General features: G+C 44.7%; 1 protein-coding gene across 1 annotated transcript; it reads right to left on the bottom strand.

The window, feature by feature from the left end:
- Window positions 1-12,469: 12,469 nt before the first annotated feature.
- MARCHF10 (membrane associated ring-CH-type finger 10) lies at window positions 12,470-85,270 on the bottom strand. The gene is made up of 11 exons (XM_088470750.1): window positions 85,166-85,270; window positions 81,524-81,629; window positions 73,017-73,172; window positions 45,625-45,784; window positions 38,504-38,656; window positions 34,980-35,890; window positions 31,239-31,407; window positions 28,617-28,726; window positions 27,802-27,906; window positions 15,327-15,369; window positions 12,470-12,731 (listed from the first exon to the last, which is right to left on the bottom strand). Exons 2-11 carry the CDS (start codon window positions 81,608-81,610, stop codon window positions 12,703-12,705), a joined length of 1,923 nt encoding a protein of 640 aa, XP_088326876.1. The 5' UTR covers window positions 81,611-81,629; window positions 85,166-85,270; the 3' UTR covers window positions 12,470-12,702.
- Between the last annotated feature and the right edge of the window lie 42,042 nt (window positions 85,271-127,312).

Here is a 127,312-nt window from a genome sequence, read left to right as displayed (position 1 = left end):
CAGTCAAGGCCTCAGTTATACGTTTTGCTTCAGGATGACTGCTGTCGTACTTCATCCTCCTCGCTAAGGACTGTTGGAGGGTCAATTGTTTAGTAAAAGTAGTGGTGTTCCTACTTCCTCTCTGGGATGATGAACGACTCCCAGCAGCAGCAACAGCAGCAGCGGCAGCAGTAGGCGTAGCAATGCAGGATCCTCCAGAGGAATCCCGGATAGGAGAGTCAGTCATGCCAGTGACATGGTCTGCAGGACTACTTCCGATCCTGACTAAGGAGGAAATTGACGAGGAGGGAGTTGACGGTGTGGTTTGCAGGCGCTTGGATACAACAGGACAACGGGATTTAGGTGTCCCTGGACTGCTTACGGTCTTAGCCAAAGTTTCTGAACTTGACAGTAACTTTTTATGAACGCGCTGCAGGTGCCGTATAAGGGAGGATGTTCCTAGGTGGTTGACGTCCCTACCCCTACTTATTTCACCTTTACATATGGTACATATGGCAAGACAGTTGTTGTCCGGATTTGGATAGAAATATTGCCAGACCAAAGAGGTGGAATGTTTGGTCTTCTGCCCAGGCATGACCGTGATGGGCTTTTTCATCCCACGGACAACAACTGTCTCCCCCGGAGCCTGATTTAAACAAACCACATCACCATCAGAATCCTCCTCGCCAACTTCCTCCTCAGCGCCAGCTACACCAGTATCCTCATCCTGTTGTACTTCAACAGTGACATCTTCAATTTGCATATCAGCAAGTGGACTGTGGGTGCTCCTTTCAGCACTTGCAGGGGGCGTGCAAATGGTGGAAAGAGCCACCTCTTCCCGTCCAGTGCTGGGAAGGTCAGGCATCGCAACCACCACCACACTTGGACTCTCCTTGGGGATTTGTGATATCTTCTTAGAAAGCACAGTTCTTCGCTGTGCTTTTGCCAGCTTAACTCTTTTGATTTTTTTAGTGGGAGGAGGGCTTCCATCGTCATGTGAAGCTGAACCACTAGTCATGAACATACTAGGGATCGACCTTAGCCGTTCCTTGCCACTCCGTGTCGTAAATGGCATATTGGCAAGTTTACGTTTCTCTTCAGCTGATTTAAATGTCTTTTTCAAGGTCATTTTCCTGAACTTTGCCATTTGGGATTGTATGTGCCCTCTACTATGACATTGGGCATCGGCCTTGGCAGACGACGTTGATGGCATGTTATCGTCTATGTCATGACTAGTGGCAGCAGCTTCAGCACTAGGAGGAAGTGGTTCTTGATCTTTCTCTATTTTATTTTTATCGGAGAAAGTTTGGTCCTCCATTTATGTTATATCGATTTGATATATACATGCGGCTAAACACAGAAAATAATTTTTTTTTTGGTTTGGACTGGAGTGTACTTTGTGGGTTACAGCACCCTTTAACGGTCAAGCCAGCCGGCCCTTTACTTATGACACAGGCGCACGCTTGGCACTACTTTGTTGATGCACGTGCGGCTACTGCGCACACAATTCACAAACACAGAAAATAATTTTTTTTTGGTTTGGACTGGAGTGTACTTTGGGGGTTACAGCACCCTTTAACGGTCAAGCCAGCCGGCCCTTTACTTATGACACAGGCGCACGCTTGGCACTACTTTGTTGATGCACGTGCGGCTACTGCGCACACAATTCACAAACACAGAAAATAATTTTTTTTTGGTTTGGACTGGAGTGTACTTTCGGGGGTTACAGCACCCTTTAACGGTCAAGCCAGCCGGCCCTTTACTTATGACACAGGCGCACGCTTGGCACTACTTTGTTGATGCACGTGCGGCTACTGCGCACACAATTCACAAACACAGAAAATAATTTTTTTTTGGTTTGGACTGGAGTGTACTTTCGGGGGTTACAGCACCCTTTAACGGTCAAGCCAGCCGGCCCTTTACTTATGACACAGGCGCACGCTTGGCACTACTTTGTTGATGCACGTGCGGCTACTGCGCACACAATTCACAAACACAGAAAATAATTTTTTTTTTGGTTTGGACTGGAGTGTACTTTGGGGGTTACAGCACCCTTTAACGGTCAAGCCAGCCGGCCCTTTACTTATGACACAGGCGCACGCTTGGCACTACTTTGTTGATGCACGTGCGGCTACTGCGCACACAATTCACAAACACAGAAAATAATTTTTTTTTGGTTTGGACTGGAGTGTACTTTCGGGGGTTACAGCACCCTTTAACGGTCAAGCCAGCCGGCCCTTTACTTATGACACAGGCGCACGCTTGGCACTACTTTGTTGATGCACGTGCGGCTACTGCGCACACAATTCACAAACACAGAAAATAATTTTTTTTTTGGTTTGGACTGGAGTGTACTTTGGGGGTTACAGCACCCTTTAACGGTCAAGCCAGCCGGCCCTTTACTTATGACACAGGCGCACGCTTGGCACTACTTTGTTGATGCACGTGCGGCTACTGCGCACACAATTCACAAACACAGAAAATCATTTTTTTTTTGGTTTGGACTGGAGTGTACTTTCGGGGGTTACAGCACCCTTAACGGTCAAGCCAGCCGGCCCTTTACTTATGACACAGGCGCACGCTTGGCACTACTTTGTTGATGCACGTGCGGCTACTGCGCACACAATTCACAAACACAGAAAATAATTTTTTTTTGGTTTGGACTGGAGTGTACTTTCGGGGGTTACAGCACCCTTTAACGGTCAAGCCAGCCGGCCCTTTACTTATGACACAGGCGCACGCTTGGCACTACTTTGTTGATGCACGTGCGGCTACTGCGCACACAATTCACAAACACAGAAAATAATTTTTATTTTGGTTTGGACTGGAGTGTACTTTCAGGGGTTACAGCACCCTTAACGGTCAAGCCAGCCGGCCCTTTACTTATGACACAGGCGCACGCTTGGCACTACTTTGTTGATGCACGTGCGGCTACTGCGCACACAATTCACAAACACAGAAAATTATTTTTTTTTTGGTTTGGACTGGAGTGTACTTTCGGGGGTTACAGCACCCTTAACGGTCAAGCCAGCCGGCCCTTTACTTATGACACAGGCGCACGCTTGGCACTACTTTGTTGATGCACGTGCGGCTACTGCGCACACAATTCACAAACACAGAAAATAATTTTTTTTTGGTTTGGACTGGAGTGTACTTTCGGGGGTTACAGCACCCTTTAACGGTCAAGCCAGCCGGCCCTTTACTTATGACACAGGCGCACGCTTGGCACTACTTTGTTGATGCACGTGCGGCTACTGCGCACACAATTCACAAACACAGAAAATAATTTTTATTTTGGTTTGGACTGGAGTGTACTTTCAGGGGTTACAGCACCCTTAACGGTCAAGCCAGCCGGCCCTTTACTTATGACACAGGCGCACGCTTGGCACTACTTTGTTGATGCACGTGCGGCTACTGCGCACACAATTCACAAACACAGAAAATTATTTTTTTTTTGGTTTGGACTGGAGTGTACTTTCGGGGGTTACAGCACCCTTAACGGTCAAGCCAGCCGGCCCTTTACTTATGACACAGGCGCACGCTTGGCACTACTTTGTTGATGCACGTGCGGCTACTGCGCACACAATTCACAAACACAGAAAATAATTTTTTTTTTGGTTTGGACTGGAGTGTACTTTCGGGGGTTACAGCACCCTTAACGGTCAAGCCAGCCGGCCCTTTACTTATGACACAGGCGCACGCTTGGCACTACTTTGTTGATGCACGTGCGGCTACTGCGCACACAATTCACAAACACAGAAAATATATTATTTTTTTAGCACTTGGTGGGAGCACCCCTGATGGACAGAGCACCCCCTGGACAACACTACAGCACCCCTTTAGGACTGGGACACTGCACAGGACTTTGGAGTGGACACAGCCCCTATGGAGAACTGACTGCACAACACAGTCCAGCCAGCCCCTATGGACTTTGAAGTAGTGGACACAGCCCCTATTAACAACAGCAGCACAGCACAACACAGCCAGCCCCTATGGACTTTGAAGTAGTGGACAACAGCAGCACTACACTACACTACACTACACAGCCCTAACTCCCACCCTCCCTCTTCACTGTCCACAGCCGAGTGAGAAAATGGCGCCGACGCGGGTACCTTATATAGGATCCAAAACCCGCGAGACTCGGAAGGCGGGATGATGACGTTTTGCCTCGATTTCAGATCCGAGTCAGGCGGGAAAAGTCGAGCCTGACTCGGATCGGACTCGGATCGGGGGGGCTCGGGGGGGTTCGGATTTCAGAAATCCGAACCCGCTCACCCCTAGTTTGAACGTCAGCAATTGCAACGTACAACTGCCCATCCCTAGCATTGCCAATGCGTTACTCCGAATTGAATTGACCTGTCACCTCATTGTGTGAATTCAGTTATGTCATTGTCTGCAGGAATAACCAAGAACGACATAACATTGTGAGCTGACATTGTTTTATTTGAGAGATAATTCATATTGTAGCCACATGATGGCGATAGATATTTAGACCTGTAATTTTGTTATTCTTGCTTAAGTAATACAAATCACACATATGCCATCTACTTATTAGTAAGGTTACTTTATTTCAGACAGGGGGAGATGTACTAAGCCTTGGTGAGAGATAACATAGAAAGAAATAAAGTACCAACCAATCAGCTTCTGTCACGTTACAGGTTGTGTTTAAAAAATGGCAGTTAGGAGCTGATTGGTACTTTATCTCCCTCCGCTTTATCTCTCTTCAAGGCTTAGTACATCTACCCCAAATTTTTTTATACAACGATCGGTAAGTGGCCATTTTACACCTCAAAAGCAATGGTAAGTTTCCAGTGCTTGTTACCACACTGGCCGACATATCGTCCGTTCAAATGAACGGCCGAAATATCATTTGTGCATCAGCCAGTGTGTACAGACTTTATGTCTCTAAATGACGTTCACATACATATCACGTCGGCTGTGCAGCACAGCCAATGGCAGATATATCTACACATCGTGCTGTTTTTACAGGCGGTCAGACGACCGCCCGTACACTTGCTGCACAGGCTGCCAGGGAGGGTTGTTCACAGAGTGACATATCGCATTGGCTGTGCAGCACAGCTGATGGCAGATATATCTGCATATTGTGCTGTGTGTAGGGAAGCAGGATTGGACTGGCCCACAGGGGTACAGGGGAAATATCTTGAGGGTCCCACCCTCTCCTCTAGGGGTGGAGCAGGGTCATGGATGAACTTTGGGGCTTTATTTCTTTCTATGGAACTATACTAAGATTAGCCCTCCTGCAAATCAAAATGGGTGGTGGGGACACACCACTATCCACTCTTTTATTAAGGGGCCCTGTTCTTTGCATGTCCTTTCTAATGGTTAGCCAAGTACACCTGTTTTGGCTGGCCTCACCCCCACTGGTGGCTGACCACACCCCTTAAGCTTGGACCCCTACCATTGCATTCCCTGGTGGGCCCTTCATGCCCTAGTCCGCCACTGTACGAGCGGGCAGACGACCGCCAGTACACTTGCTGCACAGGCTGCCAGGGAGGGTTGTTCACAGACATATCGCTTCGGCTGTGCAGCACAGCTGATAGCAGATATATCTGCATATTGTGCTGTGTGTAGGGAAGCAGGATTGGACTGGCCCACAGGGGTACAGGGGAAATATCTTGAGGGCCCCACCCCCTCCTCTAGGGGTGGAGCAGGGTAATGGATGAACTTTGGTGCTTTATTTCTTTCTATGGAACTATACTAAGATTAGCCCTCTTGCAAATCAAAGTGGGTGGTGGGGGCACTCTTTTATTAAGGGGCCCTGTTCTTTGCATGTCCTTTCTAATGGTTAGCCAAGTACATCTGTTTTGGCTGGCCTCACCCCCTCTGGTGGCTGACCACACCCCTTAAGCTTGGGCCCCTACCATTGCATTCCCTGGTGGGCCCTTCATGCCCTAGTCCAACACTGTACGGGCGGGCAGACGACCTTGCTGCACAGGATGCCAGGGAGGGGGTGCAACGTGACCCCCAGACAGATGGCAGTGATGGTATTTCAGTGTGTAACCCTCCACTTAGTGCCTAATCCCTAAACCTAACCCTCCCCCTAACCCTAATACTTACCATCAGGATGTCAGTTGTCGGGATGCCAGTGGATTCTGACCCCTGTCAGGATTCTGGCGCCAGTATTCTGAGCGCTGGCACCCTGACCGTCTGGTTGCTAACTAAATCCCATTTATACACATTACTGAATTAGCAATTGTAACACTCAAAATAAGCAGCAGGACATAAGCAGCCAAATGTTAGGTGCCCTTGTAGGGAGTAAGGACTACATGATGAAAGTATAAGCAAGGAGAAGGGGGAAGAGAGCCCTGCTCGTGAGAGCTTGCATTCTAAAGAGGAGGGACAGACAAACAGTAGTGACACAGATGGGAGCAGTCCGGGATGAAGGAGCATGTACTAGCGGGTTAGGATGAGAGCTGGGTCTTGAGAGCCTATACATCAAAGAACAGCAAATAAAGTTGCAGAGCATGATGGGATGTGTAGTTCCACAGCAAATGGAGTGCCTAATCCTGTTGCCTACACTAGGTATAGTGTGACCCATACGTGCCTACCCTCCCGGAATGGCCAGGAGGCTCCCAAAATACAGGTGGCACTCCCAGCCACCCGGAAAAGGTAGATGATGCTCCAGAGGGCTGGCGCATCCCGACTGCGGCCGCCCACGCCCCAAGTGAAGTGGATGGCACAAGCGGCCGAAGATGCAATTCGCACTGAATCGCGTCATCATGGCTCCGCCCCCCACTCCACGTAATCTCGGCATTGCATAGTGGGGGGCAGGGCTACTGTGATGCGATTGGAGGAGGCAGACAAAAGGTCGGCAACTATGGTGTAACCCACGATTGTATAGGTTTGAGCCTTGCTTGCCGACTTATAAATGCTCCTTCACGGGAGAAGCCTGGGGAGAAGAAGCAGGTGGGTGGAGTTGGGGGTGTGGCCATCTGGGTTTTGTCATGAAGCCACGCCCCCTCTTGGGAATTCACCACAAACGCCAGATAGTTAAAATATGGGGAGGGGCTAAATGATGATTCTCATAGAATCGCGTTATTAGGCCCCGCCCCCAATGCACAGATTCGCCGATCTCCGGTAATATTCTCCCCATTCTGCCCTCTTTACTAGGAAGTGGGCAAAATGCGGGAGCAGTGCCTACCTTTCCGGGGGTGCGCGGGGGTTACCCAAAAAATCAGGAGCCTCCCATGACTTCCGGGGGGGTACGCAAGTATGGTTTGAACATAAAAAAAACAACAACATAAAACATGGTATAGGTAGAGTATAGGCTTCAACAGAAACCATGATATTCAGTAAATGTAGTATAGAGTTTTACGAAAAACATTGTGTAGAACAGGAAGTACTTCCTGAAGAAAATCGTGTGATTGAAACGTTGAAGTAAATTTGAGGTTTTCATACCCAACTTGTAACGCATCTGATTACTTTGGAGTGTCGCTGCCATCCTGCATCGCTATCTCTATTACCACAGAGGGCACCCACATCTCTGTATTCCTGAAGGAAGAGTGCCGAGCCCATGCTGTGTGTATGTGTATATATATATGGAAATAGGGTATGGAAAGAACATGCGCCTGATAGTGTAGTATTTCAAAATATTTTTAGCACGTGCTCGAATATAAATGTGCGTACCAGAAAATAAATCTTTAAAGCTTATCTGTAGGTCTTTTACTGGGACCTCATATGGTGGGATGTTTTCACAGCTTCGGGGTGACCAGGAACCTTAAATAAGATTGGCTCGCATCGAGCCAAAACAAGCACATATAGTGTAGTAATTTTATGTCCAAAAAGAATGGTGTGGTAAAACAGTTAAGAATGCGTACCAGAACGTTACTTGAATCTCTGCATAAAGTACTAAGTCGCCTCTTCAAACTCACATGGTGGCCCCAGCATTAGCATGTGCAGGTGGAGTAGGTCAGCAGAACGTTACTTGAATCTCTGCATAAAGTACTAAGTCGCCTCTTCAAACTCACATGGTGGCCCCAGCATTAGCATGTGCAGGTGGAGTAGGTCAGCAGAACGTTTCTTGAATCTCTGCATAAAGTACTAAGTCGCCTCTTCAAACTCACATGGTGGCCCCAGCATTAGCATGTGCAGGTGGAGTAGGTCAGCTTAAAACAAGCAGAAAATGACCCTTACTCAAAGGAGCTTCATCAACAAGTGTTTTTTTTAATAATACTTAGTACATGGGGAATACAAGGTACACAAAGGGTTAAAAAACATAGAAATAAGATAAAGGGATGCTTATCTGAACAATCAGTAGTGTGGAGAGGAGCTGGAACAGGGGTGCCGAGCCCATGCTGTGTGTATGTATATATATATATATATATATATATACATACACACACACGGTAAAATCCAACAGATTTTTATTTTCTCACCACGGGCAGGAATACAGGACAGTGCAGTTTTCACAGGCAAGATGTTACAGGCTGGTACATAGAATCTTCCAAACAGTAATACAGTTCTTTTAGTGAACTCACAGGTCCAGGATCACTAACTAACTAACATTAGTCACCCCCGTGCCTATAACCTGGGCGACTACTTCACCGTCAGGATCAGTATCCCAGTGTCTCTGCAGCTCTTTAACCAGCCTACTACAGGTGTCTGTAATCAGCTGCCTTTCCAGGCTCTGCTCGAGGCAACACCTGAACTGGACCCTTCAGTCCTATTGCCTTTACTCTGCCAAACTGAGACATCTGGACATTCCACAATTCACTTCATGTGGAATTATACTGACCCTGTCATATATATATAACAAGACCTCTCTCGTAATATTCTCTCTTTCATTCTAATTACCCGCCAGGCCGCAGCAGGTAGGCCACTACTTCCCTTCATGGCCATTAGACTGCACCTCATATCAATCATACTGTCCCAACATCAGTTATAAGATGGCGGGGCTTACGGAAACATGGTAAAACATTAAGGTACGTATTGTGATCAGATTTCTGTTTCTAAAGGGCACATCAGCAGCTGAAATTCATCGTCAACTTGTTGAGGTGTACGGTTATAACGTCATGGGACTGAAACAGGTTTGGTTTGATAACGGCAGGACAAACATGCAAGATAAGCAGCGATCTGGCCGGCCAAGCACATCCACCGCAGATGACAATTTGTGTCACATTGAAGGTCTGATTCTGAGGTCAGATGCATTTGAGTTAGTGATATTGCTGATGAACTGAACATCTCAGTGGATACTGTGCACAACATCGTTCATGAACAACTGGGAGACAGGAAAAGTGTTCATGCTGGGTACCGAAGCAACTCACAGAAGTTCACAAAACTAATAGGATGGGATTGTCTCTCATGCACGTGACGTGGTACGATGAGGGAGTGCAGTTCTTGTAGTGTATTGTTACAGGCGTTGAAATGTGGGTGCATCATGTGACATCGGCGATGAAGCAAGCATCCATGATGTGGAAACACGTATAGTACCCACCTTCCAAGAAATTCTAAATAATTCCATCAGCAAAAAAGGTCATGTCGATTGTGTTTTGAGACCGTGCTTCTTGTTGATTTCCTCACCAAGGGAGATACTGTGAATTCTGGGCCTGATTCAGAGTTGGGAACAGAGAGAAAGATAGCACTTAACTGTGTACCTTGTTGCAATGCAAGTGGTGTAAATACATAATTTCTTTTTGGCATGTAGGGTAAATACTGGCTGCTTTTACATGTAGCCCACAAATACTGCACATCTTTATTATTACTCTACAATTTAGATGTCAGTTTGGACACCTCCCTCCCAAATCTAAATCTCTCTGCACATTTTAAATCTGCCCCACCTGCAGTGCAGCATGGTTTCACCAAGATGATCATTTGAGAGAGATATCTCACTATTCCCAATTGTGACACATTGAGCCAGTTGTGGAGGGCAATTTGTCGAAAATGACCTGGGTTTCTGCGAACAGGCATCGTATTGCTGCATGATAACGCCATGCCACACTGAACGACCACACATGTGAGTTGTTGCGGCGCTACAATTGGGCGGTACTGGACCATACTCCCTACAGCCCTGACCTGGCACCGAGTGATTTCCATCTCTTTGGACTATTGAAGAAGCACCTGTGTGATAGACGAGTCGCAACTGGTGGTGAAGTTCAGCAAGCTGTCATGCCCTGGCTTCAGGTACTTGACACTGCTTTCTCCTATGCCTGGATAAATGCCTTGGTGTATCAGTGGACCAAATGCTTAGACAAGTGTGGGGAAAAGTAATCTGTACTAAGGGGGTCATTCAGACCCGCTCGTGAGCAAAGGACGCTCGCAAGCGGGTCGATGTTGCCCCACTGCGCATGCGCACGACGGAGGGAGCTACGTCGTGCACATGCGTGAGACCCGGATAGCAACGGGCTCTCCGTCGCTCCGGGTCTCGCACCAAAGGGAGCGTGCTGTCGATGTTGATTGACAGCACGCCCCCTTTGGTGGGCGTGCCGGGGGCGTGGCTGCCAGACGGAGGCGTTCCCATGGGAACGCCTACCGTCTGAAGCCGGCCCCACTGACATCAATAGTGATGTCAGTGGGAGTGATTTTGGCTCTGATAGAGCCAAAATCACTCCTGGGCTTGCGGCAGCGAGACCCTACCGCAGGGTCTCGTCGCAAGCCTGATGGTCGCGATGGTCAAAGATCATCGCGACCATCTTTTTGGCCGCTCGCATATGCTGTGGGTGATGACCCACAGCTATGCGAGCGGCCAGGAGGCCGCTCCATTTTCAGGTAGTAGGGCACTGATTCAGAGCGAGCGCTCTGGTCAGAGCGTTCAGCTCTGAATCAGGCCCTAAGGCCATACAATTGATTATACATACAGTATATGTACAAGTTGAATGCATTTATGCAATGAGAGATCTTGATACTTTATATATTGAACCACCCTTGTACATATGTCTATCACTTTTTTCATTTCTGTAGCATTTCCTTCCCCTATTCATGTAAATAATATAAACTATACACACATCTTTCCTATGTTTACCACTATTTTCTATGCACAAAAGTATGTTAAATGTACCAATTCCATCATATATTAGTCTCTTTATAATGCCACCCTTGCTATGGTATCAGTCTTGACCTATGTTTTTAGTTTGCATTGTAAAGGGAAGAGGAAGCACTGTAATTACATGCAATTTGCTTTTTGTAAACTTAAGTTTAATTTAAAGCTGCATACACACACAAAATGATTTTTGAAAATGAACGATTTTAGTAAACTATTTTCGTTAATTTTTTCAAGGGAAAAACATACTTGCCTACCCTCCCGATTTGGTCGGGAGCCTCCTGAAAATCAGGTGCCGCTCCCGACCACCCGTAAGGCAATCGATGTTGATTAACAGCACGCCCCCTTTGGTGGGCGTGACTGCCAGACGGAGGCGTTCCCATGGTAACGCCTACCGTCTGAAGCCGGCCCCACTGACCTCACTAGTGATGTCAGTGGGAGTGATTTTGGCTCTGATAGAGCCAAAATCACTCCAGGGCTTGCGGCAGCGAGACCCTACCGCAGGGTCTCCGTCGCAAGCCCGATGGTCACGATGGTCTTGACCATCGCGACCATCATCATGGACGCTCGCTATAGCTGTGGGTGGTAACCCACAGCTATACGAGCGTCCAGGAGGCCGCTCCATTTTCATGGAGGAGGGCCCTGATTCAGAGCGTTGGGCTCTGAATCAGGCCCAGAGTTCACTCTGCTTTGAATTTCAGTGTAGACTAGAGACTGAGAAGCAGGGCCGTAACTAGGGTAGTGCGCCCTGTGCCATGGCACAGGGTACCGCAGGGCAGGGGGTGCAGTTTGGGCTTTTCAATTTTCCTGATTATCATCATTCTCACTTGTAGCTTCCTCTTCTTTTATCCCCAGCATCTCCTGTCCTCCCCTATCTCTTTCCTGGCCCTTCCCCATGAGGCCATGGCCCTTTTTCAGGTGCACTATCTTATGCCCCCTATATAAAAATGGGGGGCACCAATGCTCTCTCTGGCACAGGGCACCAAAAAGTCTAGTTACGGCTCTGCTGTGAGGCCCACATCATTATTCTGCATATTGGCCATTGTGAAGTTATTGTACGATAAGGCAGCAATTGTGATAATGCTGTGATGTTGTCTTACCTAGATATTCCAACAGAGGCATTCACTGCAGTTTTGAGGCTAATGACACATCACAGGAAAGAGAAAATGTGCTCTGTTGTTAACTATGCATTGCGTTATTTCTAGCATATGAGCTTGTACATCAGCAGTAATGCAGTTTAATTACATTGTGTATTTCCCAACATGAGTGTGAACACTGGTTTAGAAGTGGGCTTTTATCTGTAATTTATAAGTTTAATAGTTGAGGTTGATGTACTTGCAGGCTACCAATGCTCTACAAGCATGCTGGATCATGTGGTTCAACGAAAGCTAGTTGCCTGCATCAGTTCTACACCTCTATTTTACCCATTTGTCTCATCAGATACTGGATACTTTTGGCAATTTTACATTCATGTGAATCCTCAGTTTTGCTTTGCATAAATTTTATTAATCACAACTGGAATCAGGACAAGAGATGATTCATGTTTTGTTTAAGAAAAGAGAAATAATTAATCTTTCATCTTTAATTGGAATGTTAGAGACAGCATCCAGCATATAAGACCGGGTAAATGTCTGAAGACGGAACTAGCTGAGGCTCCTGGGTAACAAATATATGCAGGGGTCGGATCAGCCTCAGATTGCAGACCCTTTGATAATTTAAACAGGTATTTAGAAATCCTGGTCATTATCTATTGAATCTGGAGAGAGAGAGAGAAATTTAATTCATCACATTTCTCAGGGCGCAATTCAATTCCAGGTGTTGTTACATCACTCAACATAATTTCATATGCGGTGCACACACCTTTGTACAGTACATACGGGAGCCCAACATTATGTATTTTCCTGCTTACCCAGATGGGGGTACGAGGCAAAATGCAAGATGTTGAGGTGATTTACCTAGGGAATTCATATGATTTTCATGTTTCTCTGTATATGTGTGTAAAAATCATTGTTTATTAGACTTATCATTACTTGCTATGTTTTAGGAGATCATTAAAATATTCATACAACGTATTACTAGAACTGTTTGTACTAAAGGATAATAAATCCAATGATAAATCAGATAAGCAAACTCGCACACTTTTTTCTGTGACCTCACAGAGTAAAGGGAGATGAGCATGGAAAGCTGTAAAAATAATTAAATTATTCTATAGATTGTCAGTTCTTTGGGCTCCGTTTCTGATTCTATTCCTATTTTATTTTAAGAAAGCTTTTGCATTTATATTTTCTATGTCAGTTTTTTAGCACCATTTGTATTCAATACTAGCTGTTGCCCGCGGCTTTGCCCACAATGAAACCATAGTCTGCGCCACATGTATCATAACAGGGCACCAGAGTCTGCTCCACATGTATCAAAACAGGACAAAGGAGTCTGCTCCACCTGTATCATAAGAGGACATCAAAGTCTGCTTTGCCTGTGCTATAATAATAGTACCCTGGAGTTGTCTGCACATGCATTACAGTACCCCCACACCACACTCTCTGCTCCATCTGTATAGTAAATACCATCATTACCTACCTGCTGCCAGACATATCACTGCACTCACTACTTCTCACTACAACTACACAACAAATAACACCTGTTATCAGGGACTTCCGGTCTGTGCGTTCCAAAGCAGAAATGCTACTACAACATGGCCGCCACTGTGTGTGCAGTCGATGTATGCAGAAACACAGCATTGTCCCCTGGGGAGTTACCAGATAAACTGCTTATAATGCTACTGCAACAACTGGGATCGGGTGGTCGAATCTCATGTGATGTTTAATATTTATCGGGCTGACCACCTGGTCCCGTATAGGTCCATACACACTGTGCTATGTCTGCACAGTGTGTACACTGCTCACAGGCAGCTGACTGGGGGTCACACTGGGGAAACATTGCATGGCTGATTGGAAGAGTTTTACCCAATCAGCCGCTGATTGTTAGGGTGCCCATACACGGTGCGATATAGTAGCCGATCCGACGGATTGGTACGATTTTAGTGCTATATCGTACAGTGTATGGGCATGATATCGGAGCGTGTACCTGTGGGGTCATAAATTGCACCTCCAGATCTTACTGCAGGTTCAGTTGATCTGGGGTTGTGATGTACGATCCGATGCAGCTAGCACATCGGGCAGTCGGCCACCCGATCGCACCGTGTGTGGGGACCGCCCGATATGTCAGCCGTCACAAGGTGCATATCGCTACGTGTATAGGCGGCTTAAAAGGTGTGTACCCAACTCTTCTCAGAGGGTCTCAAATAACATTTCAGTGAAAATCCGATCAATATCTGTTCAGTAGATATATATACACAAACATAAAGCAAAAGTCCTGCACACAACTCCACTCGGGGGGGGTCTGTGATCATGGAAGTCATGGATAGCAAGATGATTCATAGCCTATGTCACTCGGAGGATCTCAAGGAGCATTTAAGTGAAAATCTGATCAAAATCGGTTCAGTAGTTCTCGAGTTTATAGGGAACATACATACAAAGAAACTATTTTATACACAGATTTGTCCACATACATCTATCCTCCGTGCTGTACAAGTCGCGTTACACCTAACGAGTGAGCGCTGTAGCGCCTAGCATCTCTGATCATTTTTCCCTTTAAAATGTGCCACTGCGGCTGTAACTGAATGTGAAAAGCTATGTTACAGTGTCAGCGGCTGTGACACTGTAAGGTAGTATTTCATATGCAGATACACAGCAGTCGCACATAGAATATTGGCATGCTGCATATCATTTTAATCAGCATAAGCTGCTTGTGCGCCCTATTTGTGGGTTAATGCCACAAGGTGATTTATTGCCACTGAGAGAGTGAAGGGATACTATTAATACAGGGGCGTATTAAGAGTAGGGGGCCTGTGTGCATTCCCCGTTCTGGGCTCCCTCCTCTCTCCCCAGCGGCCGTCAGCAGACTGACGCATCTGACCGCTTCATCAGTAGACTCTGGGCACTAGTCTGTGCCCAAAATGTACTGCACATGCGCAGGTTGCCAGGGAAATCGCGAGGCCGCTATTTTTCTGGCGATTAGCTTACTGGGAATGCCTAAAACACCGGAAAAATTGCCATTTTCCAGCATTTTGTGCAGGGCTGAGACACCCGACGTGGGACCTCGGAGAGGTAATAGATAATATGGGTGCAGGGTATGCGATGCGGGCCCCCCCTGGACCCACTATAGATAAGCTCCTGTATTAATACGTGAACTTTTGACATTAGAGTAGCTTTGATTGGGACATAAAGTCACTAAGGTGGTGGGGGCAAAACCACTGGGGGATCTATTAAATTTAGTAAAATAATCAACTTACCTTCATTACTTCCTGAGCTCATATGTGAAAACCGTCTTGAGATCTACAAAAGCAATTAATTACTTCAGAGAGTTAATGAGAGAGATATCTAAAACAAAAGTGATACTCTTTGTGGTGTCCGCCCAGACCCACAATTGAGGTCATCCCTCCACTCACTGATTTATAACCAGTGATAAATAACAACTCCATAAAGTACACCATATAGTTCATTCTAGCACCCTGCACCTGTCACAACCCGTGCAGTTCCTCTTCCCGCCTGGGATGTCACACTCTGCTCTGGTGCTTCTAGCACACTCTGCTGGTGCAACAAACTGCTGAGATACAGACCAGTGTGTGCTAGAAGCACCAGAGCAGAGAGCGACACCCCAGGGCAGGAAAGAGGAACTACATGGGTTGTGACAAGGGCAGGGTGCTAGAATGAACACTATACACCATCTAACACTACTTATAGCATATCTTCCCCACAGCTGTTCTGACTGCAGTAATTAATGTTTATTAATTGTACTTAGTATTAGTTATGTTTGTTCAGGAACCCTGTAGTTTCCTCAACACTCTCTACACTCAGAAAGTATATACTAAAGCCGCGTATCCACTACACGATATAACGAACGATAACAACATTCTTATCATTCATTATATTGTGCAGTGGATATTGAGCCCCACTGAACGATATATTGTTCAGTGCCGGCACCTCCCTCATCCCCAGTGGCAAACGCAGGATTTTTAAAGGGGGGTTTCCATAATATATATATATATATATATATATATATATACATACAAACAGCATTCATACACACAACCTCTAAGCATACTCACGCACAGCGTACACACAGACACACGCACACATAAGCATACTTACACACAGCATACATGCATACATACACACAAGATACCTACATATATACATAGTTACACACCGCATACATACATACACACACACACACGCATACATGTGCACAACATACATACACAAATATCAGTATACTTACCGAGGGCTGAGGAGAGAGGAGGAGGAGGAGGAGGGTCACCGCTGGAGCCCATGTGAGCGTAGTTGCTGCTGCTCGCCATGCGTAGCAGCTCCTTCCCGGCGATCTCCTCCTGAAGACTTGGAGCTGAGCCAGACCCAGAGCAGCTGCACCAGGATGACGACGACCACAGCGATAAGGGCTGCGGCCTTCAGGGCCCCTTGACCACCCACACAGAATGATGGGAAACACCGGGGGACAAGCAACTGCTCCATCCCCTACTGCTGCCGCACCAACACGCCCCCTCAGAGCACAGCAGGGACAGTGTCTCACACAACAGCGCTTCCTGCCTGGCGCCGGCCGCTGTACCTATATTTTCTTTGCAGAGAGCTCTGCCAACCAGAGCTCTCTGTCTGTGGATCCGCGGCAGCTCCGTCGAGCCCGCAGTCAGTGCAGAGACGGAGACAGTGCTGTCTCCGTCTCTAAACAAAAATTATTTGGTCAGTCAGGGGGGGGGTTTCTGGGTACTCAGAAACCCCCCCTGCGTGCGCTACTGATCCCCGAACATGCACAACTTGACTCTATCGTCAGGTTGGACAGCAGGTTCGGGTGTTGAGCGGACGGCGTCAACAACCAGCGGGAGCGCGCATCGCTGGTTGTTGACAGCATATCCACTGGATGATACTGCAGACGATTGAACAATAACAATGTCGTTATCATTCAATATATTGTGTAGTGGATACGCGGCTTTACTGTATGTATTTCAAAACACAATGACATGTAATTTCTATCTTCAGAATGTTATTGGTGCTCTTATAGGGAATCTCATGCTATTCAGCTAACATTAGTAGTCTGATTAATCATATTGGTTTGCTTGCTATATTTAGAAATGACAACAAAAACATAGCAAGCTCTGAGTTTATATCTACAATAAATAACTGAAATTGGATCTTATGGTGAAGGCATTGGATATTAAAATGGATTTGTATTGAAGCTATTAAAGAAATATATAAATGTGCCCTGCAGGGTTCATAAATCTGCCAAACACAACATTGCACTGAAAAGTCTGCAGGAGAACAATTTTGATAACAATTATCTTGTACTATTAGTGTTAATGATTTAGGTGCTAGTGACTGTCATAATTCTGTTCTACCAACAATGTGTTACAGTTATATGATTTATATATAAAACCCTTTGTATTACCTATTTTGTAATAAATATTGATGTTACAATAATGCTTTCATTATAAACACATAACATAAAGCAGAATTCTAAAGAAGTCCACACACTAGGACAATATCGTTCCAAGCAGCCAACTTAGTGGGCAGTTGGAAGGCACAGGGTCCATGTGTAATGATTTCACTGTGCCCCAAATCATAGTGATTTTTTGGCCTTTGCTCCGCAAAGTGCCTCATACCTCAGTGATGTCTATAGGTCCTAAAAAATTTATAGACAGCATTCCAGGGTTGGCTGGTTTAAACCACATTTTTTGTAAAACACTCCGGATTTTTTTAATATGCTGTGACTACAGGCATGGCGCTGTGACTTAATAAAAAAAGCCTATTATAAGGGAATCCCCGTGGTGGTATTCCACGTTCTGGTTGTTTGTGGTCTTCATTTGATTGAGCTGAACCAATACAGTAAATTCACACACACAACAGAGACATAGGGAGGGTGAACCAGATTAGAGAGGTACTAAATCTGCCTATCATCAGCTAATACGCCACAAAATCCTCACCTAACAATCCTATAGGACAGGAGAAAACCACAACAAACATTCTCAATCTTAAAGGGTAAACAACCCCAACACATTAAAAAGGCAATACACAGAGAAACACCTTATGGTTTAATCTTCTTCATGATGAGTGGAAGGAAGAAAGACTTAGAGCCGTATTCAATTAGCGTCGAAAACTGCAGTTGTTTTCGCCATTGCCTTTTTTTTTTTTTTTTTTAAAGTTAATTTTTTGCAAAAAAGAAAAACGTTAAAAACGTCAAACAGGTGAAAATGGGGAAGAAAAACTGGAGAAAAGTTTTCTCCATCCCAGACCAGGAGAAAAAAAAAGCAAAATCCCTATTTTTGCCTAAAAATTTGGGGATTTCTTTCAGAATCCTTTGGACACCCCCCCCTACTGATAAGTTACCCAGGGGGGGTGCCTTACCTTAACCTCCCCCCCGTTGAAACACAGGAATAAAATACACTACATTGGCCTCTGTAGGAATAAAGCAGACATACATTGGCCCCAAAGAAAATACACACACATACATTGGCCCCCACAGGAATAAAACACACTATATTTGCCCCAGAGAATTAAAACATACCTAGGTTTAGGGAGCGTAGCGGGGTTAGCTTTAGTTTTTTGGGGGGGAAGGTTAGGTTTAGGCACCACTAGGGAGGAGGGTTAAGGTTAGGCACCACTGGGGTGGAAGGGGGCTTAGGCACCAAGGGGGGAGGGTTAAGCTACAAAAAGGGAGGGTTAGGGGTAGAGGGGATGAGGGTAAGTATACTTACCAACCATCGGGATGCCGCTATCTGTATTTTGACAGGAAACATCCCAACAGCCGGCATTACATACCGATTTGCTTTGTATACCTTGTTAGGGTGAGGAAGTACTGTCCTCCATGCTCGTCTGCAGGTAGTATTGCCAACCTCCGGACTAATTAATAGTCAAATACAGAGGTTCCCAAACGCGATTCTCAAGGCTCCCCAAGAGTTCAGGTTTTAGAAATATCGATGGTTGAACACAGGTGACTTAATTAGTATTTAACTATCTATGCTCAACCATGGATATCTACAAAACCTGAACTGTTGGAGTGCCTTGAGGACCGCGTTTGGGAACCTCTGGTCAAATCCATTGCAGAGTTTCCTAGTGATGTAAATCACTGCAGGGTTTCAAGCAAGTAGAAGAGCCGCTTTAGGCCAAGAATTTGGCTAAAACTTACTTAGCAAAAATGTAATCTTCTTACACCAGACAGAGGTCCAGGCAAGAGAGGAATCTGATTCTGACCTCTCCTCTAAGGAGAATAGTGAGGCAGCGGAGGACTCGTTTGTTTGTTTATTTTATTGAGTTTATTTATAGAAAGTTTTTTTCCAAGTTTACAACATCATACACATACAGAAGAAAAAAGAAAAAAAAAAGGGAAGCACAGCACATATATCAATATGGAATCACATCATATAAAGAAACAGTAGAATAACATTAAACAGTGATATTGTCAAAATACATTGTTAGGAAATGAGACCCGATGTTGCACAATCCCTTAGCTAGTACTGGAACCAGCAGGCATCTGAACACAAATAATAATAGCCTATAAAAATAGAATACAACCATATGAAATACACGCAAGTAAAGGAAGGATGTATCTGGTAAAATGTGCAAACAGCTTATGGCCCCCCATCGTGAAAATCAGAGAATTACAAGCTATAAAGCGAGGGCCCAAAGGCGCCATTCCAACCCACGCCACTCAAACTGGATCTAAAACAGGCTTGCCTACCCTCCCGATTTGGTCGGGAGCCTCCCGAATATCGGGTGCCGCTCCCGACCCCTCGGAAAGGCAGGCAAGCCTCCCGGCTGCCGCCTACCCCCCCAGACTACTAGTAAAAACCCCCGCTGCCGGGGGGCCCGATGACGCGATTCGCGCTGAATCGTGTCATCGAGGCTCCGCCCCCTGCTTTACAATGCCTTTTTTCCGCCATTCTGAAAACGGCATCACAGTCCGGCCACGCCCCCCACAGAATGCAGGCATTCAGCTCCCTCCCGGAAGGAGGGAGCTGAATGTCGGCAAGTATGATCTAAAATAAATACAAATAAACTAAAAGTACAAAAGAGGATCGCACCAAAATAACACCAGAAACAATGAAAAACCTAGAGAAAGGACTAACCATCCCACCCCTAGCGGAAAATCAATATTGAAGCACACATCCAACGGTAGGGTACACTGCAAAGAGAAACCTAAATCATAATCTAAAACAGTGCAATTGCTGTGTAAAAAACGGAAAAATAAACCAAAAATACAAGAATAGACTCAACAAACCCCAACTAAAGAAAGCCCCACCCCCCACCTTGTATATCTATACCCAACTGCGGCATACCTTAGAAATCCCAAACTGCCAACCACACTCTGCTACCTAGGCAAACCCTCTCCCCCACCCCCCTTCCTTTCAAACACACAAAACAAAAACAAACACCAAGACAAAAAAATAAAACAGAAGACAAAAACACATACACACAAGAGCAAACGACCCGCACAACTACAGGTCTAGTAGTAAGGAGAATAGTGCAGACAGGAGCGTACACCTGAAGTGCAATAAGATAAGGAACCCTACTACCAAAACAGTAGCCCGATTTAAAAAAAATATACCGTATTATAACAAAAAACAGCAGGATGGAGCACCGAATCGCAAAACACAGATGATGTGATTTGTCATAAGAACACAAACACAAAGGGTACAAACTACCTGTAGAACTACACGTCAAATATTAGTGAAGATAGTGTATACTGGAGTAACATACTGTAGTGTTCACTCTAGCTCCGGCGGCAGGCAGAGCAGGCAGTGCGCTGGAGCTAGAGAGGGCAACCTTGTGCGCGCGCCGGAAAAGGAGGCGTAGTCATGAAAAGGGGGCGTGTCTATAAGACGCATCCCCTTTTCGTCATACTTGGGGGTGTGCCCGGCACTTACGGACGCGCCGGGCAGCCCCCAAGCGCTGCAGACAAGGAGAATAGATGCCGGGCGCATGCGCCCAGCGTCTATTCTCCGGCGGTGACCGGGTCACCGCACATTTCTCCACACGCGGGACACTGCGTCCCGCGGGTGAAGACGGCACCCACAGGCTGTAAGGGTAGGGCGCTCTTTGCCCTCCTTCTGGAGGGCAAGGTGCTTTTTGCCCTCCAGAAGGAGGGCAGGGCGCCGCGCCCCGCTAAAACAGCCTAGCGGGAACACTACACTGTAGGATAATGGACCCTTCAGCCAAACAGTATTCCAATAAAAAACATACTTAATAAAGTGGAGCCCACTACCTTGGAAAACAATGAGAAGCTGGTGGGAACAGTCAAACATATGGCACAAAGGCAAGGAGATCTGCAGGAGCCTAACCCCTCTACATAAAGGCAATTACAATAACATTAATTGCATCGGCCTGTCCAGAAATATAAAGAGCTGTGCAGAGCTTTTCTGTGCAGAAATTTTCTGTGCAGAAATCAGGAGATTTCGTTTAAACAAACTAAAATGCACATTCCATAAACATACTGTATAATGTAGAAAAAGCAATATATAACAGTAGCAGGAGAACAGCAAACAAGACCAGATTCAGTCAGGAGGGCGAGTCCACCTAAAAGCCAAATATTCCAGCCAGATCTCACGGTCGGCTGCAACTCTTCGTTAGGATGCGGGCAAAGGGTGAATTGAGGTCCTGAAGGAATCGTTGAACAAGGAGGAATTGAGCACTAGTTGTCTGGACCTTCATAATGAAATCTGAAAACACGTAAACATGAAGAGGACGGTCCTGAAAGCCCATAATGCGAACAACATCACAGTCTTAACAGTGGAGCAGTCCGGCAAGGAGCGTGCAGGGGAGGATACCAGGAAATAGGATCCTAGTGGGCCCCCAGTAACCACGTGCAATTGCAAAGTGGGATAACCAATGTATAAGAGACTCCACAGGGTGGAAACTGTCACCCTTGTCAGACAATTGCACAATTTACATTATTACTGCATATCATGTTCCCCTCCACATCCAATAAGTTTTGCTTCATGTTGAAGACCTGGGACTCCAAAGTCTCAATTTGCGGAATAAGTGGAGAGAGACCCCTTGGTCTTACCCCTTGGGTGGTAAGGTGAGCCATAGCTCCATAGCTCCATCAGAACGTTCACAGACTACTTGCAAATCTTGACACAGAAGGGGCAAATCCGACTGCAGCTCTTATTTTCACCATAACCCTTCTCTCACTGCCATAAACTGCATCAAGTACCTATTGCAGAGTGACTGCAGGTGAAGGCAGTGGACTCCCATCATGTAGTGTTTGTGAAGGAGACTGAAGAGGACCCAGGGAGGCGGCAGAGGAGCAAAAATAGAGGCACAATACTCTAGCGGCTGCAGCGTGGGATGTTGTACCCATAATGCATGATATGAACATCAGAAAGCACGGGTACACAGCCTCTTGCAGATTCCAAATACAAATGAGGAAGGCAGGAGAGAAATAGAACTCAGCAGTGTAGAGGTTAATATAATCAGAAGCTGTGGCTGCGGCTGCCAGAGAACCTTATGTCAGTAGGATGCTGATGAGCTTAGTAACAAATCATTCCAGCAGTCCCGGAGAAAGAGAGATCCCCGGAGAGATCAGAGGTCTGGAAGGAGGCAAGTGTAGTGCTGCAGGTGAATCCCCCACCACTGATGGCCACGGCATTGCAGATTGCCAGCACTGGGACTGCTTGGTGTCACATGTGGTATGTAGAATGTACAGGCCGCTCAGAGATTTTGGCTGCACAAGAGACTCCCTGACGTCTAAAACCGGACACCTCCGCAGTCCCCGCACAGGTGTCTAAGGACACCTCCGCAGTCCCCGCACCTTCCCACAATGGCTCACAGCAGTGATCACTGTGGGGCAGCACTCGGGATGAGGAGACAGGATAGATTTGACGGCGAGCATGCCACCATGCGTGTTACTCCATGTCCGCCTTAGGCACGCCCAAGAGGACTCTAGTTTAGAAGAATCTTTATATGGTGAGGAATCCCCTAATAAACATGACACAGATTAGTAAGAGCTGGGTGTCACACCCATAATCTTTAGTATACAGAGGAGTGTCTCTCCTTAAATTCCTTCATTTCTAAAGAAAAAAAGAATGGAATATGTTGTTTTTTTTCCCCACCATATCCTCAACTTTGAGTTTCTTTACAAAGAATGGCCCAAACCAGATAAAAGATTTAATGTTGTACAGATTATTATTTTATCCCATTCCAGGAAAGCATAATAAAAAAGTGAATCTCTGTCTAACAAAAAGTGGATGTCCCTATAGCATGGTTGTGTAAGACCACAACCATTCCAATCTTAAGGCTGGCAAGCTAAAGGATAGCTTGGATAGAAAATGCTAAGTTATTTTAAAGTTCCAACTTTGTGACTCTTGGAACCTCCCTTGACCCATTCTGTTTTCCATCTGGGTTAACAATGTGATTGCTAGGTGGTCAAAACAACTTTCTGGAGACCTACACTCCAAAAACAAAACCTGAATGTATGCCCTTGGTTGACTATTTCTAGAAAGCATCAGCATTTCTCAGTGATGTACCATTGGATGCTAGCCTTTTTCCATCCATACCTTCATTGTAGGAGCAGGACAGACCCAGAATCCAAAATAACTCTGAAGTCCCTTCCATTTCAGGTAATGTTCTCTTTGGTCCTGAGCTTCATAAAATAATCAGACAGGTCACAGGTTCCTAGGTTTTATTCCTTTTGACCTTTGGAAACACTAGGAGGGCCTTAATCATGGGGGCAATATTCTGTTCCCCATGAAAGTCTGTAAAAAAGGAAGAAATGCTTGGCCAGTAAAAGACCAGCCACAATTGTTTTCCTGTTATCAGAGCTCACATGGGAACTCATTTGGTGTGATGAGTGGTTCTCTTCCATTTTGAATACTTGGGTGAAGAGAATCATGGCTACATTTTTGTCCTATGAAGCCCCCTCTCAGAAGACAATGTGCAAACACTGGAACTGTTAGAAGCCATTCACTCTTTAATCTCTACTGGTGTGGTTATTCCAATCCTAAAAAGGCAAAAAAAAAGCTGAAACTCTATTCAAACCAATTGGAACTTCCATCTGAATTTTAATCTGAAATACTAGAATTGTTATTCTTTGATAGAATCTTTGGTTCTACAGGTTCAAAATGGATTTCCTGAAATCAGATATATATATTGCAGGGAGAAAAATTAGTTCCAAGTGTCAGTGGACATCATGATGACATATCTACAGGATTAAATCTGGTAGGATCTCCAGTGCCTTCTGATATGCAGTCCAGCCTCAACATTTTCCGTTTCAGGCACTTCTTTTCAACCTAGTAATAGAACTTCTTATTGTGTTTAAAATTAGGGTGTTGCAGTCCACCCCCAACCCAACCTAGTGACAGAACCTACTGTAGGTTTTTTTTTTTTAACGAAACTCATGGCAGCAATGGTGGCTCTCTTGAAAGACAGAGGTGTGATAGCCATCATTACATGGATAACTCCTTAATAAAGGCATGCTCTTTCTCCCTACTCCATATGCAGATATCAGCCCAGACATTAGACTCTCAAGGGTGGCCCATTAAGTACCAAAATCCCACCTAGTTTGTGCTCAATGGTTGATCTTTCTAGGTCTTCCATTCAATACTATACAGCAGAAATTATTTTTGGTAAAACACGAGATTAACTCCCTATAGATTGTAAGCTTGCGAGCAGGGCCTTCCTACCTATATATCTGTCTGTTATTACCCAGTTTTGTTCTATTAATGTTTACAATTGTAAAGCGCAACGGAATATGCTGCGCTATATAAGAAACTGTTAATAAATAAATTGTATATGGTGACAAAAGAAATCAAAGGGATTATGTGCTAGATGGAACTAATCATTCACGCAGTCTTGGCAGTATTCATTCCAGTGGTAGAATATTGGAAAGTAGACTACCACATTAAAAAGGCTGCAGATAGTTGAGAAGTGGGTTGAGTTCAACCAGATATTGACAGGATCAGGAATGCATTTTAGTTGAACTACAATGCAACCTGCTATTATTCAAAGAGAACAAAGAACAAAGGACCCAAGGGTATTCCGAATAGAAACCATTTCAGTAACGTGACATTATTAACTTGCCTATTCCTCTACTTTGCTACCAAGGACTCAATTTTGTAAAAAAAAAAAAAAAAAAAAGTAGTAGTACAGTATTTCTGGTGGTTCTTCTTACAGTATTGCATAGCCAAGAATATCATGGTACAAGGAAGTACTGAAAATGGTAAGTGGTCCATCGTGGCATAATTCACTAGATGGCATCTGTTATGCCAAAGATCATTACTTCATTAGTTCTCCTCAATTGGCATTAGTGGCCTAGCTGTTAAGGCCATATTTCATAAAGATAAAAGTGCACATTAATTGTGCTAAAAGTATCCCCTGTGTAACTTTAGCTTGGAACTCGATGTGATAAACAGTGAGTGTCCTTTAAATACCGAGGCCATTCATCACCCATCTGTTAAATTCACATCACTTCCGGAAAGCTGCTGTTTTTACGGTGACATCAGTAATTAAATGAATTAATTTCAAATAAAAGTTACACAGTAATCTTATTCTAGTCTTCTTGTGGCTGTTATATTGAAGCTCCTTGGGCTTCAGCTGGGTGCTGTGGAGAGGATGAGGGATGGGGGAGCAACAGAGAAGGAGCCATTGAATCAGCAGGGAGGGATCTGAAAAGTTGCCATGAATCTCTTCACAAGCTTGTGAAGAGATTCAAGGGCCTGTATGCCATCTCAGGATGGCGTACAGTTACACAGGCAAGTTCCAAAAGAAAATACTTTTTCTGAGCTTGTTGAATAAGATGGGGATGATGGCCACTATATTGGGTGAAATGTAACCAGGAGAGATTAGTGATATCTCCTGCATTACAAGAATAATGATTGTGTCACAGCGCGCCGGGTTCACGATCCCTCAAACCGGGTCCGGCAGCGCTGGCTTTTTCCTGGGTTTGTGTTTCCGTGATGGGTGAGGGGCAGTCAGTGCCTGCCGCAGTGATCTTTTTGTGCCCGGTGGTAGGGCAACAGACAGGGAGTCCCTGCGGCTACTACCTTTGGTCCCCCTTGCCGGCTTCTGTGATCGGGCAGCCTTAGGTCTTATAGGGGAGCGTGTGTCACTTTGAATGTAATTTCAAGGGCCAGGTGCACCAAGTGTGATGTCACACTGGCACCTAAATGGAAGTCTCTCCCTATTAAAGGATAGTTTTGAGTACTATTCAGTGCCAGAGTATAGGCTCCCAAACCTTACTCCAGCGTTATCACCAGTGATTGTTACTGCTCGTTACTGACCTTCGGCTTACTTGTGACCCGATTCTGGGCCTGATTCAGACCCGCTCGCGAGCGCTCGCAAGTGGGTCGATGTTGGGCCAGTGCACATGCGCACAACGGACCGGGATCCGTTGTGCGCATGCACGAGACCCGGATAGCGACGGGCAAGCCGACGCTATGGGTTTCGCTACAAAGGGGACGTGCTGTCATGGAGGAGGGCCCTGATTCAGAGCGAGCGCTCTGGTCAGAGCGTTCGGCTCTGAATCAGGCCTTAAGTTTCCCTTCTCATGCTGATTTTCCTGAGTTAGATGTTCACCTCTCACATAGTTACAATTACAAAGCAAGCCTGCGATTGGATCTCTATCAATTCACAGTGCATCCCTGTGTCTGCATTCCCTATGTTCCTTACAGCAAGTCAGTCTCAGGATCTTCCGTGTCTTCCAGAGCAAGCTTGCATCTGGTTTATTTCCAGCATTTCCAGTACCACAACCATTTTTGGAGTTTCCCAGTGCCATCCCATTTCTACTAAGTCCCCAGTTTGTCCCATTGCTAGTAAACTCCAGTGTTACCACAGCTTTCAGTAAATTTCTGTGGGTAAATTTACTACAGTGAGAGTTTTTAGAAGTGAGTTTTAAAGGAAATGTTCCCATAGCAACCAATCAGATTCTACTTAACATTTAACTAGCACCTTCTAGAAGATAATAGCTTGGTTTCTATGGGCAACATCTCTTCTAAAACTCACTTCTAAAAACTCATTTTAATAAATTTACCCCCTAGTGTTATTATATTTCTCTCTTCTTCCACTCCCAAGCACCTTTCCAAAGGGCCGCGACCTGCTCACTTGGTGTGGCAAAACCCAAATCCCAATAGGAGGGGTCACTGGTGAAGACCACCAAGTGGGTTAGATTCCGCACCTCTGGGCAGGTCTAGCCAAACCTGGGTTTGGTCACAATAGGAAGACATATCCACTGTCACCCCCGTCAGTTACTACTCTACCACCCTAAGCCCCCGGTTCTTGGCCTCAACAGAGGTGTCTCTAGTACCTGGTCGTGACAGCCTGGTTAGAACCCATTTACACTACTGTACTTCACCCACAAATGGAAATGTCACAATTTTATTTAAGACTCGGAATCTCCTGTACCTGTGTAGGCTCAGCATGCGGTGTGCAAAACATACAAAGAACATTCACAAAAATGAAGCGTTCTACTCTGTCATTGTCCCTGGTGTTAAAGTGGCGCTCATTGTTCTGGTAATAGTTTTCCAGAAGAAGCACGTGTAACAGAGACTCGCAATGCAGTTGAGCACCTGACACTCCTCCGAACTAATGCTGTACTGCCATAGTGGGACAACAACAACATTCATAACTTCAGGTAGTGACGTACTGTGACGTGTCAGACATATTCTCTCTATCAGTAGATTTATACATTCTACTATTCTAGGATGCGTAGTGCTTTCAAGTTATTAAGTCTGTTTTTGCATACAACCACATATTTTCACCTACCTCAGATACCCGGTCTCGAGTGTTTGACAATCGCAACAGTTCCTCGTACCTCTGCTGATATAAATGAAGCAGTAACACCAGGTAGAGACTGGGATTTAGTGTGGCCTGGATACACGGAGAAACAGTTTGTTATAAGCCCATTGATTCATGTATAAACTTTATAACATTGGTGTTAATAACATTAATAGTTGTAACCTACAGCAACCAATCAGATGTTTAGTTTTCTTTGTCCAATAAAGTGCAATATAGACTAATGAAACCTAATACTTGATTAGTAAATTCATGTTTCATTATTTGAGATATTTTCACCATGTTCATAAAAAAACAAAAAAACAATGATTTTTCTACCATTTATATTTGTCTTCACTGAGTAAAATACTTACACTATCTCCTCAGAACAAGCTATATAGCAACTCCCAATACTACTAATGATAATATGAAGCAATATGTAGTATTTAAATTAGTATTTAAATTAAAATTATTGTATTTTATATGATTTTATACATTACTATTTGGTGCAAACTTGTCATTTAGTTATATAAAAATAACTTTGTTCTAGTCCAAAGACAGGCACGTGAAGTTGTTTAGACTAATCACATAATAGCCTGATCTGTGGCAAATTTAGCAACATAGTGTATGATGGGTTATAAACACAGTAGTTCTCCCACCTTTCTTGGGGGGTTGGATTTATTACCTGGTCCAGTTTTCCACTATTATTAAGAGGCTGATTTCCACTAGCTCGTTAATATACTAATATTTCCTATGGGCCTGAAAACCTCCCGATAGCTACAGTGGTCCCAGCTGGCCAGTATCACCTTAGTCTCCTGATGTTTTCTATATTGCTCGTCCAGATTGAATCCTTCAATATCACACTCCACCTTCTGTTTACACATCTCACATGTTCTCAATACGCTCAGCTCTGCTCCTGGAATGTAAATGGATTATGGATTGAGACATTTCCTATTGTTGACTGATCATTCAACTGAAACTGGAGCGACATCCATAATTTCACGGCAGCTTGAACTCAAACCAACGGTATGCTGTGCTAGGCAGCAATAGGGGTTCAATGACCCTAATACAGATAGGAAATATAGATATGAGTATTACTAGTGAAAAGTAATAGAAACTGAGAAAGTCATTCTAGAAGTGCCCATCACAGGAATGTCTGGGCATAGCAGGACTCCTGATAATGTGCCCTCTCCAGCCGTTACCTCACTACTATAATGCCTCCCTGTATTTCTAGTGCATTAAGGGCCTGATTCAGAGATGGGTGGTATTGCACAGCCACAAGGAAACAGCTGTGCAATACCGTCCAGCAAATTGTAAATGCAGCCGGCCAGGCTGCGTGAGCGGAGACCCACTCAGGCTGGCCAACGGACATGGACAGCCAGGTCCAGGAAGTTTGCATCCACCGACGCAGACCCTGGGCTCGGCACTCCTCCAAAATGGGGGCAACACGGTCCCATTTTGGAGAACGGTTCTGATCGCCGCCCCTGCTCTGCCCCCCAAACACCGCAGCATGTCAATCATGCTGCAGCTAAGGGGTCTGCGAACGAGCTTGCAGGACCACAGAATAGGGCCTGCGCAGACCCACAAATATCGGAGATGTACAGTACGCTAACCATTGGGTTAGCTTATACCTCTGAATCAGGCCCTAAGTTCCAATGTTGTCTTTGCACTGCAAAGCGGCTGTTATGCATGGTAAATGAATCTGTGTTTAGGAGACTGGTGCCATGAAGGGGGCAAAATCAATTAGCCGAGAGGTCCTTGTATTAGTATTATGCATTACATGATATTTCCAGGATGATTATTAAGTGATGATCTTCGTAAAATAAGCAAGTTTTTCATTATAGTAATTGCTGGTAATGTGCGCAGAAACACAACTATGGAGGCTCTCAGGTAACTGAATCAGACCCTAAGGGGGGAATTGAATTGTTTTTGCACGTGACTGTTAGTAATGGGCGCCCGATGCAGCAATTCAATTACTCCTCTGATCAAACGTGAATGTCATGGGCACCCAGATTCCTTACTCGCACCCACCTGAGGTGGATAGCTGAAATCCACAAAAAGTCAGGTTTCAGTTGGCAGCGCAGAGCATCCTAAAGGACGCTCAGCGCTGCCGCTCACCAGCCCCCGCGCCGGTGGCTGTGTCACTGTAGATCGCGACACAGAGGACCCCAGCCAGACACCGGGGACACCCGCCAGCACTGGAGACCGCCGACAGGTCTGCCACAGCGAGGCACCCGCATTCCCGCTGGACCACCAGGGCAGTACATTAACGGAAGGGGTTCTATCTCTTCCCCATTGGGGAGGGGGGGGAGACAGCAAATAGGGGTTAAAACAAATAATTTATTAATAAAATAAAAAATAATAGCTGGATTGGGATTGGCCGGCTGCCTGTTGCAGCCGGCCAGTAGTAATCCCCCCTTGTAGTGCCCCCAGTAGTAGAGACGTAATAAAAAGAAAAAAAAACACTTACTTGAAAACCCGCTCCTGGTCCCGCTGCCGCTATCAGCTCCGCCGTCCGTCCTCCCGGGCAGGGCCGCTTTGCATTATGGGAGAGACGTCATGACATCTCTCCCATTACACACTGCGGGAGCCGGAAGATGTCCGGCTCTGGCAGTGGGAGCAGCAGCCAATGAGAGTCTGTCTGGCTCTCATCAGCTGCTAAAGCAAACACACAGCTGCCGGCGCCGGCGGCTGTGTGTTTGTGCTGTGTAGTGCTGACCGAACTCTGTCCGGTCAGCGCTACACATGCGACGCGGTGCAGCTGTGTCAGAGACACAGTCTGCCCGCGGCCCGCAAGGTATGCAGCTGAGGCGCCATCCACTATGTGGCGCCCTATGCAGCTGCGTACCATCCGTAATGGGAGAACCGGCCCTGCAGGGCAGGTAAGTACCCTATCCCTACACCTCTCCCGCCCCTAACCCTCCTTTAGTGGTGCCTAACCCTAAACTCCCCCTTAGTGCCTAACCCTAAACCCCCCTTACCACACCCTAAACCTAACCCTCCCGGGGGGGTGCCTAACCCTAACCTTCCCCCCCCCAGGGGTGCCTAACCCTAATATCCCCCCCCACAAAACCTAACCCCACTACACTCCCTAAACATAACCATCCCCCGCTAAGGGCACCCCGGACTTGCCTCATTCAGGATGGCGTCCTTCGGTGTTCTGGCGTCGGGATTAAGATAGGCGTCGGTATTTCAACGCCTATCTTAAATCCCTTGTCGTGATTCCGATGTCTGTATTGAGACCAGCGGCCGCAATAACTACATCCCGTTTTTGATGAGTCCGGTTTTACTGCACAACAGTAAACAGAAAAAGAGTTTTTGAGAGTATTTTTTGGATAAAGCTAATTAGAAAGCTCACTTACATTTATTATTATAATATATTGTAGATGTTTGATGCCCTTTAAATATAATTGTTGTGGACCTCTCACCTGAATTAATTTTAGCAATTAGCCATTTCTTCATACACTCTGCGTGAACATATTCCAAGCTCCCTGCGCACTGACAAGGTGCTATTAGATGGTTTTCTGTGGTTTCCCCTCCCATGAGACAGATCCTGCACAGATCTCCTTCCTCTTCTGAATCTTCCTTTAATAAACTGGAAGTGTGAAAAAAAAAACAAGTTATTTGTCGTAAACAGTTCTGAAGTGCTGGCTGGTATAAGAATGCAGACTCTAAGTACCCTGCAATGAAAAAAATGACAACTTCAATAATTTGTTTTTGCATATACCTAAGATGCAGCAATGCATGCTGGGGTTCTTTTAAAATGCTTACCACAGATCTGATCCACCCGCAATAGTTCTTGTTTTTTGGATATTACCCATAGTAGTTTTTAACCTTGTTAGTTTGAGGTTAGTTTTTGTTACAGTAGTTGAGGTTTCTGGCAAGACATTTATTTGGTGATGATTATACATAAATACCTGTCCTGAAACAGAACTGTATTGGAGCTTGATCTTGGAAAGCTACCACGTACTGGAGCTGTCCCTAATTGAGTATACCTAATTGAGTAAGAGCTGCCTGTGAGTATTTAAGAGAAGTAATTGAAGGTGTACAGAATCATTAAAAATGGAGATATTCTGTTCGGATTTGGTTCTTTTTACCAACTTATCGCAAGTTCAGATCTATCCTATTGACTATCCAAAACAAATGTGAGCTGTATAGCCAATAAGATGACGTTTTCAGATCCAAATTTACAGAATCTGAACCTAACCACTCATCTCTAATTAAATATGGTGACCTACCCTATCCAACAATTAAGGTGGCCATACATCTGCGACGGATCATCGCAATGCAGGGATGCGATCGGAAATTTCCGATCACCCATCGGAAACTTCCAATCGCCCACCATCGATGTTCTGCGATCCGTCGCCGGATCGCAGACATTTGCCATGTTAAATGTCGGCAATTTGACGATCACTTTTTGAACGCGATTGTCAAAACGGCAAAATCCAACATGTTGGATTTCTGCGATCCCGCAATGCCGGGTTGCAACATCGCGGGATCGCGGCAATCCATTGCAGATTGATGGGGCCCATTGCTGTGGCTTGTATTAAATGCACACCTGTGCACTACAGTCAGAATTTGGGGAGGCTTGGAATGGGTGAAAACCCAGCATTTGACAATCACAATGCGATAACAACCATATTTTTTAACAATAAAAAATTATCACTCCATATCACTGTTAAAAAGGTGCTAAATTCTCTAAATATAGTGTGTACCTCAGAAGATGGTGAAAAGTTTTATACATTATCTGTTTTTATCGGGAAAGGTTCGGAGTATGTATTACATATCATCAATTAAGCACATAAAAATTTTAAATTAAACAATGTGTTTGAGACAAAATAAAGCACATAATGATAATGGTTTGACCCATCTCAATTCTACTTAGTATGTAACAATGATACACAAGGGGAGATATATTAAACCTTGGAGAGGGAGAAAGTACCAACCAATCAGCTCCTGTCAATTTAAAGACTGTGTTGTGACTCTCCAAGGCTTAGTACATCTACCCCAGAGTGAGATGTGTATATGTGGCATAGGCTGGCAGAGTGAGCTGTATATATGGCACAGACGGGTGCAGTTTGGTGAATTTATAATTATTAAATATATAATACTAGCTGAAGTACTCGGCATTGCCCAGGTTTAAGTCTTCAAGTTATTAAGTTATCAATGAGTTGGATGTAACTGTCAACATTTACAAAAATAATTAGCAGCTTCCAACACCCATGAGGAAAGTTCTGCCCGGCGCACTCCACCATGAGGTCTGACTGGGACCCCAAACACTTGATTAGTCATCCCAGACTAAATCCATCCAGTGGAAGGTCCAGAACAGGCTCCCCGGGTCAAAGTTCTGCCCAGTGTGCACCAACTGGAGGTCCAACCAGGACCATAACCCCCCTAAAACCTGGCCAGGTTCCAACTGGACCACCTTGCATGGTCAATCCTCAAGTGGCAGGTGGACAAGCAAAAACCCACAAATTCTGACAAACTCCAAGCATTGATTAGGCAAGAATGGGCGGCCATCAGTCAGTATGTGGCCCAGAATTTGATTGACAGCATACCAGGGCGAATTGCAGAGGTCTTGAAAAAGAAGGGTCAATATTGCAAATATTGACTCTTTGCATAAACTTAATGTAATTGTCAATAAAAGCCTTTGACACTTATGAAATGCTTGTAATTTTACTTCAGTATACCATAGTAACATCTGACAAAAAGGTCTAAAAACACTGCAGCGGCACACTTTGTGAAAACCAATACTCGTATCATTCTCAAAACTTTTGGCCATGGCTGTACATTGGCTGCTGACACTTTAAGTTAAATTACAGACCATTACAACAGTACTTGGATAGTAGGCCATCCAGTACTTGGATAGTAGATACTTCCATTACACACAGGACGTGAATAAAAGGAACAGAACACTTATCTCTTGAAGGCCAGAATAAGATAATTGTTGATTGGTTTGGTGCTAGAGTTAATATTTGATATGATCAGATATAATAAGAGTTAATATGTCATGATGGCAAGCGTGCTTTCCAGATATGGAGAAACCCAGTACCAATCGAGGAAAGAAAATTACGCCATACACAGAAATGTGAGAACGTGATGTCTACATTCCAGGAGCGTCGTACGGATGAAAATGGGACACTCCTGAGTTGGAGAGAGCTTTGATAGATACAAAAGGTCATATGTATAAATGCGCAGAGCAGAGGATTGAAGTAGTTGTTTTAGAATTGCAATATTTTTAATATATAATATATTAATACTCGAAATTATGTCACTGGAAGTGACGCCATTAAGAACCTCACGTGAATGCCTTCATGTTTGTTAGTAGGTTATAAATATAGTTACCCGATTAATATGGCTATCCCCTTGATGAAGTCTAAAACATAGACGAAATGCGTCAGTGCTTTGCTAATGGGCCTGGACCCCTCTATTGACAAATAAGAGCTAATTATTATTTATCATGTTCGTATGCTGCCTACTAGTCATTATTGTTTGAATGTTAAAATAAAAATAATTTTAACTCTATTATCTAGAGTACTGTTTGATTGGACTAAAATATTCCTAAGAAAATGTAAAAGTTGATAATACATTGCAGTATAACCGGATGTATGGTAAAACTGCTCACTATGTTGTGTATATATATATATATATATATATATATATATATCTTTCTTTTTTTATATATAATTTCTGAAATATCTTTTGAGCCAAGATGGTCTTATGACTGGAGAAATAAGAGTAAGATAAACATACACTTTTTACTTCATTCCTTCCACTGATTATTTAGTGGATTATATGATTTTATTTAACTTCGAAGGTGCTTTCTCCTAATAATACAAATTATTACCCATAATACTATAATAAAAAAAATCTAAAAAGACTACTTGACATGCTATATTATGGGAACTTGTTATAGATGGGTGCGCTATTCTTGTGCGTTATTTTCTCTGATCCTAAATTGCGTATCACCAAACACAGGACATGTAATTAGTGCAGAGTGATTCAAACAACTAAATTCACATGGTTACGGCAAAACGTTCACGTAATGTTGGGGAAATATTACCACAAAAGTGATTTTACTGTAGTTCGCGCCTAACAGAATATCCCTTTGGGGTAAAGTGGGTTATCCATAGCTTCATATGGTGATACAACACAGTTAATACTTCCCTTTCCCGCAGCTTCTTTAGCTTTTCTGGATCTGTTTGTTTTGCAACTTCTTTGTTCTGTGCTGTTGATACAACATTTTCCATATTTCTTCTGGCAGACTGCCTTTGCATGGAGAGGGTGTGGAAGATTAGATCTAAGTTATCACGCAAAATTGTAATATTGGGTGCTGTGGAAGACAGGCTGAGCTGCAGAGGAGCGAAGTATGGCAGAGAGGGCTCAATACTAGGTATGTCCGTCTCTCTGCCAACTGAAGCTATAGAATTTGTTTGGGGAACTGTATGATATTCTTGGCTCTGCACATTAGTGTTATCTTCATTGATGCCATGGATTTGGGGTAGTGTAGAAGATGCTAGGTTTGGTGCTGGATTAGATCTTCCAATAGAAAAGTTGTTTCTTGTAGTAGTGTCCAGCCCATTTAATGTAGAACCCAAAGTTTCTGTGTTGACTTCGTGGTCCTGCCTGTGAATGCTTGGATGTTCCTCATTCTCTTCAAATGAATCTGTATAGTTGGTTTCCCTAGTGTGAGGTTGATTATCTGGTATATTGTAAGATGGGGTTCTCATAATCAGTGGCAACTGTCCTGCATTATCAGAAACAGACACTTCATAAATGGCATTCAAAGTATTCACTCCTTCATCACTTTCTGTAGCATCTATGATGTTTCTCACTGGTTGTCCATTGAACACATCTTCACCTATTTGTAAAGGAGATATTCTAGAACTTGCTGGTCTTGAGATGCACTGAGTTTGTTTTCTTAACTCATGTGTTGTAGCTGATACTGCGTTCAGAATTCGACCATGGAGGGTGTTGAATCTGGTGTACTTTTCTGAACAAATGTGTTTGGTTGAACTCATGCCATTGTGATATTTATGTGTTGTCTCATTTTCCTGTAATATTTGTCTCTGTTGTTCAACTGGAGAGAAAATGTAGAAAATATACATATAAGAAATCATTTCATGGAATGAGAATGTAATTTAACTATATTATTCCAGTTTTTATGAATTAGAAATCTTAGAACAGTGGTGGCTGAGCCACATGGCAGCTCTTTGAAATTATAAATGTGGCTTTCAGCTCTAGGTGCTGGCAGGGACCACTTTACTCCCCAACCGGCTGCTGCTAATCTGATTTACCAAAGCAGAGAAGACTGATCAGAAGCAGCTTTCTTCGCTTTGCAAAATGCAAGGAGGCCATGCAGCACAAACCGAGCAGGCTCCAGCTGTAACAGAATGTGTGGGAAGTGTGAGACGGCATATGGAGGAGCTGTGAGGCATGTGCGTGGTGTTTGATACGCATTTGAAGGAGGCTTGACGGGTATGTTTGGAGGTCTAATACGTATGTGGGTAGGTCTGATGACATGTTAGGTGGTCTGATGGTCATGTGGGTGGTTTGGGGGCCATTTGGAGAAATCTGGGGGCATTACAGTTTGCTGTATCTATAGATATCTTTTGACTACTAGTGTCTGACAGTTTGGCCATCCATGTCCTAGAATAATAGCTACTGTAGCAAGTGGTTGTTTGGCATTTTAATAAATTGAGGATTAGCAAAAGTAGAGTGCCTCACCAAAATAACAATAAATGTAAAGGTAATAAATATATTTATGGGAGGTATAAATCTGCCTAATGTGGAATGCAGGGAGTTTGCTCCGTGCACATGTGGAAGTGGCACATCTTATGATCCTTGCAAAGTATATGGTGAGGAAGCCCATTTACAAAAAAGTTATTCTTGACTTAATAATTACTAATTCTGACAAGAACCAGAGGTAAGCGAGGCTTTACCTGTCCAGGATGAGGGCTGACTGTAGAGACAGGAAAATAGAAATTCTTTACATGGAGATAAATGAATAGAGTGCAGGAGAAGTGAGCCTAAAAACTTACAAGTGTATCTCCCTTCTGGCACACCCTATGATTGGTATAGGTAGCAGCGGTGTGATGGAGGTAGATTAATTAAACAGGTCCTAGATTTATTAACCAGGCAGAACAGGTTTACAGGATGACACATGGTCAATGCAGCAGGTACTGTATGTATAACATTTACGCTGTATATAATGCATACACCAGATCAAGCTTGGAACATGTATGGGAGCACAGGTGATGTTCCTACAGGTTGTATATAAAGTGGTGGCATTGGAGTAAGCATGCTGGCTCTGTACATATATAGCGGAGTTGGTGCAGTAGAACTATTTGGGGTCACTGCAATTCAGTCTCTACTGATGTACAACTGGAGACTCTCAGGGGCACATCCTTCTAGCATTGAGGTCAGAGCTGAATCGTGCAGACACGCCGCTCTCTCTCCTAACACACTCTGATATTAAAAAAAAGCATGGAACAAATCACTTACTACCTCCATAACTAGCTGGACCTCTTTTCCATAGTATGGCCCTCTGGCTCATTCAGGAGGGGGTCAAGTGTATGTCCTCTGTGTAATTATAATCCCCTGTAACACTTAACCAATCCCTCCTTCTTTTTCATATTTGCTATGAAAATTGTGTTCTGTCCCTGTTCTCCTTTCCCCTTTTTCTTGTTCCCACCAATTTCCTTTACTGTTCTTTTGTTTATTCCCAAAGTTGCCTAAGTTATCAAAAACTAAAAAAAAAACAGGCCTTGTGTAGAAACACGGTAAAATATAAAAAATATTGTTTTAGAACCCATATACTGACTCGGAAGAATGAATATTAAGAAGCATAGTTAAGCAGAAGGAGGCTAAGAAACAAATAAGAAAGAAAATCGTACACTTCGTGAGTAGAGAGGACAAAACCTTTTTTGGGATAACACTGCAGTATCAAAAGATGATGTACTAAGCTTTGAAAAGTGATAAAGTGGTGAATTATAAAGTACCAACCAATCAGCTCTTAACTCATGTTATAGGCTGTGTGTGAAAAATGACAGGAGCTGATTGGTTGGTACTTTATCACTCTCCACTTTTTAAGGCTTAGTACATCTGCCCCAAAGTGAGATGAGAGGAGAAAAACAGAAGGAAGATGTGAATATATACATAGCTTGGAGCAAAGAAAAAACGGGTAAAAAATACTTTTAAAAATATCAGAAGTTGTAAGAAGGAACAAGAGGAAAACATACTACGTAGCAAGAGAAGGACTAGAACAAGAGGACATTGAAAGATGATGGATATTTACTGTAATTTTTTTAAACTTACCATGAATTGTTATTGCGTGCTAGTGAAAGGGTGACTTTTCATTGTTGATTAATTATTATGGCTGGTTAAATGACCAGTCTTTATTGAAGAGGGGATATTTGGTACAGTACACTCATAATCCGTATAGGTGTGTTGGGCATTTTAGACGGCTAACAGTATAGAAAACATATGTTCATAATTAATAGTGCTGGTTCTTCATAATGTTTGCTCTGTGCCCTTGAGAAGTAGCACATAATGTATACCTACCAGAGGAGATGTCAATCTTTGCTATTTCAGACCATTTATCTTTTCTATCTAAGTCATACAGTAATAAGACAGTGGTTGAACATGGATTATTGACATGGAGACTAGACAAGTAAAGTAGAGTGAGTCTCACATAGTCCCTTTGGTTTCTTAGCCTTTGATTGCCGCTGTAACACATTTCGTCGTCCTGTGGTTTCTACTCCATATGTAACAGTAACACCCAGCTTGGCAGAAAGCTGGCGCACATGAACTCTTTTCTTTTCCACCGCGATGCATGGCTGAAAAACTAGTAATGTTAAAAACAGACAGAAAATAATAATGATTTTATTATGCCACTATATTGATAGATCCATGAAGCAGTAAGTCCCATTACATCTCAGACAATGTCAGAATTCTAATGTATGCTACTGCACTGTAACAATAATGTGTAATTTATATGCTATACAGGTATTTGGAAAGCAGAACTGCTGTAACCCAGGCCTGCTGGGACTGTAACAGGCTAGATTTCAGAGAGGTCCCTGATTTCAACATTTTGTATTAATAGTTTTATTCAATTCCATTTTTATGTTTTGTTTGTCTTTTAATTATTTTGTTTTGTTGTTTTACAAAAGCTCATGATATTACTATATAGCATTTTCTAATTTACTTTTCACATTGACAGAGAAAGGAGAGGAGGGACACACAGAATCTGAAGTGGTCAGGTGTTGTTCCAGGTACAAATAAGTGAGCCTTAATATCAGGGCCGGCTCTAGGGGTGTTCGACCAGTGCGGTTGCACAGGGGCGCCACCCATAGAGGGCGCACCCCACCCCAACATCCCGTATTTCAGTACTGTCCCGCTGTTCCACCCGTGGGCCAAAGGTCAAATCGGGAGGTTGGGGACTCCCACCACCGCAGCTGTGCGGCAGTGCCGGACCCCGGAGTCTGAATAAATGCTGCGCGCATGGCATCCATTCAGGGATGGGAGAGGGCTGGGGGAAGCCAAGCTAGTGAGGCTTCCCCCCAGCCTGATGTTATTTGGGAGTGTGCCATGCGGGCACGCCTCCCAATAATGTCACGTTGGGGTCATGTCCTATGGTAATAAGCCACGCCCCCATTGTCAGTCGCATGTAAGGGGGCCCTATTAAAAGCCGGCACAGGGTGCTCCGACCCCTGGAGCCAGCCCTGCTTAATATAGAATCTAGCACTCAGATATATTGTAGTGGCGTCCCCACTATGTTATATTATGTATTATGTTTATATTATATAAATAATACATTATTTTTAATGCAAGCAACAAACCCATTTATGATCTGGAAAGAAGATCAGGTTGCTTACATGCTTTAGTCAAAATACGAGGGTGGTTCAATAAGTAAGGTAACAAGACCTCTCATGTCTGTAATGTTCTCTATTTCATTCTAATTTACCCCCATGTGATCAGATGTGTCTAAAGGGCACATCAGCAGCTGAAATACATCACCAACTTGTCAAGGCGTACGGTGATAACATCATGTCACCGAATCAGGTTTGGGTTTGGTGCACTGCCTTTTTGTCATCTGTGGTGGACGTGCTTGGCCGGACGGATCGCTGCTCATTTGAACATCTGCCCTGCCATTATGAAAGGCAGTGCACCAAACATAAACCTGTTTCCATGACATGACAATATTACCACACACCTCGACAAGTTGGCGATGAATTTCAGAGGCTTATGTGCCCTTTAGATGCAGAAATCTTTCACACTACACACCTCAATGTTTGGCCATGTCTCCGCCAGCCCTGCCATCTTACAACTAATGTCAGGACAGTATGATTGATATGAGAAGTCTAATTGCTGTGATGGAAAGCAGTGGTCTACCTGCTCTGGCCTGGTGGGAAATTAGATTGAAATAGAGAACATTACTTACGTGAGAGGTCTTGTTACCTTACTTATTGAAGCAGCCTCATATATGTGGAAAGACAGCTTATAAATACATCTATTCACACCTGGTCTGGGGTGACAACACATGACCACCTATGGATCTTTGACAATATTGGTTGCCAGGAGTCCAGGACCCTATCCATCAGATATTTCACCTTGTCCAAAAAATATTACTTTTTGGACATAACTTCCATTTATGAATGAGTCTTGCTGACTCCATTGTCTCCAACGTAAGTATTAGTAATTTTATAAATTTGATGGAGCTTGACTGGGACATAGTACACCTTATATGCACTTCGGACAGGAAGGAGATCAGTGGCAAAATAGCTAGATCATCACGGAAGTGAGTGGAATACAATCCTGAGAAACCCTCTAATGAACATAATTGTCCTTACATTAGCAAAAAGCGTCATTTCCACTGGTGAGGAATTAACACCCAAGGCCCCTGGCCTGCTCTCTGGGGCTTCATAAGGCATGAACTGTCCTCCCAGAAGAGCAGAGCGGGGACCTCATGAGGGCTGACCAGCATCAATCGTCCCACCTCCAAGCACTAAGGGCCTCATTCAGAGGCGGTCGGAGGATGCAAGCGGTCACTCAGAAACTGGGCGGCCGCTTGCATCCTGACCGCCCGCCTCTGTTTCGGTCGTTAGGCTGTGGGTTTACACTCACAGCTCTAACGACCGCTCGGGTGATGGTGACCATCGCGACCATCGGGGCTTACGACGAGACCCTAGGGTAGGGTCTCACTTGTCGTAAGCCCCGGAGAGCTTCTAGTGATGTCAGTGGGGCCTCCCCCAAATGGTAGGCGTTCCCATGGGAACGCCTCCGTTTGGGCTGCCACCCCCCCGGCCCGCCTTCCAAACCGGGCGAGCTGTCAATCAACATCAACAGCTCGCCCCCTTTGGAAAGAGACCCGATCCGACCGGCGCTGTCGGTCGTAGCGGGTCTCACGCATGCGCACGAGGGAGCCTGCTCCCTCGTGCGCATGCGCACTGGGCAAACATCGAGGCGGCCGTGCGGTCGTAGACCGTACGGCCGCCTCTGAATTAAGCCCTAAGTTTTATCCCGGTCAGTCTGACCCTCATGTTCATAATGATGCAGCTCTTTAAAGGGTTCATATCAAATTATATAAATAGGAAAAGGAGATGCAAATATGTGTGTAGTCAACAAAAGTTATTAATTTAATACACCAAGCCTTTCTCTCATCTACCCAGACTATTATTTTATCAACTGACGCAGAGAAGCCTTTCGACAGGGTCGACTGGGAGTTTATGTCAGGTCTTTTACGTTATTTGGGATTAGGGCCTACATGTCTGCAGAGAATTTTGGAATTATATGATGTTCCCACAGCAAGAATTAGGATAAATGGATCCCTCTCTGACTCATTTTCTATTTCAAATGGTACGAGGCAGGGGTGCCCTCTCTCTCCTCTTTTATTCGTTGAATGTATGGAGGCTAGGGCGATACGTAGTAATGTGAACATTTCTGGTATCCATATAGGCAGTAAGGAATATAAGCTAGCACTCTTTGCAGATGACCTTCTTGCAGTGCTCTCTAACCCAGCTACCTCTCTTCCGAACCTTGGCCCTCATTCAGAGCCGTTCGCTACTTGCGTTCGTTCGTTCAAAAACAAGGGGTGGCTATTCAAATGATCCGTTCGCACATTGCAGTCTGTTCACAACTCTAAGTCTGAATGAGCGAGCAAAACATACGCTCTTTTATTTCTTAAAAACGCCCCCTGGCCGCTTGCACCATACGTCATGTCCGCTATTTATTAGATTAATCGAGTACATCGAACAGGATATGAACTGCTCGCTATTCTTGTGGTTGGTTTTTTCAACCGCTATTTTGCGAGCAGTTCTGAGTTAAAAAAAAACAAATGACGTGGTCATTGACGCTGCTATATTAATTATGCACACCCATAAAACGCCCGTTTTGACCTTTAAGCACGCCTGTGTTCGGATCTCCACTCCCCGTTTTCAAGCACCTTCCCCTGTTACCACCCACATACGCCTCATTCTGTCACTCAAAATAGCAGGCACTCGCTATATTGCGTACAAACGATTTTCGGCCGCACTGACTGGTTCGCGCATGCGTACTAAATACCGTACGCATGCGCAGATGTGCGAACATCGCTCGGAACGAGCGTACTGCCGCTAGTGAGTGGCTCTGAATGAGGGCCCTTGTTTCAGAATTCCAAAAATTTGGCATGTTTTCAAATTTTAAAATTAATTATTCTAAATCTGTGGCTATGAGTCTGACTGCCTCTCCTTCCTTGGTAAATTCTTTGAAACAATACTTCTCCTTTGTTTGGCATCCCACTAGACTTAAATATCTCGGAGTCTTCCTGACTAAAGACCTATCCCAACTGTTCTCGAATAATTTTTTACCATTATTACAAACTATCCGCACTGATTTGGCCAAATGGCATACCACTCGCTTATCCTGGATCGGCTGGATTAACGTGATCAAAATGAATTCCTTGACCAAAATGTTATATTTAATGCAAACCCTTCCAATCCATACACCTCCAGCATGGTTTGCGGAGATGGAACGCCTTATTCGTAGATTTGTCTGGAACATCTCTACACCACGCTTTAAACATGCTATCCTTTACCGCCGTAAACAGACGGAGGTCTGCAGCTTCCCCACATCACTAGCTATTATCATGCCATAATGCTTAATCGTGTTCTTGAATGGACTCGAGCGAAGGGTTTCAAACAGTGGATCATGTTGGAGGAAAGCAGTCTTTTTTTTTTAAAAAAAATTTGCGTAAACACCATTCGGCCCCTTGTGGGCTCGCTTCGCTCGCCACGCTGCGGGCACGGTCGCTCGCTTCGCTCGCCACATGGATTTATTCTCCCTCCATGCCCACTTGGATGGCAGGGAATGACATTGGAAACTGGCTCATCTTAAGTGCCTAACCCTAAACAAAATATAAACAAATGTGTCGATCATTTTTGTGGCGACCATTTTCATGTCGACCTTTTGACCATGTCGACCATTTGTACCTGTCGACTTTCTTACCTGTCGACATTTAGTGCGTCGACCTTTTGTACCTGTCGACCTTTTGTACCTGTCGATCTATTGACTGTCTAACAACTGGGGTCGATCTAGACATTGTCTAACTAATTACTGTCTATCTACGGTCCGGCACCCGGACTTTCTTCCTGGGCTCTCCACACTGTCCTTTAAAAACTGGATGAGCGATGGTCACTTTCGACTAGGTCAGATGGTTTGTTCGTCGGGGGTGCGTCCGTTTACAGAACTCCAGGAATCATGGCATCTTCCCCAATCCGAATTCTGGAAATACCTCCAAATACGGCATTTTATCACCACTTCTTGCAAGCTTCCTGATCTCACCAGGACACTTACCTTATTTGAATCCTTATGTTCTTCCTCTCAAACTCCATCCCATACTATATCCAAATTGTACTCACTAATTATTGGAAATTTGTATAAACTACCTCCTCAATTTACTGTAGTGTGGGAAAAAGAACTCCAAGATACAGTTCAGGATATTGATTGGGACATTGGGCCTGATTCAGACCCACTCGCGAGCGGCTGTCCGCTCGCAAGTGGGTCGATGTTATGGACTGAGCATGCGCACGACGGAGGGAGCTCCGTCGTGCGCATGCGCCAGACGCGACGAGCGAAGGAAAGTCCTTCGCTCGTTGTGTCCGATCAAAGGGGGCATGCTGTCAATGTTGATTGACAGCACGCCCCCTTTGGTGGGCGTGCCGGGGGCGTGCCTCCCTGACGGGGGCGTTCCCACGGGAACGCCTCCCGTCAGAAGCCGGCCCACTGACATCACTAGTGATGTCAGTGGGAGTGATTTTGGCTCTGATAGAGCCAAAATCACTCTGGAGCTTGCGGTTGAAAACCTCAACCGCAGGCTCCGGCTCGCAATTTCGATGGTCGCGATGGTCTCGACCGTCGCGGCCATCACAAAGCACGCTCGTATAGCCTGTGGGTGGTGACCCACAGCTATACGAGCGTCCAGGAGGATGCTCCATGAAAATGGAGCCCGGCCCCCATTCAGAACGTGCGCTCTGCTCAGAGCGTACGGCTCTGAATGAGGGCCATTGTTTTTAATAACACCTTTGCCAGTTCTTCTTGTATAGCTACTCTTGAAACCCTCTACAAAGTCTTAACACGTTGGTATAGATATCCAGTACTTTTAAATAAAATGTATCCACAGGTCCCAAAAGTCTGCTGGAGATGTAACTCTGCACCAGGTAGCCTTCTCCACATATGGTGGGACTGCCCCTCCCTGGCTACTTTTTGGTTAAACGTATTTGAATGTTCCAAGATAATTCTTGGGGGAGAGGTCCCTACAGATCCTGGCTTTTGGCTTTTAAACATGACCTCTTCTCATACGGCTTCATACAAGAATTCCTTACTGAGGCACTTAAACAATGCAGCTAAAGCGGTAATCCCTGTTTTATGGAAGTCCACCTCCCCTCCCTCCATTAAAGATTGGTTCAAGAGGATCGATTATTACATGGATATGGAGGACATCATATCCTTTTCTAAAGGTAGTCCCACCGACTTTACTGTTTTATGGTCCCCTTGGCTGCTGTTCAAGGGCTCTACACAATATTCCATGTTTAATGGCTCCAACTCTGTACCCGTATCTGTCTCTTCTTGATTCTGATATAATCTATTTGAGATTATGAAATTTGCCCCCATAGATCACCCCCTCATCCCCTCTTAGTTTCCTCCTTCCCCTCTGACCTCCCTTCCCCTGAACTTTCCCCTATATTGTTTATTTATTGTCTATTTTTTTATTTACTGTTTATTTTATTTTATTGCATAATTTATTATGTGATTTATTTACATTATATTAGAATTTTGATTGTATTATTCGAAATGGAATCACCAATTGTCAACTGTTTGAATCTATATGCTTTTTCCATTTTGCTCTATCTAAAATGTCTGATTTTCTTTTCAATAAAAACAGTTTGTGTAAAAAAAAATATGTGTGTAGTACCGTAAGCTTACATTATGTTTTTGGCTGTCAGCGCTAAACACATGATTGTAACCCCTTATGCAGATTAATCAGAAGTAGCTCAATGTCCCACATGGCACATATTGTCTTTGTCAAAATACATCTTGAAGGGGAAATCTAATTTCTAAGAAAAAAATACCTAAATTGAATGTTTGCCTTCAAAATGAATTATAATATATGATTATTTTCTGCAAAATCAATAAAGACGCCTGAGCCCGCATACACAAGGAAAATTAGGTATGCTCACTAATGACGACCTTAACATTATGATAAGGTATACACCTGCAAGCCATTTTCTGACCCCAGATACCGCAATGTAGTTTTCATTACACCAGAGCTCATTTTACCTGTTATTGATGTCTGTGGTTGGTGCATTATACGGGTGTTGGATGCAGTCTTCTTCCTCATAGGCGTTTTATCCTTCGTTATAGCAGGTAGCTTGGACACAGTACTGTTGTACTGCCATTCCCTGTTTTGTCCACTCTCATGTCGTGTTTCCCCTGGAATCTGTAACAGGTTACGAATAATCTGAGACAAGAATGCAAGTTTATGGAATTTATAATGAGTTAAATCATATGGCGAATTAGCCTGTTATGTGGTTTTTTTCTGTATTTTATTCAACGTTATATTTAGTTACGTTTGTCTTAATTATGAGGCACTTTTACTGTATTGATATTAGGGGTGAGTGGGTTTGGATTTCTGAAATCCGAACCCCCCCGAGCCCCCCCCCGATCCGAGGCCGATCCGAGTCAGGCTCGACTTTTCCCGCCTGACTCGGATCTGAAATCGAGGCAAAACGCCATCATCCCGCCTTCCGGGTCTTGCGGGTTTTGGATCCTATATAAGGTACCCGCGTCGGCGCCATTTTCTCACTCGACTGTGGACAGTGAAGAGGGAGGGTGGGAGTTAGGGCTGGCTGGGCTGTGTAGTGTACTCTAGTGTAGTGTAGTGTAGTGCAGTGTAGTGCTGTGCTGTGCTGCTGTTGTCCATAGGGGCTGTGTCCACTCCTTCAAAGTCCATAGGGGCTGGCTGGACTGTGTTGTGCAGTCAGTTGTCCATAGGGGCTGTGTCCACTCCAAACTCCTGTGCAGTGTCCCAGTCCTAAAGGGGTGCTGTAGTGTTGTCCAGGGGGTGCTCTGTCCATCAGGGGTGCTCCCTCCCCCCAAGTGCAAAAAAAATATATATTTTTTCTGTGTTTGTGAATTGTGTGCACTGTGGCTGCACGTGCATCAACAAAGGAGCAGCGCCAAGCGTGCGCCTGTGTCCCATAAGTAAAAGGCCGGCTGGCTTATCCGTTAAAGGGTGCTGTAACCCCCAAAGGGCACTCCAAACAAAATAAAAAAATATATTTTTTTGTGTTTGTGAATTGTGTGCGCAGTAGCCGCACATGCATCAACAAAGTAGTGCCAAGCGTGCGCCTATGTCCCATAAATAAAGGGCCGGCTGGATTAACCGCTAAAGGGTGCTGTAACCCCCAAAGGGCACTCCAAACAAAATAAAAAATTTTTTTCTCTGTTTGTGAATTGTGTGCACTGTGGCTGCACGTGCATCAACAAAGGAGCAGCGCCAAGCGTGCACCTGTGTCCCATAAGTAAAAGGCCGGCTGGCTTGTCCGTTAAAGGGTGCTGTAACCCCCAAAGGGCACTCCAAACAAAATAAAAATATATTTTCTGTGTTTGTGAATTGTGTGGGCTGTAGCTGCACGTGCATCAACAAAGGAGCAGCGCCAAGCGTGCGCCTGTGTCCCATAAGTAAAGGGCCGGCTGGCTCATTTCTTAAAGGGTGGTGTAACCCACAAAGTGCACTAGTCTCCAACAAAAATAAAAATATATTTTCTGTGTTTGTGTGCGCCTAAGCCGCACGTAAATATCAATATAACATAAATGGAGGACCAAACTTTCTCCGATAAAAATAAAATAGGGAAAGATCAAGAACCACTTCCTCCTAGTGCTGAAGCTGCTGCCACTAGTCATGACATAGACGATAACATGCCATCAACGTCGTCTGCCAAGGCCGATGCCCAATGTCACAGTAGAGGGCACATACAATCCCAAATGACAAAGTTCAGGAAAATGACCTTGAAAAAAACATTTAAATCATCTGAAGAGAAACGTAAACTTGCCAATATGCCATTTACGACACGGAGTGGCAAGGAATGGCTAAGGTCTTTCCCTATGTTCATGACTAGTGGTTCAGCTTCACATGACGATGGAAGCCCTCCTCCCACTAAAAAAATCAAACAAGTTAAGCTGGCAAAAGCACAGCGAAGAACTGTGCGTTCTAAGAAGATATCACAAATCCCCAAGGAGAGTCCAAGTGTGGTGGTGGTTGCGATGCCTGACCTTCCCAGCACTGGACGGGAAGAGGTGGCTCTTTCCACCATTTGCACGCCCCCTGCAAGTGCTGAAAGGAGCACCCACAGTCCACTTGCTGATATGCAAATTGAAGATGTCACTGTTGAAGTACAACAGGATGAGGATACTGGTGTAGCTGGCGCTGAGGAGGAAGTTGGCGAGGAGGATTCTGATGGTGATGTGGTTTGTTTAAATCAGGCTCCGGGGGAGACAGTTGTTGTCCGTGGGATGAAAAAGCCCATCACGGTCATGCCTGGGCAGAAGACCAAACATTCCACCTCTTTGGTCTGGCAATATTTCTATCCAAATCCGGACAACAACTGTCTTGCCATATGTACCATATGTAAAGGTGAAATAAGTAGGGGTAGGGACGTCAACCACCTAGGAACATCCTCCCTTATACGGCACCTGCAGCGCGTTCATAAAAAGTTACTGTCAAGTTCAGAAACTTTGGCTAAGACTGTAAGCAGTCCAGGGACACCTAAATCCCGTTGTCCTGTTGTATCCAAGCGCCTGCAAACCACACCGTCAACTCCCTCCTCGTCAATTTCCTCCTTAGTCAGGATCGGAAGTAGTCCTGCAGGCCATGTCACTGGCATGACTGACTCTCCTATCCGGGATTCCTCTGGAGGATCCTGCATTGCTACGCCTACTGCTGCCGCTGCTGCTGTTGCTGCTGCTGGGAGTCGTTCATCATCCCAGAGAGGAAGTAGGAACACCACTACTTTTACTAAACAATTGACCCTCCAACAGTCCTTAGCGAGGAGGATGAAGTACGACAGCAGTCATCCTGAAGCAAAACGTATAACTGAGGCCTTGACTGCTATGTTGGTGTTAGACGTGCGTCCGGTATCCGCCATTAGTGCAGTGGGATTTAGACAATTGATGGAGGTAGTGTGTCCCCGGTTCCAAATCCCGTCTAGATTCCACTTCACTAGGCAGGCGATACCGAGACTGTACAGAAACGTCAGAAAAAGTGTCCTCAGTGTCCTGAAAAATGCCGTTGTACACAATGTCCACTTAACCACGGACATGTGGACAAGTGGAACAGGGCAGACTAAGGACTATATGACTGTGACAGCCCACTGGGTAGATGTATCACCTTACGCAGCAACAGCAGCAGCGTCACCAGTAGCAGCATCTCAGAAACGCCAGCTCGTTACAAGGCAGGCTACGCTGTGTATCACCGGTTTCAGTAAGAGGCACACCGCCGACAACCTCTTAGAGAAACTGAGGGAAATCATCGCCCAGTGGCTTACCCCACTTAGACTCTCCTGGGGATTTGTGATATCTGACAACACCACCAATATTGTGCGGGCATTACATCTGGGCACATTCCAGCACGTCCCATGTTTTGCTCACACAATAAACTTGGTGGTGCAGAATTTTCTGAAAAGCGACAGGGGCATGCAGGAGACGCTTTGGGTGGCCCGAAAAATTTCTGGCCACTTTCGCCATTCAGCGACTGTGTGCCGAAGACTGGAGCGCCAGCAAACACTCTTGAACCTGCCCCGCCATCACCTGAAGCAAGAGGTTGTGACGCGGTGGAACTCAACCCTCTATATGCTTCAGAGGATGGAGGAGCAGCAAAAGGCCATACAAGCCTATACATCCACCTATGACATAGGCAAAGGAGGGGGTATGCACCTGACTCAAGCGCAGTGGAGAATGATTTCCGTGTTGTGCAAGGTTCTCCAGCCCTTCGAACTTGCCACACGTGAAGTCAGTTCAGACACAGCCAGCTTGAGTCAGGTCATTCCCCTCATCAGGCTTTTGCAGAAGCAGCTGGAGAAAGTGAAGGAGGAGCTAAGACGGAGCGATTCCGCTCGGCATGTGGGACTTGTGGATGAAGCCCTTCATTCGCTTTGCCAGGATTCCAGGGTGGTCAATCTGTTGAAATCAGACCACTACATTTTGGCCACCGTGCTTGATCCTAGGTTTAAAGCCTATGTGGTGTCTCTCTTTCCGGCCGACACAAGCCTGCAGAGGTGCAAAGACCTGCTGGTGAACACACTGTCAGCTGAAGCGGAACGTGACACGTCAACGGCTCCTTCTTCATTTTCTCCCGCAACTGGGGCAGCCAGGAAAAAACTTAGGTATCCTAAGCAACCCGCTGGCGGTGATGCAGGGCAGGCAGGACCAAGTTTGGACATCTGGTCCGGACTGAAGGACCTGGCAACAATTTCTGACATGTCTACTGTCACTGCATATGATACTGTCACCATTGACAGAATGGTGGAGGATTACATCGGTGACAGCATCCAAGTAGGCATGTCAGACAGTCCATACCTGTACTGGCAGGAAAAAGAGGCAATTTGGAGGCCCCTGTACAAGCTGGCTCTATTTTACCTGAGTTGCCCCCCCTCCAGTGTGTACTCCGAAAGAGTGTTTAGTGCAGCCGGGAACCTTGTCAGCGAAAGGTGTAGGAGGTTGCTTCCACAGAATGTGGAGAAGATGATGTTCATCAAAATGAATTATCAGCTCTTCCAGGGAGACCAGCCTCCAGAAGGTACAGAGGGACCTGTGGTGGTGGATTCAAGTGGGGACGAGTTAATACTTTGTGAGGATGAGGATGTACACACTGAAGAGGGTGAGGAATCGGTGGATGAGGAGGATGAGGATGACATCTTGCCTCCGTAGAGCCAGTTTGTGCAGGGACACATTAATTGCCAGCTTGTTTTGTGGGGGCCCAAACGAACCAATCATTTCAGCCACAGTTGTGTGGCAGACCCTGGCGCTGAAATGATTGATTTGTTAAAGTGTGCATGTCCTGTTTATACAACATAAGGGTGGGTGGGAGGGCCCAAGGACAATTCCATCTTGCACTTCTTTTTTTTCTTTGCATTATGTACAGTTTGGGGCCTAGTTTTTCTAACTGCCATCCTGTCTGCCACTGCAGTGTCACTCCTAGATGGGTCACGTGTTTGTGCCGCCCACTCGTGTCGCTTAGCATAGTCATCCAGCTACCTCGGTGCAACCTTTTGGACATAAAAACACTATTGTGAGGTGTGAGGTGTTCAGAATAGACTGGAAATGAGTGGAAATTAAGGTTATTGAGGTTAATAATAGCATAGGAGCAGAGAAACCAACAAATTCTGTGATTTTAGCTGTTTTTATGCTTTTTTAAAAAAAAATACAGATCCAAAACACAAAACCCAGAACCCAAAACACGGAAGGGTGGTTTTGGCAAAACCAATCCAGATCCAAAACACGAAGAAAGATCCAGATCCAAAGCCAAAACACAAAACACGAAAAGTGGCCGGTGCACACCCCTAATACATACATACATATATAATCTACCATGCAGGCTGCACTCCTCATAATATACTTCTATGCAGAAATGCAGGTAACCTCCATGTGAAACACCCAGCGGGATTCACCAGTATAACCACTACCAGCTAGCGGTAGTGCAGACTTAAGAACTATATATTGACGTTTTAGAGGGGTATTCAATATGAAATGTTAACCTCGCCGTCGAAAATTTTGCCGCATATCAGAGCTTTTGCCGGCGAAAAAGTATCACGCGCGCCCACGCTTATCCCCGTATTCAATATGAAATTGACGAAAACGGGACCCGGCGATACTTGGATTGGCGAAAACAAATGGGAATTTTTTGGAAATAATTGCAGGACCCCCCTAAAGATGTCCAGACCTCGGGGTTCACTATGGGTACCCCCATTTTTGCCTGCATAAGAAAGTCGGGGTTTTTAAATAAATAGCCGTGGCAGGTGTTTTTTTCCTGACTTTGAAGAAGTGATGCAGAAGAGCATTTAGCTTTTTTTTTCGTTTTTAAAAGTGGTCCCATCAAATTTGGGGTACATGAAAATGGGTACTAGCATATTTTGAAGTCCCTAAAGTTATTTTTTTAAAATTCTGCAAAAATGCACCAGTTTGCTCAATGAAAAAAACACCTGCCACATACTTGGGGACCCCACCAGAATTAATTTTGTTAGTTTGGCAGTTTTTTTTCCTTTTTTTATATTTTCACAACAATTTTTTTTATTTTATTTTTTAGGGTGTCCCAATTTTTTTTTTTTTTCAAACAATTTTTTTTGAACATTTCCTTTTAAGGGGACATTCCCAAAAGTACAGGCTATTTTTTATAAGCCTGCACCCCTAAACCCCAATTCTGCACTTTTTTTCGCCACCTATTCAGTGTTGAAAAGTTATCCCCGTTTTTTTTCAAAGACTTTTCGAACCTGCGAAAAGTCTTTGAAATTGAATACGGTGTAAAACCAAAACCTCCGAAAATGACGTCACTGGTGCGAAAACATCGCAAAAACTGAGTTTTCGCTCCATATTGAATACCCCTATTAATGTTTTAACAACGTTTTCTTCAGGGTGCACCCTCAGCAAAATGCTTTTAAAACAATTAAACATTTAATTTTAACTATAAAACCACTTAGAGCCAGCAGCACTTGATATTGTCTATATATAGTCGTGCCCTTATATTAAGGCTGAATCGAAAATAATTCTCCCGTAGAAAATTCCTGAGGGGAGGGGGCAAGGTGTTTAAGGGGCTACACTTCAAAAGCTATTGGAGGAAATTTGGCATGGACAAGTAGAACTGTCGCTGGGTGCTGCATGCCAAATTTCAGTGCTGCATGCCAAACAAATTTTAAATGAGAATTTGGGAGTAATCTCAAATTCCAACTGTCAGTTTTTTCGGCCACTTTCATTTAGGACCACTTTTCTGCTGTAGTCTATGGGGAATTTTTGGGAAAGCATAAGTCAGGGTAGGGGGCGAATTTAGACTTGGGGTTTGTTTTATTATTAGGTAGCTATTGTTCCAGGGTAGGGCCTTTTGGGGTTCAGGTAATTGAGAAAGTTACAGGTTTTAAACTATTAGCCCCCAAATGCCCCATTATAGAGATAGGGAATGTCAACTTGCTGAGCAAATGTCAGTTGGTGGCCTCCTGCAGGGGGTGTACAGTGGCTTCACTTGGGTGCACAAACATGGCTGCCTTTAAGCCCGCATCCCGTTTTCATTAGGTGAACTGGAGGGGAATTACATACATTTTTGTGATACAGTGAGGTGTTTTGGGGTTGATGTGGGCCCTGGTACCCAGGGCCGGATTAACAATGGGGCAGGTGGAGCTACAGCTCCAGGCCACCCCATGAAAATAGGCCCAGAGGACCTACTGCAGTACAGGCTGCGGCTGACAGGAAAAAAAAATTTTTTTCCTGTCACCACCACAGCGTTCCAACTCCCCGTCCATTCTGCTGTCAGAATCATCATCTCCCATTCCACCCCTGAAGTCCCGCATACCATCGGGCCTGCTCGTAGCTCCGCCCCCGGATAGTCTGTAACTCCGCCCCCAGGCTGGCTGGCAGTCTATTCTGAGGTGCACTAAGCTCCGCCCATGAATTGCATTAAGCCCCGCCTCCTTATGCTGCATACTTCGGGATGCCCAAGTTGTGCCTGCTCCTGTGTCTTATAAAGCTCTGCCCATTGACCCCTTACCCCTCCTTGGCAAATGAGCTGGGACACTGCAGCCAGACACTAGTAGTCAGAAAGCTCATGAAAGTATACATAACCAGAGGTGGGTGTAATGTCTGTGTGTGTCTATCTATCTATCTATCTATCTCATATCTATCTATCCATCCATCCATCCATCCATCTATATATTATGTGTTTATAACATATATGTATGTAAATATGTATGTGTGGATATAATATATACGTGTATGTATGTAAATATGTGTGTGTATGTGTGTATATATATTTAATGCACTAGGAGGCGCTCTTTTCTCCACCCTTTTTTGTTTTATATATATATATATATATATATATATATATATACACACACATACACACACACACATAGACAGGAATCCTTATGATATACCACCGGACGGGATGCCGCCGGTCAGAAGACCGACATCGGCATCCCGATCTTCAAAATCCCGACTGGTACCAGTAAGTACCCTAACCTTCCCCCTCTCCCCCGCTAACTCTTCCCCCGGTGGTGCATAACCCTAACCTATCCCCAGTGGTGTCAAACCGTAACCCTCCCTGTGACGCTTAAACCTAACTTTTCCCCTCCCCCCCCCACAGCTAAGTGCTAACCAGCCCCGCTATACTCACATTCAGCATCCTGGCTGATGGGATTCCGGCGTCGGGATGTCACCTCCTGTCGGTATTCCGGCACCCATCTTGTAGCCAGGTAGTGGCATTCCGGTGTCCCAGGACATCTTCAGCTGGGATGCTGCATGTCAGGATTATAACTACATCCCACCGGATTAAGGTGTATAGGGGCCCCATAAAGTTGGTTTATGAAGGACCCCTAAGATTACCCCCCTCCATTGTGCTCACCATCCCATCCCTTCTGCTGTCTGTCCAGTTTGCACTGTGCTGTGCAGTTCTCCGTCACATGCTGCTCCTCCGAGTCCCAGCTGCATGGTCGTGCTGTATGTGTGTGCATCCGACTGGATCCTTCCCAAGGGTGAGTGTACCGATATGAAGCCCATAGGCTGCTATTGGGTAATGCTACCTAAAGATGGCATTACCCATCGAGCTTTGTACATATAGGGAATGCGGTAAAACCCCAAAAAACTGAATTTTCAGGGTTTTACCGCATTTTCCCCATTAGTACATCCCGCCCTACCTGTTCTATTAGCACTATCTCAGGATGGCAATAACAGATTACATTTAAATAAAAAATATATTTTTTTTATGTGTTTTTTTTTTTTTTACATTTTAAATATTTTTTTATTTTAAACTTTATTTTTTTTTAATTAACAAAATGCAAAGCCCAACCCAACTCATGCCTGCACAGCTGCAGAGCAGTAAGGTAGCCCTTACTGCCATAGTCAATTATTATTATTCATTGCAGATGTTTATTTTTTTTTTAAAAGGAACAGCTAAAGAAGGCATTTCATGTATTAATTTACGGTAGTGACTAAGGATGTGGGATGAATACTTCTAGAAATATGACAATTGTCAGTGAACAATTTGTTTTTTTGTTTTTTTTCAATTGCAAAAATTCTAAAGGTGCGTACACACGGGACGATTTTCACCCCGAACGAAATCATCCTGTGTGTCCCTAGCAGAGGTGTGCTCAGTGTCGTTATCGACACTGAGCACAAACACTGAACGAAATCAAGAACGATTTTGTTCAGTGCCGGACTCCCTTCCTCATCCCTGTATATGTTCAACCTGACAATATCGTCAGCTTGGACAGAAGGTTCGGGCGATGAACGGCAACTACCAACTACAAACGGGAGCACGCATTGGTAGTTGCCGTTCATCGTTTTGGGGCTGAAACTGGTAAATTTTTTTGGACGACTGAACGATAACGAAATCGTTTTAGTTCAGTCATCCAAAAAATCGACCTGTGTTTACGCACCTTAACACTTAATGAAAGACAGAGAATAGAGGCCCTGATTCAGAGCCGGACGCTATTTGTGGACGGTCGTTCCAAAAAAGGGGCCGGCTATTTAAATTGAGCGCTCGCTCTTTGCTGTTTGTTGACGCCTCTATGTCTGAGCGAGCGAACGGAAAATGCACTCGCTATTTTGTAAAGCCGCCCCTTTGCCGTTCGCATCACACATCATCTCCGGTATTTATTAGATTAATCGGGTACATCGAAAGGCATCTGAGCTGCTCGCAATGCTTGTGGTAAGTTTTTCTTACCGCTATCACTGCGAGCAGTTCAGGCTAAAAGACAACCAAGTGACGTGGTCGATGACGCTCCTTTACTAATTATGCACTCCCATTAAACGCCCTTTTGACCGTTAGGCATGCCTGCGTTCGGATCTCCACTCCCCCGTTTTCAAGCACCTTCCCATGTTACCACCCACAAATGGTACATTCTGTCAATCAAATTAGCAGCCCCTCGCTGTTTTGCGAGTGCACGATTTCCGACCACAATGACTGGTTTGCGCATGCGTATTAAGACCCATACGCATGCGCAGTTGTGCTAACATCGCTCATAGCGAACGAGCGGCTCTGAATCAGGCCCAGAGTTCATACAATTTCACACAGAAAGCAACTTTTTCTTGTACTTGCGCCACTATAGCCACACCCATGACACAGGCAACACCCCCTGTGCAGACCACACCCACACCACACAGGTCATTCCTCCACATCACTAGTTACACCACTGCAGCGACTGTCACACCCCCTGCAGCGACACGCATTAGGCCCTTCATAAATTTCAGCTTCAGGCCCATGTGGACATTAATCTGGCACTGCACCGCTCACATTAATGAGTTTAATCCTCTGGTTCAAGCGGTGCCTGACGAGTCTGATACAGGGCATGATCATGACATCACTACTTTATTCAGAGGAGGAAAGTCAGCAGAAAATTCAAAAGTGCTTCATTATAAGGGCATGGTCGTGCCCTTATATTAAGGCTGAATCAAATAAACTGAATTCTCCCATGGGGAATTCCTGAGAGGGGGGAATGGTGTTTGAGTGGCTACATCTCAAAAGCTATTGGACGTACTGATTTGAAATATGGCATGGACGGGTAGAACTGAGGTTTGTTTTGTTAGGTTGCTCTTGTTCTTGTGTAGGGCCATTTGTGGTTCAGGTAATTGAGAAAGTTAGTTTTTTAACAAATGGCCAAAATATGCCCCTTTTTAAAGATAGGGAATTTCAACTTGCTGCGCATGCTCAGTAGGTGGCCTCCTGTAGGGGGCTTCACTTGGGTGAACAAACACGGCTGCCTTTTAGCCCACATACTGGTTTTATTAGGTGTACAGTGTATACATTAGATGTATATAGTGTATTTATTGGTGTAGGCTACAAGATATATATACATACATATATATAACAGTACAAGGCCCAGCAGCAGAGTGGCCGCACCCCCCGGTGCTGTCCCACTGACTCACCCCTGCACAGGATGACACACCGGGTCAGTAAGAGGAGACGGTCCGGATCATGCCTCCGGGTAGAGGGCAGGGGGAATTGACCGAAACTACACCTCCAGGGTTTCAGGAGCAGTGGGCTGCACTGATGACACACAGCAGCAGGGGATAGTTGATGACACACAGCAGCAGGGGATAGTAGAAGCGGGCAATAAGGTGCCAACAAGAAGAGGCGGCTGCACAACTTCTATCCTTCACACCGAAACTCCTGCTGACTCTGTGTATGATGCCGATCTCCCGGAGTGATGCCACTGTGCTGAGCCGCCTGTGTCTGTCCACGGGGAGCATGTTACCGTCCTGCTGAGAGTGGCAGCGAGTACTCCCTCCCTGGTGCACATTTCTGTTGCCATCTAACAGATATTTCACACAGCTGGACCCCCTTGTGTACCGTACAGTACACCAGCCAGGGGACTCTCCTGCACTTCCTGGAGACCATGCAGCCCAGTACAGAGCAGCCTGCAAGACCGGGAGGGGAAACATGGTGTTCTATGTAGATAATAGTTTCAGACAGGCTGTGAGATGAAGCCCCCTGCTGATTGAGCTCTCAGGTATTAAACACAGGGTGGCTGTGTTCCAGCTGTGACTGACAGCTCTCTATGGGAAGTAAATGTGAACTACGGTCAGGGCGGGCACGGGAAGATGGCAGCGTCTGAGGACACACCGGGTCAGAAAGATGAGGAAACTGGTCCGGATCATGTCTCCGGGCGGATGGCAGGGGGAAATGCCTGGATATCCCAGCAGCAGCGGCGCCGCCCAAGCTCCGGCAGAGACTGATCGCCAGGTGTTAGATAAACCGAAACTACGGACAGGTCGGGTCCGGGAAGATGGCGGCGTCCTCATGTGTCCCCCTCACCTACCTCTATGTCATATATGTATAATATACCATGTACATGTCCTAACACTTCACACGTCATATATACACCTACTAATATACATGTCCTGTCATCCACACCTCCAAATATATCCTATACATGTCCTGTTTCCTCATATGGTACACATGGCACTGCCATGTGTGCCCCCCTGCTCCGTGCCAGCACTGCCCCCTCTGCTATGTGTAATGTAACTACACAGCAACGCCATCCTCCTTATTTTACACACGGCACTGCATATAGAAGCAGCAGCAGGTCACCTGCGCTACTGGCGGTGGTGGCTCAGTCACTGGTACACACCTGTGGTGTCTAGGGATTTTCTCCTCCAGCAGCACGGCAACAGAGGATGGGACGGGGCGCTGAGCTCGTTGTCAGTGTCTGAGGTGCGATGAGTACTCTAGTTCCACAAAGGACGTGTTACTCAGTTGAAGCCATTACTAAGCAGCATGCAAGGAACTACAACTCCCAAAGGACATAGCATGCAGCACACTCAACTGTCCTGAATTTGTGCAGCTTTATTTAATTATGTCAGTGTCGTGCTCGGGCACTTGGTGACAGGAGGAGGATGGAGAAACTAATGTATATATTTTATTATATTCTCTGTGTGTATTGTGCGGTTGTACATTGCTGGTGTGTGCTGGGTGTGTAGACGCTGCTGCTGATATATGGCACGCACGGCCTCTTTGTGAGATATTAATGTGCATGCCTAGCAATCCCAGCCTACCCACATTCACTGTCAGGCATAGTGTGTGCAGTGTGCACGTACTGTATCAAATATACATCATGACTGCTCATACAGGAATTATACTGGGGGTAAATGAGTGAGCTGGGGGGGGTCAATACTGGGGTAAATTATCTATTATAACTGAGGCACATATGATTGATATGACATGAGATTATACTGGGGTACATGAGTAAACTAGGTGGTTTATACTAGAGTAAATTAGGATTATAATAGAGGCACACATGATTGATATGGTTAATAAATTAAAAAACAGCAATGAAATTCCATAGACAAAAAAACCTTTTGGTTTCATTAGGTATGATCTGAAATTTCACAAACTCTCACAAAATGGTAGAGCTGCTAATTCACAGAATTCTATGCTCATTGGAATACACACATGCAGTCTATGCAACTGAGGTCTGAGCAGAAGATAGAGCTACGCAGATGGGATAAGAGTGGTGTGGATGGGGGGAGGAGACAGAGCGGTGTGGATGGGTGAGACAGACAGGCATGGAGAGGGGGGGAGATTAAGTAGTACAGAGGGGCGGGAGCCAAAGTGATGCAGATGGGTGTAAAACAGTGGTGCAGATGGGGAGAAACAGCAGCGTGGATGAGGGGGACAGATTGCCACGGTTTGGGGGTACAGCGTGACATGGAATGGGTATGAAATCAGCAGAGTTCCGAGCAGCGAAAGCCCGACAGCGCTGGAAATCCCGATCGTGGATAGGTGAGTATCTACTAACCTAACCTAACCCCCCTAACCCTAACTCTCCTTAGGGGTGCCTAACCCTAACTTCCCCCCCAAGTGCCTAACCCTAATCCCCCCTCTAAGTGCCTAACCCTAACCACCCCCTTCCCCGCTGCCTAAACCTAAGTCCCCCGGGGGGGTGCCTAACCCTAAGTCCCTAAGGACGTGGGAAGACAGAGCAGTGCAGACGGGTAAAGACAGATTGGTGCGGATGAGGGAATACAGACTAGCACAAATGGGAGAACACAAAACAGTATGGATTGAGGTAAACAAATTAGGGCAGATGGGGAGGAAGACTGAGTTGAACGGTTGGGAGGGACAGAGTGGTGCAGATGGAGGAAGAAAGAGTGCCACAGATGAGAGGAAGACAGAGTGGCATGGCTGTGGGGAAGGCAGTGCAGATGGAAGGAAACAGAGTGGCATGGATGCAGGAAGACAGGATGGCGCGAATGGAGAAAGATTGGTGTAGATGAGGGAACACAGACTAGCACAGTTGGGAGACCACACAGCAGTAGGGTTTGGGGAAGATATAGCAGCATGGAGGCATATAGGGTAAGAAAGTATACATGCATAGACAGAGTATGTTAGTTTTAGCTATCGAGAAGCTGAATGTGTATTCTGAATAAGATGGAAGTATGGAGTGAGAAGGATATTGGAACCTAGTTAGATTATTGTGGTGATCCAATGGGAAGATTGTGGGCACTGTGGGATGTGGGTGCCACAGAACTGCTCAGACCTCAGTTGCATAGACTGCATCTGTGTATTCCAATGAGCACACAATTCTGTGAATTAACAGCTCCACTATTTTGTGAGTGACAGCAATCTCACTCTGTGAGAGTGCTGAATCTGCTGTTAACCACAGGGTGCGATGGCATACCATATCTGTATTGTGCAAGGAACACGTTCATTAAGGCATCATCCTTAATGATTGGAATTTCATTGCAATTTTGAGTTTGTGTCAGAAATTCAGTAGGTTTTGTGTGTGTGACAAAGTTCCCCCAGGTGAAACGTGATTCATCCCACGATCCGGGTTCTGGCGTTGCTGACGATACATGGTGAATGGCACTGCAGCTCCTACAGACTCTCTCCACCTTACCAGGTAACACTTTTCAGAGACTTTTTCATCTGTAGCCGTACTTGCAATGACAACCAATATCAGGACAGAGGAGCTACGTGTATACTGACAGCAGAAGTGTCCACCTACACCAGTGTTGGCTAACCTTGACACTCCAGCTGTTATGGAACTACATAACCCAGCATGCACTGCTACAGTTTTGCTATTAGGGCATGCTAAAACTGTGGCAGGGCATGCTGGTATATATAGTTCCACAACAGTTGGAGTGTCAAGGTTAGCCAACACTGACCTACACTATCATTTCCAAACCAGCAGACTCCTTTGTTTACCTTAAGAAGGTGAGAAAGTGTCAGGTTTGACGTACTGGAAACCCCTAGTGAGGGGTAGTGATGGTGGTGTTGGAAGAATTCGGGGAACTGGTCTGGATATCAGGACTCCTCATCCACAGGTCTTGGATGTTGACGAGACTTGGTCAAAGGTGCGGAGTGTAACCTGCAGGGAGGTGTTCGCCAGTGACCCCTCCAAGCGGGATATGAGCTTAGCTACACCCTGCAGGCAGGTTGCGGTCCTTTGACGAGGTATCCAAGCACTGTGGGAATAGAGACTCGAATATCAGTGGCCCAAGGGAAGTGCCTAACAATGGCACTATTACACCGGGAGATCCACCAAGAGATGATACTAGTGGAGTACTTGTAATTAGCACTTGAGGTACACTGGAGTTGACACTCGAGGGAAACACAGGTAATGACGTGAAGACGCCCTTTTGCACAACGAGGTAGCACTCGTGGGAGACACAGGTAATGGCGTGTGGACGCACTTTTGCACAATGAGATGGCACAGATAAACTCACAGGGGATACACAGGAAGATGGCGTGCTGACGCACTCTAGCGCCGCATGGTAACACATGAGAGATACTGGTATTTGATGTGCTGACGCACTTTTGCACCACTGGGTGCGACTCGAAAGAGACTGGTATTTAATGTGCTGACGCACTTTGGCACCATGGGGTGCACTGGAACAAATACACTGGCAGAGATGTAAGTTGCACTGTAGCTCACAGGAGACACTGGTAACTAGGCACACAGGCAGGGATGTAATCAGCACTGCTGCTCACAGGGAACACCTTGTAGTTAGTAAACGATGGGAACTCCAATCCCAGCATACACAGCAGACCATGGAAATCTGCAGAAAGCACCTAAGGCAGAATACTCAGCATCTCGCCCATCACTGCACCAGACATCTGACCACAAGGAAGTCGGTGGAAGCCGGCACGGAGGTAAGAGATAGCCGATCCTAGGTTGAACCCTGACAGAAAGTATAAGCATAAGGAATTGAGAAAACTGGACTTCCATTTACATTACCCTATTTGATCACTATGGGACACTACAATACTTACCATTGAGAGCATATTCTGCTGAAACTGATGGTGTTATATACATCAAAATATTGTCAAGCCAGTTGATGATTTATATTGCTTGAAAGTAGAGAAGAGCGGTTCAGTTTTGCTGAAAACCCGAACACAATGGAATTTGGTGGTTCTAAGGCATACCTCAGTTCACCCAGCCAGGGGCGTAGTAACCAAAATTGTCATGAGGGCACAAGGCCAAGGACTACTATAGGGCCTAAAGCCCCTTTTTCTCACGTTTGGGATCTTCTTTTGCAACAGTTGTAACAGTGAGAGTAGATATACAAAGACTCCCAATCCTATGTTAATTTTCGTCAGTGTTTTTGGGGTTGCCCAACTTCAGTTTCATTGTGTATTTTACTCATACTTGCCTACTTTCCCGATTTGGGCGGGAGCCTCCCAAAAATCGGGAGACGCTCCAGCCCCCCGGGAAAGCAGTCAAGACTCTCGGCCAGCCGCCGACCCCTCCAGACCCCCCCCCCCGCAAAAAACACAAACCGCTGCAGCAGGGAGGGGGAGAGATGACGCGATTCGTGCTGATTCTCATTGTCATGACCCCGTCCCTGCTTCACAATGCCAAAAATATCAATATTGTGTAGCGGGGCCAAAATGACGCAGTTCAGTGGCCATGCCCCCCTCTGTCGCATCACACACACCCCCTGCTTGTCTGACCTGGCTGCCCCCTTCCGTAGGGGGCTGACAGAATGTCGGCACGCATGATTTTACTATGTTTAAAATGTATTTATACATTAAATATTATTAATATTCACTACCAAATAGTACAATAGCTGCTAGAAAGATATATTAATTAAATTGTTCATCTTAGAAATTTACATATTTCATAGTCATTAACCTAGTTTGTATTCAGATTTCGTTGACAGCCTAATCTCATTTGATTGGAAGTATTTTTAAATCTATAGTCATTGCCTCACTGGTTATGGACGGTATGTGCTATAATATCTGGCAACAATGAGGCTGCTGCTAAAGTTTTGATCTGTCACCCTTACCCCTTAAGACACCTCCCTCCATTTTATCTGCAGTTTTTAATTTAGAAATAATAGAGAAAGCAAATGATTCATTTGATATAAAACTGCATGACTTAAGACACTTGGGGGTCTATTTACTAAGCAGTGTTAGGAGACAAAGTGAAAGATGATAAGAAAGTGATAAGGTGCCAGCCAATCAGCTCCCAACTGTCATTTTTCAAACACAGCCTGTGAGATGACAGTTGGGAGCTGATTGGCTGGCACCTTATCACTTTCTTTTTTCACTCTGTCTCCTAACACTGCTTAGTAAATAGACCCCTTGGACACGCTTGTCCAATCCTCCGGGGATTCTCCTCCAGACCAGACTGTTGACACAATGCTACTGAAGACCTGCACACAGATTTAACACCCATTAAATCATACTTACGACATTCTTGGGCACCTTTCCGGGAGCAGCCAGAGGGGACCTGCTGCTCTCCTCTTCGAAGGGGGCGGGGCAGGACTATAGACGTCATTAGGCCCCGCCGGGTCCGTGATTAAGGGGCGGGGCTAAATAACACGATTTGCTGCATTTAGCCCCACCTCTTCCCTACGGACTCGAAAATTCCACCTAAAATCTCCCCAACCTGCCCACTTCACTAGGAAGTGGGCGTGATGCGGAGATAGGCCTACTCTTCCGGGGGTATGGGGGGTTACCCGAAAAATAGGGAGACTCGTGGGAGAGTAGGCATGTATGCATTGAATGCCTCCACACTCCACGCAATGCAGGTAACAGCCCTATATAATGGATGCCCAGCTACTGCCATCTCCTGAGCCCCGGTTTTTCTATCATCACCATAGTGCTGCTGCAGGGTATCTGGGCCTAGAGCTGATCTAAGCTACAGCCCTTTCTAGCTGCTGCCTGCATGCATTGTGATGTCACAATGCAGGTCAAAGCTCTCTGTAAAGGATGCCCAGTTACTGGCAGCCATTTTTTGGTGACATTGTGTCCTATATTGATACTCTGAGTAGCTCCTGCTTTATTTAAGCGACTTTGGATTACACCTTCCAATAAGATCCTGAACAGCAACATCTTCAGAAGAAGAATCTGAATAACATCTTCAGGTAAGGACTAGAAGAGATTTTGACCGGTCACCCTCACTATATAGTAAATTTTGGCATGTTACTCTCTTACCCCTTCAGAGATCTCCCTCCATTTTATCTGCAGTTTTTAATTTAGAAGCTTTAAATAAATCAAATTATTAATTTGATATAATGCTGCATGACTTAAGATGGGTACAGCTTCTCTAATCCTTCAGGGATGCAACTCCAGATCGCACTGTTGACACAATCCTACTAGAGACCTGCACACATATTTAACACCCATTATATGCGCCACATCTATTCAATATCGAAGCAGATCTCAGATCTGCATCTGCTAAAACAATCTACTTGTCACGGACTGAGTATTCTGTATATACGGTTCGGGAACCTTGGACTGAACGGAGGTACAGATGAAACGACGAGGCTTTATGTAACTCTTGCTTATGAGTATAACCAGGAATACAGGTACACCAGTGCCAGTGTATGAACCACAGACTTATGATATGCAGAGATACTAGACTGGAACTGAGATGAAAAGCCCAGGCCAGTGGGCAACCCCTCGCCTGGTGACCTGAGAAGGGCCAGCAAGACCAGGAATATACTCCAGTGACTCAGAATAGCATAGTACTGGTAGATAGGAACTCAGAACTTAAGCCAGGAATCAGAGTCTTATGTATTCAGAAAACAACTTGAGGAAGTTGCAACCCTGGTACAGCTCTGATGCAAGTCCTGGAAATGTAACCAGTGAGGAACTCAGAACTGAGAGTCAGAATAGGTAATACAGCTACTGAACACCTCAGTGTACAGACTGTATACTGCACACTGAACCCTAGCCCTGGAACCAGCACCCTTCTCTGAACCAGCCCAAGACAATAGCACAAAGTGCAGCGAAGCCAATACAGATCAGCACAATAGTATAACCTAATGACCAGGACAACCACTGAGCACACCAGCTCAGTACTGATAGATGATGATACACAGGCAAATGGAAGTGATATACTTGCAAGCTGAGATGAGATGGTAGTGCAGACTTGTATGCAGTATAGGCACTATGGCGCTGACAGGTAACAAAACACAGCGGTAGATGGAACTCAGGTCTGTATGCAGCGTGGACGCTGCGATCCAGACAGATACCGGAACCCAGCGACAGATGAAACTCAGGTTGGTATACAGCGTGGACACTGCGGTGCAGACTGATACTGGAACACAGTGGCAGATGGAACTCAGGTCGGTATGCAGCATGGACGCTGCGATGCAGACAGATACCGGAACACAGCAGCAGATGGAACTCTGGTCGGTATGCAGCATGGACGCTGCGATGCAGACAGATACCAGAATACAGTGGGAGATGGAACTCCAGTTGGTATACAGCGTGGACACTGTGATGCACATAGATACCAGAACACAGCGGCAGATGGAACTCGGGGCCTGATTTAGACCCGGTCACAAGGCTGCGTTCGCACGCAGCTGTCCGCATCCAACGTATGCAAATCTCGTCATCGCTAGAAAGACATTAGCACGCTCAATATGTTTTGCCGTGCGATCACGGTATGAAATTAGAAGCCCACCAGCCAGACACAAGACGCCCACTTTCCCTTAGTAACATATGTCATCTCCAGGAAGTGTATTAAACAATTGGTAACTTCAGCTGACATCGGACCCATATGCACCACTTGTGGTTGACCATACCCTACCGCAAGCACTGCGAGTGCTGCTGTTTTAATTCAGCCATGACGTGTATGCTGACGATGCATCTTAATTATGCACGCCCTTGAAATGGCGTTTAGATGCATACACGCCTGCGTTCGCACCACCACACCCCCGTTATCATCAACCCACCCTCTGTCACCACCCACAAACGGCACATCCTGTCACTCATGCTTGCGGAGCATCTGTGTACAGGATACGAATGCTTCCCGATTGCATGGACTGTTTCGTGCACGCGCACTGCGTCTTGTACACATGCGCAGATTGCAAACATCGGCAGGCTGCGTGTGAACAGGTATCACAGTGGCAGATAAATAGCAGTATGCAGTGGAAATGTTGCGTAGCCGACAGGTGAGTGATACTCACCGTAGATGGTGAATAGCCAGAACCCACGAAGTTGCAACAAAGTCAGAGAGGACATGAACACAGGATACAAAGTAAGCCTGGAGCCTTGAATTATCAAGGGTAGGAACACATTGTTCAAGCAATGGGTTGCACACAGGAACTGGTTTAAATAGGGTGTGGAGAATAGCCATTGGTCTGGCTGACCAGTTAAGCACACAGGTGCATCAGGTAATTGCCAAGGAATGTTTCTGCACAGATCTGGATACAGCAAGGTAGAAGTGTCTGAGCTTGTCAGACATGCTAAGAACTAAATTCGGACACTACTAAAAGGAATGTGCCACAGTACACACAATTAAAATCTATGGCTGACTATTATTATTTATTACCAGTTATATATATAGCACACACATATTCCGCAGCGCTGTACAGAGAACTTCTTACCATTCATATCTGACCCTGCCCCAATGGAGCTTACAATCTATATTCTCTACCACACACTCACAAACATACACACTATGGTCAATTTTGTGGGGAGCCAATTAACCTACCAGTATATTTTTGGAGTGTGGGAGGAAACCGGAGTACACAGAGGAAACCCACGCAAGCACAGGGAGAATATACAAACTCCACACAGTTAAGGCCATAGTGGGAACCGAACCCATGACCTCAGTGCTTTGAGGCAGTAACGCTAACCATTACACTGTCTGTCACTCACAGGCAAGGGCATAGCTACAGTAGGTGCAGAGAGTGGGGCTGCTAAGGGGCCCAGGCTGCCCGGCCCTCTCGCTCCACCGAGTTTCACTGCCATCTCCTGAACCCCAACTTTTCTCTAGGTCCAGAGTGCTGCTGCAGGACATCTGGACCTAGAGCTGATCTAAGCTACAGCCATTTCTAGCTGCTGCCTGCATGCATTGTGATATCACAATACAGGTCAAAGGCGTCTATAAAGGATGCCCAGCTACTGGCAGCCATTTTGTGTTAACATTTTGTCCCTGAGTAGTTCCTGCTTAATTTAAGCAACTTTAGATAATGTCTACTCATGGACATCTACTAATAAGGTCATGAACAGCAATATCTTCAGAAAAAGAATCTGAAATAACATCTTCAAGTGAGGACTCTAACAAATTTTGACCTGTCACCCTTATCCCTTCAGACACCACCAGGGGTGTAGTAATTAAATTTTTCATGGGGGGGGGGGGGCAATATATAGGTAATATAGGATCTAACACTCCTGGATATCGCTACTTGACTCGCAGATGGTACGCGGACACTAGGCACTACCTGCACTAGTCGATTGCAAGTGGACACACTTCCGGTTACCACTAATATATTACACATATTGATGCCATTTTATATTGGTAGATCTTTTTCTTTCTTATACACTTTGGAACAGTGGGCCTGATACAGAGCCGGACGGTCTGACAAGAGCACTCGCTCTGAATCAGGGCCCTCCAACCTAAAATTGGAGCGGCCTCCTGGCCGCTCACATAGCTGTGGGTTACCACCCACAGCTTATGCGAGCGGCCAAAAAGATGGTCGCGATGGTCAAGACCATCGCGACCATCAGGCTTGCGACGAGACCCTGCGGTAAGGTCTTGCTGCCGCAAGCCCAGGTGTGCTTTTGGCTCTATCAGAGCCAAAAGCACTCCCACTGACATCACTAGTGATGTCAGTGGGGCCGGACCCAGACGGTAGGCGTTCCCATGGGAACGCCTCCGTCTGGGCAGCAACGCCCCCGGCACGCCCACCAAAGGGGGCGTGCTGTCACTCACCATCGACAGCACGCCCCCTTTGGTGCGAGACCCATAGCGACGGCATGCGCACTAGAGCACCATCGACCCGCTTGCGAGCGTTCAGCGCTCGCGAGCGGGTCTGAATCAGGCCCTGTGTTTGAATGTGACATGTAGATATCTATGCACTATTATTATGAGTTCACATTCACTGATTTATACTACCTATAGGGATTTATATGCATTGCCCTTATATGACATTTCCTTCCTGTCTATTGTTCAATTGTTTATTATTCAATTAGCTGCTACTTATAAGAGAGTCAGTGTACCTATTGACTGCATGCTATGCTGATACCTTTTTGGACTTTCTTGACAATGACCCACAGGGGTCGAAACATTGTCTTGTGATGCTCACCCTGTTGAATTAATAAAGCCTCCATTTTTACTTATACTGGTGAGTGCCCTCTTTTGGCCCAAGTGACCATAATTTTTGCTATTATTGGTACAGGGACTGCCTGTTACCTCAGTGGAGCACCCCTTTGATGAATTGTGTTGGTATGTGAGTGTGGATTATTGGGACTGCTATATATATATATATATATATATATATTTAGCGACGGGTGGGGTAGCAGCGGCAGCCGGTCGGCGCATGTGCGGGGCACTAGTGACGGTATTTTTTAGTGAAAATACCGTGACTAGTGTGCGGATGGGATTCGCAGGGACAGAGTTTTCTTGCAAGCTCTGTCCCTGCAAGGGATTTGTAGTAAATCCCTGTGATATTGCCTGAATTCGCAATGTGAATTCAGTCGGTAATATCACACTATAACCTGCATTACAAGTGCGGATTGTAGTAAATTGAGCCCATTGTCTTGGCAGGCTAGATTATAGGAGATCTTGGCAGAATCCACCCCTCCCTTTGTCCACACTTTCACAGACCAGGAGACCAGGGAGCACAACATCACCAATGAAGTTTTTGCTCTTTGTACAGGAAGCATACTATGGGCTCTATTTATTAACATTCTTTTTACTAAAATAAAGTGAAAAAGGGTGTTTTCACACCCTTTTCACATTATTTTAGTTTCACCTGTAGTTATTACAGGGCAATTGGAGTAGAATTAGTAAAATTCTACTCCAACCCCTAGTATCACTTAATTTTAGTAAAGCAGATCACATTTCCCATAATTGTAATGGGAAATGTGATCCGACCAGAGTTACTAAAAATAAATTGTAAAAAAATACCGGGGGAAGCCCTGTGATAATAACGCCACCTGGAGGTGGCGTTATCCAGGGTCTCCCCCGGTTACCGGGCTCCCACTCTGCTCTAACAGGGAGAGCAGAGGCGGGAGCTGGTACCAGTAATCAGATATGTGGTCTAAACAGACCGCAAGCTGATTGCTGAAAAAAAAGAAAACATTTTTTTTATAATTTTTTCTTTTACTTACCTGAATCCAGGGACCGGTGATCGGGCCTCCGGTGATGGCTCCTCTCCGTTCAGCTGGTCTCCCATAGTGCACTGTGGCCCGGTCATCAGGTGATCGGGTCCCAGTGCAGTATGGGAGATCACTTGATCGGGAAGCCCGGAAAAGATCACCGGAGGCCAGGAGGATGCAGGTAAGTGTAATGAAGGGAGGGGGGGTCGCGGGGGTCCGCGATCACGGGGGGCGGGGCTTAGCGTCGGTGGGGGGTAGCAGCAATGGTGGGTCGGCGCATGCGCGGGCTCTTAGTCGTGGTATTTTTTCCGAAAATACCGCGACTAGAGTGCGGATGGGATCCGCAGGGACAGAGCTTTATCACAAGCTCTGTCCCTGCAAGGGATTTATAGTAAATCCCTGTGATATTGCCTGAATTCACAATGCGAATTCACTCGGAAATATCACACTACAATCCGCATTCAATATGCGGATTGTAGTAAATAGAGCCCTATGTGTGCAGGCAGAGTTTATAAAATCACACCATCTATTTTAGTCTATTGCAATAATTATCACAATTTGTTTAGAATGTGTTATTTTCACAATGTTTTTTTTTCTTGAAGTGTGTCTGTGCTAGATTTGCTTTTCTTTTTGGCATTACTAGAAGAAAACAATTTTCCATTATTGGAAAAAGATGAGGAAAGCTGCGAGGAGAACTATTGTGGGGAGCTCACTGCTGCGCGATGGGCACAAAGGGCCTCATTCAGAGGCGGACGGAGGATGCAAGCGGTCGCTCAGAAACTGGACGGCCGCTTGCATCCTGACCGGACGCCTCTGTTTCGGTCGTTAGGCTGTGGGTTAACACATTGACCATCGCGACCATCGGGGCTTACGACGAGACCCTAGGGTAGGGTCTCACTTGTCGTAAGCCCCGGAGAGCTTCTGGCTCTGTCAGAGCCGGAAGCTCTCCTCTGACATCACTAGTGATGTCAGTGGGGCCTCCCCCAAACAGCAGGCGTTCCCATGGGAACGCCTCCGTTTGGGCTGCCACCCCCTCGGCCCGCCTTCCAAACGGGGCGAGCTGTCAATCAACATCGACAGCTCGCCCCCTTTGGAAAGAGACCCGCTACGACCAGCGCTGTCGGTCGTAGCGGGTCTCACGCATGCGCACGAAGGAGCCGGCTTCCTCGTGCACATTCACACTAGACAAACATCAAGGCGGCCGTGCGGTCGTAGACCGTACGGCCGCCTCTGAATACAGCCCAAAGTGCTTTCAGAACAGACTGGTGAAGACACTTCCTGACCAGTATCTATGCTAAATTTTCCTCACAACCCATGGAGGGGTACAGGACAAATTGAGAAGATTGCCTACCAAAATAGATGGTAATAAGCCTGAGACGGGTGCAGCCGCGTCTGTGTGTGCGACTTTTGCTGATGTAGCAAGTGCGACTTTATGCTAATACCGGTACAAGCCCTTCCCTGGTGTACAGCTGTGTGCTAGGACTGAGATGCCCAATTTCACTGTCTTTAGACACAATCATCGGTCGCACCATGGAAACTTGCACTAATCCCATGCTAGGTCCAGATTCTCCATCAGAGTATGGCCTCCAATGTGAGCAAATGGAGCATCTGAGTTTGTAACCACTAACACACCCACAACACTACAATAACATGCACATAGTACTGTATATCTCCATGCATCTAATAGCCACCTCCCAGGCACCGTCCAGAAACACCTGATATATTTCCAATACATTTCTGGGTACCTGCGTCTCTGTACGCACACACTGCAGGACACATGCATGGTGCAACTCTGTAGCAGGACACATGCACATTTGAAAAGCATTAACCATTTACATGGATATTGGCATAGCCTCCAACTCAGAATCAGGCCCAATGTGCGCAGCCAGACATTGCAGTGATGTCTGGTGCCAAATAGCTAGAAACTTAATTTTGACCATTGTCTGACATCACTGATATCACAGAGTATTAACACTTTACCCAAATTAAGCCAAAACATACAATAATTGCAGGGGCGGCTTAAGGCACGGGTTGACAGGGTCATTGCCCAGAGGGCTGTAGCCCAAAATGGCGTAACCCTGCACTCCACCTCAGCTGCCGGCTGAACATCTAGCCAGGGGCGCACTGAGCTCATTTTCCTGCTCAACTTCTAGCTTAGACGTGGCCCGGGACCACCGCCTTTGCCACTCCCAGCCAGCCCCTCGGCCTGGGGCCACTCTCTCTTCCACTCCCAGCCCACCCCCGTGGCCCACAGTGTGGAGGATAGATTTGTTGAGGATGCCCGAGATGTCCCCGTGCCTGAAGAAGGGCGTCTGGCACTCACCTGTCGGGATTCCTACACCGCCACACCACCCCTGGCAGCCCCTGCTCCTGAACCCAGCGGCCTGACTTTCCCGCAGAAGGGATGGCTCTGGGAGGAGAAAGCCGATGGCCCCTCTTCCAACACACGGCAGAAAGAGGCTCAGGGGTGAGGACTTCATTATACTAAAACACCACAGTGCATCTGTACTGTACACCAGTCACATCCGTAATACTAGCTATAACTCCTGTTATACTAATATACGTACCTTACTGCACCTGTTCTGTGTAATCCACCGTTATATTGTATCATGTATGTACTGTACTAATAACTCATAACTATGAGTGTGTGGGGCTATGGGGGCAGTGTGTGTGCGTGGGGGGGCTATAGGGGCAGTGTGGGGGGGGCTATGGGGGTAGTGTGTGTGTGTGTGTGTGTGGCTACAGGGTGTGTGTGTGTATGGGGCTATGGGGGCAGTGTGTGTGTTTGAGGCAATAGGGTCAGTGTGTGCGAAGCTATGGGGGTAGCGTGTGTGTGGCTATGGGGGCAGCGTGTGAGGCTATGGGGCAGAATGTATGTAAGGTTACAAAATTCTATGCAGATTATTATCAGACATGACAATTATTTGGAGCCCACATAGGTGGTATTATGAAGCCAATAAATCTATATGGGTACCAATATTAGTTAGGCACAAATTTTACAATATGTTATCCAAATGTATAAACTTTCAATCGTCAGAGGGGTGCCCTGTGTAACACGATGCGATAAAACACCTCCTTAATAAATTATATAAAATAAAGACTCAGAGACATGAGATTTGGCAGAATAATTAGTTATCAATTTATTAAAATGATCTAATTCGGATTAAATTAATCTAAACTGATTGAAGATATGGTGGCAAAGAAAGGACGGCAACATTCAGCTTACTCCACACATTCAGCACACAGACATGCATACCAAGCGGACACCGCCTAAGGTGCAGAGCAACCGGTAACTAAACAACGTTAACAAAAAGGTATCCACTCAACCCTCTAACATGGCTACCCACCCGGAAGGGTGATGACGCAATCCCCGGCAGGGTGATCCAGTGAACTTAACAAGTCAAAGAGGGTGATCGCACCAAAAGACTATAATACCACAAACTGAAAGACTTGCACCCTATGGGGCGACGTGCCGTTCTTTCCCGCCACAGAAAACACCTAACCACAGACAATCCCACTGAATCCACTTAGGGAAGAAGGGTGGGAAGCCAGGAACAAAAGAGGCTTTGTCTCAGCCCTCACAACCTCACATTCCCAGTTAAGACACACACACCTATCCTAATAGGGCAAACTAAGTCACATGGTGTTACCTAAGCCAGCCCCCCCACGCCGTTCTCATTCAGTCACTCTGTTTGTCTACTGTCGTCTTACAATGTCACAGAAAGAGCTTGTTTCATTCAGAAAAATAGCGCAATCGAGCATTTGGCATACAATGTAATTATTTTGCTAATCATATAACTGCGTCACACTGGCATTTCATTACAGTATAGTGGGAGGTGTCAGTGTGGAACGTTTTGTTATCATCACTTTGGTGGCTGCCGGACTAAAGGAAATGGATAACTGTTCCATATGTATAGTACAGACCTTCCCAGGGGGAGGTGCAAGGTTCTCTTTAAGCAGATAACAGACATCTCCGTATTTTTTGAAAATGGTCTGTGGTGAAACATTACATTCAGGAAATGGTACAATAGATTAATGAAAACAGTTAATGTGTTTTTTTGTTTGTTTTTCCACTTTTTGGTTTCTCCCTTCATTTTGTCACACTGGACAGAATAGTGGTCTGTCCTAGATAGAACTGTTTGACACAGTTAGCATGCTTTTGCTGTGCTAATCGCTGTATGCAAAATGCAAAGATGTATTCTACTAGTAGAGCATAAAAATCATGGATATACTGTATATATTTTTTTAATGTATAAGATATTATTCAATGTTCTTAAACTTTTGGTTAACTATTTTTAAGGGCATAATAGCATTAACAATTTTACTGTTCTTTGTATTCTGGTTAATTTGTGTTGTTTTTGCTATTGACGTGTTATTTACAGTACATTATCCTGCTGTGTACCATTACCTGTGTCTTTCTGGTCATCCCGATCTGCCATGGCTTGCTGTAACTACGGCCGGAGTAAAACATGGTTAGAGGATGTGCGATGCTTTGGTTTTCAGCTTGTCTCTCTCTTACACGCTCAGCTTGCTCTCTTACACACTGTTGCTGGTGTAAATGAGCCTGCAAAAAAGTGTGATTCCTTGATTTCTTTGGTAAACGAGTGTTGCATTAGCACCAGTATCTGGTATAAACGAGAATATACAGGGCAAACCCGCCTACCTCCTCCTAGTGAGCCATTTCCTTCTGAGCCATTTGTTTATCCCTTAAATCCATACTCCTGCCCAGATATCGTTTGTAGCATCTACATTGCTTAGTAACCAGACTTTTATTTCATATTCTGTATATATTCTTTCCACTAACATTTTAAAAGTGAACCTCATAAAACCTATCTGAAACAATAATATAATCCATTCTATACACTACAGACTTGCACAAGCATGTGACTGAAGTAGTCTCAGAGGTTTCAGCCCCAGATGATTTGTCGGAAGGGCGTGGGGGCGAATTATCCCCTATTTTGCAATCCGCTTTAGATTTTACCAGTGTAGGAGGCATCATAAATGTATCCATTACATAAAATAATGGAGCCAGGAAAGCAGATGAGAGATCTCAGAGACATGCTGCTGTGTGTGCCCACAAGTTGAAGCAATGGAGTCTCCCATTACTGCTGGAAGGGTAAGTTGTATATATGATAGGTGCTTCTTAAAAAGGCAAGATCTTAATGTGGAGAAGCAGGTATGCAGCAAAAACAATGTGGTTTTTTAAAACTCTGGCTCTTTTTCAGGGCCAGATCATTTCTGAGCCTGTCCGTGGTACAGCTGCCTGTCTTCTGATTAGGTTTTGATCTTATGTCTGACTATTCCTGGTCCTGCCATCCTGAGCTCCTGTTTCTGCTATCCTGAGTTCCTGGCATACTGTTACCAGTATGCAAATATCAGTTCCTTTACAATCTGCTACTTGTGTGCTGCGCAGAGTGCCTGACACCTGTGCATAATCATGACACTACTGACTTTCTTCTACCCATGTGCAATTGTGAGTTCACGGCACTATGTTACAGTGCTACCTGAATGCAATCCTGACTTTCTAACTTTCTGCTACCGGTGTACTATCCTGACTTCCTTTCATTTTACAACCTTGTGCTATCCTGAGTTTCTAGAACTCTGCAATCTGTGTGCAGTAGTGATTTCCTGACACGTGCAACCTGTGTGCAGTCAGGGCCTCCTAACTATCTGTACCCATGTGCAATTATGAAGCACTGACACTCTGCTACCCATATGCAAACCTGAGCTTTTGGAAGTCCGACATTTCTGCTTTTTTTCAAACCACCCCCCAAATGTCAACTGCGTGTCACTCACTTTGCGAGTGAATCCTCTGTACGTGTGTGATGGCAAGAAAAAAAACAATCACTGGGCATGTGCAGTATGGCTTTCACGCATGCTCAATGGCTAACAGTCACTCAAACTGCATAAATATTGGCATTGCGTGCGGATCTGACTCAGGTCCTCATAAACCTAGCATCTATACGCCATATGGCGTGAGACACCTGACGTGACTGAGACACTTCAAGAAGTGTAGCGTACCTTATTTATCTTTCAATTTTGTGTCTTTTATATGCATCACAGAATCAGTGAAAAGCTGTTCACAGTGTACTAGAGACACTAGGCTGCAACTTTAACCACATTGGAATTGGTTGCACACAAGTACAAAATCGCAAGCTAGGCACAATAAAACTTGTTGTGAGGAAAGCTGTGGCAATTTGCGACTGTGCCCTTTTTGTGCCAATTTAGACTTGGTCACATACAGATGTACAAATGTGGTCTGTCTACACTAGCAATACAACTTTGTCGCTTCAAGTAGTTGTATTTGTGCAAATAAGATGCACATTTTGTATGAAGAGCCGATTGGACCAGCCGAGTCATATGGGACCTGGTTCGCCGAGAGGGGCTACTTGATGCAACTGAAGCCACAGTGTAAAAGGACACATATGTGACTATCTGTTACTTGCATGCTATCCTGAGTTCCTGGCAATCTGCTATTTATGTGCAGGATTTGTGTTCCTGACATTTTGCTACCAATGTGCAGTCTGGAGCTTCTGTTCCTCTGCTACCAGTGTGCAATTGTGAGTCCCTGACACTCTGTTATCCATGTACAAACCTGAGTTTCTGGCACTCTATCTATGTGCTCCTTACTTTCTGCTACCTCACTCTGCAAACTTGACTACCTGACGTTCTGCTACCCAAGCGCAAACCTGACTTCCTAACTCTCTGCTACCCGAGTGCAATTTTTAATTCCTGATTCTCTGCAACCCTTGTGCTATCTTGAGTTCCTCTGCAATCTGTGTGCTTCTTGACACTCTACTATCAAAGTGCAATACTGAGTTCCTGACTCTACTACCTAAGTGCAATTTTTAATTTTTGACTCTCTGCTAACAGAGTTCAATCCAGAGTTCCTAACTCTGTGCTACTTGTGTGCTATACTGAGTTCCTAACACACTACTACCCATTTGTTCTTGACACTGCACCTGAGTGCAGTCCTGAGATCTTTCTTCTCTGCTATCCATGTGCTATTATGATTTCCTGACACTCTGCTACCCGAATGCAAGCATGAGTTTCTGATACTTTACTACCTATGTGCAATCCTTACATACCTCTCTGGCCAAAAGAACTACCAACCAATATACGTTCTTGTATATTGCCATTGTAATAAAGAACTGCACACTTTCACAGACTCTCTTTTGTCTTTTATATGGTACCAAACTGAGCAAGATTTACATATACTGAGAAGAGTATCTTTCTCTCAAAGATTTTTAATCTCCGCTATGTTGAGTTTGAATTTGAAATAATATTTCAACTTTACAGTACACATATATATTTTTTTTCTTATCATTGGGTTCCACCTGTGCAGGGGAATAAAGTTACATAATATAAAAAAAAGGCATAATGAACCATAATATTGTTAATTGGGTACACTGATGTGATTTATTATCTGAAATGCTTTAGAGTAAGGGATTTCCTTATAGAGGATATTTTTTTAATAATCCTCAACAATTTACTAAGACAATTAGCCTTTTTTATTTTTATCGTATCCTGTCTCTGACGTTCTTCTCCACCTGACTGTATAATAGGGTTTCTCATAGTGCCAAAATGCTCATGTTCATGTAACATTATAAATTAATTGCAGCAGTTGTTTTTCTTTTATATTTGTTTTTCTCAACTTTCTGGATAACAGATTTTTTAAATAAGACCAGTAACCAAATAATTAGTTATCGAGTCCAAATAAACACCATGAGGTAAATTTATGAATTATCAACACGATAATTAGAGTTTGTTAACGCCGTTATTCGCTGTAATAAAGAATTCTGTACCTCAAGGATATATTATGAAACACATCCAGGGACAGGGGCGTCATTTAGGCCCTGCCCCCACTACACGATGCAGAGATTACTGGCATTGTGAAGCAGGGGGCGGGACATGATATCACGATTCAGTGCAAATCGCGTCATTGGCCCCCTCGCTGCGGGGGTTTGTGTTGTAATTGCGGGGGGACTGGAGGGGCAGGCGGGAGGCTCCCAGCTGGATTGGGAGAGTAGGCAAGAATGGTCAAAGTGAAAGAATGCAAAGTAAATTTCACAATATAGCAGCCCCCATAGAAGCCAATTGGGGCTATTATTGTGATCAGAAACAAGGGAACCACTGCAGGCATATCCTACATCTGCACTCTGCACACTCTGTCTATGAAAAGACTTCAATGATAGCTGGTAAAGATGGACAAACTCTTTTGGGTGTGCTGGTGTTGTTTGTCCCACAATGTCACTGACAGCCCTAGGTACAGAGACTGTAATTGATTGAATATACAGATAGATGTATCAAACCTTCAAGAGAGATAAAATGAAAAAGTTGCCCATAGTAAATAATCAGCTTCTAGCTGTCATTTTATAGACTGTGCTAAATTAATGTAAACCAGAAGCTGATTGGTTGCTATGGGCTCAAAATGAAAACCAGACGCTGATTCGTTGCTATGGGCTCCTTCTCCATTTTATCTCTTTCTATGTACACGCAGACACATAGTTACCAAATTGGTTGGTCGATTTGTCTGCCAAGCGTATACCCCACATTACAATTTCAATTGACTATGGGTCATTTATCTATTGTCCATGTGGACTTAGCTTCAATAAATAACAGACACTATGATGATGATTTTGCTCAGTGGAGTAAAATTGCATAAAAATGTCTGATTTTAATCAGTTCAGTCAGTTAATCAATATTTAATAGATTGGAGACTTTGATGTGGGGGGAAAGAGAATAGTACACAGGTGCTTTTTATTTCGCTGTGAAATCGCAACACTTACATACTCAGTTTGCCTGCAAATGGTGGAATCCAGCTTTCCATGTGGTCTACAAATGCTGTGTCACAATGAGACCCTTTGGTAGTGGGAGTAGGGTGAGGTTAGTAGACACAGGAGAGAATATGAGTTGACAGTTATCATGTGGTGTAATCAGGGACAGTTTAACAGAGGAGAGGGCCTGCGTACAGTCTCTGTGTGTGCCCCCTCCCTCTCACCAGTGCATTCCTAAGTATACTCTGGCACCAGGGCCTGATTAAGGCTTGTGTGGGCCCTGGGGCAACTAAATTGTGGGGGCCCCCACCAAGCCACATGGAGCCTACCCCCCCTTGCCACCACATGGAGCCTACCCCCCTGATTACTTACTTTCTGGCTCTGTGTTGTGAATGAAGCAGCACAGTCATCACTGCTGCATAGAGCACAGAACGGCTCCTGAGGCCTGACATCAGTGATCAGCGTCACAGACATGATGTGTCACGTGATGCTGATGAGGGGACTCGGGAGCCGCTCTGCGCTCTATGCAGCAGTGATGACTGTGCTGTTGCATTCAGAACACAGAACCATGGCAGCTCAGCCCCCATGCCGTATATAATATATATATAACATACACACTAACACACATATATACAGTATACACACATAAACACATATATACACACTAACACATGCTATATATATATACATATATATATATATATATATATATATATATATATATAGTAACAACACATACACATAAATACACACTAATGGTGCATACACACAGTCAGATTTGTCAGATGAACGATTTGCAAACGATTGAACGATTTTTGACTGTATTAAAATGAATGGAAATCGTCCAAAACTGACTGCAAACACTTCAGATGTCAGATATCGTTATCTGACAAATGGGAACGCGCATCGTTCATCGTTTAGACATGTCAGATTGTCCTTCAGATATGAACAATTTTTTAAATCGTTATCGTTCAGATCTGAAGAAAAATCTGACTGTGTGTATGTACCAGAACACATACATACAAAATAAATTAGTACACATATATATATATATATATATATATATATATAATATGTGTGTGTGTATACATTTTTAATGCAGCAACACCAGGATGATAATCGCGAGCACCTCACCTCATAAGGCTGTTGATATAATGCCGTGATTCGTGGGTGATATGGGGGTGGGACTTGCCCTATTTGCTCCGCCCCGACTTCGGCCGGCGTAGGGCTGTGTGTGCTAGTGGTGGGGGCCCCTATGTGTGCAGGGGCCCCCAGCGGTGCCGAGAGTGGGGAAGCGGGTACTAATTACCCAGGCTTGCTGAAGGGGCCCGAGTCCTACGCTGCCCCCCTCCTCCCTGTCAGCTGAGTAGCTCAGCACACGCTGCTGTGTGCTGGGCTGCAAAGGGAGACTGTTTGCTGCTGCAGCACCAGTCTCCTCTGCCTGTGTAAGGGAGTGATCATCCTGATTGTACCCCTCCTGGATATGCGCTGGGCTGAGGGGCTCACAGCGCCCCCCTTCCCAGTGTGCAGCGCCGCTTCACAGCGCTGCAACAGTGTTTTTTTTATTATTATTTTTTCTTAAGGGGGCATGGCTACACCTCGCACGATTAAGCCACGCCCCTTCACCCGGGCCCGGCTCTTGGCAGCCCTGGTCAACCCCCCTTAATCCAGTTCTTTCTGGGACAGCGCAAGAATCTACAGCGCATGTGCGGATCTTCAGGAACATGGCACCTCAGCCATTTTCCCTGTGATTTCTGTACTGCACATGCGCATATCCTCTGGAAGATGGCTCCATTCTTTTGTTTTGAGCCCCTAGTTTTGTTTTACAAAAGTGAAATGTTATTGATGTATAAAAACATATTCTACATATACAAAGACCCATGAAGTCTGTTGCTCTGCTGGTTATTATGACATGATGATGGATTATACTTTGTGTAAGTGTATTTTTTTCCATTGTATATATCTGGCAGAAGAAAGGTTCCGAATACAAACACTCCTTTGCCAGATACGTATTCAATTTCTCATTATTCAAGTGTTTACTCATTATTGTAATACAAATGAAAACAGAGGCCTGCAATTATGTGTGGGGGTTATTAACTGCACATTAATTCCTGGTAATTAGGTATAATTTAAGTTGTTTTGTGCATCATTGTACAATCAGTGAATCATTTATTGACCTAGATTACTAGATGTGGAAAAGAACTATCTCTAGTGTAGGTTTTAACAACATATTGATATAATTCATATATATTGAACACAATAATTTCAGCATTATAGGGTTTACCTCCTTGAGACAACCCCTGCCATCATGTTAGCTAATTACTTCACCGTTGTAGCAGGTTAATGGATCCACCAGGACCGACAACATTACAGTAGCTCATTGTGCATAGATAACAGAATGACCAGTAGAGACCAGTACTAGTAGACTGCAGCCTGCCCTAGGCAATAAAGCTACTAGGATAACATATGTGTATTGAAGGCGGTGCCTACAGGGATGGCTACAGCTCCATCCCCAATGTGTCCAACACTGAAAAGTATGATCCCTTTGGTAGGTTTGAGTTGCAGCTATAATAAAGCAAATGTACAGGAGCTGGGGCAGTATGGTGGTGGGGATGGAGGCAGTGCTGTATCTATAATGGGTGCAGGGTGTGCGGGGCACATGGGCCCCCGGGTCCAGAGGGGCCTTGCACTGCACACCCTGCACCCATATTATTTTAAACTTACCTGTCCGTGGTCTTGTGGCGGGTGTCAGCGCTGCTCAGAACACCGGAAAATGGCCATGCAACATTTCTTTATGTATACATTAATGGTTTATGTCTCACTGATTGAAGCAATCATCATTAAGGTGACACTAGGTATATTAATACAAGAGCTTATATTTTTATAAAGGACTAGCTGGAGTACCCGGCGTTGCCCGGGATTTTAAGAATGTTTGTTTACACATCCTCCAAGAAACCTGTCCTTAGGCAGGCCTCACGAAAAGTGTGACAAATTTCCCCATCAACAGTCCTAAATTTTTCGAAGGAAATAGGACCTGTAACGGTGTAAAGCAAACTTCGAAGATAGAAGCATTCAAAATGTATCAGATGTACAGTGTAAACACGGCCAAGAGCTTCTGTTGCTCTGATACCAGGATGACCATCTACAGCGACTCCCTGTTTTCTGCTCATAAAAACTTTTCGAGAAGCATTCCATGTGTAATATTTTGGCAGCTCACAGTACAGCAGGGTCCTTGCAAAGTCATCATTTTGACAGAGTTTGAAGAATTGAAGTAAATGTTGTTGCGTAATTTTTTATAGTCAGACAGCTGAGAACGCTAGGAAAGCCTGCTAAAACTCTCTTCGATAATAAACATTAAGATCATGACAACCCAAAACGCTCGCTCCGAGGCCCTACCCATATGCCGTGAGGACCCACAATGAGCATACAGCAAAACTTGTGGTTTTTAATTAACTAAAAATTAACAGTAATTCATTTCAATTTCAGATTTTTCCGTTGCCTCCGGTGTGTTTTTAATACGCTCGTATGTAAAATTTCACGATCTTGGCTTGTAAACTGTGGATTTGTATAGAAAGACAGAAGTACAGAAGGGCAGAAATAGTATAGATAAGAAAGTTCTTAAATATCACCACTGGAGGCAGCAGACAGCAGTACTGAGTGCAAGGCCCCACAATGAGCGTCCAGCAAAAATTGTGTTTTTTAATTATTTAAAAATTAACAGTAATTCATTTCGATTTCAAATTTTTTCAGTTGCCTCGGCCGTGTTTTAATATAAAATTTCACGATCTTGGCCTGTAAACTGTGGATTTCTATAGAAAGACAGACAAATTTTTGCTTTTATATAGTAGATTAGGAGGATGCTGTTCAGGAGCTCCTCCCCTCTGCAGTGCAGTACACTCTGGCATTGTGTCAGAGCCTACTGCGCATGAGCAGGTCTCCGGTAACATGGCATCCTGGTGATTTGTATTGCTGCAGTGCTGACGTGAGACTCCAGAGTGGTAGGTATTCAACATAGGTACAGGGTGTGTGGTGTGGCCCCCTCTGGACCGAGGGGCCTCTGTGCACCGCGCACCCTGCACGGATTATAGATATGCCAATGACAGTGTTTCAGTTACACAATTATGTCCATGACTGTTACCTGATATTCTGAAGCCATTTTGTGCTGCATATCCCTCATGTGATGCCCATTGACAATGGACTTATATCTGTCCCAGTCTTTCTCCATCAGTGGCCCTGTCTCCAACCTGCAATGATAACAATTGCTATTATTATTCGTAATAATAATAATAATAATAATAATAATCTTTATATAGCACCAACATAATATACATAACACAAGTTTGTTTAATAATTGTTATCAGTCCCTGCCCCTTTGGAGCTCTAAATTATCTTCCACAATAACAACCTAACAACTAGTTTTTGGATTGTAGGAGAAAACTGTAAACCCACGGAATCACGGGGAGAAAATACACACTGCACACAGATATGGTCAGGGCAGAACCCATAACTTTATACATACCATATTTTTACCATTACGTGTATTATATTAGAAAAAGAAAAGCACAGTTTGTTAAAAAATAATATACCTGGTGGTAAGCAAAGTTTATGGTATAAAGAGGGACCACTCTTTAAAGTATCATTATTGTTGATAATAGCAGTTATAGGATGCTGCTATCAGGTAGAGATGTTACGCGCCAAAACTGAGACAAGTAAGCAAAAGAACATTGTGTTTGTGGTTGCACATGCTCAGTTGAGACTGGAGTGAGCTGCCACAGATCTGCTGTATGGGACAAGAGACTGGGCAAAGCGTTATCACAAAATTGGAGAGGTGACAGAAGCCACTAAATACCCGCTGATGGTGTGCTGAGTGACCAATGCAGAAGTGTCAGCTGACTTTGCGACTCAAACCCGGAGATAGTGTGTTAGCACAGGGAGCAGCAACTGAGATTCGTGGAGGCTGTAAGTGAGTAAAAGAGCTGCAGAAAGGGAAACGTCCATACTGTTTGAGAGCTACTGAGGGGATGTAGTTAAGAAACCTACAATCAGGATGCCGGCTACCAAAAATACCGGCGCCAGAATCCCAAACCGCGGCCAGTAGACCAGCGCCAGAATCCCGACATGAGTGGAGATGCCGACGATGGAATCCCGACAGCCGGCATCCTGATCATAAGTATAGTGGGGTGGGTTACCTGATAGCCACGGGGGGGAGGGTTAGGTTTAGGCACCACAGGAGGACTTTGGGTTAGGATCCAGAAGGGGGGAGGTTAGGGTTAGGATGCAGACAGGGGGGGTTAGGGACCACCGGGGGTAGGTTAGTGTTAGGCACTAGGGGAGGAGGGTTAGGCACTATGGGGGGGGGTTAAGTTTAGACAATAACCGGAAGGGATAGGGGGCAGGGTAAGAAGGGTTAGTGTTAAGATACAGGAAAAGAGGGTTAGGAGGTGAACAGGGCAGGGTTACAGTACTTACTGTTCTAGTCGGGATTATCAGCATCGGGATGAAACTGTCAGTCGATTGACAGGCGGCATCCCAAATGCTGGGATTTCATACTCAACCCCTACTGAGAACTGTTACAGAGCTATTGCAAGAGTGTATGAGAGATACTGAGAATTATCAACAGATACTGAGAATTGCTAAGAGATTCTGAGATCTGCTATATTTCAAGTACTGTGTAATCTTGATTTGTGCAAGAGACTGAGTTTGAGTAAACAGTGTGATATTTATCTTATTTGAGTTTGTCAGTGTAAAGAGTGGAAGCCATTTTGTGTGAATACTGACCTGAGTTAAAGAGCACTTTAGAACTGAGTTATTGCTACTGTGCAAAGCTGAAGATAATTGGGATATATTGCAATTGGAACTGTGTTTATTGTAACTTATCACTGGAAAGCTAACGCTATTGCTCCCTGGAATCGGGAAAGAACAGCATTAGATGCTTATTGCTATTACAAATTGTGGATTACTAATACATGCATGTTATAGGTCAGTGATCATCCACCAACAGAGTACTCAACAGAATGTTTTGTGCACTTTAGAGTAAAATACTGAACGGTTTTGCAGTTTTTGCTTAATTTGTTGAGTAATAATCTGTGTAGCTCTTACTGTGTATCCATGTTTTGCAAAGGTTAATATGTGGTTAAAGCATACTTACCAACTCTCTGACAGTCAGGTCGGCTTTCTCCTCACAGCAAGTAGGCAATACATGGCAATAGGTGAGCAATTCAGCCGCCATGCCTTCCTCACCGCACACCTATTGCCATGCCATGCCCACTTGCTGTGAGGAGAAAGCCAACTTGGCTCCCTGGACTGCCCAGTTTTGCTCAGTAAATGGGCAGCCATGGAGGGTTGCTGGCAGCAATGGGGGGCGCGGGGCGGTGGCTTACCTAGTCTTTCGGGTGGCCAGGAGTGACACCTAATTTTTTGAAAGGCTCCCACAAATTTCAGGAGAGTAGGCAAGTGTGGTTTAAAGTAGAGATGAGTGCTTACCCCCGTGTTTTGGTTTGGGTTTGTTGTGCAAAACCGCCCTCAAGTGCTTTGTTTTTGGATCTGGGTTTTGTTTTTAAAAAATGTTTTTAAAAACATTTTATACAGCTAAAATAATGTAATTTGTTCAATCCAAAATTCACAGACTCACTGTACCTGATCCACCACTACACATACATATCTCTCGTCCCTCCGTCCCTGCGCAGGCACACTTTACCCCCTCCACCACTACACAGATACATCTTTCCACCCCTGCCCCTACACAGGCACACTGTACCCCCCTCCACAACTAAATGTACACATCTCTTTGCTGCCTAACTAATGGTCACGAAACAAAGTTCCATACTTCCAATAGCATTCCTGGTAGCATTCCTGTTTTAGTGGGGCGCCTCGCCCTGCTCGATTTCTAAAGGGCAGAATGCACTCTGCCCTTCTTAACGGTGCCCCACTAAAACAGCCAGTGTTCTGCATTGTCCCGCGGGTGGGGAAAATAGCCGTGCAGCGGTCAGTGTATGCATGCCGGACGCACAGCTGTGCTTGGGGGCTGCCCAGCAGGTCCATTAGTGCCAGGCATGCCTCCAAGAGCGATGAAAATGGGATGTATCTTAAAGACACCCCCCCTGTTCCTGTGGCCACGCCACCTGTTCAGCAACGCGCACCTTCAGCGCGCACAAGGGTCCTTCTTTCTAGGTCCGGTTCCCAGCACTGGTACTACAATGAACACTACTTCCAAAGTAACACAAGTTCTGGTGAGGGGTTGGAACTGGGACCACCCACTACCAAATGTCTAGTTTCGCCTATGGTTAGGGTTAGGCACTAGGGGGAGGGTTAGGCACTTGGGGGGGAGGGTTAGGTTTAGGCACTAGGAGGTTAGGTTTAGGATGCTGGGAGGATGGGTTAGGTTTAGGGTTAATAAACTTACTGACAGCTGTCGGTTCTTAACTCTGTCAGGATCCTGGCGTTGGGATTCTGACCACCGGGATCCCGAGCGCCAGCATCCCGTACCCAACTCTTACAGACACGAAACAGACACACTGCTTATAATAACAACCTGAGTTTTTTACTCCTCATCTTTGAGTGAGAAATGTACTCTGCAGGAGAATAGCATATTTTGTACACAGACTATTTTATTCTTTTATATTTTTCTTTTTTTTTTTTTTCTGGTCTGAACACCGTTGATTTAATTGATGCTACAGCTATTTATATGGCATGCTAATCTAATTTAGAAACACATTATAAATAAACAATAAAAAAAAAATATATATATATATAGCTGGATTAGCACATAGACTATACCTACCCCAGGCTGATGAGTATACTAACAGCTGTGAGTACACCTCACCACTCAACTCCAGCATGGGAAACTGTTCTTGTGTATTGGAAGTTGTGCTTCAGGAATCCTGGAGATGTGTTGATGAGCTGACTGAGCCTGCTGCAGAGAAAAGCGTTCCTGTGTGTCCATGGTAATTGTAGGAGGAGAATGACAGGAACTATGGTGTCCATAGCTACGGGGCCTGGCCAGAAACATTCACACAGACAGCCTGCTGCACAGTGCATTGTTAGGGCCACGCTCAGTTCAGTCAGTGCATTATGGTTAAGTTTTTTCTAATTATAGACTCACTGCCAGTAAGTCAAGGTTGCATGTAGACAAATGATAGACTGTATGTATATATCAGACTGTATGTTAGCCTTTGTTTACTTTACACTAAGTCTATTTGTTCCCAGTTTCTGCTGCAATCTGAACTTTAAACTGGTTATAACAAATGAACGAGAATATAATTGAGAGTAAGGGGCATATTTATTATTTCTTGTGGTCTGTCCCATATAATAAGGTTTCCTTATTGTGGAAATTCGCTTCATGTGATGCTTCCGCAATCACTTTGCTCTCTACTTCATGCAGCTGCTGCACTATTGCACATGCGCCAATGTCCAGCAGCGCATGTACATACCTCCCAACATGACCCTCTCCAGGAGGGACATAATGCTCTGGTCCGGGACTTCCCTGGTAAGAGATGGGGCTGCAGCGCAGTTCAAAATTCAAATAGGGGAGCCACACCAACTGTCATTTCACACGCTGCCAAACATCACTGGCTGGGATGCACTGGCAGTTGGTGTGACTCCCCTATTTGAATTTTGGACGGCGCTGCATCCCCACCTCTGGAGCTGCCACCAATCATAAATTGCCAGGGAAGTCCAGGACCAGAGCATTGTGTCCCTCCTGGAGAGGGTCATGTTGGGAGGTATGCATGTATGAGTGGGCAGCAGCTGGGGGAGGGGTCCATAGGCTACAACGGGCTAATGCCATCTAAAGAGCTTGGTCAATCCGACAGCTTAACAGTCCCCATAGAAACTTCTGCTGTCGGAAATGGAGAGACCGCAACATATATTGCAGATATCTGCTGTGGTCCCTCCATGGTAAATCCAGGGGATCCATAATATTAGTGGGTACACCTGAAAACAGGTCTTTTCAAGGGTGATATCCCACAAATATTATTTGATAAATAGGCCCCTTAAGCTGGGTACTGTTCTCAGGGAAGATTCACAGTTGAACCATTACCAGGAAAATTAAGCTCATAATATTACAGTGAATCGATTGATTATGGAGTTTTAAGAAAGCCAATTGATTAAAAGTCGATTGATAAAGAATCTCTGAGGAGTTAATTGATAAGGAGTCAATTAATAAAAAGATTCTTTTAGTCGTCAATTGATAGGGAGTTATGAAGATTGGGTGGTTCTTGACTGGACTGTTGCCTTGAGGACTGGTATGCACTTGGCAAGATGCAGCCTTGAGGACTGGTATGCACTTGGCTGGTTGCAGCCTTTAGGACTGGTATGTACTTGACAAGTTGCAGCCTTGAGAGCTGGTATGCACTTGGCTGGTTGCAGGCTTGAGGGCTGGTATGCACTTGGCTGATTGCAGCCTTGAGGGCTGGTATGCCCTTGGCTGGTAGCAGCCTTGAGGGCTGGTATGCACTTGGCTGGTTGCAGCCTTGAGGGCTGATATGCACTGAGGTATAACAAATACTGCTATGAATGTCAATTGTAGCTTGTATACACAGATGTAGAATTGCTACTGAGAGTGATGAGTTGTAAATAGCAGATGGTGTACCCAAACATTGAATGGCAGTGAAGGCAGCTGAGTGTTAATTAGCTGAGTAGCCACACAGGCACAGAGGAGCATCTGAGGCTGCTGAAATGAACAAACAAAAGTGTCAAGGTTCTGCCTGGGATCAGCTGTTCCTTACCACAGCACCTGCTTCCCCTCACTAGCGAGAGCAGTGAGACGTCAAGTGCGGTGGTAGGTGACTTGCTGAGTATTCTTCCCTTGGTCCAGGTGACTTCCACTCAATTCTCCATATTGGAGTTCCTGCGGCAGTGTTCATGGGCGCAGCCATCTTGGCTGAATCACCTGATAGATCCTTATCCAGAGGTAGCTGTGTCAGTTCTCAGCTGACATGCTCATCCAATGGACACCTACCTGGGGGTATATAACATTTCTCTAGGTAACAGGAAGTTGCCTGATCAACTTCGCTGTTTCCTAGATGGTTGCTGTTCTGCTTAATTCCAGGCTTCACACGCAATCTTCCAGAGACTCTTCCCAGCGTTATTACCAGAGTATACTCAATACATCACCTATGTACTGAGCCTTAGATATTTTTACAGTGTTCACCCTGCACTGGGATTCCAGTCTGTTCTCTGAACATCTCCCAGTACAGATTCCCAAAGCACCACTCTGGTGCTTGCGCTGCGACAAGAACCACAGAGTGTACTCAGTACATAACCTGTACTGAGCCCTAGTGGCTAGTTACATTGTTACCCTGCATTTAGATCTTCAGTCTGTTCTTGGAACGTCGTCTCTACTGGTGCATACATACTGTGTATTCAGCGCTCGCAAGTGGGTCGATGGTCCCCCACTGCACCTGCCCGAGCCGGCTTCGGAGTGCGCATGCGCGAGACCCAGCCAGAGACGGGCGCTCCATCGCTACAGGTCTCGCACCAAAAAGGGGTGGCTGTCGATTGTGATTGACAGCTCGCCCCGTTTTGGAGGCGGGCAGGGGGGTGGCTAACCAAACGTAGGCATACCACAAGGGTCTCATCGCAAGCCCGATGGTCGTGACCATCGCGACCATCACCTGGCCGCTCGCAAAAGCTGTGGGTGGTCACCCACAGCTTAGCGAGCGGCCAGGAGGCCGACTCTGAAAAAATAAAATGCTGCCCTGATTCAGCGCAAGTGCTCTGAAAGAGGGTCCGGTTCTGAGTCAGGCCCTCTGTATGCACGATTGTGTATAAACACTGAACCACTCTCCAGTGTGTCTGTCTGTATTCGCACGCTGTCTATTCTGTATGCATGATTGTGTACAAACACTGAACCACATTCCAGTTTGTCTGAATTTGCACGCTGTATACTCGGTACGCTCAGTATTGTCTAAGTACGGATCCTCGGTCTCAGCAGCATATCCTCATTCTCACTTCCCTCCAGTGTTAACTGCACAACCTACTCCTCTAGTGATGTCAGTGGAGAGCTTCCGGCTCAGACAGAGCCGAAAGCTCTCCGGGGCTTACGACAAGGGAGACCCTACCCTAGGGTCTCGTCGTAAGCCCCGATGGTCACGATGGTCTTGACCATCGCGACCATTACCTTAGGCGGTGGTAAGGTGTTAACCCACAGCCTTACCACCGCAAAGGAGGATGTCTTGAAAATTCAAGAGGTCCTCCCCTCATTCAGACCGACCGCACGCTCTGTGCGACCGACTCTGAATGAGGTCCTAAATCCTGTAGACGCTTGGGGCACTTCTCTTATTGCATACATTAAGTATGGGAGCAATAGATCCCAGTCCCGTTTATCCTGAGCCACAGCCCGTTGCATCATTTGTTTTAAGGTGAAGTTAAATCTCTCCACTAGCCCATCTGTTTGTGGATGATAGACTGAAGTTGTTAACTTCCTTACACCTAACAGTTTACACATATCTTTCAATTGCTTGTATACAAAGGAAGTACCTTGATCCATAAGCATTTCTTTTGGTATACCCAGTCGGGAATAGACCATCAACAACTCTCGGGATATGGTACTAGACTTGATATTCCTTAACGGAATAGCCTATATATATTGGTGTCCCCGAGCTGATTTGTCAATGGGACCTACTACAATAGTGGAATTCATTCTGGGCACTTTCAATAAAAAAGTTTTATTTTATATGTATGCAGAAAATTCATATTCTGCTATACCAAATCAATACTTTAATGTTTTTATTTTGATCTATGATGTTTCTACTTATTATTTTAATATGATTTGTCAGAGAGAGAAGAAACAGAGAGAAGGAGATGGGGAGATAGAGTGGGAGAAAGAAAAGAGAGAGAGAGGTTTTGAAATACACTTACCAGCCACTGTCAGTGGTAAAGATGCAGGCTGTCACCTGTCACAGCAGGCAGCAAGCTGACAGGATCCAGGAGCAGGTCCTACACAGCATCCATGCAGGCTCATGTGCTTTGTTCAGCACTCAATTCATCCAGACTGTGGCAGTCTTTTTAATCAATCTACTGTAAAATCCTCACAGCTAGTTGCAGCTCTGGTCAAAGTGTGAATAACGACTAAAATTGCTCCGAATACCTTGAAAAGAGTTGACTGGTTGCCTGGGAAGAGAGGCAAAGCCATGATGCTTCGTGAGGAAGGGTATACCTATGAAGAATTTGCAAAGAGGTTGGGCGGTGGTGTAAGGAAACTGCATAAGGGTTGCGAGCAGTGGATTGACGAAATCGGCCGCAAGAACTGGGAGAAAGCCCATACTTACAAAACAAGATGAGTGCAGAATCTGTTGCCTGGCCCTGCAGGATCGTCGAAGGTGTGCAAAAGCCATCTACAACCTAATGAAAACATCTGGTGTCCAAGTTTGTGACCGTACCATCCGAAAAAACTTTGTGACAATGGTTTGCAAGCTAGGACCCCGAAAAAGAAGCGGTATCTAAACCAGAAATAGAGGGAGAAACGTATAGATTGGGCTCTGGCACAAAAGGAGTGGACAGAAGAAGACTTGGACAAGATTAATTGGAGTGACGAGACCAAAATCAGCTTCTTCACGAGTGCTGGATTGAAATTTGTTCAGCGTCAGCCGGGGGTTATCTTTTGCTCGAGTGCACCACGGCAACTATGAAGCACCCACTGAGTGCAATGGTGTGGGGCAGCATGGCCAGCCATGGTGTGGGATGTTTGGCTGCTCTTGATGGCAATATCAATGCCAAAAAGTATCAAGAAGCAGTGCTGGAGGTGAAACTGTTGCCCACAATCGAGGATTTGTTCGAAGGTGACCCACGGAAGTGTATCTTTCAGCAGGATGGAGCACCATACCACACTGCCAACAGTTCCATGAAGTGGTTTCGTGATCACCAAATCACTGTCCTGTCATGACCAGGAAATAGTCCGGATTTAAATCCAATAGAAAATCTTTGGTCAAGGCTTAAAGTGATGGTATCACGAAAAAATCCAAGTAACAAGAGAGAGCTGATCAAAGCCATAATCCAGGCCTGGTACCACGTGATTTCACCTGAAGATCTGGGACATCTGGTTCACTCGATTCCTCGATGAATCAAAGCTGTTCTTAAAAACAGAGGATATCCAACGAAATATTAATTTTGTGTATTGGTGAAATTGCATATTTTTTTCCATAATAAAAGCATACCTGTAAAACTGTTGCTTTACTGAATTTTTTACTGGAAATTTGACAAATGACAACTTAAAAATAAATAGTAATGATTATACTCACATATACTTCGATTGGAATATAAATTATAAGTTTTTATAATGTAAAAATAATGACTAAACGCAAAATTTTCCAAATTTCCTAAACGTGTCCAGAAATAATTCAACTAGTGTATGTCCATTCCAACCCTTTCAAAGGGCACAGAAATGACAGGTAGGTAAAACAACGGTGCACAGAAATGTGGGCGACGGCTGGTTCATTGGCAGATAGGGCACTCTCGGCAGTACTTTTGAACTGCTGCCATGATCCCTGGCCAAAAGAACCGCTGTTGTACTCTTTGCAAGGTTTTCTCTTCTCCCAGATGACCCCCCCATAACTGTGTATGAGCAACTTGGAGAACTAGCCCTACATGTGTCCGGGGTACCAACAATTGATAGACTTTATTACCCTGCATGTAGGGTACCCGATATAACAAATTTCCTTTCAAAGTAAAGTAAGGGGTACCCTCGGGGGATAAAGAAAACTTTGTTTGCCCATTTATCTCCACTACATTCTTAAAGCCATTTGACAAATTAGGGTCATTTATTTGATCACATCCAAAGTCTGACAACGACACTCCCACACAGTCCTGCTTCCAGCTCCCCTCGTCTCCTTCTTCCCCCATGATTTCAGAAGTGGGGGCCTGTTGCCCAAGGGGTAACTCCACATGTCCAGGTAAGGCATGTAGTGGAAGGGGGTTTGCTTCTTCGGCTGTCCCAGCGACTGTAGACTTGGGGCCTGATTCAGAGCTGGTCGCTATTAGCGCTCGCTAATAGCGTTCAGAAAATGGGGGTGGCTATTCAAATGAACCGTTCACTCTTTGCTGTCTGTTGCCGCCTCTATGTCTGAACGAGCGAACAAAACATGCGGTCGTTTTTTTGATAAAAACGCCCCCTGGCCGCTCGCATCATACGTCATGTCCGCTATTTATTAGATTAATCGAGTACATCGACCAGCGTATGAACTGCTCGCTATTCTTGTGGTTGGTTTTTCCTACCACAAATTTGCGAGCAGTTCTGACTATAAAATAACCCAGTGACGTGGTCAGTGACGCTGCTGTATTAATTATGCACACCCATAAAACGCCCATTTTGACCTTTAAGCACGCCTGCGTTCTGATCTCCACTCCCCGTTTTCAAGCACCTTCCCCTGTTACCACCCACATACGCCTCCTCCTGTCACTCATATTAGCAGGCATTCGCTATTTAGCGAACAAACGATTTTCGGCCGCACTGACTGGTTCGCGCATGCGTATTATGATCCGTACGCATGCGCAGTTGGGCAAACATCGCTCAGAACGAACAAGCGGCCGCTTACGAGCGGCTCTGAATCAGGCCCTTGGTCTCCACCTGGAAGGTAATAATCTCCTGTAGCAACGGGAAGTCTTGACCAAAGATTAAGGGGTACGGTGACCGGGATGCCACTGCCGCTACCAGTGGTATCTCCTTTCCCTACCAAATCAGTGGGAACTTTACACATGGGTACTCCTCCACAGCTCCATGCACGCACACGACCTATACATGTGTTAGGTCTTGGTTGGCCTCTGTGGGTACCAAGGCAGCTGAAATCAGGGATAGCTCACTCCCGCTATCCACCAGTCCCCATACTTCCCGGCCTCCAATTTTAACTGCTACCCGAAATATTGTAGCCTCTCCTGGTGAATTTAAGGCCACATACAGGCTGTGGGTGGGTCGACTCACTTTTCCGATCCATCATACCACAGGCTTGGCCAGGTTAGGACAGTCCCGCCAGATATGTCCCAACTCCCTGCACTCATAACAGAGAATGGCCCCATCCTGGCAGAGACCTTTGCAGGGGTCCTCGTGCATGGGCAGGGCACAGGTTTAGACCCTCTGTCTGAATGTTTCCCCATTTTCCCCAAAGCCAAATATCTTTCAATGGCCTGAGCTGTCCTTATAGTTCCCAGGATCTGCTTGCAGGGTCCACCTTTGTAGGCCTCGTTCTAGACTCCTTACATAGTGAACCACAGATAGAATGACCTCATCTCCCTCCACTCTCCTGGCCGCCCCCTTCGCTCAACTAATGCACGCCGCCTCTCATGCCGACTGATTACTTCCTCCCACTTCGCCTCCAAGATTTTGCCCGTGCTGCTCCCGACCTTTGGAACTCTCTCCCTATCCCTATCAGACTCTCCTCCTCTTTACAATGCTTCGAACGGGCTCTCAAGACCCATTACTTCATCAAAGCCTTCCAGCTCCCATCCTAACTTGCTGCAACATGCTCCTTCCTCCGTTTACCCCATCTGTGTCACACCTGTTTGTCTGCCCCTCCCCTTTCGAATGTAAGCTCTTACGAGCAGGGCCTCTACCCTCTTGTACTTCTCCTTACTTTACTTTCACCTACTTCTAACCCCCCACCAGGGCACCTAACACTTGGTTGCTTATGCTCTGTTGTATATCTTGGTGTTATGGTCACTTATGTATCAATGTATATTATCCATGTCCTTGTCCTATTTTGTACTGTAAGTCAGTTGTCAAATTATTTGTTTGTGTACTTTGTAAGGCGCTGCGGAGCACTTGTGGTGCCATATATGAAGGATAATAATAATAATCTCTGTGATCTGTAAGCCTGTATTCATTTCCGGCTGTAACCAGGTCCGCACTAGGTGAGCCAACTCTGCTTACTGAGCACATAGAGTCATCAGGGTTAAAGAGCCCTTCATGGAACCCCTGGGCTTTTGCTGACCCCGTCAACCTGATTATGGCTAATATGGTAGCTTTCAAATGGGGGTATGATTTTGATTGTTTTTCGGGCAGGTCAATATAAGCTTTTTGGGGTTCTCCTGTTAAATATGGAGCAAGCCTCTCAGCCCATTCCTCCGCCGGCCATTTCGGGCGGGTGGCCGTTCTCTCAAAAGTAAGCAAATTAGACTCCACATCATCTGCTGGTGTCATCTTTTGGCACGGTGGCATCTTTGACCCGCTTCGTTTCAACTCTGTTAACTCTGCCTTGATTAGCTGGTTGCATTCCAGCTGAGCTTGGGCCAGAGCAGACAAATTGCTTATATGCGACTACATCTGTGCTTGCTGCATCTGCTGACCCACATCTAAATTAGTAAGAGTTTGCAGAATTTCCTCCATGTTTGTGTGAGAACTGCTTGTAAATTTAAACTTAGCGTCTTTAATCATGTAGCAGTGATACTTTAAGTATTCCCAAAATATTATTTTTTTCATTATCACATGATGTAAATAACTATTTAAACTTTATTTAGCATTTTTGTACAAAAATATGTTGATTTAGGTTTAAAGCAAAAACAAAACAATCTGCGCTGGAGTACTTACTGTAGATCAATTAGCAAAATGTATTAATCATACCAAAAAATAAAATAAACAAAGGGTAAAAATTAATAAATACACTATAAATAACGATAAATGTACAAAACACCAAGTTCATATGGATACATACATAAATCTCTCAATCAAGAGCAACAATGTATAAATGTAAAAAGCTACATAGCAGCATAAATAATATCATCTTGTACAATACACTCCCGTATATTCTAACACTAAAGAATATTCAAGTTATTTTAAGTGCTGAAGAAGGTACAATGCACTATTAGTAATATTAATAGAAGTGCTTCAGTTTAGGCTATTTTGCCATTTTGTTACCTCCGGTGTGGGCTGAGTGTCCAGAGTGAGAGAGCCGACAGACCCTAGGTAGTCTGTCACAGGTCTCTATCGGCAGATGGGAGCATCCTCCCCACAGGTCCCATTACCTGCCTCTATGCTCACTGATGTATAAGTGGTTTTGGACATCTTGGTAGGTGGGTAATATGTCAATACACCACCGCTGCCAAATCCCGACAATTCACAGAAGGCGCTGAATCGCTGTAGGCGCCTGTTACTCTGGGTCCGGGTAAGCCATAGTTGTATATACAGTAGGCAGGGAAGTATGCTGTGTGCTACCACGGCCGGGTCCCAACTTAACACAGCAGGTGATGTCTGCCTTAGATGCCGGGTCCGAATCATCTACACCACATCAGTTGGAGGGGAATAAGCAGGAGTGCTTGTAGCCGGGAGCAACAGCGCGTTTCGGTCACTCCTGTGACCTTTTTAAAGAGCTATTGTTTACATAAATTGATTAGAAAAAAAAATGAAAATTTCTGAGCGTTTTTTGGAGAAAAAAAATTCAGTTAAGTAGTTAAATGTATGGTTTATGACTATTATTGCTAATTTGTACCCACCACACTGCATAATAAATCGTTTACCATATCAACACCTCCTGCACATTTTTGGCTTTACTCCACACCCACATACACACAATAGGTGTAGTGCTGAGATTTTCTTTTATTGTCTGAATCCAATATTGAAGGTACAGTAGGGTACCTTCACATCTTAGTCACAATTACAGGTCTGCCCCACATACAGGTCCTAACTGTGTACAGAGTGTACACACAAAGGTGCTGTTATGATCGAGACACGTGGTATCAGAAATGTCTTGGAAAGTTGATGAGCACTCCGGGGCAGTTACTGGCAGGTGGCTTAGTGCGCACAAAGAGATGGTCAATAGTATGGGAGTGTCTGAACCCGAGTTTTAAACTCTCTTTCAGACCGTCCACAAGTACCGTAACTATCATCCCCTGTGGTGAGTGCTATCTTTAATATCCTCTATCCCAGTGTACTGGGTGATAGCCTGCAGAGCCCGATCGCAATAATCTTCTGCAGTCTCACTCTCTTTCTGCTTAATGGTGAAAATTTTGTTCCAGTTAACTACTACTGGAAAATATATACCCAATTGAGTTACAATGCGGGAAATGTTACCTTGGTTTACTTGGTCTGTTAAGGGAACGTCACCATCCAATACACAATCTGTGATAAATTTTGTCACATCGGTATTGCGTGGCAGACAGGCCCTTAACACCACACGCCAATCTTTATTAGTGGGTTCATGTGAACTACCCAAATTTCTCAAAAATCTTTGACATTGGCTAATTCCTTTTTGGGATCGGGGAAATCATTTATGATGGAATTTAGTTCTGCTCTTGTCCAAGGACAATGCATTACTACTTCCCTCGTGGGCACTATACCGTTTGCGTCTGCATTTCCATTTGGAACAGTTATTGTCCGAATGGGATGCAGACCGGTAGCACTGCTACCTTTGACCTGGTTACCTGGCTGGGGGTTCAGTCTGCTGCTGCTGCGTATGGTATGAACAACTTCCTCTACGGGTGTAGAGGACACTAACACTTCCCTTGCTGTTACTGATGGAGATGGTGGCACCACTCGTGATTGTGGTGATGCAGCATCTATCATCTGCACAGCATGGGAAATGGCAGACATTACAATAGGCTCATCATCCACATCATGAACATTTTCTTTATAGTTGCTTAAGAGAGGGTACAAGTTGCTTGTTACATTTTTATGGGTATTTTTGGTAACTGTACTTGCACCTCCATCCACATAAGGTGGGGGAGGTGAGCGTGAACTGCTGACAATACTCTCCACAACGCTACCTTGTCGCACGTGCGAGCCAATTTGCGGCTCACCCGTATTGCAATTCAGCACAGCATTGCGGATGCATTTTCTGGAAATGCGCTCGCGACGCTAGTTTGCGTCGCTTGCACATTTTTAAGCCACGCATCCCCTTCATGCTGCCACAGTTTTAAACATTCAAAATATTTAACCTTTTTCTCTCGGGAGCGCATCAAACTGATGTGATCCCGGACATTGTCTAACAGATTTTTATCGAAACTACCAATTCTGGGAAACGGTCTAACACTCTTCCTCATCATATTAAACCATAAATCACAATACCTTATTGCATAAGTACCGTACTTGGTATGCATGATACAACGGGCCGATCCGATCGGCGCCTCCATTAGCAGCACATCATTGCCTAACATCTCTACTGTTTGCGTGGCTCCCATTCTGAGACAACTCCTACGCTTTTCAATAAAGATTTAAACTGGTGAAAGACAATCAAGACACTTTCACTTACCTGTGGATGATTTAAGTCGGCGGCGCCCACACACCTGGATAAGATTTAGTAAGGCAACTTCCACACCTGGATAAGATTTGAAAAAGGCAACTTCCACACCCGGATAAGATTTAGTAAGGCGACTTCCACACCTATGAGAGTTTATATGTCGGCTACTCTCACGCACCTCTCTACAACAAAGACAACATGTACACCTGCTACTGTGTATAGAACGGTAAAGCTGCTTACCGAGCGGCTAGACTAACCCTTGCACCTAGCCTTTAAGGATCATATGATACCCTTAACTTTGTTCAACAAATATTCACTGTTACACACTTTTTTCCTGCGCAGAAAAATACACGTTAACCCAGATATTGGTAACAGAAAAAAATGAAAACCTCAATGGCTTTGTTCAAACACGTGGCAGCACAACCGGAAGTGCGTATACGCTATTGTGCGACCAGTCGCATACACAATAATGCGACTACCCCACAACCGTATAATAAGGCCTTTTTTTCTGCATACGCAAAAGTGCATCTTTGCTATGTGCAAATCTGCGACTTAGCCGCGTACTCAGTACTGCGACACCCCTTTAAATGTAAGGTTCTATCAACAGAGGAAAACAAACTTTTTCCTCTCTTGTCCCTGGATTCTAGTCAGCTTCCTTGATTCACACGGAGATGGATAGCGATCTTTCAGCACAAAGCGGTTGCAGGCAAACCCTGCATGTGGCCACTCCACCCTTTGCTGAAATATCGATAGACGTATGTACCGTGTGAGCAGGTAAGTGACTTCACTACGAGCCCCTAACTAACGATGCTGGATCAGAACCTCTATACACACCTTCCTATACCTTCTAATGTCCTGCCTATACCTTCTAAGGATGCGGCTAATTTGCGTACGCAGTCATACCATAAATAAAGACTTAGACGTGGAATCTGTGGTTCCAAAGCACAAGTGATATTCATATAAAAGTTCAGACAGTTACACGCAATTGATCAAGACACAATTTAGGCGCAAAAGGAAATTATACAGACCCCAAGTACAGTATACATATGCAGGCGCTTCCGGACCCAGAGATAGGCATCAGCAAGAGACCCCTCCTCATTCAGCATTCAGCACGAAGACTCAGAACCAGCATTCGTGCACTCATATTTATACCCCCCCAGAATAAACAGGATAATAGGGAAGTCTGTTGCTGATATCATTGGTTCCCAGGGGTGAAGCATCTGTTACAGCACATTTAACAGGCTGGTTCAAACAGACTCTCCCTGCCTCTAACAGCTGGGAGTTTTCCTCTTCACGCCTCCTGCAGCATCCTAACAGTTGTTTCTAAAATATACATTTTGTTGCTTGTAGGCTCTGCGATCCATAACTCGGGAATTCATGATGCAATCTCCCCACCGATAACACCGGAATACTGTAAAAAGGATACGCATCAGTACAACTCCAAACATGACTTGTTTAGCATGTATAATACCTTAGTTATCAAATATCTTTATTTCTCAGCATTTAAACTAACTGAACCAACTTAAGTCATACACTTTAAAGCTTATTAAACCTTATGTGTGGAAATGTAATGTGTGGGTATTGAGGGTTTGATATAAGGACGCTAGTTAACTCGGGGCAGATGCGTGTGCATAAAGCTAATAAAACAGTGGTTTTATACAAAGTCCTATGCATTCGCTAATATGCGACTAGTTAACAGCGTTATTGTATGTATTAATGGGCGTATGGGAAATTATGAAAAATGCAATCGCATGGTGCTATTAGTATTATCGCCACATGTACTAAGATGTGAGTTTATCTAAAATGGTGCTAAGGCGGCCATTCGCAAAATGGCGTCTTGCGATCTCATTTTCAAGAAGGAGTCTTGTGGCCATTCACAAGATGGCGTCACTGCGATTAAATTTTAAACTGAACTTGTCCTAGCCAATTATTCAGCTTCGACAAGTGACAGGATGAGGCGTTTGTGGGTGGTAACAGGGGAAGGTGCTTGAAAACGGGGAGTGGAGATCCGAACGCAGGCGTGCCAAACGGTCAAAACGGCATTTTAAGGGTGTGCATAATTAACAAAGCAGCGTCATCGACCACGTCACTTGGTTGTCTGATAAACCTACCACAAGCACTGCGAGCAGTTCAGATGCCTTTCGATGTACTCAATTAATCAAATAAATAGCGGAGATGACGTATGATGCGAGCGGCCAGGGGGCGTCTTTACAAAATAGCGAGCGCATGTTTCGTTTGCTCGCTCAGACATAGAGGCGTCAACAGACCGCAAAGAGCGAGCGCTCAATTTAAATAGCCGGCCCCTTTTTCTGACCGAGCGAGCGCAAATAGCGTCCGGCTCTGAATCAGGCCCACTGTTTCTTCTGGCTATAGAATCTGCCCATAGGATATCTGATTTAGGGGCACTTTCATGTCGCTCCCCTTGTTCAATATTTCATCACAACAGGGCTGTTCTTCGAACACGCCCAGGCTTTTTTTCCTAGGGTGGTTACTTGCTTCCACCTTAATGAGGAAATTGTGGTTCTGGCCTTTAATTCACCAGACCTCTCGGCAGGTAAAGCCTCTTTGGATGTGGTCCGTGCTCAGGATGAGGTAATCAAACTCCCTCTTTGTCCTATATGGATTCCATAAGCAGGGATGGCCAGCTAACACACAGACTCTGGCTAGATGGATTCGCTTAATTAGCTCACAAACTTACACGCAGACTGGCCTTCCTGTACTGACTACAGTCTCTGCTCATACTACTCGCTCCGTGGGTTCCTCGCGGACAGTCCGGCGTGGCGCCTCAGCTGAACAGCTATGCAAGATGGCCACCTGGTCCTCTGCCCACACTTTTTTGTACCAGTCTTCCTTCTCTCTTGTCCTGCTCCTGCCTTGTTAACAAAACTGAAGTGCCCTCAGGCTGTGGGCGGCGGCGTATAGGCGGAAGGACCGGAGCATCCTGGGATTGAAAATCTTTGCTGTTGGTGTTCTGTACTCCAGGTCCCACCTACATCCCAATGTTGCCCTGTGGACCCTATGGACTTCGAAGAAAGAGAGTTAACGAAGGTAAGTTTTACCATAACTCTCCTTTTTTATGCTGTTTTATTTAATTTGGTGCCATTTATATTTTTACTTATTGATTCTCTGATCTAATTTCCATTTTATTGTTTCTTTTTAAACTGTTTAAATGCAATATATTGTCTGAAATAATGAGAAGAGTGTATAACGTGGTATTTGAACACTTGCCTCCATGACAATTTGCTAATTATTATTTTTTTTTTAAAAGTCAGATACATTCCTTTGACTCTAATCATATATAAACTAGAGATGAGCGGGTTCGGATTTACTCGGTTTTACTCGGATCTCAAAATGGCATTTTATTGGCTATCAGCTATCACGTGTTTTGGATAGCCAATAAAATAAATACGAACTTGCGGTAAAATGGCGATAAGAACCGAGTAAATCCGAACCCGCATATTTCTAATATAAACTGCTGTTTCAACTTGGTTTGGGCATTGCTGTTTTATATAGCTCACTTTACGTGAGTAAAGTATTGGTCCTATTGGGTATCACTGGGGGAGATGTATTATAGCGGCACTTAACGTGCCACTATAACGCTTCCTCTTTCGTCTCTTTACCGAGGCGAAGCAGGAAGCAATAACGATGAGATGTGTTAACATCTCATCGGCTGGAGCATGGGAGTAATAACTCCCCCCTCTGGCGATCCCTGCTAGAGAGCACAGCGCATCAGCCTGGTGCCGATGCGCTGTGTCTCAGTCCCGGCTGGCTCCACTGAGCATGCGTATCGCAAGATCCCGCGTGCAGCCCTGGAGCCAGCATCCCCCGCAGCAGAGACAGCGCTGTTCCTGCTGTGGGGATAGCGCATTGCCAGGCTGTAGCTGTCGATAGCGACAGCTACAGTGGGCGGAACAGTCATACATAGCCCAGGCTATCGGTGCAGCTATCTTGTAGGGGTGAGAAGCTGTATCAGCGCACATAACGTGCGCTGATGTTGCTTCAGCGGTTAATACATCTCCCCCAAAGTCACCACTTTAATGACTCACATTAATGTGAATCAGGGGTAATACCCCAAACATATTTCCAGTGTCATTGGGAGTGATTTAATTCCGCAGGATTTGAATAGCGGCAGTAGGGAGCTCCCTGAGCTATTCAATTCAGCGAGCTGTTTAGTCCAACTAATGATTTCTTCTCACACCCTCCTGAGGGTGCGAGGAGAAATTCGACTAAACTGCCAGCCACAAGGCATTTTTCTGGCTTAGCGTCCAGGTTAAGTCACAAGAACCAGCATTCTCCAACTAAACTTCTAACTGTCAGACTAAACAGCGCGCTGAATTGAATAGGCCCAAGAGCTCTCTCCCGGCGCTATCAAAGGTGCACTGAATTGAAATCCTCCCATAGACACTATCCCTAAATAATTGTTATGTGTTCCTATCAGTGCTGGAAAGTACTTTTCCTTTTACAGACTACCCCCAGAGTCTTGTTGGGAGACCCTTTCTCCTTAGACCTGATTTGAATAAACCTTTGAGGCACTAGTCCTATTTCAATTTTGCTAAACATGTGGAGCGGGTCTGATGGCATGTGTAGAGGGATCTCATGGCATTTGGAAGATAGTTTTTAGCATATAAGGGCATGTGAGAATGTCTGCTGGACATGTAAGGGGCATCCTGTTTCCACTGATCATCCTTGAGATGTTCCTACAGCTTAATTGGAATCCACCTGTGGTAAATTCAGTTGATTGGACATGATTTTGAAAGGCATACACCTGTCTATATAAGGTCCCACACTTGACAGTGCATGTCAGAGCACAAACCAAGCATGAAGTCCAAGGAATTGTCTGTAAACCTTTCGAGACAAGTTTGTCTCGAGGCACAAATCTGGGGAAGGGTACAGAAAAATATCTGCTGCTTTAAAGGTCCCAATGAGCACAGTGGCCTCCATCATCCGTAAATGAAAGAAGTTCAGAACCACCAGGACTCTTCCTAGAGTTGGCCGGCCGTCTAAACTGAGTGATCAGGGGAGAAGGGCCCTAGTCAGGGAAGTGACCAAGAACCCAATAGTCACTCTGTCAGAGCTACAGCATTCCTCTGTGGAGAATGGAGAACCTTTCAGAAGGACAACCATCACTGCAGCAATCCACCAATCAGGCCTGTATGGTAGAGTGGCCAGACGGAAGCCACTCCTTAGTAAAAATCACATGGCAGCCCGCCCGGAGTTTGCCAAAATGCACCTGAAGGACTCTCAGACCATGATGAGACAAAGATTGAACTCTTTGGTGTGAATGCCAGGCATTATGTTTGGGGGAAACCAGGCACCGCTCATCACCAGGCCAATACCATTCCTACAGTGAAGCATGGTGGTGGCAGCATCATGCTGTGGGGATGTTTTTAAGCGGCAGGAGCTGGGAAACTAGTCAGGATAGAGGGAAAGATTAATGCAGCAATGTCCAGAGACATCCTGGATGAAAACCTGCTCCAGAGCGCTCTTGACCTCAAACTGGGGCAACGGTTCATCTTTCATCAGGACAACAACCCTTAGCACACAGCCAAGATATCAAAGGAGTGGCTTCAGGACAACTCTGTGAATGTCCTTGAGTGACCCAGCAAGAGCCCAGACTTGTATACAATTGAAAATCTCTGCAGAGATCTAAAAATGGCTGTGCACTGACGCTTCCCATCCAACCTGATGGAGCTTGAGAGTTGCTGCAAAGAGGAATGGGCGAAACTGCCCAAAGATAGGTGTGCCAAGCTCATGGTATCATATTCAACTTGAAGCTGTAATTGCTGCCAAAGGTGCATCAACAAAGTATTGAGCAAAGGTTGTGAATACCTATGTACATGTGATTTCTTAGTTTTTTTTTTTTTTTTAGTTAAATTTGCAAAAATCTCAAAAAAACTTTTTACACCTTGTCATTATGGGGTATTTTGTGTAGAATTTTGAGGACAAAAATTAATTTATTCCATTTTGGAATAAGACTGTAACATAACAAAATGTGGAAAAAGTTCTGCGTTGTGGATACTTTCCGGATGCACTGTAGGTAGATATGATGCCATGTGATGGGGTGTCACATCCCGAGAGCAGTCTGTCACTCCCCAGTGGCATGTCGGGTCCCAGCAGCTGCCTCTCGCTCCCCAGCAGCATGTCAGGTCCCGGCAGCTGCACACACACAGCTTACCCCTCAGGAGTCTCTTCTGGCCACAGCTTCTGTCTGGACCCCTGCTGGAGCAAGGACTCTGCTGGCGGATGACAGAAACTTCCTGGCAGCTCCACTCCACGGACGTCGCCATCTGCTTTTGTTCACCTTACTGCATCTGAACCAATGGCTCAGTTACCATGAATCACCTGATACTACCATCCTATCACAGATCGCTAGGGGGTATTTAATGGATCCCTGATCAGCTGGAAGGTGCCTATGTAACATCGCTTTTTTGCCACGTTATTTGGCTCCAGCATTGCAGTCTGCGAATCTTCATTCAGAGTGCCTGCTGTTATTCCTTGTTCTGGTCTCGTCGTCATAGAGTCCCCTTTTGCAAATATTCCGGTAACAGACGGTCCAGTCGTCACTGAGTCCACCTCGGCAATTACTACCATAACCAGCCAGTCAGTTACCGAGTCCATCTCAGCAATCATCATCAGTACTAGCCGATCCAGGTTCACCAAGCCTCGCTCGGCACTTGTAAGCAGCATCAGTTCACTTTCCCGTGTCTCAAGCTGCTACCTACTCACGAGTTTAGTTCTGAAGCCAGCATTCCTGGATTATTCCGCTCACTCCTACTCACTAACTTCAGCAAATTCATGTACCCTGTGCCTATTGAGAACTACCTATGAGAAGGTCCTATATCTGGCCTCCTCAATTCCAACATACCACAAGCCATTGTCAGTCACAGTGTAGCCAGTGCAGTCACAGACTGCACTGACTACACTGAGGTGGCTGATTTTACTGGGGGGGCTGCAGCCTCGTAGCCCCTAGGCAAAATCCGCCACTGCATACTACTGACACCTCCTATAGTATTAGGACTAAAAAAATAACTTTATTGCTGGAATAGAGGGATTGGGAGTCCCTAGTATTTGGTTGGTGTGAAGTAGTCACCATCCAGCTCTCATCCTAACCCACATAATACTCTCTCCTCCCTATCTTCCCCTTATGTGTCACGCCTGTCTGTCTGCCCCTCCCCTTTAGAATGTAAGCTCTCACGAGCAGGGACCTCTTCCCTCATGTGCTTCTCCTTACACTTTCTTCTACTCCTTACTCCCAATAAGGGCACCTAACACGTCTCTGCCAACTCCCTGCTGCTTATGGTGAGTGCTTTAATCACTATTGCAGCAGTGTATATAATGTCCTTCACTGTACTGTAAGTTACTTGTTTTTTTTTTTTTGTTTTTTTGTGCACTTATTAATTTTATGTACTATGTAAGGCGCTGCGGAACACTTGTGGCGCCATATAAATAAAGGATAATGATAATAATAATAATATATGTGCATGTTGATTTCAGGCTTGCCTACCCTCCCGATTTGGCTGGGAGCCTCCCAAATATGGGGTGCGCTCCCAGCCCCCCGTCCGACCACCTCCGCAGTAGTGATAAAAAACCCCGCAACGCGGGGGAGGGTGGTGATACGATTCGCGCTGAATCGCGTTATCGTGTTCCCGCCCCATGCTTAACAATGCATTCATTTCCCAATCGCGCAGTCATGCCTCCGCCTCCAATACTTTATCATCACCTGACCACAGAGCCGTAACTAGACTTTTTGGTGCCCTGTGCCAGAAAGAGCATTGGCGCCCCCCTCATTTTTCAAAGGGACATGATGCACACAAAAAAGGGCCATGGCTTAATGGGAAAGGGCCAGGGAAGAGATAGGGGCAGCCAGGAGATGCTGGGGATGAAATAAGAGGCAGCTGCAAGCAAGAATGATAATAAACAGAAATTTGACAGGCCCAAACAGCGCCCCCTGACCTGTGATGCCCTGTGCGATGGCACCGGCCGCACTACCCTAGCTACGGCCTTGCCTGACTACGCCCCCACTGTATGCAGAATGTCGGCAAGTATGGTTCATGTCTGTACATAGCGTGGCTAGATGGAGCAAAGTTTGCAGCGTTTGATAAATTGTATTTCATCCTTGATTTTTTATTTTATTTGATACATACAGAAATGTTGCAGTGGTTTCTGTGTGCATAGTACATGGGATAACAGGATGCATACACTGGGCTCCTGTTAGGTGCAAGTAGGTTCTCATGGCGAACTTGCATTGCATGATGGTCTCTGTAGTCCTAGAGCGAGGTTCAGTGCACTAGCAGCAATAAACTCCTACGCCAAACTACATCTCCTGGCAGCATGCGTGTAACTGTACTCTTTGCCCGGCTCTGTTTGGATAAATTGTCTGTAAAGGGGCGCACTTTTGGCTGCATGTGTTGCTGAAGCTGCTCGATAGCGCTGTGTTAGTGTTGTGTCTGTGAGTGAGGAGACTGGGAGAGAGTTGTGATGTCTGCATACAGAGGCCAAATCAGTAAAAGCAAAGACTGCTCAGGTTTACTAATATCTGTCATCAGGAAGGTCCTGTGGCGGGTTGCTCCAGCTGCCCCTTTGGAGGCAACATTCAGTGATTTAGGGGCGCCAAAATGAAATTATGTGAATCATCAACCTATAAACATTGTGGCACCCCTGCTTTTGAGTAAAAAGACAGAGGGCCTCATTCAGCAAGGATCGCAACTGCGATTACACACGCAGTCAGCCGATTGTAGTGTTCTGCACAAGCGTATGCTTCACACTACACGTGCGCGAACCAGCCATTGTGATCGGGACTGATTGACAGGAAGTGCCATTTGTGGGAGGTGACGGGGGTTGGCGAAACGCAGGCGTGCCAGTGCATTTGAACGCTGTTGCATGGGTGTGCATAAATTATCCACTGCGATGTCATATGCAGCCTGACTACTCACAGCGTGCGATGAGGTTAGCAATTCCTGAGTAAGGTCAGAGTTTGTGCAAGTGTGCATGAGGCTACGATTGTACTCTATGTTGCCGATGGTTTTGCAGTCTTGCTAAACATTATGGATGTGTGTAAGGTAAGGTGGACGTCCTTATGTAGTCCTGCGACGGCTTAGCGATCGCAATGGATTAGCATATAATCGCAGTTAGACTGTGTGCGTAATCGCTATTGCAATCGCAGTTGTGATCCTTGCTGAATCAGGCCCAGAGTTCATAGAGCTGTCAAGCTCCCAACCTCATTTATTCTGACACAGGCAGAAGAGAAGCATGAAATCAGTATGAAATCATTGGTTGTCACACTCTGCACACTCAAAAATGCTTCCATTCAAGATTTCAGGCTTCACTCCACTTCTTGTTTATCTCTTTTCACCTTTGAGATTTATATTTGCAACTAAGCAGTTTTGATATTTTAAATAAATACATGTTCTTAATGTGTGTGTGTATATATTATAATGTCTTACTCTCTCGCGCTCTCTCTCTCTATCTATCTATCTATCTATCTATATATATATATATATATATATATAATATATATCTCCTGCTTACATTTCAGCCCCAATCTGAGCTGCAGTCCCCATACAGTAGTATGTGGATCTAAATCCATCAAGTTCCAAAAATATATTGTTTTCGAAGCTTGACTGCGGGAGTATTCGTACCCCTCCCTCCCAAACATGCCTAAATAGAATATCAGAAGAGATTAGGCCAATAACTTTATGTGAAAACCATTTATAGTGAGGTCACACACTTTTCTCTGCCACATCCCTCCCTTTTGACATCTAAACGAAAAAAACAACAGAATTTATCATCATCCCATGTGACGAAGATCGATCCTTTCATATACCTCCACCCCGTCCGGCTCCTTTCGCCGGATGCCAGAGCTTTGTGTGCCTGCGTGAAGTCCAGTTCACGCGGGTGCTCTAGCACTACCGACTCAAGGCCCCCATACATCAGCAATCTGAAAACCACAATTGAACAATTTGAAGATTAAGAGTCATACGTCCTGATTTAAGTCAAATGGATCTCTGTGCATGGGCACAAATGTATGCTATTCTGAGTTGGCTGGGACTTGGTCGAATCTGACTTTCCTTGCAAACTGCCCTGTCCTGTGGGAGTGTCGTGCATATGTATGTATTGCATACTGGGAAGGGAAACCTGATCTCTTGCACACACCATAGGATTGGTGCTAGTGCTGATACTAATGATTGTTGTTGATGTGGCTGGTGTAAAATCAATGTGCAGCTCGGCTTTCTGCATGCAGACACACTAACCCCCACATTAGCCCACAAGTACTGTAGAGCCACTTTGCATGCAACTCAGAATCAGCTCCATAATGTCTGTAAGAGATACATCATTCATATCTGTAGATGATGCTAGACACACAATACTATGATTGTGACTCCAGCATTAAAAAGATTTGGGACCAGTCTTAGATCTGTGGGCCAGATTCAGACCCGGACGCTATTTGCGGACGGTCGTTCCAAAAAAGGTGCCGGCAATTTAAATTGAGCGCTCGCTCTTTGCGGTTTGTTGAACGAAAAATGCGCTCGCTATTTTGTAAAGACGCACCTTTGCTGTTCGCAACACACGTCATCTCTGGTATTTATTAGATTAATCGGGAAGATCGAAAGGCATCAGAACTGCTCGCAGTACTTGTGTCAGGATTTTCTTACCGCAATCATTGCGAGCAGTTCAGGCTAAAAAACAACCAAGTGACGTGGTCGATGACGCTCCATTACTAATTATGCACTCCCATTAAACGCCCTTTTTACCGTTAGGCACGCCTGCGTTCGGATCTCCACTCCCCCGTTTTCAAGCACCTTCCCCTGTTACCACCCACAAACAGTACATTCTGTCAATCAAATTAGCAGCCCCTCGCTGTTTTGCGAGCGCACGATTCCCGACCGCAATGACTGGTTTGTGCATGCGCATTACGACCCATACGCATGCGCAGTTGTGCGAACATCGCTCAGAGCGAACGAGCGGCTCTGAATTAGGCCCTTAATTCAAAGAATCTGACATTCTGGAGATGAACTTCCCTCATAGACCAATGTAATTTCCTTCTATTTCATCTTTGTGTTATTATTTTTGTCTAACCACTAAAAATATAACTTCCTATGGTAAAGAGTCAAATTGTCTCCAATATGCATACACCCAAACATGCCTAAATAGAATATCAGAAGAGATTAGACCAATACCCTGATCTGTCAAAACCACAAACAATTATACTTTAGCCACACACTTTTCTCTGTACCACACCCCTTCCTTTTGACTTCTGAACAAAAGAACCAGATTTTATCATCATCTCAAGGCCCCCATACATCAGCAATCTGAAAACCACAATTGAACAATTTGAAAATGTATTGCCCGATTTTAGGATTTCCCAATCGAGCAATTTGCGCCCATACACTACAGATCTTTTTTCAGTGATTTACAGATCTTTTTTCAGTGATTTGCAGATCAATTGCAGCAAACACAGATCTGGCAATCTTGAAAGGCCCATCATTTTGCTAGAAACGGTCTGCAAATCTGCTGATCATGTCCATACACTAGCAATCTACATCCCCAATCGATCTGTGAAATCCAACATGTTGGACAATCTGATTAAACAATTCCAATCACTTTTTGGTTGCAATCTGCGATCTGTGAAGCCCATACATTGCAGATTTTTATACTCAATCGATTGCAAATTGCACGATTGCTGCAATCCATCTCTGATGTATGGGGGCCTTTAGGCAGGGCCGGCAGGATACGGTCAGTCGACTCGGCGCAGCAGAGAGGCAACAAGCTGGAGAGACGTCGACGCCGCCTTCTCCATTGCCAGGTGCCCTCTTGGCAGAACTTTGACCCGGGGAGCCTTTTATGGGCCTTCCACTGGATAGATTTGGATGAAAACTTCAGAGGGGTGGCAACTGGTCTGGGATGCCTAACTTAATAACTTGAAGATTTAAACCGGGGCAATGCTAGGTACTTGAGCTAGTATTCTATATATGTGGTGTTTTTCACTGGGTGTGGCATGCTAGGTCGACAGTTCTCATGTCGACATGCATCAGGTCAGCATGATAGTATTTGACCCCTAACCTTAACACCATGCATCCCCCTAGTGCTTATCCATAACTTCCTTCCTTCCACAGCCTAACCTTAATCCCCCTCCGCAGCCTAATGCCGGGTTCACACTTATCGATGCAGTATATCATTAGTTCGATTGACAAACGATATATTGCGAGTGCATCGGCGGGTGGTGACACTCGGTGTGCACTTAAACCCCCCTCCCGATAAGGGGCGTGATATCATTGGAAATCCAGATCTCTGCACTAATGACGCGACTGCTCGTACACTTGCTACAGAGCCCGCCAACACTGACATCTCAACTGGGCGGGCAAATTTACATGATGGCACAGTTGTGAGGTCAGCTCGGACACCTAGAACGACACATTGTGAGTTTGTATAGCTTACCAATTGGCCACTCTGATGGTGGATTGGTCCGTCATCTCAATGTGTACCCAGCATCACCATTACCCTCCAGGTGACACCTAACCCGGTGGAATTCTGAGAATGGCAACATTTCACATGGCGACATTTCAGATGTCGATACTGTGAACATGCCGATATTCTGAGGATGGTGGTAAACTATTAACGATACTGGATTAGAACCTCTATACACTCCTTCCTATACCTTCTAATATCCTGCCTATACCTTCTAAGGATGACGCCAATTTGCGTACTCAATTTATACAGTAAATAAAGACTCCAGACTTGGAACGTATGGTTCCGAACCACAAAGTATTATTCAAGTAAAAGTACAGTCAGTTACACGCAATTGATCAATACACAATTCGGCGCAAAGGAATTATACAGACCCAAGTACAGTATACATATGCATCGCTTCCAGACCGGATGTTAGGCATCAGCAAGAAACCCTTCGTCAATCAGCATTCAGCACGAAGACTAAGACCCAGTGTTGGAGCACACATATTTATACCCCCCAGAAATAGACAACACAATAGAGAAGTTTGTTGCTGATGCCATTGGTCCTCAAGGGGGATGCATCTGTTACAGAGCATTTAACAGGCTGGTTCAAATAGACACAACCCAGCCTCCAACAACTGAGGGTCTCTGGTTTCTCGCCCCATGCAACATTCTAACAGTTGTTCATATAATATACATTTTGTTGCTTGAAGTCTCTGCGGTCCATAAGTTGAGAATGCATGATGCGATCGCCACACCGATAATACCGGAACTCTGTTGAAAGAGTACGCATCAGTACAAAACCAAACATGGCTTACTTAGCATGTATAAAACCTTAGTTACCAAATAATCTTTATTTCACAGCATTTATACTAAATGCACAAACTTAAATCTTATACCTTAAAGCTCATGGAACCTTGTATGTGAATATGTAATGTGTGAGTATGCGGGGTTTGATGTAAAGACGCTAGTTAACTTGGAGCAGATGCGTGCGCATAAAGCTAATGAACAGCGTTTTCATATAGGAGCTTATGCATTCGCTAATATGCGATTAGTTACCAGCGCAATTGTGTGTATTAATGTGTGTATGAGAAATGGTGCACTTAGATCTCACTTAAACTAAGTGAACACCTAGCAGTGTGGAATGCTGAGCCTTATAGTTCCACACGCCCCCTCTCTCAGCAGCCCCCACCCTTCCCAGGCTCAAAAGTAAAGTCCTTTGTTCTCCCAGACTCTTGTGTGAATGCAAATTAGCCCAGCTACAAGACCCAAACCTAAGATAACACTCTTGGCTTTGAAGGTATTTTATTGCAGGAAGCCTGCTAATGTAAGGTGTGTATTCAAGCAGGGCCACCTGGAGTGAGAGCAGACGTTATATTCAGGAAGCTTGTCTACAAAGGCTAGTTGTCACGTGGCCATTTGCTCTGTTTAGCTAATGCAATATATCCTTTAGGGGAATTATAATAATATACACTTTATCCAGAGCACCCAAACTACGTAAAGTCATGAAACGGGTTTTTGGTGAATCGCCGTAACTTATGGCGATGGTCACAGATGCAATCGCATGATGCTAATTGTATTATCGCCACATGTACTAAAGTGTGAGTTTATCTAAAATGGCGCTTAGGCGGCCATTCGCAAAATGGTGTCTTGCGGCCAGTCGCAAGATGGTGTCTCTGTGATTCAATTTTAAACTGATCTTGTCTCAGCCAATAATCCAGCTTCGACAATCCACCCTTTGATAGCGAACAACATGCCATCACAATCTGCTATTAGAATTTAATTTAGGCTTACATTTACATATTATTTAGTGTTATTATGGGATGGCACAAGGTGGTTCTTAATCCATCAATAATGTGTCTCTGAGTGGGGACATAAAACTACTATTATACGCACACCGCGGATCTTGGAAGATCATGTGAAAGGTGTGGGGATGCACCAGTATTATAAAAGCAGTCTTGAAGGGGAATTTAGACTTTACATTATCTGAGGTGTTTTAAAAATAACATTTCAATAATACATTTTATGCATGTCTAAATATAATACATTAAATGATGGTATTTCCTAGTTCAGGGTTGTAATGCAGTTCTGTATTTACCTCGATATTCATACTGGCCACCATCATTATTTCGTTCTTTCGTTTTACTCTATTTTTACATTTTCCACACTTCAACACAATAGGAACACACCGGGCACATATGCCAATTATTATGATGACAATCAGTATAAGGATCAAGAATTTGCCTATGCTGGCGATCACTTCCTGGACCCATTCCCCTAGACCTGAGAACCATTTCACTGGGTTCAGCTATGAAACCCATCCTTCTATCTTCTCCCATACTTCAGCCACTGAAGCATTATGGTTCTTACAAAACTCCCATTTTAGCTGCAGAATTTCATCCATCTTTCGGTCTATCACCCCCTTGGGGTCGCTGGTATCATTGGTGACATAGGTGCAACATTTTACTTCAAATTGGGTGGCTAACGTTACGCAATACCCTCCAGTAACAGAAGTTAAATAATTCAACACTAGCCTGTGTTGCACCAGTTCTTTCTTATATGCTTGCAATTCTCTCCCTGTATACCTGAATGTGTCATCGTACAGCTCGGTAATATTATCTATCAATTTAGCAAGTTCCTGAATATATCTAAAATTTAGTGTTCCCCGAGCGATCCTGGTGGGATCCAGTGCTACTAAAACTTGAAAGCCAGTTGTCTCACTAATTAACTGAGTGGCTTTATGCACGTCACCAGGTATCATATTTCTTTTGCCTCTGTGTTCATATTGCGTGTGAAGATATGGTGATGGTGTGTTTTTATGTATACCAAGCATTTCAACATGTGTAAGGGTCATAACTTCTGGGACTACTCTTCCCAGGTAACACAAACCTTCGGAACTCGGGGAGAGCCACTTATACGCTTTTCTTCCACATATAAAATATACATTATCAGGGAGAATATAAGGGATGGTATGCATCATTATCATTAAGCACATTTCTCTTGCAAACAATCCTATTTCTGGGTCTTCCATCTGGTTCATGCAAGTCTCTGGCTGTATTATTTTAGCACAATAACCATCTGGCACCTTACCAATAATTTCTTTGGTGGAACTCAATGTATACCGATACCTAAAATGTTTCCCACTAGATTTAATTGAGCATAACAGATCATGGTTTATGGACTCATTATCAGCTCTTTGTGAGAAGGTCATCGTCTGATTATTCCCCGTCACTTCCCAACTCCCGGGTTTATTGGGGTTGGTTATGTTTAAACACAAAAGTGATCTATCTACTTGGAATTGATAGAGTTTGAAATGAGGTGGTTTGGATGAGAGGAATTTTCCATCAAATGTTTTCCCTTTTTGTAATTCTAAAATTTCCGTGATATTCAGCGGAAATGGCACCAACCCTACGTTATGCTGTCCCTGTGGCACATGTGAACACACCCAGCAATCAGTTTGATTTAACACTTTGCCTACCATGCTATGATAATCCTCTAAAGGATACCCACCCCAGTATGGGTTATATTTAGGTTGGCACCGTTGGATACAGTTCTCATCAACTAGGGATCCACAAAGCTCACAAATACAGGAGTCTTCAGACGATAAACCTCCACACCATCCCCGAGTATCCGGAATGACAACTCTCTTAACAACAACAGTACTAAGATTGGTCAGACACTCCCCTGATTGGCATTGCACTCCTCCTGACTCCACTCCATCAGCACTGCCATCAGCTACCATCTCCTCAATCGGTTCCCCGTCACAGAAACTGGATATCCCTGAACCGACCAGGATGGTGAACACTCTAAAAGAGAATATGAAAATGAACGCAGCAGGCCCGTCCATTGTCACAACAAGACCTGCAAATTTCTCTCAGTTCAGGTATCTCACTACGACCTTTTCAATCCTCCCGGAACAAGCTCGCGAGCGACAGGTCCACGCTATCAGCCTTGTCTCCGACTTGTTTCTCCACAGGTTTGTCGAAGCTGGATTATTGGCTGAGACAAGATCAGTTTAAAATTGAATCGCAGCGACACCATCTTGTGACTGGCCGCAAGACTCCATCTTTGAAATGAGAAAAACACCATTTTGCGATTGGCCGCCTAAGCGCCATTTTAGATAAACTCACACTTTAGTACATGTGGCGATATTACTATTAGCATCATGCGAATGCATCTGTGACCATCGCCATAAGTTACGACGATTCACCAAAAGCCCATTTCATGACTTTACGTAGTTTGGGTGCTCGAATACACACCTTACATTAGCAGGCTCCCTGCAATAAAATACCTTCAAAGCCAAGAGGTTTTGGGTCTTGTAGCTGTGCTAATTTGTATTTACACAAGAGCCTGGGAGAACAAAGGACTTTACTTTTGAGCCTGGGAAGGGTGGGGGCTGCTGAGAGAGGGGGGCGTGTGGAACTATAAGGCTCAGCATTCCACACTGCTAGGTGTTCGCTTAGTTTAAGTGAGATTTAAGTGCACCATTTCTCATACACACATTAATACGCACAATTGCGCTGGTAACTAATTGCATATTAGCGAATGCATAAGCTCCTATATGAAAACGCTGTTCATTAGCTTTATGCGCACGCATCTGCTCCAAGTTAACTAGCGTCTCTATATCAAACCCCGCATACTCACACATTACATATCCACATACAAGGTTCAACAGAATTCCGGTATTATCGGTGTGGAGATCGCATCATGCATTCTCAACTTATGGACCGCAGAGACTTCAAGCAACAAAATGTATATTATATGAACAACTGTTAGGATGTTGCATGGGGCGGGAAACCAGAGACCCTCAGTTGTTGGAGGCTGGGTTGTATCTATTTGAATCAGCCTGTTAAATGCTCTGTAACAGATGCATCCCCCTTGAGGACCAATGGCATCAGCAACAAACTTCTCTATTGTGTTGTCTATTTCTGGGGGGTATAAATATGTGTGCTCCAACACTGGGTCTTGGTCTTCTTGCTGAATGCTGACTGACGAGGGGTTTCTTGCTGATGCCTAACATCTGGACCAGAGAGCGCTGCGTATTTATACTGTACTTGGGTCTGTATAATTCCTTTGCGCCGAATTGTGTATGGATCAATAGCGTGTAACTGACTGTACTTTTACTTGAATAATACTTTGTGCTTTGGAACCATACGTTCCAAGTCTGGAGTCTTTATTTACTGTATGACTGTGTACGCAAAATAGCGTCATCCTTAGAGGTTTATAGGTAGGATATTAGAAGGTATAGGCAGGGGTATATAGAGGTTCAAATATAGATTCCATAGGTTGATTGACCTTTTTGCAGTGAGTGGAACGGACCCAGGAATCTCTCTCGGCCACCTTCAAAGATGTAGTACTTGTCAGCAGCACCTGGTACGGACCTTCCCACCAATCAGTCAAACAACCTGAATGCAAGAAATTTCTGATCATAACATATTCTCCTGGTTCAACATCATGACAGTTAGTTTCAGGCATATCATTAGACAACAATTTCAGTTTCTGCTGCTGTTGCTTTAACTGCTTACTCATTGATATAAGATACTTTACAGTTACCTCGTTGTTACCCTTCAAGTCTTCCTGTGGACATAATCAAATGAGGTTGTCTACCGAATAGTATTTCAAATGGGGACAGATTTAGAGGGGGTCTAGGAGTGGTCCTTATGCTATGTAGAACCAAAGGTAACACTTCTGGCCATCCTAGTCCAGTCTCTGCTATAATTTTACTTAACTTATTTTTAATAGTCCCGTTCATCCTCTCTACCTTGGCACTGGCTTGCGGTCGGTAGGGGGTATGAAGTCGGCTATTAATACCCATCAGCTTACACATATTTTGAAAAACATCACCTGTGAAATGAGTACCTCTGTCACTCTCGATGATTTTAGGGATACCGTACCTGCATACAAATTCCTGAACTATTTTCTTGACAGTAAATGCAGCAGTATTAGTGGCCGCTGGGTAGGCCTCAACCCGATTAGAAAATACGTCAGTGCACACTAATACATACTTAAGATTCCTGCAGGGTGGTAATTGGATGAAATCAATTTGTATCACCTGGAAAGGTCCATCAGTCGGTGGAATGTGGGACGGTTCGGTAGGGATCACTTTACCTATGTTCTTCCTCAAGCAGGTCAGACAGGACATTGCTATCTTTTCTGCTTGTGAAGAAAAACCTGGTGCGCACCAGTATGCTCTCACCAACTTGCACATACCTTGTTTTCCCAGATGAGTCAGACCATGTGCTGCCTCAGCCAGGCTGGGGTAATATGCCCTGGGGGCTACTGGTTTACCTTGTCCGCCCTCCAGAGCCCGGAGGACTCTTGCACACATCCCTTGGACTTCCACATGGATTTTTCCTGAATTGAACACAAATTTTGCATCTCAATTAATTTCAGCATATCAATTGTTTGGAAAGACATAATTTTTTCAGTTGGAGAAAACATTTTTAACCCTGCTGCCCATTTTGCAGCTTCATCGGCTCTGTTGTTGCCCAGTGACACCGGATCATCCTCACATGTATGGGCTTTACATTTAATTACTGCCACCACTTTGGGCAGTTGGATTGCTTCTAAAAGATGTTTTATGTGTCTGGAATGTGCAACTGGTGTGCCTGCTGCTGTCATAAAATTTATCAGACGCCATAGAGTCCCAAAATCGTGCACCACCCCGAACACCTACCTCGAGTCAGTATAAATGTTAGCAGATTTGCCTGCTGCCAGTTCACACGCTCTAGATAGTGCTACTAACTCTGCCACCTGGGCTGAGTGAGGAGGACCACGAGGTTTTGCTTCTATGATGTCTGTGTCATTTACAACAGCATAACCTGTACATAACTCACCTGTGTCTGTTTGTCTATGACAACTCACATCCGTGTATAAAGTCACATATACATTCTCTAAAGGTGTGCCATGTATGTCAGGTCTAGCAGTAAAGGTCTGATTCAGATATTTCATACAATCGTGCGTATCATTATGTCCGCTGAACTCACCTCCCGCCAGCAACTCGTCTCCTTCCACCATTTGTACATCATGTTGTACATATGGTAAATACATTGCTGGGTTCAGCGTGCTGCAACGTTTAACAGTGATGTTTGGTGGTGCAATTAGAGCTAGTTCCCATTTGGTAAATCTAGCCTAAGAGACATGTCTGGTTTGAGTTGAGTTCAACAGAGCAGATACAGCATGAGGAGTGTAGACAATCATATGATGACCCAGTTCTACGTCCTCACTTTTACTCACCAATAGAGCGGTAGCTGCTACACTTCTCAAACAAGTGGGGAGTTATCTTACTACAGTGTCCAGTTGGGCACTGTAGTACGCTACGGGCCTACTGGCATCACCATGTTTTTGTGTAAGGACACCTGCAGCACAACCATCAGCTTCCGCACAATACAAATCAAAAGGTTTTTCATAGTCAGGTATTCCCAATGTAGGAGCTTTTGTCAGACTATCCTTAAGATTAAGGAAAGCCTGCTCTGATTCCTCTGTGTGTATGACACGATCGGGCTTTGAGAAAGAGACTAATTCCTGTAAAGGCAAGGCCAAAATAGAAAAACCTGGGATCCACATTCTACAGTATCCACACATTCCCAAGAAGGTACGAATTTGCTGTTGATTCTGCGGCAGTGTCATGTTTTGGATGGCCTGGATTCTATCATTCGTAAGATGTCGTAACCCCTGGGTTAGGCAGTGTCCCAAATATTTTACTCTGGATTGGCACGGCTGTAGTTTGTCCTTAGCCACCTTGTGTCCTGTATGCGAGAGATGAAGTAACAAAAGTTTAGTATCATTCAAACATGACATAAACGAGTCAGAACATAGCAATAAATTGTCCACATATTGAATTAGAACAGATCCATTGGCAGGTTGAAAAGATTGTAAACAGTCATGCAATGCCTGGGAGAAGATACTGGGGCTGTCTATGAAACCTTGGGGTAACCATGTCCATGTATATTGTACACCTCTGTATGTAAATGCAAATAGATGACAGTCAGGGTGGAGAGGCACAGAGAAGAAAACAGAACAGAGGTCAATGACAGTGAAATGGGTTGCATTTGGTGGGATCTGCATCAGAATGACAGCTGGATTTGGCACTACAGGGAATTGGCTCTCTACCACCTTATTAACACCTCTAAGGTCTTGTACCAGCCTATAACCCCTCCCACCACTCTTTTTCACTGGAAAGATGGGACTGTTGGCTACACTAGCTGTACAAACTAAAATTCCCTTTTGCAATAATCGCTCAATTATTGGATAAACCCCTAACTCTACCTCCTGTTTTAGTGGGTACTGGGGAATTTTTGGAGCTTGCCTACCGCTTTTTACATTTACCATTACAGGGCTTACGTTTGCCATTAATCCAGTGTCCTGTCCATCCTTAGTCCAAAAGGAATCTGGAATTTGGGACAACATTTCATCTACCTGTGATGGATTTTCATTTCATTGAAACTTGTAGAGTGATACATTATCCTTTGGGGAGTGTCCAACATATCCCGCACCTCGTGTGCAACTCTCTCTGGGATATCTAAAAATACACCATCAGGGGTGCAATATATAACACATCCCATCTTACATAACAAGTCTCTGCCCAGCAGGTTAGTAGGAGTGAAAGAATGCCTGGTATGCAACGGCCCAATAGTAACCTCTGTGGACTTTGTTAAAGGATAACGTTCCACTTTACCTGTTACACCCATTGTTGGTACTGTCTCGTTGGTCACCTGTAAATTAACGGGAGAGTTCATCACTGACCTGGTCGCCCCTGTGTCTACAAGAAAAGGATATTCAGTACCAGCTACATCAAACATCATGACCGGTTCTTCCCTAGTACTTCCCGTTAACCTGACTATCTGTAGACTACAGGTATGACCTGACCCCTAGCGTTGGCTACCATTCTCCAATAAAGCATTTACGGTCACAATTGGAGCTGGTGCCTGCTGGACATTTGCTGGTCTCTGTGCATATCCCTTATGGGGATGTCGAGGTCTTCCCTGATTTGGAGTTCCTACTTTTTTTTACTGTACAGTTTCTACTTAAGTGTCCTGTTTGTTTACAATTAAGACATGTTCGTGGATCGGGAGAAGACATATGTTGTTGTGAGGTTTGAGCAGAGGGTAAAGGTGGTGGATATGGGTAAGGATAGGGAGGGTAAGGGTATTGTGGGGGATATGAGGTTTGTGAGTAGTATGGGACCTGTGGTTGTATAGGGTTTGTGGAATACAGCTGTTTGTTGTTGCGTGGGGTTAGTGAGGGCATATAACTGTTCAGGTGTGTGTGTGCAGGAGCGAGTGTATCCGTTGGCTGTGATGTTACCATCATTCCCTCCAGAGCTTGGATACTGACAGCCATTAGTTTTTCGCTCTGGGTCTCTCTCTTCTTTGAGATGTTTTTATCATGTTCTATGGCAGTTTCTATGAGGGTATCTATTGTGAGTGCCCTCTAGCCAGGCTGTGAGGTCTGAACCCGAGTCTTTAGATTCTCTTTCAGACCGTCCATGAGTACCGTGACTATCATTCCCCTGTGGTGAGTGGTATCTTTAATATTTTCTATCCCAGTGTACTGGGTGATAGCCTGCAGAGCCCGATCGCAATAATCTTCTGCAGATTCACTCTCCTTTTGCTTAATGGTGAAAATGGTTAACTACTACTGGAAAATATATACCCAATTGAGTTACAATGCGGGAAATGTTACCTTGGTTTACTTGGTCTGTTAAGGGAATGTCACCATCCAATACACAATCCGTGATAACTTTTCTCACGTGGTAGACAGGCCCTTAACACCACACGCCAATCTTTTTTAGTTGGCTCATGTGAACTACCCAAATTTCTCAGAAATCTTTGACATTTGGCTAGTTCCTTTTTGGGATCGGGGAAATCATTTATGATGGAATTTAGTTCTGCTCTTGTCCAAGGACAATGCATTACTACTTCCCTCGTGGGCACTACACCGTTCGCATCTGCATTTCCTTTCGGACCAGTTATTGTCCGAATGGGATGCAGACCGTCAGCGCTGCTACCTTTGACCTTGTTACCTGACTGGGGGTTTAATCTGTTGCTGCTACGTATGGTATTAACAACTTCCGGGTGCAGAGGATGTTGGCACTTCCCTTACTGTTACTGATAGAGATGGCGGCACCACTCGTGATTGTGGTGATGCAGCATCTATCATTTGCACAGCATGGGAAATGGCAGACATTACAATAGGCTCATCATCCACATCATGAACATTTTCTTTATGGTTGCTTAAGAGAGGGTACAAGTTGCTTGTTACATTTTTATGGGTATTTTTGGTAACTGTACTTGCACCTCCATCCACATAAGGTGGGGGAGCTGAGCGTGAACTGCTGGCCATACTCTCCACAATGCTACCTTGCCGCACGTCTGCGCCATTTTGTGGCTCGCCCGTATTGCAATTTAGTGTCACAGATGTATTCTCTGGCAATGCACTCGCGACGCTAGTTTGCGTCACTTGCACATTTTTAAGCCACGCATCCCCTTCATGCTGCCACAATTTTAAATATTCATAATATTTGACCTTTTTCTCTCGGGAGCGCATCAGACTGATGTGATCCCGGACATTATCTAGTACATTTTTATCAAAACTGCCAATTCTGGGAAACAGTCTAACACTCGTCATCGTCATTTTAAACCATACATCACAATACCTTATTGCATAAGTACCGTACTTAGTATGCATAATACGATGGGCCGATCCAATCGGCGCTTTCATTAGCAGCACATCATTATCTAACATCTCTACTGTTTGCATGGCTCCCATTCTGAGACAACTCCTATGCTTTTCAATAAAGATTTAAACTGGTGAAAGACAATCAAGATACTTTCAGTTACCTGTGGATAATTTAAACGGCAGCGCCCACACACCTGGATAAGATTTGAAAAAGGCAACTTCCACACCCGGATAAGATTTAGAAAGGCAACTTCCACACCTGGATAAGATTTAAATAGGCAACTTCCACACCTGGATAAGATTTAAATAGGCAACTTCCACACCTTCTCTACAACAAAGACAACATGTACACCTGCTACTGTGTTTAGAACGGTAAGCTGCTTACCGAGCGACTAGCACTTAGCCCTTAAAGGTCATACGGTACCTCTAACTGTAGGGAACAAGTTACTCCTACCAACAAATACTCACTGTTACACACTTTTTCCTGCGCAGAAAAATACACGTTAACCCAGATATTGATAACAATTGAAAAATGTAAACCTCAATGGCTTTGTTTAAACAACGTGGCAGCACAACCGGAAGTACGTATACGCTATGGTGCAGTCGCATACACAATAATGCAACTACCACACAACCGTATGACAACTTTTTAGCTGCGTACGCAAAAGTGCATCTTTGCTGTGCGCAAAACTGCGACTCAACCGCGTACTTAATACTGCGGCACCCCTTTAAACGTTAGGTTCTATCAACAAAGGAAAAACACACTTTTTCCTCTCTTGTCCCTGGATTCTAGTCAGCTTCCTTGACTCACACGGAAACGGATAGCGATCTTTCAGCACAAAGCGGTTGCAGGTAAACCCTGCATGTGGCCACTCCACCCTTTGCTGAAATATCGATAACCGTATGTACCATGTGAGTAGGTAAGTGACTTCACTACTAGCCCCCAACTAATGATACTGGATTAGAACCTCTATACACTCCTTCCTAGACCTTCTAATATCCTGCCTATACCTTCTAAGGATGACGCCAATTTGCGTACGCAGTTTATACAGTAAATGAAGACTCCAGACTTGGAACGTGTGGTTCCGAAGCACAAAGTATTATTCAAGTAAAAGTACAGTCAGTTACACGCTATTGATCCATACACAATTCAGCGCAAAGGAATTATACAGACCCAAGTACAGTATACATAAGCAGCGCTTCCAGACCGGATGTTAGGCATAAGCAAGAAACCCTTCGTCATTCAGCATTCAGCACGAAGACTAAGACCCAGTGTTGGAGCACACATATTTATACCCCCCAGAAATAGACAACACAATAGAGAAGTTTGTTGCTGATGCCATTGGTCCTCAAGGGGGATGCATCTGTTACAGAACATTTAACAGGCTGGTTCAAATAGACACAACCCAGCCTCCAACAACTGAGGGTCTCTGGTTTCTCGCCCCATGCAACATTCTAACAGTTGTTCATATAATATACATTTTGTTGCTTGAAGTCTCTGCGGTCCATAAGTTGAGAATGCATGATGCGATCACCACACCGATAATACCGGAACTCTGTTGAAAGAGTACGCATCAGTACAAAACCAAACACTGCTTACTTAGCATGTATAAAACCTTAGTTACCAAATAATCTTTATTTCACAGCATTTATACTAAATGCACAAACTTAAATCTTATACCTTAAAGCTTATGGAACCTTGTATGTGAATATGTAATGTGTGAGTATGCGGGGTTTGATGTAAAGACGCTAGTTAACTTGGAGCAGATGCGTGCGCATAAAGCTAATGAACAGCGTTTTCATATAGGATCTTATGCATTCGCTAATATGCGATTAGTTACCAGTGCAATTGTGTGTATTAATGTGTGTATGAGAAATGGTGCACTTAGATCTCACTTAAACTAAGTGAACACCTAGCATTGTGGAATGCTGAGCCTTATAGTTCCACACGCCCCCCTCTCTCAGCAGCCCCCACCCTTCCCAGGCTCAAAAGTAAAGTCCTTTGTTCTCCCAGGCTCTTGTATGAATGCAAATTAACCAGGCTACAAGATCCAAACCTAAGATAACACTCTTGGCTTTGAAGGTATTTTATTGCAGGAAGCCTGCTAATGTAAGGTGTGTATTCGAGCAGGGCCACCTGGAGTGAGAGCAGACGTTATATTCAGGAAGCTTGTCTACACAGGTTAGTTGTCACGTGGCCATTTGCTCTGTTTAGCTAATGCAATATATCCTTTAGGGGAATTATAATAATATACACTTTATCCAGAGCACCCAAACTACGTAAAGTCATGTTCCTACTGAGACAACCACAGGCAGCAGCGCTGATGCACCTTCGGTCTCAACGTTGAAGCTTGCACCAGTCCTATGGCAGGTGCGATTTTTCTGTCTGACTATGGCGTCCTTTGCCAGCACTACTGACACGCCCGCATCTGGCTAGTCGCCCCCTGTTACCTACCAGGAACGCCATTTAGGCTAAATTTGTTCTGTCTCCCGTGGTAAGTGTCGGGATGCATGTGCTGAGAGACTCGGGCACATGCGCAGTACTTCCTACATCTGCCAACTGCGTTCATATTGGTATAGTGTACAGTTAGCGTGCAACTCTGAATCAGGCTCAGAATGTGGTTCTCATTTTTTCATTTTCTATTGTTTATTACACAATGTCCATCTTCATAAAGGTATATAGACTACTATTGCTCCAAATCATTGGCTTATGTTCCAAATCGTTAGCTTATGTGATATCTGCACTGCTGAATAAAGGCAGCAAATTATCTTTTTGATGTCTACTTTTGAGCTATTGTTGCCATACTGGTGTTGCTCATCCTTCTGCTATTTGTATTCATTATAGTAAAATGCTATTTTATTTATATATATATATATATATATATATATACATACATACAAATACCCATGCGCTGATCACTTTAAAGGCTGTCCTTATATAAATTCTCAATAGTCCAGCATAAGAATCCTGCACAGTTCCGTGAGTTTGTAGCACTCAGATCCTAAATTTGAGGACCGCAGCTCTCCTTCAAATTACCCTGGATTCAGTGGGCACAAAAGATCTGGTGCAAAAAGAGAAGAAAGAAGGGAGCGCTATATCGTGCATGAAAAAGTTTTATTACAAGCATAAAATATCCACGTCTCCAAACATAAGAAGATGGACTCGTACCAATTTAATATACACTGTGGGCTGGATACCACATGACATATACTGCACCAATAGGCAGAACTCCGTCCCGGCTGCTGATCTCCTCGGTCTCCACACCGCTCAATGAGCCCGCTCAGTTTCGCGATCAGTGACCACCGGAGCTTCTCACCACGAGGAGGACGCCAAACGGTGAACACACTGCGTCAGTCAGGCCACGCCCTAACGCGATTCGTAATTAACTTCGTCAGAGGGCTGGCCTGGCTGACGCTCTACCCTTACTATAAGGTCTCACTGGGCCAATCGCTGAAGATCAGCTCATTTCCATAAGTAAAGCTTCAGTGATCCCACATTCACAATTAACCTCTCATAGAATGAAATTACAATTCAACACAGCAAGATACAGATTTTACATGGCATCAGTATACTTTTCAACCAATGTAATTTTTAACAGCATATTCTCGTTGAACACATCATAGTATATGTCATCTAATACAGATATATACATTTACTTCCAACAATTTATATTCAACAGTTTGAGCCAAAAACTCTCTAAAAAACTTTTTACAAGTATGGATTGAATGGTTTCATACCTGTTAAACACTTCCAACCCTAAAAAACATACATTCCAAATATTTGTTGGTAAATATGGCAGCTTCCACTTGTGTAACAAATTTTTCCTTAAAACTTTATACAGCAAAGTTATATATATATTACCATTTTCTAAATAAAAAAGCTGTATACATTATAAACCATAATTAGCAGTTAATATTTCTATATATGTATTTAATCCATATCCACTTCGCACAATACACATTGCAAGATTTAATGAACTTGGCTGCTCTTAATCATATGCCATATTTTCCATTAAATGAACATAACAGAATAATATTAGGTATAGACCAGGGTCTAATCTATAAAGGGGGTAATTTCATACCCTTCATTTAGACCACTAGGAACTTGGGTATTAAGGGTAATAATCCAGAATGTGTCTCTCTTTGTTAACTCTTTTTCCCTATCACCCCCTCTTTTCAATTTCCCCACCATTTCAATCCCCTTAAAAATGAATCCCGTTACATTACCATTATGACAGGTTTTGAAATGATGAGGTAAACTATGATTCAAGACCCCATTTTTTATATTGCGAACGTGTTCCATTATACGGATCTTCAATGGTCTTTTTGTCTTACCAATGTATATTAACTTACAAGAACAGGTAATCATATATACAATATAAGTAGAGTTACAATTAATATAATTATTTATTGTATATTCTTTCCCTGAAATTCCATGGAATTTTTTCACCTACAATATATATATATATATTTGAGACACATTCCTTTTGTAGTCAATTAATGCCTATATTTTCAGTTTAATGTGGTAGATACACTTTTACTCCTGATAGTCGGTTTATTGAGTAGTACAAAAGGAGAAAAACTAAATTATGCAATGTTCTGTATCATTACCTTGTTTGGTATCTTTACCTTTATCATTACCATGTTTGGTATCATTACCTGTACAAACACAAGCTCCTTAAAGTCAATGAGTATACTTAACTAACAAATCAAACAGACCCATGATTATAGTGTGAGCTTATAGGCATCAACATTTACAGTCAGTGGTCTAGGAAATGTATAATTTTTTTCCTTTTAATTTTTTTTTTCACCATTGACTTAAAGAACAGGTTAAATGCACCAGTTAACGTTTATCAGACCGTGTATAATTGATTTGAATAAAAGTAGGGGTTTTTTGCCTGTATGAGATCCTATCTGTACATTGTTCTAAAGATGTGGGGAAAAGTATCTGCTGTTAACAGAGCTGTAGTGGGAAGTCATGTAAACGATGAACAATGTATTTCACCTTCATGCTTCATATCTGAAAATGTTATTTGTGTTTAGTGGTCCTTAAAACTGCTTTTTTGAAGCATCCATCTGTATTCAGTCTTTCTCTCCTCTCATAGCCTAATCCACCTGACAATCCTCCTCAAGTACAAATATAGGAGAAAGATATGGGCAAATCAAAATACAGGTGAAGTTTACAGGCATGCAATGAAGTTTAGAGTGGTACCTGTTGGGTACACACTACTCCTCTCGCTGAATACTGACAAGCTGTAATTAAATCTACCCACGATAGGAGAGAGATGCTCAGTGTCAGACTAGGCCCTAGAAGATGGGACTGCTGCCAACTGTGACACCTTTTCCCACAAGTTCCATCTGCGGTGTGCATGAGAGAGCTAGCATTGTCAAGTGGCTAGGAGAAGGCTAAATGCTGTGCCGAGGTCGAGGAGTGTGAGTGGCTGTGGAGGAAGCAGTGCTCTGTTACAGCATACATGCCTACCCTCCCGGTTTTCGCGGGAGGCTCCCGATATTTCGGGTAACCCCCCGCACCCCCGGAAGGGTAGGCATTTCTCCCGCATTCTGCCCACTTCCTAGTGAAGGGGGCAGAATTAGGAGAATACCCGCGGCAATCACGGGTCTCCGTTAAGGGGGCGGGGCTTAAGCTGTGATTCTGCATGAATCACAGCATTTGGCCCCGCCCCCTATGTAAAGTGTGCCCAATCGCGTCAATTTTACCGTGAGGGGGCGGGGCTTAATGACGCAAATCGTCAAGCCCCGCCCCCATCGGCCACCTGCTGCATCTCTTAAGGTGCATACACACTAGACGATATGCTCCCTGAGCGATATCGTCTAGTGTGTCCCCGGCAGGCTGTGCTCAATGTCGTTTATGACATTGAGCACAGCCGCTGAACAATATCATTAGCGATATCGTTCAGCGCCGGGCTCTCTCACCCATTCCCTGACATGCAGCAACCTGACGAGGTCGTCAGGTTGGCCTGCATGTCAGCCCGATGAACGAGGATGACGAACGACCCGCGGGAACGCGCGCCGTCGTCATCGTTCATCTTTTTTGTGTTAAAAATGGACGATAAAGTGGACGACTGAACGATAACGATATCGTTATCGTTCAGTCGTCCACTTTAATCGCCCAGTGTGTACGCACCATTACCCGGGCTAATCCCGGGAAGAGAATGTTAAAGGTAGGCAACCCTGTGTTACAGGGAGGTATGATTGGCTTTAGTGCAGGCTAGGCTATGGCTGTGTATCCTCCTCACCTTCCAGCTGTGTGACTGTCTCTGGCTTTTTCTGCCATGGGCAAATAGGGCGTAAAGTAAGGGATCTTTTATGGGGCCCCCGTGAGTGCTCCAGACACTGGTAGCAGGGAGTGGGAGAACTGGGCAACATTTACAAATGTTACTTGTGAGAGGTGGACTGTGAATCAGCCACAAGTTATGTAGTCTCATTTATCCTGCACCAACATAGAATGAGCCCAGCAGCCAGAAGAACAGGCCTTCCATCTGTAATGGCTTTAAAAGGGTTGGGCAATGGCAGGAACATACCTCAAATTTACTTCTGAAAACATTTTACTGTTCTAAAAATAGTATCCATTTATATTTCTATTTAACAGGACAGGCCTTCAAGTCAGGGCCACTGAGACATCAAATAGAGCTTGATGCTATGTCCCACATACAGTGCCCTGTGAAGAATCTGCGTGTTAATGCAGTGCCCAAAGGGGTGTTGCTTTGTCTCCCTGGCTGACTCTGCCATCCCAGTCCCCCTTTCCCCAGAGGGGCTCAGGCCATCTGTCCCAGCAAGCCAATCCCCCAACCCCCCCCCCCCCCCCCTCTGCCTCTCAGCACACCCGTCTGCAGTCAGATGGCCCTGGTCAGAATATCAAACAGGAGACTCATGCCAGTGTGGAGGCTGTGCCAGTGCAGCTGGTGAGTTGGTTAAGATGGAAGTAGCACCACACTGCTCCCCATTACTAACCTGCTCCTTTGCAAACAAAACACTGCTCCCCTTAATTGCTGACTTTTACCTACAAACCAAACACTGCCCCCAGTTGCTAACCTTAACCTACAAACCAAACACTTCACCCCTCTACTGACCTGAAACTACAATTTAAAAACACTGTCCCCCATTCTTGAACCCTACCTACAAACCAAACACTGCCCCATGATTGACCTGAAACTACAATCCAAAATCGGCTCTGGCCTGTACCTACAAAACAACAAACAATGCCGCTTTTACAAACCTACCTAATCCACCTAGTGCCCTACCTTATCCATCTAACCTGAGCAACTACTTTCAAATAAGGAAGGACAGGAAAGCCACTAACAATTTTAGTACCCTTCTATTACTATTGTAAATATTTATATACTGTATGTTGTAATTTCGGTGACACTTTTGAATTTTTTTGGCACGTACCATGGAACATTTGGCACCCAAAAAGGAAAACAATGTGATAGATCGTAATCAATCTTCTGTAATTAATCACCAGCCCAAGCTCATTAATGTATGTCAGACCCTTGCATTACTGAGATCTCAGGAGACGGAATCAACACAAACATCAGTCTTGGTTTCAAGGTTCCCTCTGGCTATATTTGCATGTCGTACAATAATATAAAGCAGTGTTATTACTTTGTAACATATGAAAA

This window comes from Taudactylus pleione, unplaced genomic scaffold (assembly GCF_031769625.1).
Source record: "Taudactylus pleione unplaced genomic scaffold, aTauple2 ptg000102l, whole genome shotgun sequence".
Classification (NCBI taxonomy): domain Eukaryota; kingdom Metazoa; phylum Chordata; class Amphibia; order Anura; family Myobatrachidae; genus Taudactylus; species Taudactylus pleione.
Note: the sequence above shows the minus strand (reverse complement) of the source record. Positions and strands in the feature narration are given on the sequence as shown.

What these genes read in the sequence shown, in the direction of transcription:
- MARCHF10 (XM_088470750.1), bottom strand. Translation starts at nt 81,610, where the DNA reads ATGGAGAAAGACTGGGACAGATATAAGTCCATTGTCAATGGGCATCAC. An exon ending in AAATGGCTTCAGAATATCAG is followed by an intron (nt 73,173 to 81,523) that starts GTAACAGTCATG and finishes ACTTTTTTGCAG; the next exon opens with GCTCATTTACACCAGCAACA. An exon ending in CTCGAGACCGGGTATCTGAG is followed by an intron (nt 15,370 to 27,801) that starts GTAGGTGAAAAT and finishes TTGCTTTTGTAG; the next exon opens with ATCTCAAGACGGTTTTCACA.